General features: G+C 41.7%; 2 protein-coding genes and 1 long non-coding RNA gene across 3 annotated transcripts; 2 read left to right on the top strand and 1 right to left on the bottom strand.

Moving 5' to 3' along the window:
* Window positions 1-5744: 5744 nt before the first annotated feature.
* Window positions 5745-11554, bottom strand: LOC122458940. Its single transcript, XR_006279303.1, has 3 exons — window positions 11419-11554; window positions 10536-10725; window positions 5745-6222 (listed from the first exon to the last, which is right to left on the bottom strand). It is a non-coding gene; the product is annotated as an uncharacterized LOC122458940 (long non-coding RNA).
* Window positions 11555-23107: 11553 nt separating this feature from the next.
* CMTM8 (CKLF like MARVEL transmembrane domain containing 8) lies at window positions 23108-69892 on the top strand. Its single transcript, XM_038391504.2, has 4 exons — window positions 23108-23446; window positions 61731-61904; window positions 66570-66686; window positions 69403-69892. The coding sequence occupies exons 1-4, from the start codon at window positions 23282-23284 to the stop codon at window positions 69484-69486; spliced, it is 540 nt and encodes a 179-aa protein (XP_038247432.1). The 5' UTR covers window positions 23108-23281; the 3' UTR covers window positions 69487-69892.
* Window positions 69893-78538: 8646 nt separating this feature from the next.
* CMTM7 (CKLF like MARVEL transmembrane domain containing 7) lies at window positions 78539-117585 on the top strand. Its single transcript, XM_038392279.2, has 5 exons — window positions 78539-79028; window positions 106272-106445; window positions 111649-111747; window positions 112805-112886; window positions 113208-117585. The coding sequence occupies exons 1-5, from the start codon at window positions 78879-78881 to the stop codon at window positions 113219-113221; spliced, it is 519 nt and encodes a 172-aa protein (XP_038248207.1). The 5' UTR covers window positions 78539-78878; the 3' UTR covers window positions 113222-117585.
* Window positions 117586-121591: the final 4006 nt, after the last annotated feature.

Raw genomic sequence — 121591 nt, 5'->3', positions numbered from 1 at the left:
GCGGGGCAGTCGGGATGGGAAACGGGGGCGTTGGATAGGGCATGGGAGTCCCGGGGGGGCCTGTCAGGGGGCTGGGGTGTGGATAGAGGTTGGGGCAGTCAGGGGACAGGGAGCGGGGGTGGAGGGTTGGATGGGTCGGGGATTCTGAGGGGTCGGTCAGGGGGCAAAAAGTGACTATTAATAAAGGATATGCTCAAGGCCAAAGCAAGTTCGATATAATGCAGTTTCACCTAGAACGCGGTAAGATTTTTTTTTGGCTCCTGAGGACCGCGTTATATCAGGGTTGAAGCGTAGTATCTAACTAGCCCATTACACATGTACTGTATTGTTTAAGGACTGAAAATGGATACCTCTTTGAAAACTTAATAGAATAAATATTTTTCTCTTGGAATCGCTTGTTTTTAATGTTCATTTTTTATCACCAAACTTTCTTTCTCTTGTTGACACTAAAGATGTAATCAGGATAGATATCTGAGACTGCCATACAAGGGGCTAGAGCAGTTTACTAATTGTCATCTAAGCATCAGTGTTTTCATTTATTGTTTTGCTAGCACAGTCTTGAGTCGGGCCAATCAAATAAAACAAGATGTTCTCTGTGGTATGAACTGCATTATCATCTTTAGTTCATATAACTATCATGTCATCCACTAGAGGTTGCTGCTGCACAAAGTTCTACATGGTCTGCAGTAGATTGCATGTTTTCTCTTTAACATTTCCTTGAAGCTCTTCAGTGCCTTGTGCAAATAAATTCTCCATTATACTTCATCGGATGAAGTGAGCTGTAGCTCACGAAAGCTTATGCTCAAATAAATTTGTTAGTCTCTAAGGTGCTACAAGTACTCCTTTTCTTTTTGTGAATACAGACTAACACGGCTGCTACTCTGAAAACTGGCCATTTTCTGGTAGACAACACTGAGCTAGCATTTTAATCAAAGGTTCAGAATGATGTGACTACTTTTTTTGTTTTTTGAAAGGGTGCCTGAGGCTAATTGGTAAAACCAATCTCCGTATGTCCAGAAAGCATAATCCAAGTGCAATGGGCCTTCGAATTACAGGGAGGCTAGGTACATAGGAAGGCAGAAGCCACAGCAGAGAATTAGACTGATAGATATATTTTTCTATAAATGTCATGTTCCTATGGTTGGTGGTTAATGGGGTGGTTGTTTGTTTTATCAGCCTTTGTAAATCAGCTCAGGTACCTTTTTATTTGTCTCAGCGTAAATAATCTGGGTGCTGACTCAAGGACATGAAACACGTCAACCAAATTACAGATCTAAAATCCATGCAGATACCCAGTGTGACAAATGAAACAGCAGCCTCAGTTTCCCTGTTCTGCTGCTTGTTCATAGCATTCCCATCTTTGCAGAAATCAATAATTTCCACCTTGGATTTTATTTCAAGTTGGCAATCATGAACCAAGTCAGTAGACTTTGCAGTTTGTCTTTAATGGAAAATAAAAAACATTCTCCCCAATATACACAGCATTTGTTTTCTGTTGGGAGAAATTGAAAAATTACCTTTCTTGGCCTGCCTTCTGACCACCATCTACTTTAGTTCTCATACAGTTTGCCATTAGCTGATGGACTACATGAAATGTGAGAACAAAAAGATAACATTTCTATTTTGAATAATGTATGGGATGAGCATCTGCCTTCGCTTCCACAAAAAGCAAATGAAAGGCTGCACAGTCTAGAAGTCAGATGACTGGACTCTGAGTTCTATTTTTGTTCTTCCCTTTCTTGCTGTCAGACCCCGAACAAGTCACTTAAACTCTCAGTTTTGGTTGACCTAAGTCTGCTTCTATTTAAGTTAATTCTAAAACTCCTATTGATTTCAATGGGAGCACAGTTAGTCCAATCATGAGCATGTTTGAAATTCTTACTTTAACATCTCTGTGCCCATTTCTAAAAGCAGGGATAATACCTATTTCAGAGGAGTGTTGTGCAAATCAATTGTAAAAGCATTCTGAGCTGCACAGGTGGTGTACAAATATAACTTTGTACTTCAAGTGTTTTATATACATAAATGACTAGAAACAGAATAAATTATTGGTTTTAGTTGTGCATTCTTACTATAAACAGTTTTTTCAATGTAGTAGTTTGTTTAGTATAACTTCTGTCCTGAATAAAACATGTCTTAAAACAACCTCCTGATAAGATTCACAACCACCAACAGTTATGGAAGGAATTTTTTTTTATTTATTTATTTTTTTTTTTGGTGTTTGTATGTTTTAAATTCATTGTTCAAGACACTGATTCCCTGTATTTTAGCTGTTACTGAATGTGAACAGCCTGTGTTCGGACCTATAAGTTTCAAATTCCAATCATCACCTGTTCATTATAGCCCTATTAAATTCATTGCTTTTAGCCATGCTGGTCTTTTTAAATGTGGGCATTTCCATTTCCTGTGATCACTATAGAATCATTTAGAATCCTCCACTGCTCTCCTTTAAAGCAACTCCAACCTGGCTCCATTATTACACACCAGGTGCTTGTGTGTGCTATTTTTACATGGGTAGTTTTGCACACTGTTGCTTGTGAAAGAATATCTTTAAAAAAAAAAGTCCTTTTTCTGTGTACAGGTTTGTCAATAAACCCCTGATAGTATACATATGCAAATAATTTGCACAAGAAATTCTATAATTTGTGCTCATAAGTGAGTGTGCACAAGTTTTGTATAGTCACAGAGGCGAGCATGAGGGCCCCTGTCTTTAACTGCTAGCATTATTGTAAAAGTTCATTTAAAGTTTCTCAAATTTCTTCAGGGGCAAAGCCTCCATGAACAACCCCCACTCAAGAACCATCCTTCATTCTCTCCCAGTAACCCACAATCTTCCCACCACCTTATTTGGGAGTGTTGCTACTAATATAGGTGGAAATAGATAATTGTCATGCCAAATCCCGGCCTTCAACACACACTCTCTCTGTACTCGCAAAAAGAAAAGGAGTACTTGTGGCACCTTAGAGACTAACAAATTTATTAGAGCATAAGCTTTCGTGAGCTACAGCTCACTTCATCTGATGCATTTGGTGGAAAAAACAGAGAGATTTATATACACACACAGAGAACATGAAACAATGGGTTTATCATACACACTGTAAGGAGAGTGATCACTTAAGATAAGCCATCACCAGCAGCAGGGGGGGGAAAGGAGGAAAACCTTTCATGGTGACAAGCAAGGTAGGCTAATTCCAGCAGTTAACAAGAATATCAGAGGAACAGTGGGGGGTGGGGTGGGGGGGAGAAATACCATGGGGAAATACTTTTACTTTGTGTAATGACTCATCCATTCCCAGTCTCTATTCAAGCCTAAGTTAATTGTATCCAGTTTGCAAATTAATTCCAATTCAGCAGTCTCTCGTTGGAGTCTGTTTTTGAAGCTTTTTTGTTGAAGGATAGCCACTCTTAGGTCTGTAATCGAGTGACCAGAAAGTATGGAGTGTTCTCCAACTGGTTTTTGAACGTTAATTCTTGACGTCTGATTTGTGTCCATTCATTCTTTTACATAGAGACTGTCCAGTTTGGCCAATGTACATGGCAGAGGGGCATTGCTGGCACATGATGGCATATATCACATTGGTAGATGCGCAGGTGAACGAGCCTCTGATAGTGTGGCTGATGTGATTAGGCCCTATGATGGTATCCCCTGAATAGATATGTGGACAGAGTTGGCAACGGGCTTTGTTGCAAGGATAGGTTCCTGGGTTAGTGGTTCTGTTGTGTGGTGTGTAGTTGCTGGTGAGTATTTGCTTCAGATTGGGGGGCTGTCTGTAAGCAAGGACTGGCCTGTCTCCCAAGATCTGTGAGAGTGATGGGTCGTCCTTCAGGATAGGTTGTAGATCCTTGATGATGCGTTGGAGAGGTTTTAGTTGGGGGCTGAAGGTGATGGCTAGTGGCTTTCTGTTATTTTCTTTGTTGGGCCTGTCCTGTAGTAGGTGACTTCTGGGTACTCTTCGGGCTCTGTCAATCTGTTTCTTCATTTCAGCAGGTGGGTATTGTAGTTGTAGGAATGCATGATAGAGATCTTGTAGGTGTTTGTCTCTGTCTGAGGGGTTGGAGCAAATGCGGTTATATCGTAGAGCTTGGCTGTAGACAATGGATCGAGTGGTATGATCGGGATGAAAGCTAGAGGCATGTAGGTAGGAACAGCGGTCAGTAGGTTTCCGATATAGGGTGTGTTTATGTGACCATCGCTTATTAGCACTGTAGTGTCCAGGAAGTGGATCTCTTGTGTGGACTGGTCCAGGCTGAGGTTGATGGTGGGATGGAAATTGTTGAAATCATGGTGGAATTCCTCAAGAGCTTCTTTTCCATGGGTCCAGATGATGAAGATGTCATCAATGTAGCGCAAGTAGAGTAGGGGCATTAGGGGACGAGAGCTGAGGAAGCGTTGTTCTAAGTCAGCCATAAAAATGTTGGCATACTGTGGGGCCATGCGGGTACCCATCGCATCACATCAATCAGACGTCAAGAATTATAACATTCAAAAACCAGTTGGAGAACACTTCAATCTCTCTGGTCACTCGATCACAGACCTAAGAGTGGCTATCCTTCAACAAAAAAGCTTCAAAAACAGACTCCAACGAGAGACTGCTGAATTGGAATTAATTTGCAAACTGGATACAATTAACTTAGGCTTGAATAGAGACTGGGAATGGATGAGTCATTACACAAAGTAAAACTATTTCCCCATGGTATTTCTCCCCTCCACCCCACCCCCCACTGTTCCTCTGATATTCTTGTTAACTGCTGGAATTAGCCTACCTTGCTTGTCACCATGAAAGGTTTTCCTCCTTCCCCCCCCCCCCCCGCTGCTGGTGATGGCTTATCTTAAGTGATCACTCTCCTTACAGTGTGTATGATAAACCCATTGTTTCATGTTCTCTGTGTGTGTGTATAAATCTCTCCTCTGTTTTTTCCACCAAATGCATCCAGTGAAGTGAGCTGTAGCTCACGAAAGCTTATGCTCTAATAAATTTGTTAGTCTCTAAGGTGCCACAAGTACTCCTTTTCTTTTTGCGAATACAGACTAACACGGCTGCTACTCTGAAATCTCTCTGTACTGTCAAAGCTCTACGCTACCCCACGTTCTCTTATGGGAGCAAAATATATCAAATCCAGGTAAAGGTTCTATCACTCTTTTTAAGGGAGTTCATTACTGGGCTGTCTTACCTTTTCCCCCAACCTAGTTTTACAAAAGAAAAATCAACAACTAAAAAAATGTCAGATCTCCCCCTCTATCATGATGGCCGTAGGTCATTTCTGGGTGATAGATGGCTTCTTGAAGGTGCCTTTGTATTGTGGTGGCTTTAACAATATATCTGACATCACACAATGAAAAGCTGGCAGTGTATCTCCTAAGAATAGTTGTTACATGACACTGGAACAGTTTACAAATGTCTGATGCCTATTAAACATAAGCAATTCACAGATTTAGCTGCAGAAAACAGACAGTGGATTTTTAGAAAGTGTGGAAGGAACCAGAATGCACGTCAGATCTTACTCAGACAAATAATTCTGTCACTCTTTGCTATGGAACCATTCAATAATATTTATAAGGCCCTGGGGAAACAAAGTACAGACTCTAAATATGTAAGTCCTCAGATCATAGCTCAGTCCTTCTTAACACCTCGTTTCCCAATCCAACCTGTTCATTTCCTCACTGAGCAATTTACTTCTTATGTTAGAGCCCTATTCTTTTACAAAGAAAGATTAAGCAATATTTACTATTACATTTAATTTTAAAAGCTCATAGTATACAATTGGAAGTATTCCAACAGACTGAGTTCAGAATAGGCTGCTTTGTACTGTAGGCATATAAATGGAGCCATCTTTGGATCCATCTTGTATTTGAATGCAGGCCCAATTTTCAAATATGGGATACTTTAGTAAACCCTATATTTGGATGTTCTAACTGATACTTAGGTATATCACATGTATTTGCATTTGGATTTCCTGTCCAAAAGAGAGACAAGGATATCCACATTTTAAAACTGGGACCCACCTTTGTTTTGCAGCTTTAATAATGACTCTTTTCTGCTTTGTGCTGTTGTTTTTCTCAGCACTCTCAAGCTTGATTGTGATAGCAATAAAATCAATTAATCTTTGCTTTGCTGCGTTGGTCTTTTTCTATGTTGGGTTTCTTCAGCCTGAACTTTTCCCCAGGCTGTGGCCTTCTATAGAGTAGCAGCTGGTTTACTGCCAGTGTCTAAATCTGTACAACTAAAAAAAGGTAGGCACATCAATATCTCCATTTGGCTTCTTACGTTGTCTCTGATTCACCTGGTAGGCATGGTAACAATGTAGAATCTAAGACCATCTGAAATTTGAATTCCCACTGTTGATTTGCATCCTTCTTCCATCTACATCTTCATTTTTCTCCCCCAGTATCAGAGCCCCATTGTACTTGGCCCTGCACAACCATGTAGTAACAGAGAGTTCCTGCGGTGACATGTTTCTCATCCCTAAAGGCAATCTCTGTATTTTAAGGTTTGAGAGATGTTGGCAAATCAGTGTGGAGAAGGTTGAACTGCTTTTGCCCAGGTTGTATCTGACCTGTAAGTAAACAGGACTTTAACTTCTGACATTTTTCACACGCACTAACATCATTTATTTTAGGGTGGGGGAAAAAATCAGTATATTGCTGAATATAGTGGGGAGCGGTAAGAGAGTCTAAGTGAGTAAAAGAACATATACAAAAATGTGTAGACAAAAAAGTGGTTGACTCTAGCTCCTTTTGGTTTGTGATCATGTGCCATGTGTTGCCTTGCAATAACAGCCTTGCCTGGATATGTATTCTTCAAAGCTCTACCCCAACAAAGGTAAAGATACAAACAAAGAAGGTGGAGTTAACATTCATTTATGCGAGAGGATTCATGAACACTTTATAGACAAAAATGTAGTGAGATCAGAACTCTTTGGATTATTTTTTCCCTTTGTGTCACAGTCCAATAAAATATGTGCATACAAATCCAGACAGGGTGGTCAGAGAAAACTGTCAACTCCCTGGGGTGAAGATGCATTTTTCGGTCTCATGCACACTGCTGTTAACAAGTGATAAATATTAGTAAGATGTACTGGCTATAGCTATGCTTCATTAGACTGTGATTTTGTCAGCTCAAAGCTAATCAGTGTTGGATCTGGTCAGTTACTGGTGGGACCTCAAGTCAAAGCTAGGATGCTGTGTTTGTGATTTAGGGGACAATACTCATCCCTCATACCCTTTGTCTATGCTAGCCCTTTGCCCTAAAATTTTCCACTGTTGCTATTCCACCAATGGGAGCCCTAGTGTACCAGCAATCATAGCTACTTAAACAAGTGTGTGTCTGACCCAGTGATTAGAATGCTAGTGGCCCCTAGTGCCTAATCTACACTGATGCTCCTGCTGTTGCTGCCACTGGTCAAGGTTGGATGGTAAGAATGTTTAGAAAAGGGACAGATTCTCTGATGTATTTCTGGCTCCTTTGGGCTTGTCTTCACTACGGGTTAAATTGTTGCTGATGCGATTGATGCAGCAGGCATTGATTTAGCGAGTCTGGTGAAGACACGATAAGTTGATGAGAGAGTGCTCTATACACACATACGGTTATTAGCAGGAGTGTTGTAAGCAAGACACGAGAAGTAATTCTTCTGTTCTACTCCATGCTGATTAGGCCTCTACTGGAGTATTGTGTCCAATTCTGGGCGCCGCATTTCAGGAAAGATATGGACAAATTGGAGAAAGTCCAGAGAAGAGCAACAAAAATGATTAAAGGTCTAGAAAACATGAGGAAAGATTGAGTCTGGAAAAGAGAAGACTGAGGGGGGACATAACCTTTTATGTATTTGAAAAACTGTTAGAAGGAGGGGGGGAAATTGTTCTTCTGGACCTCTAAGGATAGGACAAGAAGCAATGGGCTTAAATTGCAACAAGGGAGGTTTAGGTAGGACATTAGGAAAAACTTCCTAGCTGTCAGGGTGATTAAGCACTGGAATAAATTGCCTAGGGAGGTTGTGGAGTCTCCATAATTGGAGATTTTTAAGAGCAGGTTAGACAAACACCTGTCAGGGATAGTCTAGATAATACTTAGTCCCGCCATGAGTGCAGGGGACTGGCCTAGATGACCTCTGGAGGTCCCTTCCAGTCTTATGAGTCTATGATTCAGACTAACATTTAACAGCAAAAATACTTAATTTTCAAGTTTAACACTTTAGGCTTGAAAGTAGAATGATAGCCCCTGATTTATCTCTTTTAAATACAGGATTCCTGCTTTCACTAACCAGTCACAATTCTTTGTTAAGATAAAGAGGGAATTTTGGTGAGATTAATTTTAAATTGAAAAAGCATTATAGTCTTAATTGTGGGGTTTGAGGTGATTAGTAAAAATGTTTTGAAATACTGCAGGCAGATACCATGAAACAGCTGAGCTTCAAGTGTTTCATTAAGATTTCTTTTTTGTTTTGCTATTTATGAACTAACAGAGGGTTTATTGTGCCTGCTTCAGTTCAGAATTGTTACTTCATTATAATGAGTTCATGGCTTTTTCTGGCATAGTTTGTTTTCTTAATACTGTTCTCATCCAGCTGAAATTTACTGCTGAGGTAGAGTGAAATCCTAATCCCCCTGTGCCAGCCAGGTGTACACAGGAGATAGTTCAGACCCTGATAGTTTGGGGGATAGAATCCTCCACTCTTCCTCCACCCCAAAACTCAGAAGCTGGTGGTGAAGAATTTGAGCAGCTGGACTGCTGTTGCTATAGCTCATTGGCTTGCTGTTCTCTTCCTATATCTGCTGCAGCTTTCCCCTCTGCAACACCTTTACTTCCCATGCCCATCCAGCACACCCACAGCCTCCCATTCTGTGCTCCTGTGGGGAGAAATGCTGAAGAACGTAGTTCCATGGCACAAGGGCCTGCACAGGATCTCTGCATATCCCTTCCTCTTCCTGGGTCACTCATGTATGGTTTTGTTGCTTTAAATTTGGCCCATTCTTCTTCCTGGAGGTTTTAACCTATAGAGAATTTATTTAAATATATTTCACCTTCTGATAAGACATTCAAACAAGATTATCTTAAAACATCCTGATTCTTTCTGTTATTATGCATGAAGATCCTTTATTAAAGTGTGTGTTTTTTCTTGTAAACATTAGCACTGATTAAAAAGAAGTATAAACTGCTTCACCCTGCCCATTAGCATATTGCTTCATAATCCTCTTGATATATTCCTGCATACACAGGCAGAAACTGTCAAAACAGGCTTCTGGGTTGGCAGATTACTTGAATACAAGACCTAATTTAAGGCCTAATTAAAGAAGCATTTGTCTACTGTTGAATTATCCTTTCTAATTTTGAATTTTCTCATATTACTTGATGCTATGTGAATAATGAACAGAGAAATAGGATCTTCCTGATTACTACTTCACCAAAACAGAAATAGTATAATATAATAAGAAAAGAATAGCAGTTTGGTGGATGACCTGCATCTGGCCACGGAATGATAGTTCAGAGTCCGACTGTCTGACTGAATGCTTCTGAAGTAGGTGAACAACAAAACATTATTTGTCTAATCTTGAATTCAGAGAAGTACAATAAAATTCACCACATAGGTTATTCATTGACTATATTTGTGAATTGTTCACCCAGCTCGAATAGATAACCTTTAAAAAATATTTTGTATTGATTTTTTTAAAATAACATCTAGCAAGTCAGTAAGCTGGGTGCAAGCAAACAATATGTGTTTTAATACTGCTAAATGTATACATCTGGGAACAAAGAATGTAAGCCATACTTGCAGGGTGGGGGGACTCTATTCTGCGAAGCAATGACTGAAAAATATTTGAGGTTGATGGTGGATAATAAGCTGAACATGAACTGCCACTGTGACTCTGTGACCAAAAGAGCAAATGCGATCCTGGGATGCATAAACAGGGGAATCTGGAGGAGTAGAGAGATTATTTTACCTCTGTATTTGGCACTGGTGTAACCATTGCTGGAAAATGGTCCCTTCTGGCCTTAGAATTTATGTATATCTAAGTCAGACATATAGTCTTTTATACTTAGAATCAGATCCTCAGCTGATGTAAATTTATATTGCTCCTTTGAAGTCCTGGCTAATCCTGTCAATAGCCTACACTTCTCTTGAGATACATATGCACCCAATCTGTTTTCCCACTCTCATTAAATTAACATGGAACCTTTTTATAATGTAACTCAATATATTGTCAGCTGGGTTGATAGATTAGTTGACTGTGCAAAGTTAACGTTGGTATCTGTCCAATGTCAGACAAGTCATTAATGGGACAGTTTTTGTACTGAATAAACTCCTATTCCCAACAAACACAACCTACAGTGCATAAATTGATTTGCCATCAGTACTCCATTTCTTGTTTTACATTTTAAGGTCTTAAAACATCCAAACAATACAGTGTAAGTCTGGGATTTTCAGAGGAGCCTAATGGAGCTAGGAGACTGAATCACAGAATTCCTGGGTACACCTAAAAATATTTAAATATACAGCTATGAATTATATATTTTAAAATAATTTCCTCCTGTATTTACCTGCAGGACTCAAATTCAGGTTTCCATGCTTCCCTGCAAGAGTTGATGAGACACTTAAATCAGGGTGCAGAATTCAGCCTCTTGAACCACTTCAGGTGTCACGTGATCTTGCAGGACTGGAGTCTTTATTAGCAGGTAGCAAAAACTTTTCAGGTTGCTTTTTAATATATCTGTTTGCAATGTTAAAGCTCTGTATGCAGTAACAATTTAAGAACCTAATCAGTTTTTTATATATTTTAAAGCATCAGAGTATACTTTTATGCCCTGCTGTTGATCAAACTTGAGTTAAATGTATACGTAAACTAGGGATGCATTTGGCCCATTTATTTAATGCATTCTTTCAAGTGTAAAAATGTCTTATGAATACAAATCATAAGGTCATGTTGTTCTTTGTGTGTATGGAATTATTCTTGTACTGATCTGTTTGCAAGGTCATATCCATTCCCCATTTGAATATACTGTTTCCATGTTCCTCATCCACTGGGTTAGTTATCAGAGCTTTATATGGCCTATGTGTTGTGTTATTTTAATTTGGTTTTATTTTATTCATACATATTAAACGTTATTGATCATATTCTGACAAGTGCTCTGCAAACAGATATTATTACTCAGTGTTAACATTTAGCAAAGGTAGTATCTGGATCCTGATTTACAAGGAAAGCTCAGTCCCCAAAAGGAGAAAAGATATACTATTTTTCTGGTGGATGAAAAAACTTAAAGGGCCAGTTAGCAAGCCATAAAGTTATGCTAAAGAAAAATTGCTGTGTAAGGAATAGCCTTCACAGAAATATGAGCCATTTGTTAAATTGCAAGAGAGAGATGGAAGGGCCTGCAGGTACATAAAAACCTTTTCAAGAACTGACAGGGAAAAAATCTCACATACTTTTTATAATTTCTTTGTGCTTCCAAGATGGAAGGCAGCCAGGGGCAACACAATGCAGAGGATGGTTCTCCCTCAAAAAATTGTCTCCACATTTTCCCCACTCTTGCAATTCCTCTTGAGCCTCTTGAATTTACCCAATTGTCATTCTGTCAAGATTCATAGACTTTAAACCAAGAAGGGACATTGTGATTACCTATACAGACCATAGAATTTCATCCTTAATTCCAATTTCACTCCCCATAACTTGTGTGATTAATATCATATTTTTAAAATGGACATATAATCTTGATTTACAGATTTCAGTTGATGGAGAATCCCCCATGTCCCTTGGTAGGTTGTTCTAATGTTTAATTATCCTCAGGGGTAAAATATGTGCCTGGTTTCCAGTCTGAATTTGTCTAATTTCAACTTCTGGACACTGGATCTTATGTCTTCAACTGCTAAATTAAAGAGCTCTTTGGTACTGGATATCTTCTCGCTGTGTAGGTACTTGCAGACCATGATCAAATCACCTCTTAATCTTCTTTTCAATAATGTAGCACAATAGATTGAACTCCTTAAGGGTCAGATACATTAGTTGTCTTCATATCAACCACAGTACTGGCAGTGTGGCTGCTGCTACTAGCAATCTTTAAATGACTTTACAGCAGTGAGTCCAGCTGCTACCATTTCGACTAAAATATATATAGTTAAAGGAGTGAAGAATTAATTTTAATTTCTGCCCTGGTTCCTCTTTCTCAACTTCTTGGAAATCATTTATCCCATTTTCCTCCTGGCGTGGTATCCCATTCCTCCAGAATAACAAAGAAGGACATAGACTTTTAACATGCTACGTTGCCAGTAGTCAGTAGTTGTAGTTAATTGTTCAGTCTATGAACACTTATAGACATCAGTTGAAATAGTCCAAATCAGCAATACCAGGAATTGAATATCACATATATATGTCAAGGTCAGTCTCACAACTGAAACTCTTCATTGACTGAATCTGGAAAATCTTAAGGTGAGTATGAACTTCATCCAACAGCAACATTTTTGCTGCTGTAATGAGATCACAGGAGGGGCAGCTCAACTACTTTTGTCTCTCACTCTTTATCAAGAAAGAAATATTCTATTGGTAGCTATTGAAGGTGGTATTTTCCTCCAGCTGCTTGAGCTGGACTCAGTTACTGAATAAATATTATATGCTATGTTTGTATAAAATACATAATCACACATACATTCAGTGAAAATACATATGCATGTATTCAGTGAAAATGCCTGGTCTGAAGCTATCTTTACTGGTTATTATCATTATTTATTTGTATTGAATTAATGCCCAGAGAGCCAGTCAGAGACTGGTGCCCCACTGTGGCTGGCATTGTGCACACAAGACAAAAAATGATCCCTGCCCCAAAAGTGTTTTGGTCTAAGGCTGCAATCCTGCAAAGAATTATACATGTGCTTAACTTCACTCACTGCGAGTGGTTTTCTTAACTGCAATGGCGCTATCTGCAGTGCAAACATTTAAGCACATACAAAGGTCTTTGCAGGATCAGGACCTAAGTATAAATACTCCAGAATAGTGATGAGAAGCTTTCCCTCAGAATTGTATCTAAGATATCAGAAGAGCCTGTCAGATATATGCTATGTAAAACACCTGAACACACATTTAACTAATTGTACATATATGAAGCATGGGGGTTTAGATTTATAAACTAGGGAGAATAGCTGGTGAAAGACTAACATGCATAGTGTAATAAATAACTTGTGGAGCTAATGATTTGTCTTTCTTAGCACAGTTTTTATTGCCAAAAGGGTTCACTTAATTTCATAGTAATAGGATTAGATGATTCAGGAAATTCAGTATATTGCTGTTCAACACAGGTGCTTTCTTTCTCTATATGGAGGTGCATACGCTCTATGTAGAGTGTATATGTTTTTAAAAGGACTGTGTGTTTATTATAATTTGCAAAGTCTCCCTGAATACGCATGGCCTCTGTCCATGTAATTCAAGAATCCTCCTTGTAAAGCAAGAAGCTTATCTTTCATTCTAGAAGTAATTAGTTGCAAGAGGAGCCAGAAGCATTATAATATTCAGTTATATTTTGTTTTTCCAGCAAGAGAGCAGTAATTTGCAAGGATGACAATCAAACCTCATTAATATTCACTGTCATCCATGGTCTCTCAGACTAAATTTTGAATTGACTAGTGATTTTAGGCACCTTAATTTGTGGGTGACCTATCAGAAATGCTTTGAAGGAAACTGATTTTCAGAAGATAGAGAGCACCCATGCACCTGAAAATGAGGCCCTTCTTCTAAAGGCTCTCAAGTTGAGCACCCAAAATTAATAGTCAGTTCTGCAAATGTAGACTTCCCATCCACAGCATCTTCTCTGTTGGAGCAAACATTCAATTTTTCTGATGATGAAATCTGTAATTTAAGATTTGGGGTTTTTTTTTATTCTGACTGTGCATGATAAACATCCGTTCATACTACACAAACCAGTGTCATTTTCCCCAAAGAATCATTGGACTTGTTTATAGCATAAATTGCTAGATAACTACCAAAGCACAAATCAAGTATTTCTGGTTGATATTAGTAGATATCAGTTTTTTCTGATATAACAGATTGTCCTATTCTGTTTGAACTTTAATACAGTCAAGCAGATGGTTGAAGAACAAAGTATGTTGTTAATTATTTATTCAATGTGTTTGTTGATGGACCTCCATGCTTTACAGATTCTATGTGACATCAAGAAAAAATGAAAATTAATTTATATTACATACTTTTAAGAGTGTGGTTTAACCCTTCAGACAAATATCTCATCCTCAGTAAATTCCACTGATGTATAATGAGTATATTCATCTTGAGCACCACCTCACCCTCATCCACACTCCTTACAACATGTGACCTGGCTATGCTCCATTCCGAATATAGCTCCTTCCTTCAACATAAGCTCTCTCCATTTTCTTAGATCTCTGCTAGCCCTCTGGCTGCCAGCCTCATTAAACCCATCCTCACCCATCTGTTTTCAGCAGCTGGTCTACTTCTTCAGTAGAAAGTCACTGGGTGTTTTTTGTGAAAATAAAAAAAAAATTACCATGTTTCCCCCCAAAAAAATTATTGAAAATTTTTGTTTAACGAAAACCACATTTTGGTCAATGAAAAATGTCAATGACCATTTCAATAACTTTATTCAACCCTTTTTTTATTGAAAATGTCACCAAATTTTTGTACAAAATGGAACATTTTGACACTGCCAACAATTTCTTTGTGAAAAAAGACCATTTCCCAACAAAAAATGAATTCAGAAAATTTCAACTGAACTGTTGCCCCACAGTGCCTCTGGAAACATATTCCACCTGAGTACCAGAGAAACTGGCACACTTCTCCAGGCTACACCTCAGCATTTGAGGCACAAGATCTAACAGTCCTCTTCTAGTTTAAATGGGAGGAACCTACTTGCAGGACATTCTCAAGGAAGTGCCCTCTGTGTCGTTATTGACACAATCTGTAACTGTATAGATCACTGTTGTGATCACTGTTATATATTTGCAGCAAATATTGTATAAAGGTTGTTGGGTAAGGGGTCTATGGAGAGGTTATGGTTTGCTGATTATGATTATGTTGTATATATGTGTGTATCATTTTTGTAGTTAAAGTTATGAATATTGGCTCTATACTGTCTCTATTTCAAACTTATGCTATGCTTCTGGGTGACACCCCAGACAAGCTGGTGACAGCTCTGCCTAGCCTGCTTGATGGCCCATTAAGGACCATCAGCTATACAACTGACCCATTGAGAGAAGGCAGATACACCTTGTGACTCAGCAAGGCATGCAGGGGACATGCCTATGAACAGAAGTCTGAGGTTTTTCCATGCCACGTGATGTATAGCTTGTCTTTGGGACAAAGAAAGCAGAGACCATATGGCAAGAGAATATAAAAAGCTGTTGCAGCTCCTCCATTTTGTCTTCAATCCTGCTTCTTACTTCTGGAGGGACTTTGCTACAAACGGAAGCTCTACACAAAGGACTGATGACCCATCCCAGCTGTGGATGCACTCCAGAGACTTGTTTTGAACCTGCAGCTTATTCCATCTTTGCTACAAGCTGAACTAAGAACGTTGCCATTACTGGTTTCAGAGTAGCAGCCGTGTTAGTCTGTATTCGCAAAAAGAAAAGGAGTACTGGTGGCACCTTGGAGACTAACAAATTTATTAGAGCATAAGCTTTCGTGAGCTACAACTCACTTCATCGGATGCATTTGGTGGAAAAAACAGAGGAGAGATTTATATACTTCTGATGAAGACACTTTAAGCCTCAGGAGAGAGCTCTCCCGTCAGCTTAATAACTCCTGCATTAAGCTGACGGGAGAGCTCTCTCCTGAGGCTTAAAGTGTCTTCATCAGAAGTATATAAATCTCTCCTCTGTTTTTTCCACCAAATGCATCCGATGAAGTGAGTTGTAGCTCACAAAAGCTTATGCTCTAATAAATTTGTTAGTCTCTAAGGTGCCACCAGTACTCCTTTTTTTGTTGCCATTACTGTATGTAATTGATTCCATTTAACCAATTCTTGCTCTCGTCTATATCTTTTTCCTTTTATGAATAAATCTTTAGATTTTAGATTTTAAAGGATTGGCAACATCGTATTTGTGAGTAAGATCTGATTTGTTTATTGATCTGCATCTGGGGCTTGGTCCTTTGGGATCGAGAGAACCTTTCTTTTTTTTTCTTTTACTGGGGTATTGGTTTTCATAACCATTCGTCCCCTTAACAAGTGGCACTGGTGGTGATACTGGGAAACTGGAGTATCTAAGTGAATTGCTTGTGTGACTTGTGGTTAGCCAGTGAGGTAAAACCAAAGTCTTCTCTGTTTGGATGGTTTGGTTTGCCTTAGAGATGGAAAAACCCCAGCCTTAGGCTGTAACTGCCTGGCTTTAAGCAATTTGTCCTCAACTGGCACTCTCAGTTGGGTCCCATCAGAACCAGCATCATTACACCCTCAACTTTGGAACTTCATTATATTTGTATTTGGTTGTTCTAATTTAGCAAACACAGTTACATATTGGAAAGGTTTATTTATGCTGTTCTAATCACTGTTCTCTTTAAGAAGAGCTACAATAACTGGCAAATGTACATGGGGGTGTTGACTGATATTCTGTAGTGACACCTGTCCTTCCCTTGAAAGGTTAATTCTGAAAATAGCGTAAATAGGCCCCCTCTTTTATTCTGGCTGTGCTGCAATAAAAGGGTAATTGTTCAAGCTGCAGCATTCAATTATTTTGTTTCTGATGCTATCTCCATGTAAGAAAATATAGCCCAGCTTAGATGATTTCTGAGTGCTTTTCTGTTTTGCTCTTCACTGCAAGGGATGCAAAAGAAAAACAGAACTCACAGAGGATTAAGAAATTATCACACTTCCAAAATAAACAGTGAACTGCCAAAATAAGTGGTGAAAATTGTTTCCTAGATGTGTTTTGTCCTTTTATTGGAACTGATTTTTAGAATATATGTTTGCTGGAGGAAATCTTGCTAGTTAAGGATGTCAGGCTGACACCCAGTGGGAGAGTTTCAAAATGTGGCATGGGGATATAGCCATCTAGTTCCTGTTGAATTGGAGTCACACAGATAAAATTATATACCATGTGTAGGAAACTTATCCCCTGATGGGCTAATTGCTTTGATATAATTAAAATAGCCTATTTGTAAAAAATGCTGAGCACCCTGGAGATGCTTGGATGATAGACATCAAAACTGAGAACACAGTGGGATTTGCTGCTGTGATGCATGAAATGGAGAAAAATTTCGTCCCCTGATGTGAAAACTAAAGGATAGAGAACAAAGCAGCTCTACTAATTTGGTAGTATCCATTTCTGTGGCATCTAAAACTTAGTGGTATCAAAACTGAGTCCACCAAATCAGGTTCTTGAAACACAATGATAATACTTGTGCAATGGAATCCTATATGAAAACAATCAGCTTCTCAAGAAGGGAAAGTCATGTGAAGGATTGGACCTTTATTTGTAATTTGTCTTGTTTATAGGACCGCTGTAGGCATGAGTTTTTTCATCTTACCTCGGTGTTGTTTGTTTTTGTTTGTTTGTTTGTTGGGTTTTTGTACTTCCAGATCTTGTGGGCTGGGAGCTCTGAAAAGGAAAGACTCATTCCTCTAGGATGGAAAGTTAGCATTGTTATGGTGGCTCCTTACTAACAACAACAGTGTGATCTTAGAACAGCTTCAGTGTTGTTGTGAAGGAAGAGCTCCTGGGTAGCAGTTGCAGTGCCCATCAGCTAAAGCCCTTTTTTTTATTTGCAAGCTGGCTGAAAGCAGGCCTCAGACTGGGCTGGTACACAGCAAAGCAGATCAACACTTGCCTGAAGTTGCTGTCTTTTTCTCCAAAATCTCAGCTTTCATTAAAAAAAATTAAAAGGGGAATGGAGTGTAAGCAATAAAGAGGGACAGATGAATCTGCAGAGAGCCTGCAACAGTAGCTGTGAGAGATGTGCACTGCCCTGTTCATCTCTGTTAAACAGTCAGATGCCCCAAATGATCATATAAATGCCAACAGTGCTAACTAATTCATTGCTCCAGTAACAAAGGAGGAGGAATCACAGATCTGCACAATATACTATGAGCAACATCTCATTTTGACTGCCACAAAGGGTGGCATTTGGTAGTTGCCACCACTTTTCTCCCCCTCCAATCAGAAAGGAACCAAGCAAACCCAATGGGCATATTGAAGCCTGCAGGAGGGGGAGCCAGCTCCAGGAACCCAGATGGTAGCACACAATGCTATTTTAAACATCGACCCAACCTACTGTAACCACCACCATGTGCTCTGCTCACATGAGCAGAACTGATATTGTGGGCGAAGCTTATAATAGTATCATCACCTTTTTTCCCCCCTTTCAATTCAACCCCTCACTGAAAGATGATACTGAAAAATCAAACCACTGGCTTTCTCATGAGTTAGTAGGACAGCATCAGTAAACAGCGGAAGGAAAACGGCAACCAGCTCTATGGAGAACATTTTACATTTTTGGAAGGTGTTAACATTAATTTTTAAATTTGGGTGTGTGCGGCAATGGGGGGTTAGACACTTCTGGGGGTGTTTAACCTTTAAATGCAATTGCCATTTATATATGTTTCTATGACTGGAGAATCCCTGAAAGTGGAAATAAAATAACATGGAATAATAAGGAAGTGTTATTTACTCCATCTCATAACAAAAGGACTAGAGGTCTCCACATGAAATTAATAGGCAGCAGGTTAAAAACAAACAAAAGGAAGTTTTTGGTTTTTTTTTTTTCACACAACACACAGTCAGTCTGTGGAACTCTTTGCCAGAGGATATTGTGAAGGCCAAGATTATAACAGGGTTCAAAAAAGAACTAGATAAGTTCACGGAGGATAGGTCCATCAATGGCTATTAGCCAGGATGGGGCAGTGATGGTGTCCCTAGCCTCTGTTTGCCAGAAGCTGGGAATGGGCGACAGGGGATGGATCACTTGATGATTACCTGTTCTGTTCATTCCCTCTGGGGCACCTGGCATTGGCCACTGTTGGAAGACAGGATACTGGGCTAGATGGACCTTTGGTCTGACCCAGTATGGCCGTTCTTATGTAACACATGCCTGCTGATTCTTTTTCTGAATAGGACAGTGTACTTAGGAATCTCTTAAGTGACTTGGATTTTTATTTCTTCTTATGATTATTATTATTTTATTTATTATTATTATTGGGGCATAAAACGAGACTGGACAAGCACTAGACAGTGGATGGCAGGGAACAATCCTGTATTGTCATGAAGATAGACTCCTAATGACCTAACGTTTTCCATCTCCAATAACTTTCGATGTCTGACTTTTATAGGTTTTGTATAAACACCCTTGCAACCCGTCAGAATCTTCTATATGGGGGGAGCAATCAGGTGTCCCTTGATTGTTTTGAAGATCCAGATAAATCCCAATGTCACCCTTCGTGAGGTTTGAAATCTTCTACACATACTTCCTTTCCCACACCCTGTGATGCTGCATCCCATATTCCTCATAAAAATATTGTTATGATATGAATATGGTATAACTATGCTATGTTTTTGCAAGGTGGGTCATATGAGATATCATTGGAAAGGATATTGTTTACTGAATGTGATTATCTAATTTGTATGCATGTATAATTTCTGTATCTGAAATTAGGAATATTGATTATGTAACAATTACAACTGTGTGCGTACTTGGGGGGAACGCCCACCAGATAGTAGGCAATCAGCCTGGATGGGTCCATTAAGAAGGACAATAGAACTTTGAAGATACTAATCTCCCACCTTCCTGAGAAGCTTCCTGGGATGCTGCTTTGACACTACAAGGTCATGTGATCATGTCACCTGGTACACGGTCCCATCTTGAGCTCATATTTTTCCATTGGAAGGGGGTGGGCTAGGAAAGAAAAGATTCCCGCCATATGTAAATCCTATTTAAGGCTGGGATGCGAGGTAATCAGGGCTCTTCTCCACTGCCCAAGAAGGAAGACTGCTGAAAACACCTGAAGAAACAAAGGAACTGAGCTGGGGAGGCAGGGGCTGCATCCAGGTGAAAAGGACAGCCTGTAAAAGGAATCCCTGAAGATTTAAGCTGCAAGCAGTGCAGTTTACCTTCAAGAAACTCTGCAACCTGCTTGAAACAACATTTAGGGTGAGAAATTATTATTTGTAGCCAGTATTCCTTAGTGTATTAAGCTTAGTTTGCGTGTTTTGTTTTATTTGCTCAGTAATCTGCTTTGTTCTGTTTGCTATCCCTTATAATCACTTAAAATTTATTGTAGTTAATAAACTTGTTTCATATTTATTCCAAAACCCAGTTTGTGCAATTCATAACTGGGGAGCGGGAGGCAAAAAGCTGTGCATATCTTAAAAACATAAGAACAGCCATACTGGGTCAGATCAAAGGTCCATCAAGCCCAGCATCCTGTCCTCTGACAGTGACCAATGGCAGGTGCCCCAAAGGGAATGAACAGAACAGGTAATCATCAAGTGATCCATGCCCTGCACCCAATCCCAGCTTCTGGCAAACAGAGGCTAGGGACACCATTCCTGCCCATCCTGGCTAGTAGCCATTGATGGACCTCTCTTCCATGAATCTACATAGCTCCCTTTTGAACCCAGTTGTAATACTGGCCTTCACAACACCCTCTGGCAAGGAGTTCCAGAGGTTGGCAGTACATTGTGTGAAAAAATACTTTCTTGTGTTTGTTTTAAACCTGCTACCTATTAATTTCATTTGATGGCCCTTTGTTCTTGCATTATGAGAAGGAGTAAGTAACACTTCCCTATTTACTTTCTCTATGCCACTCATGATTTTATAGACCTCTATCATATCCCCCCTTTTCCAAGCTGAAAAGTCCCAGTCTTATTAATCTCTCCTCATATGGAAGCCGTTCTATACCCCTAATCATTTTTGTTGCCCTTTTCTGAATCTTTTCCAATTCCAATATATCTTTTTGGACATGGGGCTACCCTATCTGCACACAGTACTCAAGATGGGGGCGTACCATGGATTTATATAGAGGCAATATGATATTTTCTGTCTTATTATCTATCCCTTTCTTGATGATTCCCAACATTCTGTTTGCTTTTTTGACTGCCGCTGCACATTGAGTGGATGTTTTCAGAGAACTATCCACAATGACTCCAAGATCTCATTCTTGAGTGGTGACAGCTAATTTAGACCCCATCCTTGTATATGTATAGTTAGGATTATGTTTTCCAATGTGCATTACTTTGCATTTATCAACACTGGGCAACAAAATGACAGATGAAATTTAGTCACCCAGTTTCGGGAGAGAGAGAGGGGTGATTTTAATTAGCTCACACTATATAGCTCTCCATACAATGCAAGACAGTGTAATTTTGGGTTTACTCTCTAAAGGGTTCAGAGTAGCAGCCGTGTTAGTCTGTATTCGCAAAAAGAAAAGGAGTACTTGTGGCACCTTAGAGACTAACAAATTTATTAGAGCATAAGCTTTCGTGAACTACAGCTCACTTCATCGGATGCATTTGGTGGAAAAAACAGAGGAGAGATTTATATACACACACACAGAGAACATGAAACAATGGGTTTATCATACACACTGTAAGTGAGACCTAAGAGTGGCTATACTTCAACAAAAAAGCTTCAAAAACAGACTCCAACGAGAGACTGCTGAATTGGAATTAATTTGCAAACTGGATACAATTAACTTAGGCTTGAATAGAGACTGGGAATGGATGAGTCATTACACAAAGTAAAACTATTTCCCCATGGTATTTCTCCCTCCCACCCCACCCCCCACTGTTCCTCTGATATTCTTGTTAACTGCTGGAATTAGCCTACCTTGCTTGTCACCATGAAAGGTTTTCCTCCTTCCCCCCCCTGCTGTTGGTGATGGCTTATCTTAAGTGATCACTCTCCTTACAGTGTGTATGAGAAACCCATTGTTTCATGTTCTCTGTGTGTGTGTATATAAATCTCTCCTCTGTTTTTTCCACCAAATGCATCCGATGAAGTGAGCTGTAGCTCACGAAAGCTTATGCTCTAATAAATTTGTTAGTCTCTAAGGTGCCACAAGTCCTCCTTTTCTTTTCTCTAAAGGGTGTTTTCACAGGAGTCCTGGGCAATCCCCTAGCTGAGTCCTCCCACAGAGAGCTGAAGGTAGACCAGTGGTGGGCAACTGCAGCCCAGCTGGATATTCCACGGGCAGGCGGCGAGCCAGTTTGCTTGCACTGACCGGCCACAGGCACGGCTGCCCGCAACTCCCAATGGCTGCGGTCCGCCGTTCCGGGCCAATGGGAGCTGCAGCGAGCCGTGGCCAGCCCCTCCCTGCAGCCCGCGTTGCTTCCCGCAGCTCCCATTGGCCAGGAACGGTGAACCACGGCCACCGGGAGCGGCGCCCGTGGATGGTCAATGTAAACAAAGTGCCTCGTGGCCCGCCAGCGGATTAGCCTGACCGGCCGCCTGTGGCCCACCCCCGTTGCAGACTGTGTGTGATTCTACAGCTGGGTGTGCCCCTCCCCCCCGCCGTGTGTGTCCCGGAAAGGGGCTTGAGAGCCGGTCACAGTAGCGCGGAGTGAGGGGGTGCGGGGCTCAGTAGGATTCCCGCACCTCAGGCGGCACCCCGGAAAGGGGGGGGGGGGGAGTCCAATCTGTCACACACCCCACTTCCTATTTTCTGGCGGCGGCGGCGGCGGCGGCAGCTCCTAGGGGGATGAAATGCTCCTCCCCTCCAAAGCGCCCCCTGCGCGTTCTTTGCTAGACGTGGCTACCCGCGGCCGTGAGGGGCTCACCTGGCCTAGGGTGGTGTCCACACCCCGCGCGGGGAGAGCCCCGGCCCCACGTGCTGGCAGCTCAAGCGCCGGAAGGGGGTCTCCGCGGGAGGAAAGGGACGCGCGCTTCCCTTCGCCGTAGGGAGCCGGCTGACCCCCGCCCCAACGCAGGGGGTTAAAGCGCGTGTCCGCGGCCTCGGCACAAAGGCGACTTCACCCCGGGCAGGGCTGAGCTCCCTGCCCTCGGCGGGGGAGGGGGCGGTTTGCCACTGGCCTCAAGGGGGCCGGAATCGCCCAAGTTATAAGCCTTGAAGTGAAGCGTCCGTGGAGCAGTCGGGGGAAGGGGCTGCCCCCCTTCGGCACCGCCCGCCCGGCGCCCGGCCTTGCCTGGCCCCGCCCCGCTCGGCGGGGGGCCGCGGCGCGGTGCCCCGGGGCAGGGGGCCGCACAAAGCCGCGCTCGCTCTGCGCTCACGTGCCGCCGCCGCCGCCGCCCATTGAGCGTGGCCAGAGGCCGGGCTGAGCCCTGCGCACCCGGGGCTTGCACCGCGCCGTGGGGGAGGCTGCCCAGTCCCGGCGGCTGAAGATGGAGCAACCGCCTCAGCCGCGCCCTGGCGCCCAGACGGTCACCACCAGCAGCAGCAGCAGCAGCTCCTTCACCGCCAGCTTCTCCCCGGCCGGCGCCGGCACCCTCGCCTACGACAGGGAGTTCCTGCGAACCGCGCCCGGCATCCTCATGCTGGCCGAGACCGTGAGTAACCCGCCCGCCGTCGCGTCCCCTCGGCTTGTGGGGAGGGAGAGCCGCCGGGGCTGACGGCCGCTCCGGGTCTCGCCCAGGCGGGCAGGGTTTCGCGGACGCTTCTAGCCTCTCCCTCCCACGCTTTGCGGCTTCTCTCCAGCGGCCTGGGGACGGGGGCTTCGCACAAGGACCTGCCTTTGCGGTGACTTTGCTTTTAATGGTAAAGCCCCTCGCGAGCCCGCTGCCTGTTGGAGAGAAACGCAGCTGCCAGAGTAACGGGTTACATGTGAGCTGATGATTCTGTTAAGTAGCAGGTTACTCCGGGCTGCGTTGTGAGCTCAGGTGTGGGGTGACTCCGGAGTGGCTCCAATCCACCCTTTGCACCTTTAGCTCAGCCTTCTAAAGTAGAGAGCTGCCTGGGCGGAGCTCCTTGCAGGACATTCATTGTAATACTAAATGTTTTAAAATGTTGAAAACATTGAAGACTAGCGAATACTGAGTCATATTTGCAATTAACTATATTTTAATTAAAATTGTTATATTAGAATCTCTTGTGGGTACCTTCCTGAAATGTAACATCATTGTGGTGTCCAGGTCAGAAGTTGTAAATCAGTTTCCATCCAGCTTTAAAGTTGAATAATCACCAAAGAAGAACTTTAATGTTTTAGTCTCTGACCCTGCAAACGGATCCATAGGTTCAGACAGCTATGCCCCCCCACCCCCATGTAGGTCTGTCCACGCAGATCAGCTGGTGGGGTCTAAATGAGTAATCGAGAAACAATACATTTTCTATTCTATCAGGGTTTGTTAAATTACACATTTCACAGACAGACCATGGGACTGTTGAGAGCTAGGTCCCCAAAATCTACCCTTTAGGATCATCACAGAGAAGCTCATTTTATATGGCTTTAGTCTCTACCTAACATTTCCCCCCGTTCATTGACTGCAACAACTGCACTGTTTCCTGCACTACAATCAAAACTCCTGCAGGCCAGTGGTTTGGGTGCTTCTAGAGTACAATGCTTGTAATATTCTGTTTGAAATCTCATCAGTAACAGAGCACTTGATTTAGATAAAATAAATGCAGTTTTAAATGATAAATGTCAAGTTCTTGTCTTGTAAAGACCCATAAAACTTGATGACATAAACATCTACACAGAGCAGGGGATGTGTTCTTTTGTCTGTTTTAGTGTTTGTAATGTCAACAACTCTTGCAGGGGAAAAACAGTCTTGGCTGATCAGGATCAGATTTTCAAATATTTTGTTTTGCGCGTTTATATGCTGCATTGGTAATATTAATAAATTAACTCTCAAAACACCCTGATAAGAAACTAAGTAACACATCATCCCTATTTTATAGATAGATAAGGGACTGATTCATCATTTCATTGCACTTTGTAAAGTCAGTTGCCCCTGCGCAGAGTTGTTCTAGTAGGGGGTTTAATGCTTTGTTGCTTCTGTAGATCAAGCTTGTTGCACACACTCGCTATTCCTTCATTTGCCTCTGCCCCAGGCTCCTGCATGCCACCCTCCCATCCCCTCAATTTCAGAGACTCCCTGGAAAACTCTACATCTACACTTCATGTCAGGGGCTCTGTGTGCTCCCCACCCCCATTTCCCTCCATGCCAGGGTTGGTTGGTCCTCATTTTCCCAGTCAAAGGTCTCCTATCCTGCCCCCATGGCAGAAGTTCTGTGTGCATCCCACGTTCCTCTGCCCTGCTCCTCAGAGGCTTTGTTCACACACCCATTCTGCCCCCTTCACCCTTTTACCAGGGACCTCCATTTCACACCTTGCCAGGGCCCTGTGTGACCCTTATTCTGCTTGATGCCAGTCTCCCACTATCTCCTCAGTGCCAGTGCTGTGTATGCCTTCACTTCTGCCCCATTCTGCTTTCCCCTCCCATATCCCTATTTTCCCCTGTATCAGGGTCACCTGTTCTCCCCTATTACAACCCATGCCAAGGGTTCTGCGTATGCTCCTATTCTCCCCCTGCCCCAATACCAAGGTTCCCATTCTTCCCCCCCATCTTTGTGTGTCCCCCCCCTCGTTCCCCCACCATTATTTCTCTGTTTTCTGGGAGCCAAGTCATGCAGAGTGTCAAGAACTTGCCTCAAACATTCCCTAAACTTTGGAATTGATTGGATGCAGTGTTCAAAAGTTATCACATTATATCTAAATATCAAATGTCCAAACAGAAACACCATCAAGTGCAGGATAAATCTTGCAAGCTCAGCCAAAAATGGAAACCGATTTAGTTTTGTTGTTACTTTGCACAGATGTAAATTACTATACAAGATGCCAGTCAAAATGAGATTGTTGCTTGCTTAAGGCCAAGTAATAAATTGATGGTAGAGCAGGGATTAGAATGTGGGAGTTCCCAGTTGTTGGTCCTGTGCGCTGAACGATTAGACACACTGCCTCTCTGTTAAATTAATTTGTAACTTTTTTAAATCGACCTATGTATTCGCTAATGATTAGAGATCTTAAACATTTTTTTTAAGCATTTCAATCCACCATGTAAGTTTCTGCTTGACTTTTTTACTTTGATGGTTTGTGCAAAGGTCACTTATTTGGCCACATCCACTTTCAAGGGCTGAGAATGTAACTATTATAAACTTCCAAAAGTCTGACCCAGCAGTGGAGTAATTACCTTATCCATTATCATTAAAGCAAACCAGCCAAATGGAACTCCAGGCTTATGTGCGGTATGGATCATTAGTGGACCTCTGGCAGAAACAGCCAGAGAAGAATCATTCTTCTCTGTTACAAGATACTTTCTACTACTTCCTAATACTAGGTAGTAACTTCTACTACTAACCAAAATACTTGCGTGGAGCTGTAATTATTAGATATTGTCAGAACAATCTGGAGTGCTTAGGTACCTGCAATGTAAACAAATTCAAGTTTTGAAACATTGGGAACATTCCAGTATCAACATTAGGGCAATTAAAAAAAAAATCAACGTATAGTCATGTAATTGTATTCAAAAGAAATGCCACATTCCTTCTTCCACTTCTTATTGCCTCTGCACTCCTTATTGCAACAAGGTTCTCAAGACCACTCATGCTTTCTCTGATAAGAGAAATCTGAATAGGTTAATTGGAACCTCAGTAAAGTGTTATACAGAACCCATGGAAGTACTGTATGAGGTGTCTCTAGCATAGGTACAATGGCGTGAATTCCATTCGAGACTGAGATTATAGTTCAATTTAGGTGCTTAAACACTCCACGCATACAGGTTCTTGTGTAGACTTCTGGATGGGAGTGTGCTTCTTAGTCTTTGCTAGCCTTACAGACTGAGAATGGTTTCCATAGTATTTCTGTCTAAATAGAGTCTAGAGATACCTGTTTTGTCCTTTGGAAAAGAATTTCAAAATTATTTTAGTGCCACTCTTATCAGCTCTGACTTTCTTCATATGAAACTTTAAAACAATGTTTGGTATGTGCTTAAGTCCTGTTCTGCATTGGGATCTAAGATTGTGGTCATGTGTGCTACAGTAAGAAATTATGCATCAGCCTGAAAAATAGTACAAAGACCACTACAGATGAGTTCTGAGTTGTAGCAAGTAGTGCTGGTTCTTAACTCCACCAATTATGTCAAAGCTACTGAAACAGAGATTCTTCTAGGTTTGTTTGTTTGTTTGCTTTCCCCCCTAACTTTACAGAAGACATCCAGTTGAAATAGGGATTATAACATTGAAACCAAAATAGAGTTTAGTGTGAAAAATAAGTACTGTCCCCAGGCTTTGATCAAACCCTGCCCTTCTTTCCCCTCCTCCCAGGAAGAAATGCTTCCCAAGGCATTGTACCTGGACATGACTATTTTTAGACAGGATCCATATATCAAAAATGGCACCAAATCACCGGTCAGCTTCTACCTGTCCTGCTCATCCTATGTACCAAACTCACTGAAACTCAACTTTAAAACTAATCCAAATCCCCTAATCAGAAATTCTAAAAGTTCGGGTTTATTACTGTGTTGCTGCATAATTTATCAGTCAGCCACACAGCACAACAGTGAGGATACCATTAATGGCTTCTAGTTCTAAAAATGCAGAGCTCTTGCCTGGTGTGAGGCAAAGGAAGAATTCCACAGGTTCAACTAGCAAACAGAATGGATACGTGCTTGACAATATATCAAAATTGTACCAGCTAGGAATATGTCTTCGCTGCAGAGTTAGGCCATGTGGTTAATTAGGTATTGCCCCTAACCTCTGCCTCCCATTCACACGCACAACCCTCTCCTGTGAGTTTAGTGGTGCTTTAAACCTTGGCTCGCTGGCACTGCTAGGGTATAAGCTAAAACTCAGATAACCTGGACACCGGCTAAATCCCTCCAGCGATGAAAGTTCTCCAGTGCGGTCGTAAATATAAAGGGAAGGGTCACAACCTTTATGTATTCAGTAATATAAAATCCCTCTTGGCCAGAGATACAGAATCCCCTTACCTGTAAGGGGTTAATCAGTTCAATTAACCTAATTGGCACCTGACTGGAAGGACCAATGGGGAAAGAAGATGCTTTCAAATCTGGGAAGGGAGGCTTTGTTTTTGTGCTCTGTGTGTGTTCTCTCCGGAGACAAAGAGAGAGACCAAGCAAGTAATCCAGCTCCTACTGAATGATAAATCTAAACTTCTAGTAATAGCAAGGAAATGCGTTAGATTATCTTTTTTGTTTTAGCTTGTGAATTTTCCCTGTGCTAAGAGAGAGATTTATCTCTGTTGTTGTTGTTGTTGTTGTTGTTTTTTTTTTGGTGTTTTTTTTTTTTTTTTTTTTGGAACTTTGAAGTTTTGCCTAGGGGTGTAATCCTCTGTGTTTTAAGTCTTATTACCTTGTAAAATTAGCTTCCATCCTGATTTTACAGACGTGCTTCTTTTACTTTTTTTTCTTTATAATACAGTTGTTTTTTAATAATTGGTTTTTAATGTCCGGTCTGTGTTCACCTTGTTTACCTATCTGGTTGGTAGATTATTCTCAAGCCTCCCCAGGAAAGGGGGGTAAAGGGACTTGGGGGAATATTTTGGGGAAACAGGAACTCCAAATGGTCCTTTTCCTGAATCTTTGTCTAACTCACTTGTTGGTGGCAGCAATACTCATCCAAGGACAAAGAAGGATTTGTGCCTTGGGGAAGTTTTTAACCTAAGCTGGTAGAAATAAACTTGGGGGGTCTTTCGTGCAGGTCCCCGCATCTGTACCCTAGAGTTCAGAGTGGGGAGGGAACCCTGACAAGTGCCTTCCCACAGTTCTCTCATTTGTGGCCAGAACAGATGGGTTCTCCCACAATTCACTGGGAAAGAATCATAGAGCAGCTTGGCTTATTGGAGAACAAAGAACTATGGGATAGCACCCCCTCCGGAAGTCTAGCAACACACACAGATGGCTACAGACAGCGAAGACAAGAGTAACTTCAGTGGGGCTTTTTCGTGCAGGTACTCAGACCCAAGATAAGCTATACCTAATGCTCAAACTCAGCTGCCGATTACCCAGACTCACTCTGCAGTGAAGCCATACCCTAGTAAAAGGTAGTGGCAGATATTCCTTTAGTATAACCCCTCCAAGGTGTCATGTTGCATTTTCAAAGAAGCAAGAATAACAACTTCCAGAGTTGTCCAGAACAGAAATATCCTCTCAAAAGACATGATGGCTTAGAAAGACATGTTTGTCTTCTCAGGAATTTTATGGATCAGCGAAACAATGACTAGAAGTGCCCCCTCAGAGTAGTAAATCAGCTTTTCAGGCCAACTCTTATGGAGCACTTTGCAGGAGTGGAGAATTTTCTGGTTGCTAAGCATATAGTAATACAAATATTTACTTTGAATAATGACAGCGATTCCTCCAAGTTGTTGCTGCTCAGAAACATGTTGCTGGCTACAGTATTCTTTTTTTTTTAAAAAATTGTTAGTGCATTTAGTCTTTATGCTGGATATTTATTTTAAACAAGTACAGCTTAAAGTATTTAGGAGATTGTTGTGCTACTGCAAGTGGATAAATGGGATGGCATTCTTTTTAGCTGTGACCAGGCTGATCGTTCACTTTTTCACATATATATCACACCCAAACACTCTTCAGGGTTATGTAGTTCTTATGAATCTACATCCTTATTCTGGGTTTTTCATTAATGTGATCATTCTTGCAATTCTGCAGATATACAGGATTTTGTTTCTAGATTGCATTTCTGGGCAATACATCATGGTTTTGTCACTAAATCACTAGGTATTTTTTTACCCCGTCCAAATTTAAGGTGTCTGACTCTGGGGTATAATCCAGAAAGATTCCCAATGAATCATCTCTCGTTCTGATAGTATTGCGAGTCTCAGATTAAGTAGGTATCACATGTACTTGGTTTTCTTGATAAAACTGGAGGCTTACCTCAGTACTAGAACAAAAAGTTCCAGAGTTGTGGGAAAGCATTTTTATAACGCGCATCCCTGAAACATCTCTTCAGTTTAATAGAATGCATCCAAAAAGGCACACTGCCTTACCAAATTGCAACACTGTTCTGGTGAATTAGCTAGTACTAAGAGGGATGAAATAAATAAAATAGTAAGAGCTGTGGACAGGAACGACTCAGTGAGGGCCTTTACTTGAGCAAGTGTAAAACAAAAGTTTTACTCCATTTTATTGAGTGCAGCATTTCCTCATTGGCCCTATGCTTTGCACATCACATAAATGAATTATCAGGGCTTGATTAAGCCAATGGCCCTATCCCCATAACTTTGGAATGCCCCTTCAGAGAGGCAGAGACAGCAGCATGAGCCCCCCTCCTTTCTCTCGGGAGTAGCAGGAATCCCACCCTCCAGCTTCTGGAATGGCAGGACTCTCAATACTTCCCCCAGTAACTGGGCGCATCTGCTTGGGTGAAGTCAATGAAACTCAAGCACATTCTTAAAGTTAAGCAAGTGCTTTGCTGAATAGGGATGGACTTAAGCATATGCTTAAAATTAATCACTTATTACTGGGTGTAACAAGTTACCTCTGCAGCAGTCAATAACTTCAGAGATTCTTTTTATACACACTGAATGTGAAAATGCATGGCATGAATTCTAGGCCTAGTCCTGCACTCCTTAATCAGGCAAAACTTCCACTGAAGTCAGGTGTCAGACCTCACTGCATTTTAGACTGTTATTCCATCACCCCCCCTAACCACCACTGCTTCAGCAGATATATACATATAGTTTCCATCTTCCTTTGGGATCACATAATTGTTTAAAGCTCTGTTTCCTGAAAGGTCTATAGTTTCCTGGACTAGATCAGTGTATTTCCTTGGAACAAGAGGACTATGTGGGTGAAATACAAGAAAACAAAGTTTGAAAGGTGATGTGTGGAATGTGCCCCAAGCATGAACAGAAACAATAGTGGGATTGACAGGAGGCGTGTTAGATAACAGAACTTGAAATGAATGGAGACACTTTACAAAAGTTTAGGAATGTGAGAAATTCCCAATACCTCAAAATTTAAGGTAGAATTTGTCTCCTGTGCTATTACTTTGTCATGAGAAAAATGCATTTAAAAATATTCATAAACGTAAATGCAGTCATTGGATGAGTAGTGAGTCTAATCAAAATTCCTATGCCTCTTAGTGTCAGTTTTGAAAAGATTCTTGTTGGCATTTATTCTAGAGATGAGCAGTAAAACCTCTGCAATAATCTTTGAATGCTTTAATTCTAATTAAAGAGCTGGATTAGGGGTCTCTTATAGCTCACTCAGAAGCCCAAAAGAAGGCAATATGGTATACAGGGGGCAGCTGGATGCTTGTTCATTTCTGGAGTGGTGATACCAGTGTGGTACTCTGCTAGGGAAGAAGTAATTTATAGCCCTCCCAGGCTCTCAGCAATTCCTGTAGAGTAGATCCAGTCCCCTGCAGCCCTAGTTCAAGGATAGTGCAGTGGCTGGGTGTACAAGACACCATCAGATAGTCCAGGGACATCTACACCTAATACATCACTGGCCACTGACAGTACCAGGAGGGGTGAGTTGGAGTGACATTGTGCATTGACTACAAGAAAGGGACCGAGAGACTTTTTTCCATTGGACCATATGAACTGGAACCACAACCTCACTGAACATTAAATCTCACCAAATGAGGATCAATCCATCCTCATCATCGTATCCACTCATTATACTCCACACCTGAACGTAGCCATTATATGAGCAACATACCCTCATATTTCACAAAAAGAAAAGGAGTACTTGTGGCACCTTAGAGACTAACAAATTTATTAGAGCATAAGCTTTCGTGAGCTACAGCTCACTTCATCGGATGCATTCAGCTTATGCTCTAATAAATTTGTTAGTCTCTAAGGTGCCACAAGTACTCCTTTTCTTTTTGCGAATACAGACTAACACGGCTGCTACTCTGAAACCTCATATTTCAGTGTCTGTACTTTGACTCATCAACCTTTTGCCCCCAATCAGGGATATTGCAGATTATGTATTCCTTATGCCATCCGATCTTAAACCGAACTTCACACCCCTTGATAATCTGTACGTTATTCCCTGATAACCAGAAACTTTTACTTAAACTCTGTACCGTTCACTTTTTATAAACATCATCTTAATAAAATTTTTAATTATATGCAAGGAGGGGGACGGAGGCTGTTAAGGAGTGCTCTGTTGCTGGGTGGTGTGAAGGCTTTTCTGGAGGAGTTGGGCTTTTTAAAACTCCACCACTGAAGCTAGGCTGCTAGTGAAGAGACTGGGTAGCGGTATTGGTAAAATTACAACACAAGGGATGCAGATTTCTTACCCTGCTATTATGTAAATATAAGGCTAAGACAATAGTACAAAGTCCTGGACTTCCCTTCCTATTGGTGCTTCCTCTTCCATGCCCCCTCCCCCATCATTGCCTTTCCCCTTTATCACTGTAAATTTTTCCTTCTTCCCCCGTCCCCGAATTAAAAATCTCCGAGTGTTTTACACACACGAATGAATTAGCCTTACAGCACCTTGCGAAGTAGGGAAGCATCATTACCCTACTTCACACCTGGGGAAACTGAGGCACAGACAGGTTAAATTGCTTGCTTCAAATCACACGTAACTCTGGCAAAGCTGGGAATGGAACCCACATCCAATGATTCCTAGCCTTGTGTATTAACCACAAGACAACTCTTTGATCCCAACACACAGGTGCGTTGCACTGCTGGTGAACGTCCCTGCCTGCCCTGCAATTGTGGGAATTCTCCTTCATTCCTGAAGTCATAATTCACACACATCACTCACATGCAAAGTGGATAGCAAAAGGTTGAGTTAAAAGCAGCACTTGCAAGAGCTCTCACTACTGGTATAGGGGATTCTTCTTAAAGATTAAAGTTTCAAAACAAACACACATTCCTCACAGGAATTCTGAGACCTTCAGAACTGAAATGGTACTAAGCATACTTATCTGTCCCTTGGCATGTCTTTCTCTGCTGGTGGGCATGCATTCTTATTCAACATGTTGTTTTCTGCGGGGAGTAACCCTGCCATAAATTCAGGTACCAGGTTGTTTTTGTTTTTGTATTTTCTTTTAGTTTTATCCAAAAATATAAGAAAAATAGGGGACAAAGAGTTGCAATGTGATTCTCCCACGCTCATTCCTATTCTAATTCCAATAAAGCAGTCAAAATTGTGCCTCTGAAGGAGCACCAAGCCCTCTTTCCTAGGGTCAAACGACAAATAAATTGTATAACCTATCACATATTCTAAGGAGCAGCACTGTGCAGTAAGGGTAGGAGCCAATTCCTGTTGGAGTCATAGAAGTGATTCTTCTATCACTGAATGGAGTAACACAGGTATAAGTGATGCAATTTCAGGGGAGCAACTCCTGGTTTACACAGAGTGATAGGAGAATTAGGTCACTGCTTTCAACAGGAGTTGGATCAGGTCCTAAAAGGGATTGGTATTAGACTTAAACTATGAAAGGGACTAAGAGATCCCATGATGACATTTTGTTAGTTTTAATAATACCAAGTTAACTGGAACTAGATTAACAATCCGTTTACATGTGCCAGTCAAATACAATATATATAAATCCTATAGAACTATTGGGAGTGAAATGTCTATTTGGGGAGAACAGCATCTACAGCCATAACTGGGGCTGTTTGTGTTTTAGCTGATGATTTGACCCACTCAACTTAAAAGGACCCTTAGCAAGGACGTCCGTTTCATACCAAATGCCTGAATACAAGACTTGCCTTGTTAGTCAACATCCCTTTCCATGACTGCTTTGTCCAGGCCAGAATTTAAGGAGACTCCTGGTGACACTCTGCAGCACAGACTGTATTTATATGTTTGTTTAGTCAGGGAGCTAGGCAGCCAGAGAATCCAGAGGTGTGTGGTGTATGTGTGCATGTGTTGTACTGAAATTTCAATAACTAATCCCCTTTATATTTATTTTTCTTTACTACTGTGAGTGACATTCCCAAGATTGCAGTGCTGCAAAAAGTAAACTGCAAGCTCTGAGCTGTGTGTGTCATGCTGCAGTGTAGCTGTGACTTGAGTATGGGAAAGAGTAGAGGAGATCTGACTGGACAAAGTGTTGCATCCAGGAATTAAGGAGTTGGTAAAACCCCATGATACTGTTTGATCAGTCTTGGACTTCTGAGTTACTGTCTGAGTGGTGAGGACCGTGGTAGCACAGACTCTAGCAAGGGTCAGGTAAGGTGAGGGTGAATTCACGCTTGGATGCCCATGACCATGGCTGTAGAAATAGAATGTAAAAACAAATGCACTATTGTCCTCTGTGTGCTCGGAATCAAACTGTTAAAAGACATCAGTATTTTTTGTTTCAAATATTTTACTGAATACAATACATCTAGATCTGCAATTGGTCTAACGTTTAAAGATCACGTAAACATAATGCATCTTACTACAAGTAATTTAATCACTTGCATCAAGATCATGTACGTATATTATACATGCAACTATGGATTAAAGAAATTATAGAAGTTGGAAAGTCAAAGATTCAAAAGTTAGGAGGTGCCAGAATTAAGGTTTCTTCTACAACCATTGTTGAGCCCCCTTGTACATGTATATTATGATCATAAGGTCCCTTCCAGTCCTAGACTTTTTTGAGTCTGTCTTAGGCTCATTTTGTAAAATCTGCCACTAGCTGGCAGTGAAGTGAGCCAGGAACTGTAGTTTTGTTACAATGGCACCTTATTTAATCTCCAAACTCTTAAAATAATCAAACTGCAAGGGATTTATACTATTAAAGAACTCCTGTGGAAAAAGGCAAAAAAGTTCTTAGCCATCTGAATCACCAGCAGGTTCTTTGATGGAATTCCAAACATTTTATGTATCTGGGTGTATAGTGCATTCATTAGGTGCAGGTGTAGAAGAGTGGTTATCTACCATTGCTAAAGCAAGAGAGTCTGGTATTTTTAAAATGTTGGGTTTTGAATTACAAACGTTGTCAATCTTTTTGTGTCAGTGAATAAACTGACCACCAATTGACCTTCAAGAAAAATATCTCCTCTTCCCTATGGGATTGTATTGAAGTATATTACAGCACAAGTAAGCGCATAATAGGTGTTGTACATCTTCCTCTAATGTAAGGGGAATTGGCCATTGTCAGGGACAGAATACCAGGCTAGACAGCGTTTTGTTTTTTTTGTTGTTGTTGTTGTTGTTCTGGTATATGCTGTGACTGTTTGTTTCTATATTCCTGTGAAGTTTCCAAGTGGGAAATACTGTAGTTACACAAACAACACCAGTTCCAGTAAAACTGACCTTTGTGTTTGGAATTGATTCTTGCATTGACAGGGTTTGACTCGAGAGGGTGATGGGTGGGAGGAGATGATCCAGTTTAATTTATACATGAGGAGATAATAGAGAATGGAATATTTATCTATTTAAGTCCTGCTAACCAATGCTTGGGGAATTAATGTACAATGTGAATGTATACATCTGAAACAGTAAATTTGTAAAACAGATACCTCTTTGCATTAGGTCTTATTTTATGGCAAAAAGTTAACCTTTTAAAAGACTGTGCAAAACTAGTATTAAGTATGCTACATGAACACACAAAAATCTATAGTTGTCATGAGACTGGAATAATACAACTTTTTAAGTCAAATTGGTAATTCATTTATATTAATACAAAGCAGGGGGTATCCATACTTTTTTTTTTTCATTTTTTTTTTTTTTTTAAACGAACCGTTCCTGAAAATCTCTCTCCTTATTTAGCATGTTACAGCTGGGCAGCAATCTGTCTTAAGCACATGCTTAACTTTATGCATCTGAGAAATCCCAGTGAATTCATTTAGACTACTCAGATGGACACGGGTAAATGCATGCATAAATGTTTGCAGAATTCAGGGCCTTACTCTTAATAAGATATTATGCTTATACCGTGTCATTCTTCAGAAGGTAAAGTAGTCTTATCAGGAGGAAATTTCATTCAGCATATTGAAAAGATTTTTTTTCAACCTTTGAAAAAAATGTTGTTTCAAAGGAAAGAATCATTGAGTCTATACACACTAGAGTAATCTATCCAGATTTCATTTAGAATGTTCTATATAATGTGTTAATAAGCTCTTTGGAGATTTCTTTCCAGAATTTGGTAATCATAAAACATAACCAGAGACATTGTACAAAAGACGGTCTTTTGTACAATGTGTCTGGTCAAGACGACGCTTTGGCCTGCCTTTTCATGCGATAAGACTTTTCTGGCAAATATTTGCCTTGGGTAAGCAGGGCAAGATAATCTGTTACAGGTGAAGGGCATTCTTAGAAAGTCTCCCATCAGACTGAGTTAAAATTCAGTAGACCACACAAGCAATAGATGAAACAGAATTCTTTAAGCTTGGTTACATTTATTTTTCACGTTTTTATCAATCTAGATAATGGAATGTCAGCCTCAGAGTTGATCTGGCTAGAGAAATAACTTTATTTTAAAGGCTAAAAACCTGCATTTTCTGTTGATTTAGGGGGATGTTGTCAACTTTAATTAGATCTCCAAAATAAACATTTTACAAATCCATTATGTAAATGTAAAATAAGTATGAGAGAGAATTCTCCTTTAACGTGGTGGTTTGTTTTATGATAACACTATACAAATGGTTTCAGAGTAGCAGCCATGTTACTCTGTATTCACAAAAAAGAAAAGGAGTACTGTTAGTCTCTAAGGTGCCACAAGTACTCCTTTTCTTTTTTACTGTACAAATGGTTCATGCAAACAAGGTTACCAAATAACTGAAGGTACAGAGAGCATCCAAATCAGTTATTTGAAACAAAACCAGTCTAAGAGAAGTTGTATGTACATTGCATTCATTACAAAGATGTGATTATATCAGATCAGCTCTTGATTCCCAGGAAATGCATAGCAAAACTCCAATTGACTTCAGTGGGCCCAGGATTCGCCTGTAGTCTCCACGTACAAAATAAAACACATGCATTTTGAGAGATAAGGACATGAAAGAGTAGTTGGAGAGGAATTTGAGTATAGTGATCAACACTTGTATTGTTTGTCTGGCTTTTATGAATCAACAGTTTCTTCCCAATAAATATTTCTGTTTGTTTCTGATGTGTTTGCCCCTAAGTATTTGGTAGAAGAGATCAGAATGGTAAGGAAAGACTGATGTTTTCAATGGTTGGAATGAATGTTACATGTTTTTTGGTATGACTTGGCTGCACGCAAGTAATGTCATAGCTCAAAATCCCAGGCTGAGTTTTCAAGGTTTGGGGTTAGAAAAATACAGCTTGTAAACAGCATACTTGATATGGGAATGGTTGATAGGCTGAGGGTCGAACCCTACAAATACGATTTTTATATTCAGAGCTAAACTTACTACTGGGGGAATTCTGTGCCAAAAAATTTTGCACACAATATTTTAAAACTCTGCATATTTTATTTTGTCAAAGTAATACGATATAATCACGCCGGTTTCAATTATTTCGGTAATTTATTTCAAAATGCCTGTCAGCAAGTATGTCTATAATAATACAGACAAAAAAAGATTGAGGATTTTTTTTTAAACAAATAGATTCCTTACTATGCAAATAAATACAGAACGTGGAGTAATTCATTTAAAGTACAATACCGAAACTTACTTCCTGCACTCCTCAGAAGCAGTGCAAATACTTGGGGGAGTTGGAGTAACAGAGGAGCTGAGGAAGAGGGAAGGAGCCTGGGAGTGAACTTGGAGGGTTGCTGTGTGTGGGTGGGAAAAGTATGGAATGGGTATTTTTGGGGGTAGGGATTGTTGGGGAGCTGTGGAGCCTCCCCCATGCAGACCCTGACTGACCCGTAGTCTATGCCATTCAGTCAGGCACGTGCAGCCCTCTTCCCATTCAATCACTAGCACAGTGCTGTCACCCCACTAGCTCCTGAGCCCCCGCCCCAGTCTGTGACCCATTCTGTCTGCCCAAATAAATTTGTTAGTCTCTAAGGTACCACAAGGACTCCTTGTTGTTTTTACTCTGTCTGTGTCTCACGCCCCCACCCCCATATCCTGTGCCTCCTAACCTGGTTCTGTGGGTAGGGTGCTGTGATGAACACATCTGACTGCTGGCTATTACTGCCAGTCAGCCACTGGCATGGCGCTGCTGTCCTGGTGCCACAGCAGCCTTTGGTGGGCAAAAGGGGGAACTGCAGCACTTCTCAGGCAGAATGTATTTTCTGTGCAGGAAAAAAAAAATTCTGCACTGGACATGAATTATGCATGTGTTCAATGGTGCAGAAGTCTCTGAGGAGTATAAACTGCACTTTAGGGAAATGTTATCTGAAGTTAATTCACTTTAGTAAAATTGTATTTGGTGGCATTACTAGATTACGTGAAGCAAACACAAGCTACCTATAATAACATTCCTTAATTGAAAATGTACAAGAATACTGGTTAGACATCTATTGGACTTGAACGTCTCTTATCCATTGAATGGAAACACCAGAACTCAAGAGTGAGTCCTGAATTAGACTTAAGTAGTTGAAATAACCAAATGGGGGGGGGGGAACAAAAACTTCTAACACCAGTTGTATGTGTAACTGTTTAACTTTTTATTTCAAGAAAGAAAAAAAATAAATAAGAAGCAATCTTTGGATCAAATCCTGAGATGTGCTGAGAACCTACAAGTTCTGTTGGCTACAGCTCCCACTGAAGTCATGTGCAACACTTAAGGATGTTGCTTTTTATTGGACTTGTATATCCTGGAATTTTGACACAAGATTTGCTGTGTTGAACTGTGGGTTTGTGAGAAACACTCAGCATTGTTACCACATTATTTAAGGCTGCTTTTTATATATCACAGTACTGGCAACCCCAAGTGTTCCAAAATCATGAGTCAGGCCTCAAGAAATAATCATATTTATTTAAAGAAAATGAGACTTTTTAAAAAAAAAATACACATTGAGTTCATATTTGCTTTGTAGTTTTTGAGCCTTTAAGGGTCACACTCTCAAGCTATTCTCTGCAGTCATGAAGGCTAGAAATGTGGGTTTGTTCTTTTTGTTTTTTTAATGAAAGCTGAGTTTGATGAAATCGTGTGACTCCAGGAGCTAGAGCCTAAAGAAAATAATCAAATACTCATAATTTTATTGTGAATCGTTCAGAGTTGGCATCACTGACATTAACTGCACTTTTCAGCTCCTCCTGTCTGCAAACAGCAGGCCTAAGAAAAGTATTGAGCATAGAATCCCAGGACTGGAAGGAACTTGGAGAGGTCATCTAGTCCAGTCCCCTGCACTTATGGCAGGGTTAAGTAGTATCTAGACAAACACCTCTCAGGGATGGTTTAACCAGCATGGATGTTCTAGTAGGACAATAGGGTCACACTTGGACCTCTGGGACTCAGGACATGGTTGCCCTGGGATGTAGGAGGTGTTGGTTTGATAAGGTATTACCTTTTATCTTTTCCTGATAAACGTATCTCCATTTAATGCTTTGGACTAGGAGTTGTACTTGACTTCTTGGAGCTCTGTATGTACTGTTTATTGAAATTGTGCTTGGAGACAGCTGTAGTGGCACATGAGCCAGCAAACAGAGCTGTAAACAGGGGAGTTTCAGTGGGAGTTCTGTTGGAGGAGAAGGTGGGAAGGCTATGACAGATACAGAGGCAGCAGTGGGTGTGACCCATGTAGTGGAAGATGCAATGAAGATGACCGGATGTGGAAGCTGCGGTATGTACATGATCCTGGAGGGGGTACCTGGTAAGAGTTTTGTCTGCGTGAAATGCCGTCCGATAGAGCTGATGGAGGAAAAGATGGAGGTGGAAAGTCTGGTTGAGTTTAGAAGGGGGTTCGAGCAGATTATGGAGCAAAGACATGAAGTATCTGAAGGGAAAAGCTCAGACTTGCAGATGGAAGCAGGATTGAGGTGAAGAAAGTGGTCAGTGGAAGCATGTGACTAAAAGAACCAGGCAGAGGAAAAGACGGGCTAGTGAAGGAGAAATAGAACTCAAGAATAGGTTTGTAGAGTTGGAAAATGAAGAAGGGGCTCAGAAGGTAGTCACTGAAGGTGGAAGGGCAAGGAAGAAGAGAAGAGTGGCTAGTCCTATAGGAAAAGGGGAAGAGTCAATGGAGACTACACCAAATATGAGCCCCAGGCGGCTAGAGGATGGGTTGAAGAGGATTACAAGGGAGAATAGGAATGGAAAGAACTTGCAGCCAGAGGGAACAGGGGATAGACTGGAGAATAGCACTGTCACCAGGAAAAGGCAGGTCTATGTGATTGGGGACTCTTTACTAAGAAGAATAGACAGGCCTGTAACCAGAGCTGATCCAGAGAATAGAAGTGTGTGCTGTCTTCCAGGTGCTAAGATATGGGATGTAGACCTGAAGTTGAAAAGGGTCCTAAAGGGAGCAGGAAAGAATCCCCTAATTATCCTTCATGTGGGAACAAATGATACGGCTAGATTCTCGCTAGAAAGTATTAAGGAAGACTATGTTAGGCTGGGGAAGATGCTTAAGGAAATTGAGGCTCAGGTGATCTTTAGTGGGATTCTGCCTGTTCCTAGAGAAGGGCTACAAAGGTATGAAAAGATTATGACCATTAACAGATGGCTTAGGCAGTGGTGCTATAAGGAGGGCTTTGGGATGTATGGCCACTGGGAGGCATTCATGGACAGAGGACAATTCTCTCTGGATGGACTTCATCTGAGTAGGGAAGAAAATAGACGTCTAGGATGGAGGCTGGCACAACTGATTAAGAGAGCTTTAAACTAGGAATTTGGGGAAGATGGTTGGGAGATGTCCAGGTAATCTCCATGCCAGATTTTAGCATTGAGAGGGAAGAAAACGAAGTAAGAAAGGATACAGCCATGGGTAGGAGAATGCATATAATGAGGAAGGGATGTCTAGATACCAGTCTAATAGGTTATACTGGCTGTAGAATGACCGTGCTTAATCAGGTACAGTATGTGAGCGAGGCCAAAGAGCAAAAATTAAGATGTTTGTACACCAATGTGAGGAGCCTAGATAACAAAATATAGGAACTAGAGCTACTGGTGCAAGAAGTGAAACCAGATATTATAGGAATAACAAACATGGTGGAATAGGAGTCATGACTGGACTACAGGTATTGAAGGGTATGTGCTGTTTAGGAAAGACAGAAATAAAGCTAAAAGTGGTGAAGTAGCATTGTATATCGATGAGGTAGAATGTAAAGAAATAAGACGCGATGGAATGGATAAGACAGAGTCCGTCTCGGCAAAAATTACATTGGGGAAGAAAACTACTAGAGCCTCCCCTGTGATAGTGCTTGGGATGTGCTACAGACCACCGTGATCTAATTTGGATATGGATAGAGCCCTCTTTCATGTTTTGAATGAAGTAAATACTAATGGAAACTGCATAATCATGGGAGACTTTAACTTTCCAGATATAGACTGGAGGATGAGTGCTAGTAATAATAATGACAGGTTTCAGAGTAGCAGCCGTGTTACTCTGTATTCGCAAAAAGAAAAGGAGTACTTGTGGCACCTTAGAGACTAACAAATTTATTAGAGCATAAGCTTTCGTGAGCTACAGCTCACTTCATCGGATGCATCTGAGTAATAATAATAGGGCTCAGATTTTCCTAGATGCGATAGCTGATGGATTCCTTCATCAAGTAGTTGCTGAACCGACTAGAGGGGATGCCATTTTAGATTTGGTTTTGGTGAGCAGTGAGGACCTCATAGAAGAAATGGTTGTAGGGGACAATCTTGGCTCAAGTGATCATGAGCTAATTCAGTTCAAACTGAACGGAAGGTTTAACAAAAATAAATCTGCATCTAGGGTTTTTGATTTCAAAAGGGCTGACTTTCAAAATTTAAGGAAATTAGTTAGGGAAGTGGATTGGACTGAAGAATTTATGGATCTAAAGGCAGAGGAGGCTTGGGATTACTTTAAATCAAAGCTGCAGAAGCTATCGGAAGCCTGCATCCCCAGAAAGGGGAAAAAATTCATAGGCAGGAGTTGTAGACCAAGCTGGATGAACAAGCATCTCAGAGAGGTGATTAAGAAAAAACAGAAAGCATACAGGGAGTGGAAGATGGGAGGGATCAGCAAGGAAAGCTACCTTATTGAGGTCAGAACATGTGGGGATAAAGTGAGACAGGCTAAAAGTCAAGCAGAGTTGGACCTTGCAAAGGGAATTAAAACCAATAGTAAAAGGTTCTATAGCCATATAAATAAGAAAAAAAACAAAGAAAGAAGAAGTGGGACCGCTAAACACTGAGGATGGAGTAGAGGTCAAGGATAATCTAGGCATGGCCCAATATCTAAACAAATACTTTGCCTCAGCCTTTAATAAGGCTAAAGAGGATCTTAGGGATAATGGTAGCATGACAAATGAGAATTAGGATATGGAGGCAGATATTACCATATCTGAGGTAGAAGCGAAACTCAAACAGCTTAATGGGACTAAATCGGGGGGGGGGGGGGTCCAGATAATCTTCATCCAAGAATATTAAAGGAATTGGCACACGAAATTGCAAGCCCATTAGCAAGAATTTTTAATGAATCTGTAAACTCAGAGGTTGTACTGTATGATTGGAGAATTGCTAACATAGTTCCTATTTTTAAGAAAGGAAAAAAGTGATCCGAGTAACTACAGGCCTGTTAGTTTGACATCTGTAGTATGCAAGGTCTTGGAAAAAATTTTGAAGGAGAAAGTAGTTAAGGACATTGAGGTCAATGGTAAATGGGACAAAATACAACATGGTTTTACAAAAGGTAGATCGTGCCAAACCGACCTGATCGCCTTCTTTGAGAAAGTAACAGATTTTTTAGACTAGATTTCAGTAAGGTGTTTGATACGGTCCCACATGGGGAATTATTAGTTAAATTGGAAAAGATGGGGATCAATATGAAAATTGAAAGGTGGATAAGGAAATGGTTAACAGGGAGACTACAGCGGGTCCTACTGAAAGGTGAACTGTCAGGCTGGAGGGAGGTTACCAGTGGAGTTCCTCAGGGATCGGTTTTGAGACCAATCTCATTTAATCTTTTTATTACTGACCTCGGCCCAAAAAGTAGGAGTGTACTAATAAGTTTGCAGATGATACAAAGCTGGAGGTATTGCCAATTTAGAGAGAGACCGGGATATCATGCAGGAAGATTTGGATGACCTTGTAAACTGGAGTAATAGTAATAGGATGAAATTTAACAGTGAGAAGTGTAAGGTTATGCAGTTTCGGATTAATAACAAGAATTTTAGTTATAAGCTGGGGACGCATCAATTAGAAGTAACGGAGGAGGAGAAGGACCTTGGAGTACTGGTTGATCATAGGATGACTATGAGCCGCCAATGTGATATGTCTGTGAAAAAAGCTAACATGGTCTTGGGATGCATTAGGCGAGGTATTTCCAGTAGAGATAAGGAGGTTTTAGTACCGTTCTACAAGGCATTGGTGAGACCTCACCTGGAATACTGTGTGCAGTTCTGGTTTCCCATGTTTAAGGAGGATGAATTCAGACTGGAACAGGTACCAGAGAAGGGCTACTAGAATGATCCGAGGAATGGAAAACCTGTCTTATGAAAGGAGATTCAAGGACTTGGCTTGTTTAGCTTAACTAAAAGAAGGTTGAGGGGAGATATGATTGCTCTCTATAAATATATCAGAGGGATAAATACCAGAGAGGGAGAGGAATTATTTAAGCTCAGTACCAATGTGGACACAAGAACAAATGGATATAAACTGGTCATCGGGAAGTTTAGACTTGAAATTACACAAAGGTTTTTAACCATCAGAGGAGTGAAGTTTTGGAATAGCCTTCCAAGGGAAGCAGTGGGGGCAAAAGACCTATCTGGCTTTAAGATTAAACTTGATAAGTTTATGGAGGAGATGGTATGATGGGATAATATGATTTTGGCAATTAATTGATCTTTAAATATTCATGGTAAATTGGCCCAATGGCCTGTGATGGGATGTTAGATGGGGTGGGATCTGAGTTACTACAGAAAATTCTTTCCTGGGTATCTGGCTGGTGAATCTTTCCCATATGCTCAGGGTTTAGCTGATCACCATATTTGGGATCGGGAAGGAATTTTTCCTCCATGGCAGATTGGAAGGGGCCCTGGAGGTTTTTCGTCTTCCTCTGTAGCATGGGGCACTGATCACTTGCTGGACGATTCTCTGCTTCTTGAAGTCTTTAAACCACGTGTCATAAATATAAAGGGAAGGGTAAACACCTTTAAAATCCCTTCTGGCCAGAGGAAAAACCCTTTCACCTGTAAAGGGTTAAGAAGCTAGGATAACCTTGCTGGCACGTGACCAAAATCTCCAAAGAGGAGACAAGATACTTTCAAAAGCTGGGGGGAGAGAGGGGGGAAAAAAACCTCTCTCTCTGTCTGTGTGATGCTTTTGCCGGGGACACAAGAGGAATGGAGTCTTAGAACTTAGTAAGTAATCTAGCTCGATATGCGTTAGATTCTGTTTGTTTAAATGGCTGAGAAAATAAGTTGTGCTGAATGGAATGGATATTCCTGTTTTTGTCTTTTTGTAACTTAAGGTTTTGCCTAGAGGGATTCTCTGTTTTGAATCTAATTACCCTGTAAAGTATCCTGATTTTTACAGAGGTGATTCTTTTTTACTTTTTCTTCTATTAAATTCTTCTTTTAAGAAACTGAATGCTTTTTTTTCATTGCTCTTAAGATCCAAGGGTTTGGGTCTGTGGTCACCTATGCAAATCGGTGAGGATTTTTATCAAACCTTCCCCGGAAAAAAGGGGGTAAGATTTAAGAGGATTTTGGGGGAAAAGAAGTTTCCAAACTAACTCTTTCCTAATAATAATAATAATACCGGTGTTAGACGTTTGGTGATGGCAGCGAAAATCCAAGGGCAAAGGGTAAAATAGTTTGTACCTTTGGGGAAGTTTTAACCTAAGCTGGTAAAAGTAAGCTTAGGAGGTTTTCATGCAGGTCCCCACATCTGTACCCTAGTGTTCAGAGTGGGGAAGGAACCTTGACACACAATTTGAGGACTTCAATAGCTCAGACATAGGTGAGAAGTTTTTTCGCAGGAGTGGGTGGGTGAGATTTTATGGCCTGCGTTGTGCAGGAGGTCAGACTAGATGATCATAATGGTCCCTTCTGACCTTAATATCTATGAATCTATGAAATCCAATGCATATACCTCCTCACGAGAGCTGGGCACATCACAAGTTGATTAATAACTGGATTTCAAGTAAACTGAGACTGCCACTGACAAGGTCAACACTGTGTGATGGAGGAACTGGAGGAAGAGGGTCAGATTTCAGGAGGGACCTAGTTTGGTGTGACACCGAAAGGCTCAAGGTGGGCCATGCTACCACCAGACAAATATAACAGTGGCCTCAATACATGCTCAGTAAAGATCTCTTTCCTACAAATGCCTGTCTGCCTGCCACAACACTTATTTCTAATAAAACATGGTGACAGTGATTTGTCTGTAAGAAGCTGTGGAACACAGCAGGTAGTAGCATGAATCATGGCACACACTGCCCCCAGGTCCCCTTGATTATTACAGACAAGAACCTAGCCCAGGTGTGGACCTGAAGGAAGCAGGTATTTGAGCTATACACAGATCTAGCCATCCAAGATGAGGAGTAAAGGAAGACATTAATCTTGCATTATCTCATGTGAGAGTATGGTAGAGAACTATAAGCCAGTCTCAAGCTCACCACTGCCTCAGCAGTAGCAACTGTGTTCGGAGCTGTAGAGACCATTGTTCTCCCAAGTGCAATGAAACTGGGGGGGGGTGCATAAGTTCTTCACAAAGGACAAATATGAGGGGGAAGGAATAGATCCCTATGTGGCAGCATTATGGACATCCATGACTTGGGACTGAATGGGTTGTGGCACAAGGGACCACTGCCTGCCTGAGCTGTTGCCTCAAGAGGGGAATCTCATCTCCAATAGATCTCTGGACATGGCTTGTGCAGCAGAAGCCTCAACACAGGATAGAAAACAGTAGGAGTCCAAGCACCCACAGTGGTGCATGCTATGAGATGGAAGAAAGGAAGAGCAGGGCAGTCAGGGGTCTATACCCATAATGAGTTGCATTTACTGTGGTAGATAGCCCAAGGGGGCAAAACAAAAGTGCCCTGTGCTCAGACAGCATCAGTGTGGGGAGATGGAACAATTTTTTAGCTGCATGTGCAAGAACAGAGTTGGGCACTGGAGGGATTACAGTAGAGTCAAACAGAAAATAGAAAACGGCAGACTGGAAATGATGACCTGTCTGAGGAAGCAAGTGACACAGTACAACTTGCTCAGCCAAAGAATTACCAGCTCTGGAAGAGGGCGCTCCAGAATGGATCAAACCTTTGGAAAGAAACAGGAGGTGAACTAATGGAGTTGTAAGTAGTTCAGTGGCTCCCAGATCACATGAGGTGAACACTCAGGAGGGACAAGTTTTATGATAAACTGCAAGCGTCTACAAACCAACAGATAGAGTGGGGAAGTGCAGGAAATCACTGCATGTGAATCATTGACATACCAAAAGTACCAGAGAGCACAGACACTGAGAATAATTCTGTGGCCAGTCCTTCAGAGTAGGAGGAGAATCGAGAGAAACAGGCTGTCAGATTTGGAAAAGGGTAAAAGAGGCAGAAGTAGTGTGGTCCAGGTCTGGTCACCTTCGAAGAAACTAAATTTATCTTTGGAAGTACAGGCCTAATTGAGTCCATGGTAAAGATGTGACTCATCTAGGCTAAGTACAGTAACCTGTGGCCTAGAGGTGTTTTGTGGAAACAGAGGTTCATTAGTTAGTGTGTTGGTTTGTAAAATGGGGGAAAATGTTGTATGAGTAGAATTGGGAAAAGAGGCTCATGTTGCTTAAGATCACACAGGAGTTTGGTGGGACACCAGGGTCTATGGAGTGCAAGATGGGACAGGCTGATACGAAACAAACACAGGCTACTCTGCTGGATACACAGGCCTCTATACATGCTTAATAAAGATCTCCTTCCTACGAATACCTGCTTGTTGGATCATGTATTGCTAATGAAACAAGTTCCAACCTGTGCTAGGAATATAGTCACATTAGCTAGTACGGCTTAGTATATTTGGGGTTACATACTCTAGGATCACCCTGCAGAAGAATAACAAATTAATTGCCAAGGTATGCCATTGTTCCTGGAGGTGACATACTAGGAGTAATGTTTTTGAGAATGATACTGTGACGTGCCACTGTAATGCGTCATTGCCATAAATGCCTCTTTTCCTAAGACATTAATTCAGAGTGCATCAGTTCAAGTATCCATAGATGTATAGGAAAAAAAGAAGAGTATGGGTAAATGGCTGCATTTCGGTGTTTTCTAATCCTGGTTTTCCAATGCAATTTGTTTAATCTGTATTTGCCTGGGAAAAAAAACAAACATTGTGCTAGCTGGCATTGATTCTGCTGGGAAAAGGTAAAATGGACTCTAACACATTGAGGTGGGTGTCACATGTCCTCACCCAGATTTAGAGAGAGAGAGGACCTGTAGCAGCAAAAACCAAAAAGGAAGGTGTGGGCTGAACTTTGTGTTTGTAATTTCTGGGTTAATAAAACCAAACCCCGAAAGGGGGTGAATGTTAGGAGAGCAGGTTAGGAATGTTAACTCTTTGCATCTTCACTTAGCTGTGTTTGAATGCCTGACAAGGCATATCTAGAAGACCGTTGAAAATTAACTTTTAGGGTACGTCTACACAGCAATTAAACACCCACAGTTGGCCTGGGTCAGCTGACTCAGGCTTCCTGGCTGTAAAATTGCTGTGTAGACATTCAGGCTTGGGCTGGTGCCTGAGCACTGGGACCCCAAGAGGTGGGAAGGTCCCAGAGCCCTGGCTCCAGCCCGAGCCCAAACATCTACACTGCAAGTTTCTAGCCTTGCATCCTGAGCCCCACGAGCCTGAGTCAATTGCCCAGGCCAGTCACAGCCATGCCACAGGTCTCTTATTCCAGGGTAGACATTCCCTCAGTATCCTTATTTATTTGATTTGCGTTCTCATGACTGAAGTTTCTTCTTTGCGCTAGAAGGGTGTTTTTATAACTAAGTGTTTAGTTCTTCATTGACACAAGGCCCACTGAAGCTGTTGCAGAGCATCTCATACACACATTACTGATTTATGACTTTGCTGGTCGCATCTTCAGTTTCAAGAATCCCATTGAGCTTTTCTTTGTTCTTCCATGCTAGATTGACCACTCTCTTGTATTTATCGCAAAAAGCAGGCTGGTTAGGGGAAGGGGGTGCTTTGAGCTTCCCATTTTGCTTTTCTTCTTTGCAACTATTTTGGTATAAAAATCAAATTATGGGGCTCTGAATCAAGAAGGTCCTTAAAAGCATTATCGAGCTGCTATGCCTGGAGTTTATTTATCTGCCTGTCGAGTCTAACTAGTTTTAACTCCTCTGAATTAATATTTTGCACTTACATAGAACCTTTTATCCCAGAGGATCCCAAAATCCTTTCCAAACATAAATTATGGAACTGTGGTGGTAGTTCTTAATAGCTTTCCACTAAAAGCTCAATTCCAGTCTTATCCTACCTGTCCTTTCTCAAAGTATGCCCTTTTCTCTCAAAATTCCACTTTCATGGTCTGTTAGAAGCTCATATTTTAATCAAAACTTAAGGTGAATGAGGGGAAAAAAGGGTTTCTGAGATATGAGACTTTGAAAAATGAGGTGTAATTTACTTTTTGAAAATTATTCAATAGTTCCTAAAAGCTCCAAGCACTACACGCTCTATAAACACATAAGGAGAGATGGTGTCTGCCCCATCTAAATAAGGCTTCTAACACTCACTGGTTAATCCATATATAAAAAACTTGTCTCGATTATTTTTAAATTTATTTTAGTCTGGATAAGATCATAGGAGTTACTTACTAGCACTGTATGTTGGTGCGGTTTTTTTGTTTTTCTTATGTTCAATAAAAATAAATGAATACTATTACCCTTATTTTATAGATGAGGAAACTGAGGCACAGACAGATTAGGTGATTTGCTTAAGGTCAGGCAGAAAGTCTGTGGCAGAGTTTGGAATAGAACCCATGTTCTGTGAGGCTAGTCCTGTGCTTCAACCTAGTTCTGTGCTTCATTCCCTTTGAGAATGAAGGCCAATTCAGAGCTGGTCAAAAACCAAAACTTGATTTGAAAAATCAATCTCTCCAAAAAGTTTTTACAGAAACTTTCATTGAATTACTGTGATTTTTTTCAAAGATTGAATTGTGTTTAAAATTTCATCAGAATTTTGAAAAAATGGGGGCGAGACTAATAAAAGAAAAGATTCAAGATAGATCTTTTATTTGTATCTATCTAAATAAATAAAATGCTCCAGTCCATTTGTGTCTTGTTAGCTGTTCTAACCAGGCCTGCCCTTGGTACAAAGTAATCTACTATCTAATTAGTCTTAATCTACCAGAAAAAGACATGGTGGCAAAAAGGCCTGATTAGAAGATAAAGCTAGACAAATTCAAACAAGAAATACATCTCTGATTTTTTTTTAAATCAGAGTACTTAATCGTTGGAACAATTTATCTGAGGATGTGGTAGGTTTTCTACCACTTGCACTCTTTAATTCGAGATCGGGATATCTTTCTAAAAGACATGCTACATCTTAAACAAAATTTATGGGTTTGATGCACAAAGTACTGGGTGAGGTTCTTTGGACAGTGTAATGTAGGAGGCCGGACTAATTATTATAATAGCCCTTTCTGTCCTTTAAAATGTATTCATCCAAATTACTCCAGGAAAACAAGTACAAATATGTACAGCAAACCCACCCTTCCTACGTTGTCCTTTAGTAATCCTCAAAGTTTTCCTTCATGAAAACAATCTTTACAGGTGATGGCAAATTTTTCAGTGATGTATTTTTATGACATGTGAATTGCAATATAAGCGATGACAGTAAAGATTTATAATCTTGAGCCTGAATCATCATGAGCAAGGTGTCACATTTGAGTGGCAAGTACTTAATGCTTGTTCTAATCTCTTCTTCATGGAGTGTTATGAGAATAGATCAATAAATGCTCAGATATTTCAGTTATAGGGGCATATATAAGTACCTAGATAGGAAGGAATAGGCCCATATCCAGACTCGCTTTCACATTTGTTCTCTCCCTTATATGTAAAGCTATCTTATTTTTACAAGGGGAACTATGATTGAGCTTTGGGGGTGATGTGATTTCCTTTTGCCTGGGACAGCAAGTCTATCTAGGGATCATGATAGGGAAATAGATGATCTGGAAATGGAACGATCTTTGTATTTAATCATACTTTTTAAAAAGCAAAGTAACAAATTATTTAATCTAAACAAATCATGTTTTAAAGGTAGAATACAATGATAGGCTTCATTAGCAGATACTTGCTTTCATTTTCCATTATGTCATATACAGCTTTGTAGGGGTAGAAAAAGAAAAATTATTCCCATAAAATGTTTGTAAAGATTTTCCTATGTTAAGAACAGTTCAGATCCATGAAACAATACTGGTTTCCGCTAAATATAGGCATCTCTAGTTACATGGCCTAACAGGAAGGTGGAGATTTAAAAATAACAAAGGATCAGTAACTTTATTAATAAAGCAGCTGTATACAGCATTGTTCTCTTGAAGAAAGTTTTTTAAATATTGTTTAAACAATGTTGATTGCATAAATAAAGCTCAGGTCTTCAGTCACAAACAACCATTGTTAAGAATTCTTTAAAAAAAAAAAAAAAACTGTGCTAATGTATATACAAACACTTAATGGCAAAACTATGGCAAAGAGAGAGAGATCCAAAATAACTATTTCTGGAAGAATACGGGGGGCGGGGGATTGGAGAGGGGAAGAAGTATTATTGCTGTAGTCATTTCTCAATTTATCATCAGAATAAGTAGAGTGGGAAGCCAGTTTTTGTTGTAGTAAATACAAAATCTTTAAAATAATCTAAACCAATTTCCACCACCTCATTAAAAATGCAGTTGTGATTTACATCCCGATGGGAATTCAGAATCCTGAATATGCATATGGGGCGAGGAAAGGAAAGATAAGTTTTATAGCATAGGCTCTTAACAAGGAAGAGGGGGGTGGGGAAAACTGCCAACAGCCAGATGTAATTAGGAGGGACAAGATCAAAGAAAAAGAACACATCTAGGTAACTGTTAGACCTTTCCAATTATACCCATTTACTAAAATGTGCCATATTCCCTCAACAAACCAGGAATTGAATTCTTGTTTAATATTCAGAGTTTTTTGTAAAAGTCCCATGCAGCCAAAAGCACGTTATCCCATTTCCTTCAAGGAGAGGAAGTTTCAACCTCTTCCCCCCCCCCCCATTTAGAACCTGCTCTGCACACACAATTTGCTACCAGTAATTTAATTTATTTTAACAAATTTTTATAAACCATCAAATTTTCCCATTGGAAATGTTAGGGGAATTCATCCCAACACACTTCTGAAAGCCTCTAGAAAACTGTATAATGAATCTGTGTTGCAGACCACATGCATGGAATTTGTGTGCATCACAGATGTACGCCCAGGGACCTTGGACCAGAACCCTGGTCTTCATCTCCATAAGTACAGCCTCTACCACTTGACCTTAGGCCCTGATATTGCTGCAGTAGAAACCTCTATATCTTCTCTGTGGGCCAGTACTAGAAAAGCATTATATACTTAGTCATACACATAAAGCTAGTACATTATGCCTATCCTATCTTTTTGTTTAGTCTTCAGGTCATCTTTCTCATCTTTCCAGCTGAGACTAAAAACCTTTTTGTTTCCAATGTGAGAACCTGAATTTTGTGTAGCAAGGGACTCTTTTTTTTTTTTTTTTTTTTTTTTTTTTTTTTTTTTTTCCCTAAATGTGGGGGGAGGGGAAATTCTATCCCAACTCCAAATCTCAAAATGAGTGTTTAAATAGGGAATTTTTACAAGTTGCCTGTGCGGCTCTCCTTTTTTGTTACACCTGGACCTTTTGCCAATGATGTTACCCCACTGGCTAAACTAATAAAAGGCAGTGGCTCAAATTTTCAATGTTGGCCATCACCCAGCTTGCAAATAAAGGGTCTTCAGCTAGCCATTGAATGTCCACTGTCACTACCATTGCAATGAAGCAGCTGTGCAAGCTCTTTCTGCCACTGCCAGTGAGGAGCTGATGGAGCCCACCAATATACCACCCTCAAACATGCATTATACTTGTATTGCATGGAGATATTTAAAAATTAGTGCTGATCCTGAACAAAATCATGTGATCTAGATTGAAGTCACTGAAGATGGAAGTAATGACAGGTCAGCTTACCGAATTGAAATATAATATGTTTTGTTCTTTGGAGAAACCAGCTACAACTTTAGAATGAAGATGATGATGCATTTTGGGGATTTATGTTAAAAATTTAGGCGCTGTTGGTTTGTTTGTTTGTTTGTTTGTTTTTTTACCACCTCTGACTTTTTTTTTAACCTGAATTTTTTAAAAAGAGAAAACCTCTGATGTATGATCACTTCCCCTCCCTCAATTTTTTCTTAAGACTGAAGTTGTTTGTTTCAGATCTTTGTTGCATGTTCTCTTCCATCAAAATCACATCAAGTATGTACAAATACAACACTTTTAAAATGTGGACATTGCATATTTACATATGGCATGGTGTGGTGTAGATTGTGTGTTTGTGTGTGTAAAAACTATGGTGCTCAGTAAAAATCTTCTTTAAGACCTTTGGAAACACCCAAGGAGAGAATTTCAGCACAAGGTAACTGAAGGTGATTTTATTTTTAGGTCTAATATCACTGTGTCTCTCTTTAAATTTGTTTTTCTGACTTTGAAAAGCAAAGCATAAGAGGAATTCCAGTGAATAACTCCTGAAATCTAAAAGTAACCTAAGTGTGTCAGGAAAATGTAGCTATGCTAAAAGCTGAACTCTAAATCAATAAGATTATTTAACAAGAAGGTGCTTAATCTGCAAATGTGAGATGGGGGGGGTTGTAATTCCCATAGCGACCCACCATGGAGGTGGAAGGAAAAGGGAGGAGGCACTGTTCCTTTTATTTACATCTGTCATGATCTTCATTAGGGAATGGACCAGACAATCTCCTTGTAATAAGGTCAGGTTTAGAGATTAATGGGGATGGAGGCCACAGCATTCTAAGTGTTCTACCACCAAGTGCCCTTCCAGAGGGAGAATGGGGAAGGATAGTGCTTTTCCCTATGAAGATGACTGACAGTTATTCATCAGCAACATTCCACCCCAACCCTCTTGCTTTTTGCATTCAAACGTGTCATAGATGAGTGTTGATGGCAATAACAATTCACTTGTAATCAGTCAGCTGCAGTTTATCCTTCTATATTTAGAAAATGAACTGCTGTCAAATCTAAATGATCTGTGAAGACCCATTCTTTATGCACCCCAATTGAAAAAAATATTTTGCTGGATATTGAGCTCTTTAGGGTAGAAACCATGCCTTTTTCTTTATTTTGAAAAGGGGCATGAGTGTCGTATCTAAATATTTAATAATACCGCAGTGTTATCCAAGGTCTTGTCTACACTGCCCCACAGTGTGATCTGCAGAGCTCACCAAAGTGGTGCACGCTAACTGCCCTGTGTGAATGCTGCTGGAGGGAGCTAAAAGGTAGCTAGTTCACATTAATGTAGCCTTTCAAACGGCCCCGGATTCTGGGAAACAGGGAGTCTGGTCTGGGAGGTCTCTCTGGTGGGAGGAGAAGGGGGGAAAAGAGTCCCACCCAGTCTCAGCCCGGGCCGGCCATTGGAGATGGGTAAAAAAGCAGTAATTGAAGCTGTCAGTGACAAATCAGATTAGAGGCAGCAGCTCCTCCTGGGGCTCCAGCCCCTGGGCCCCCTCCCTGCTATACTCAGCTCTCTATTTCCCAGAACCCTGGGCTGCCATCTCCTCCTTTTCTGAGCCTGCTCTGAAGGAGAGACAGTGACTTGGCAAGGACATTCAAGTGAATCTATATTGGTGTCTACGGCTGGGGTGGGAGGCTGATGCACACACCCCCCCTTGATGCAGAGGTGCAACAAGACCTTCTGAAGTAGCTGGGACATGTCATGCCCTGACGCATGTCATGCCTCATGAGGAAGACAAGGTCCCTGTCTCCAAAAAAGCTTATAATCTAAGGCAAGTGACTTTTTATGGCCCTTTGGGTGGATGCTTAAAATACTATATATGATTGGGAGTGACTTTGTGTTGTGTGTAGAATTATTAATTTTCTAAAAGGGGCTGTTCCACCAAGAGGACATCCAGCCAAGCGACACCCCCCCCATTGCAGAAAGCTCTGTGGCACCCCCCCGCCCCTAGCAAAAATAGTTGCTTCAGGATTTTGATGCATGCTGAATGCTGATTGGCTGGTGAGGAGGGACTGACTTACAGTAATTTTTGTACTGTGAAGTACTTGTGTTTAAATTTCACATTTAACACTAGACTGATTTGTATGAGACTTAGAGCAGAAGGTGGATAGGCTGAGCAATTGCATCACTGTAGCTGATTAGGAAGATATCTCAACGTCATATATTTGACTCTGGAATTCTCTGACACTACTCCAAAAGAAGTGTAAATTAAATGTATCCTTCAAATTCCACAAGGAAAATGTATTAAATCTATTTTATCACCTGGTTTTTACTGTACTTAGTTTAATTCCTGAAAACTTTTTTCCAAGATTATGACTTCATCAAGCTCTACACCAAGGGTGGTCAACCTGTGGCTCCGGAGCCACATGTGGCTCTTCAGAAGTTAATATGCGGCTCCTTGTATAGGCACCGACTCTGGGGCTGAAGCCACAGGCGCCAACTTTCCAATGTGCCAGGGTGTGTTCGCTGCTCAAGCCCTGGCTCTGCCACAGGCCCTGCCCCCACTCCACCCCTTCCCACCCCCTCCCCTTGAGCCTGAAGTGCCCTCGCTCCTCTTCTTCCCCCCCCCCCCCAGCCTCCTGCGCACCACAAAACAGCTGATCAGGAGGTGGCGGAGGGAGGCGATGATCGATGGGGCTGCCAATGGGCAGGAGGCACTGGGAGTGGGGTCAGGGAGCTGATTTGGGGGAGGGGAGGCTGCTGACTTATTACTGTGGCTCTTTGACAATGTACATTGGTAAATTTCTGGCTCCTTTTCTGGCTGAGGTTGGCCACCCCTTCTCTAGACTGATCTCTGGTTCATTTATCCAGTATGGGCAGTCTTCCATCCTCATTTTCTTATGGGAGATTATATATAATCTCGTACTCCCATGAGGAAATGTGGATGAAAGACTGCCCATATTGGAGAGATCCAGTTCCACAGAGGGACTTAGGCATTTCAGTGCTTAGCGTCATAGCACCTAACTTTCCGGCACCTAAAAAATCACAGGAACAAAACTGTGATCCACAAGCCTGAGTTAGGCACGTAGGCTCCCTATACGCTGAATGGGGCAAGATAGGGTGCCTTAGAATGCAATCCCCAAAAACCAGCACTGTAGGTGGGGAGCCATCTAAGCTACCCAATCGGAGATGCCAGACAGAGGGGTGTATTCTAAGTCCTGATCCTCTCATGAAATCACCTAAGGGCTACGGGAGGTGCTTGTTCCTGCTTAGCGATCCACAGACGGGAACCTGTCGCCTCGAGTCAGGTGGCTTAGGTGCTTAAAATTGTGGGAATGTGGCCTTGCTCTGTTGTATCTAGGTGGTGGGTTTTGGTTTTTGTTTTTTTGTTTTTATCTACATACAGTAAGAATCATATATACATGTAAACTGCCACTTGTATATTACACATATTCTAAGAATTGGCTCTGAATTTGCTTTAACAATAATTCCAGTGTTTAAAGGGGTGTTTTCTTTTAACAGTGGAAAGAAAAACTGTCACTCTTTCACTGCTATACTAAAATGTTCCAAAATCTTTTTTTAAGAGCAGTGATTGTGCTCCCTCTAGTGACCAAACATGAAGTTGTTTTTATGTTACATACAATACCAATAGGATAGTGGGAATTGGATTCAAAAATCCTTCTTGGAGAAGCTATTTAAATAGTGTTTCTGAGGAGAAAACACATCTGACTTATATTATGGCTTTGCAGGAAAAACTGTTATAAAATATCTGGCACACCTAACACACACCTGCCTCTCCCCACCACCCAAATATCACCAGTACCCCTTAAATACAGAACGAAGGTGTTTTGTTTTGGGGGGGGATGGAGCTTAGAGGCAACATCCTACAAAATTGTATTTGTGGTACAATACACATGGTGTGTACCAATGTCTGACACATTATGTTAACACTGATAGGAAATCTACTCTTAAATCAGATCAAAAACTCCCTGTTGGATACAGGTGGTGTGGGATGTTTAGCACCAAATAAGGGGAGTCCCTGAAAATACAGAATTGGTGGTCACCCTGGCCTACAGGGATCTTTCCTCACCACATAGTGGCCCAATGGACTTCAGACTCTCTCTAGTCCACCCTCCCCAAAGGCCAGAAACATGGACCGAGGGTGCCACAGGGCAACCAAGATGAGCTGTCATGCTCTCTTCCCAAAGGGAAGATGAGGAGTTACCAGGACTTCCCTCTTTCCCAGGCTCCTTCCCCAGGGCTGCAGGAAGGGGCGTTGGAGAGGCAGATTAGCTTCAGCTGATGAGGTGGTATCAGGCCCCTGCTCTGTCTCAGCTGGCAGATTTCATCTCAGGAAAGAGATCTGGTGCCTCATTTCCTCCCTGCTAGATTCAGGCCATGTCTAGGTTTCCTGCATGTGTGCAGCTGCAGGAAATCACTCTTCCACCAAATGATCAGACCGGCTGGTACCACTTTCAGGTTCTTTCTATTGTCCCCTCTGTCCATATTAGTGCCAACCCTGTATGTACCCCCCCAATGCACCTGCACGTGGGAGCCCTTAAAGAATCCCGTGGATGCATTTCTGGGATGGAAAAATGTGATTAGTTTCAGGCAAATGTGCCATGCTTCCCATTTTATGAAAATGGGTGAAACCTGGACTTTTCCCCATTAGTTCTGCTATGATGAGTAGGGGAGGGTTTTGGGGGTGGAGAGGGGTTGTTGGAGGGGGGGTGTTGTTTGAACAGCAATTTTAAATTCTATTCTGAGCCAACAAGTGAATGCAAAAGGGAAATGACATCCGTTTTAGTGAGGCAGACAAGGTGGGTGAGATAGTGGACCAACTTCTGTTGATGGAAAAGAGAAGCTTTTGAGCTTCACAGAGGTCTTCAGGACTCTTCCACCAACAGAACTTTGGTCCAGTAAATGATATTACCTCTCCTACTTTGTCTTTCTCCTATCTTGGGACCAACATGGCTACAACACTACAAACAATGGAAGAGATGAGTTTTAAAGAGGAGCATTACAGCTTTTGTAAAGTGGGCCTCATAGGGCAGTTTGAGGGTGGTAGATTCACGTAATCCACTTCTTGCTTTTTAGTAACAGTTTGCTGTTGTGACTGAGTGCACACACATGCGCTCTCTCTCTCTCTCGTACAAATTCAGTCTCATATTTCCTGTATAGCTGTAAATAGTCAGATTTAGCTATCCAAGTTCTAACTCGTACATACTTTTGTCCTTGATGGCATCCATGACACACGACTAGCTGCTTGTTACACCAACAGTGCTACAAAACTTTCATTTAAAAAGTGGGTCAAAATCTTCATACTGAGGTGCCTAAAGTGGTCTGATTTATTGAGGTGCTGAGCACCTCAACTCTTGTTGACTTCAGCAGGCGCTGCAGGTACAGAAAATCAGGGCACTTATTTAGGGATAGGTACATAGGTGCCTAATTTTAGGGACCCAAGTTTGAAAATGTTGGCCTTGTTACGAAGTCATTTCCTCCTTATGGTGTCTGCCTGCTACTTAAACATACAGTATTAATATATTTTATGTGTTTAATGCATGCAAGTAATGGAGGTACCTAATCAGGGAACAGCCAAACTATCACAACATTGAGATCCTAGGTCAAATCCTAGACCTGAATGCACACTGAGGAAAAATTACCTACCCATGTGATGTATTGCAGAGCAAAATCACTACATCTTATTAGAACTGGCAAAACAAGAGCAAACTCAAAAGACTTACCCTTTACAGCCCATAGCTTCTCTCGCTGGCTCACACATGCATTGATTTCTTCTGTTCTTCTCTTGCCAACCTTTTTTCAGAATTCTTTTTGCGGCAGGATTTCAGAGTTATCGTATAATTATAAATAAGCGTGCTATTCTATATTCTTAACTTCTAAATTTAAAGCAAATATTTAGCCAATGTTACACTCAAGAATATCTGGTCATAATTTGCTGTGCTCTCAAGTAGAGAGCTTTCAGCCTCCTGTGTCTCAGTGCATCTGACGTAGTTCAGACAGTCATATATTGCATACACACTGGATTAAGCAACCTGAAAATGTCTGATAGATGCCTTGGTTGCTATTCTCTTCTTTATGATATTATGCATCTATCAGTTGTTGGTGAAATTCTGTACCCTTGACATACGAGAGAGCATTTGAGGGTAGTCCAGCTCTCCCCAGCTGAGATTTGTTATCTAGTCAGCAGGAGGAATTACAAAAGCAAAGCATTCTGTGCTTTAGCAGATGCATAAGTGCAGCCAGTTTCTAACCAATTGACTGAAAGAACAAGTGCCCCAATGTCGGGGCCAAACTGAATATTATGAGACAGGCTCGCATCATTGCGGAAATTCTTAACTACTTAGAATGCTGAGCTCAACATGAAGACGGGTAACAATGAAAGGACTTGTTCTAGTCTCTATCCTAGATGTCTGTTGTTTTGACTTCTTAGATGTTTTGCTAGATGCTGACTGGCACTATGAACTCAACCAATCTACATCTGCAGTAAACCAATTTGCTGCATTGCTTAACTAAATAGAGTTATGGTTCCCAGTGTGAATCAGTGACCATGAAATGGTCTGACCTTTTCAGTTCTAATCTAGATATCTGAAATACTCTTTCAGTCTGTCAGCTCCTATAATATACAATAACTGTCTCCTGATCCAACTAAAGATGTCAAAAATACTCTAATACATTAATTATTGTCTTTCTGATTAATATGAACAAATAACCTTTTAGAGTGTATATCTTACAAGTTTCTTGGAATAATATCTGTTCTGCATCTTAATTACTACTTTAAAAAATTGCTTTACCGCTGATGTGGACAAGCAAAAGAATAACAATAAAATAAATTCAAAATCCATGCTTTGAAATGCATGTCAAACAAGTATTAAAATGCAATTGTTCCTGAGAGAAGTGAGTAATATCTATTAAAAATCTGCTGGGAAAAACAGTGATCAGCCAAAAAAGAATACAAACTAGCTAATATGGTTTGCTAGGTGCATTTTGTGATTGCACAAGATTAACATCCTCCATAACCTGAAAAGTTCTTTTTAAATTTATTTTTTGTTTTGTTTTTAACAATGGCACTAATGATTTTATGTAGAAAATGGGGGTCCCATTATTGGTCATCCTATGTATGTTGAATTAGGCCTTAAGAAAATTTTCCTAAGAAACAAAAATATGCAAAAAGCAGTAGAACCCAGATCCATAAAGGGACTTGGACATTAAGATGCTGAGCATCATGGTGCCTAGAAAATCACAAGAACACTGTGATCCACAAAGCCAGTTATATGCCTAGGCTGCTGTACAAAGAATCAAGAGAGGTAAGCACCTGAGAACAAGATCTGTAAAACCAGGACGTTTGTCAGAGAGCTGCCTAAGCTAGCCAAAAAAAGACACTGATGAGAGCGGGATGTGCTAAGCTTCATCCCTCTCAGAGATGGAAGCTGGTTGGCTGGGGCCCCCGGGCACAGAAATGGGTGCCACTCCCTACCTCCCTCCCCCTGTGGGGGCTGTCCCGGGCAGCAGTGTGCATGCCCAGAGGCAAAAGCACAGGCATCTATAGGGTTAGGCAGCTGCTGAGGTGGCATTTTGCAGATCACAGTGATGCCTAAAAGGTGGAATATAAGTGCTTTAAAAGGAGACTTAAGAACAATCATGGATCACACCTTAAATGCCGAAGTGCCTATTTTAAAAGCTGTCAAAAACTAACACACTTTTGGCAAGTAGATGATGCTGTACTCTTATCAGGTTTTTTTTGTCTCTTCCTCAATGTTTTTGGTCTTGCTATGTTGCCAGTAATTAGGCCCATGTTAAAATGGGGTTCAGACAATTACTTGTTAAACCTATATCCCAATTATTTATTGATATATCTTTTTTACAGGTAATAAATTTGGAATAAAGTGATGACTAGACAAAATAAAAATAAATTTTGTATCCCAAGAAAGAAGCTTATAATTCAATTTAATTGACTAAACAAATTTTTAAAGTGGTTGCTGTATTAGCATTTGATTGTTGGTATTAATGTAATCAACCAGTAGTTTGTCCAACTTGAGGCATTAGATAACTGAGTTGTTGCGGCTTATAGAATGTTGTCAGACCTAGAAGTACAGTGAACTACCTGAAACCTTGATATTCAGCTGGTAACGTTTATAAAAGGATATTGATACAGATCTAGAACGATTCTGTTAGTGTTGCTTGAAATGCTTGTTGGGCAATGCTGACCTCCAGTGGTAGCTGAGGCTAATCACAGGTTGTTATCTTTCTTAGAGATATATTCCAGGATTGAGTACAGTACTTATTTAAAAGTGACAATGAGAATTCAACTGTTATTAATCAAGCATGATTCCTTCTATCTTTTCAAATAGTAAGTACAAAAAATTTATATAAAACACTGCAAGAATACATGGTGTATATAGATTAGACTACAGTACAAAGAAACAAGATGGCAGACTGCAGGAATGAGTTTAGTTTGGATGATGATTTGGAGGATAAACTGAGGTCATCTAATGTTTTCAGAACTAGTAGAATTTGCCCTATTGACCCTCAAAACACGGGGTCTATGTAAATTATAGTGGCCTTTTGTACAATTTTATCCTTATTTACCTTATGACCTACAGGATGTTGAGAAATTTAATACAAGTGATTTTTATGGACTCAATCCTGTACCACTGAAGTCAGTGGGAGAGTGGCCACTTAACTGCATTGGAGCAGGAACAAACCTGATGGAAGTGAAACTGTGGCAAAACTTATCTGATTCTTCTGCATTTTTCCCAATTGTATAAACATGCAGTAGGCAGGAGAACCGTCATCTTGTTCCGTTTCTCCCTATTAGGTGACTTGCACTGGCGTCTAAGTGGTGTGGAACAGGGAAGATATCAAAATTCTTTTAAATATAAGAAATTTAGGTCCAGATTCTGGCCCTGCTGAAATCAATTATTTACCATTGTGAAGAACTTAAAATTATATTCTCTATAATTGATGTTTTTATAATTTTATGGGCAACTTGCAAAAATGTATAAATGGAAGAAATTTCAATATGAGAAATTTCACTGATAATGCTACTGTAACAAAACTTATACTGGTGCACTATAGCTAATAAGCTAGTGTTCAAACACAGTTACTAACATTCACCGTAATGCTGTCTCCCATTATTTCTGTGCAGGAATGTCTGTCTGTCTCCTTTTCCCTATTCTGGCAAATATCCTACAACAGCCTACTTAGGTTTTAGTCTCTTTACTTCCATAAAATATCTGAGAATTTTACTCCTTTCCATTATTTTAATTATTGCCAGGAGTGACTTCAATTATGTTCCATTTCTCTGCCTCTTCCACTCTCTCCTCTCCCCATCCTCCAATGTTATTGAAAGGAGCAATTCAGAAAGAAATGAACCATCTCTTTGATAACTACAAAATCACATTAACTCATGCTTTCTTTAAAGCATGTTTGTGCCCATATTTCTACTACACAACATCCAGTTCAATACATCTTAATTAGAACTTTTTATTGTTGCATAAAAGAGAAGGTCAATGCCTTTTCCACTGTATCGTGTTGACTCAATGGTCCTTAGGGATGTTTGCTTGAAAACCCCATTTCTAAACGTGGATGGGGTGTATGTGTTCCTGTTCTAAATCTATGACATTTTTTCCCTCTACAATCTTTACAGGTGCTAGGGCTGCTGGTATGGACACTGATTGCTGGAACAGAGTATTTCTTGTATCCTGCCTTTGGCTGGGTGATGTTTGTAGCCGTATTTTACTGGGTTCTTACTGTCTTCTTTTTAATCATCTACATGACAATGACCTACACTAGGATTCCCCAGGTGCCATGGACCACGGTGGTAAGTATGCACAATTTTTGTTGTTGCTGCATTTTTTTGTTTTTGTTTTTGTTGTTTGTTGTATACTGGAGGGAGGAAGACATTGATAAACTCTATAATTACTGTTAAGGAACTATAATGTGCTTTAACACCTCCTATTTTATTTATAACTAACATCTGTCTATGTTCCTGACACTGGCTGTTGTCACATAATTCATCTAAAGCTTGGTCTACTGCAAACCCCCTTTTTCCCATACCCAGACTAGGTAGGGTGTACCCTGGAGAGCCTTCTGTCTTAATTTTCATTTCCATTCCTAGAGTGCAACACCCACTTTCTCACTCAAAAGAGCAAAGAGCAAATTCACTCTGAAGTTATTGCTAATCTTATTATGTGGACTAACCCGCAGGAATATCAATATTGTGTACTACAGTGTCAGGCTTTATTTGCCTAACCATCGCACTTCCTTTTACTCATTTCCTTTGGACTTTCATTTTGGTCATTGGTCTATCCAATGTCTTATTTTCCAATAATGGAACTGTGTACCTGTTCCACATGCTAATACAATGTGGCTTTTTGTCGCCCTGTAGTGGTTAGACTGCATATGAAATTTTGACTCTTATGGCCTCTGAGCTAATGGACCTGGCTCTGTAGGTAAGCAATGAAGGACCCTTGTTGAATCGTCTACAGGGCTTGAACCTAGAACCTCTGGATCCAAAAGCCTGAGTCTGTACTTCTTGAGCTAAAGATCAAGTGATGGATTCAGAGGTAGCAGCAGACTCATAAACTTGTATATGGACTAGCCACTAGAGGGGGACATAGTGCTGCAGTGTATTTGTGTGAGCTATTTTAAATTGCATGCTAGTCCAACCTTCTCTCACTAAATCCTTTCTATTAGTAGTTTATCCTGGTCACAGTAAATCGTGGGCCGGTAGCAATTAAAAAAAAAAATCTGAACACTGCTGAAATTCCTGGGTAACTGAAATCCAGATCCTACTCTGAGCAATTCCTAGTAGAAATGGCAGTATGTTTGTTACAGTCAAAACTTCCATGACAAAGACACTTACTTTAAGGAAAACAAAAAAACCTAGAAGCCTTTGTTACCTCAACCAGCCTGCTACTCACTATGACTCCTTCATGAAGTATTATAAATTTATTGTAGTATGTGTCTAATGTATCATTTTTATACTTAAAAATCATTAAATGGTTTAAAACCATTTTATTGTAATATAAAGGATATTTTACTTTCACATGACAAACAACTTGCTATTAATTAAAATATTGTGTGCTATGTCTATTAAAATTTGAAGAGTCAGAGTATTACTTTTTGCCATGACTTTCCAATTTGTTGCCATGAGAAATAGCTTGCTGTAGCAATATTGGTCTGTACAACTAGGATTATGTACAAATAGCTTTTATATTGTCAAGTTTCATTAGCAGCACTTGCCTTTACAATTATAACACCATTACAGTACTGCTATAAAATAATCCAACATTTTAGTATTTTGATGTGTTTAGAGATTTTATTTTTACTTTTTAAATTACATTTGGCACGAATTTAGTCAAGATAAGACAGCTGCCATCAACTTGGATCGTTTTGGTCACTGCCTCCATTAGTTTTATCTATTAGCAACAGAATCAGGCAAGATAGCAGCTTGCAGATCAGCAGAACTGATCTCGCATATGTCAAGTGGTCTACCACCTAGATGTCTTCACTTGTTTATAGAGCCAAGTGTTTCTTGCTGTGAGACATTTTCAACCTGCTTTACAGATAAGATTGTTTAGATGCAGACCAAAATGGCAGCCTACCTCCATGACAGAAGAACTTTAGAGGGAAGAAGGAGGGGCGGGGGGCAAATGCTTGGATTCCAATTTCTTTTGCACAGTGGTACTAGAAGAGTTTTGTGATATGACCATGCCACTTGTGGTTGGTCAGGAGGAATACAGTACTGGGTCTGCTTCCAGTATAAATTGTTAATGCCTCCCTTTGGGAATGCAAGATGCCAGCATATCTCAAATTAGGTGGGTTTTTGTTTTTCCCTATACTCCAGAAATCCTCTCCTGAGAGGATTGTTAGCCCAAAGACTCATTTATTGTATGCAGTGTCCAAACTTAAATATTGATTCCTATTTCAGAAATTAATTCATTGTAGGGTAAGTACATCACCTAACCATATAAGATGCAGTTACTTTACTGCAAATTAACGTAGACACCTGCTCCAAAATTGTCATCTGTGCATGCATGCGTTCGTTTGTTCTTCACCAAGAATAACGAATGGAAGACTTTAAACTGTGGTAAATTTGGATTTAAGAAGCAGGTGGTAATTTTAACATGGAACCTTTTGTTTTGGATAATACTTTGGCAATAGGTAAACTAGATAGTAAACTAAATTTGCATTCAGCTCCATTCTTCCCAATAACATTATCTCCCAAAGCAACACTTTACAAAAATAATGTTCTTCCTTCCTTTATACATGACAAGATATTGCAGGGATTTGCAGCTTTCTAGGATAATTGTGTCTCTTTGGAGGAAAAACAAAAAACTAACACACCAGCTTTGAAGACTTGGAAATAAAGGGCCACTACATGAAATTCCACCTAAACCCGATGACCCATGGGAACCAGTCATTAAGTTGGTACCTTGATAACCATCTGGTACCATGAAAGCATCTGAATAAGACTAGCATTAAAACAAAGAAGATTAAATGTTTTACACATTTTAATTATATCCTGACTAATTACATTAATTTAATCCTAAATCCTGGGCCCCAGGGCTCCACCTGAGTGGCCAGGGCTGGCCTCTCTGCTTAAGTGTGTGGATAAGGGCTTCTTCTCCATCACCCCATGGAATGGCAGCAGACCTTTCGCAGCTGTGACTTGTACTGCGATTTTGAGGCTGCAGTAGCTTTTGTGAATTCTGCCAGGGTCAATGACTGGTAAATTCAGTAGTCTCTGCCCCCTCCCTAGCCCCTATGACAACATACAGGAATCTGCAATGGAGTTGGGCTCCACAGTGTGCAGTACATGCAATATTGTGCTCACACAGTCAGCCAGCCATTGGAGCCACACCAGATATATCTGGGGACATCATTGGCTGTGGTTGAGGGGACAGGATGTTCACAATAACATCTTAAAATGCAAATGTACGGCCTAAAAGTCAATGGGAGTTGGGTGCACTCGGGATTGGTTCTGAAAAGACTGGTTGGAACTCCTGCTGCTGTGAATTTACATAGCCTACATCATAAGAATTCCAATCCAATGTATAATCAGTTCATTAGAAGGACAATATATAGATTTTAAAAGGGCAGGTTCATTAGCCTTGTGCAAGTAGTGTTTTCTTACAGGGCTTAACTTCCTGTAGTAGTGATCTTGAAATACTGAGTCCTTAAATGATGACAAATTTAAAACCACTCCCTCTTTGTTTTTGTTTTCCTCTCGATCTGGAGTAACTTCCCCTGTTTTAGGTTTCAGAGTAGCAGCTGTATTAGTCTATATCCGCAAAAAGAAAAGGAGTACTTGTGGCACATCTCTTGCTCTGTGAATTGGAAGTTACTGTTGGCTCTTTGGGTAGAGCAAAGTAGCACACTTTGTTTTTAGGACGAGGAAGTGCCTAGGCTGCTACTTTTCTAAAATCTAGCTAGCCAGTCTAGGAGCATGAGGAGGAGTGCAGCCCAAAAGGGATCTCCCTTCTGTCACAGGAAATGGGGCCAGAGTGCATGATAGGAAACTTCATCTTGGAAGAGTGAGTCCCTTCCCCTCTTGACCTCCCCAAAAATGGAGGAGCATAAAACTGCAAGCATTCTGACTGTGGTTAATTCATATGCAGAACTTTCTTCATGTTTAGAAACTTAATCAAGTGGTTTCAAAGTAGCAGCCATGTTAGTCTGTATTCGCAAAAAAGAAAAGGAGTACTTGTGGCACCTTAGAGACTAACAAATTTATTTGAGCATAAGCTTTCGTGAGCTACAGCTCACTTCATCAGATGAAGTGAGCTGTAGCTCACGAAAGCTTATGCTCAAATAAATTTGTTAGTCTCTAAGGTGCCACAAGTACTCCTTTTCTTTTTTTAATCAAGTGGCTTTTCTTTAATGTTCGTTTTGTGTGTGTGTGTGTGCGTGTGTGTGTGTGTATTGGTATTTGTATTTCCATTGCCTAAAATATTGATATAATAAGGCCTAATTCTGCCTTCATTTTCACTCTTGGAAATCCACGGACTACACTGTCTTTAATGGTAATACATCCAGAGTAACATGAAAAGGAAAGCAGAATTTGGCTCAATAGTTGTATTAAAGTACATAAAACTTGGCTGTGTTCTTACTAATATCCAGTGTTACAAGGTGAAACAATTAAGATTACATTCATATGTCTTTTATATTATATTTCATGAGCAGCACTTGCCATTATAGTTATAACACTGTTGGATTATTTTAATTACAGCAGTAGTAAGGATAATTGGGAATGTGAATTGTATTTCAGTTACATGGTGTGGGGGTGCTCACAGGAGAGGCCAACTTCTCCTCACAGTGGCATCAGTGCATCCCCCCTGAATTCAGTAGGGTTTTCAGATATAACTGAGAGGAGTTTTCCCTGTAGTTGTCAAGCATGGCAAGTAGAAGTATGTACTCGATGATCAAATGTTTTTTAATCTTCTTCTTTTCTTTCCCCCCCCCCCCCCCTTTCCTGGCCTAGGGTCTATGCTTTAATGGAAGTGCCTTTATTTTGTACCTCATTGCTGCCATTGTAGATGCATCTTCAGTTACCAATGAGCAGAACAGCCACAATTACAACAGCTGGGCAGCTTCTTCAGTGAGTTATTTTAAAAAATTAATTGAACACTAATATATTCCATGTATGAAAATAGTACATCGAGAATGGAATTTTGAAAAGTGTGCGCTGAAATGGGAATATCCTATTTTAGGTTTTGTAAATCTACAGAATGGTGATGTTGCATTGTGCACAGTAATTCAGAGGAAGATGATATGAAAATTTAGACCATTAGTTAACTTACATAAGTGACTAGTGATTTTGAGTGCCTCCGTTTTTTGGGTACCCAACTTAAAGATGCCTTCAAATGGCCTGATTTTAGAGAAAGGGTGTTCAGCATGTTCTGAAAATCAGATCTCTTCAAAGTGATCTAAGGCAGGTACCCAAAATCACTGGTCATTTCTGAAATTGTCGGCCAATGTCTTCCTATCTATGTTTGCAAATCCAAAACAGTCAGTGGATTTGGAAGGTCTCCCTGGGCCTGATCCTGAGCCCACTGAAGTCAGTGAGAAGACTATCAATGATTTGGTGAGACTTTAGGTCAGGACCCTTTGGCTGCTATGATGCCCCTAACCCAATTCTTTTATATGGAGCAGCTCCAAATTACAACTACTTTTGTAGGTTTAGTGCAGCTTCAGGTGCCTCTCTAATCTGCTCTATTGTCAGGCAGTCACAATTCCTGTCTTCTGTGTGTGAAGTGTGTTTTTTTTCTTTAAATGCAGGTTTCAGAGTAGCAGCCGTGTTAGTCTGTATTCGCAAAAAGAAAAGGAGTACTTGTGGCACCTTAGAGACTAACAAATTTATTAGAGCATAAGCTTTCGTGAGCATCCGATGAAGTGAGCTGTAGCTCACGAAAGTTTATGCTCTAATAAATTTTAGTCTCTAAGGTGGCACAAGTACTCCTTTTCTTTTTTCTTTAAATGCAGTGATCAAAATAGAGACTTTGACACCAGCTCTACTATGCTCTTGCCACTGGAGGGCGATGGGCAGTACATAATGGAGGCTGGGGGAGGCTAAGCTTCCCTAAACCTCGCACCACTGGAGAGGGAGGACTGTGACACATTATCACACGCAGGGCTTGCCCAGGGGCCCCCTGACAATTTGGAGCCTCTGGAAAAATTCCACACACACACACACACACACACACACACCAGTTGCCTTGGGGCACGGAGCTTTTCCAGTCTTTGTGCCAAAGTGGAGGGGGCAAGGGGTGGAAAGGAGTGAGCAGGACCTCGGGGGGGGGGGGGGGGAAGAGGCGGAGTGGGGCAGATTGGGGCAGGGCCCCAGGGAAGGGGTGAAATGGGGTGGGGCCATGGGTGGAAGGGGCAGAAGGCGGTAGGGGCTCCGGGCTCAGAGCTCTGGCCAGTGCTGAGAGCTTGACCCAGCTGGGGCTGAGCTCTCAGCCCCCACCTGTGGCCCTGAACAAGGTCTCAGGCCCCCTACCCCCCCCCGGGGGGGGCTGAGAGCAGCAAGCGGGGATGGGGGTTTCAGCAAAAGAGGCAGGGCCACAGCCGGAAGAGACTAGGCGGGGCTAGCCTCCACAAGGGGAAACTTCACCCACCACCCACGTGGAGGACTTCTTCTCTCTCTACCTGGTGTCTAGTTTTTTATTTCCCTCTTGGCACCTCGTAACTAAAGGCCTGTCACTCAATGGGTGTTGCTTTTGGCAGGAACTTGTTTGCTACTATACAAGTTTCTGTGCTGATTTAGGTTTTTAAGCAGAATGCATTAATGCTCCACAGATCATCTGAGATGTCCTGGGACCTCTTCTGATAGCTTTTAGTACTACTTGCATATAGTGCTGTTTAAATGAACTGTTAAACCTGGATTATTACTCTGAGAGTTTGTTAAACACCCCTCCTTTCCCTGCTTATTCCTAAAAAGAGATTTTAAAGAATTCAATAATAACAAAATCATCTCCACCCAATGTGCTCTCTTAACTAAAAGAAAGCTTTCAAGTTTTTGTTCATAAGCAGTTCAGAAGAGACTCAAAATTTCCCAAAATTAAGAATGCAACAACATTCTCACAGTGTTATATATTAACCATATTTTACACCAGTTCCTACAATTTGGTGCTTCTGATTAAACAAAGTTCACCAACAGATGTTATGGACCTTTTAGCATCATTATACAGGTGTCTAATCTGAGTCCTAACTCTTCTACCCTTATACATGTTCAGTGGTACTTTGCTCCAGTAGAAAGGGTGACCGAATCGGGCCCATGACAACATATAGAACCAGATACATTGTAGGTGTTAACCCTGTTTGGTCGTAAATTTTTATCATTGCTTAACATAAGTTGTCTATTTTAAATAACTTGCAGTTATTTAATACCACCCAGTGCCTTACCATTGGCACTGGGTGGTATTAAAATATATAGAATAGCTGATGTGCAGCTAGTCGAGTAATACATAAAAAGTTTAAAGGAGGAGGGGGGAAAAAGTATACAATGTAAGAAATTGGGAAAAGAACAGTAAAAGCTTGCAAAAGTTAGGTACTGTATTTACAGTAATGGTCTGACTCTGTCACCATATTCACTTTGAGTAGTTCCTTCCTCCATCAATATGGTCTTATTGGAATAATAAAATAAGGTGCTTCTCTTTGTGAGTTAAGTTGGCAGGATCAGATCCTAAATGAGCACCATTTTTATTAATATAAATATTTCTCTTCTATAGAATCCTTTTCATAAAATTAAAATGCTCTAAAAAGATGCTATTTTTTTCTAATACGTTTATTTTTTTCCTCTTCCCTCTCTCTAGTTCTTCGCCTTTGTGGTTACCTTCTGCTACGCAGGAAATGCCTATTTTAGTTTTATATCTTGGAGATCACGGACCTCACAGTAAATATTTTGTTTAAAAAAAAAAAATATGGATATAAAATCTCAGGAGAATTGTACTATTTGACCGAAAGGTTGTGGTTTTGTATACTGTTTTTTGTTAGAATTGATGAGAAAATTATTTAAGATGTAATTAAAATGGATACTTATTTATAATATACTATTGCCTTTAGTGATGACTAACAGATTTTCTCTGTATTGTATGATAAAGTAGTACAAGTAGCAAAATTTCATACTGTCTTTTATCTTTTAAAATTAATATGGTATTTTTCTAGAAATTATATAGCTATAGTAATTAAGCTGTTAATGAAACCTACTCAAATGATGTGCCAATTTTCCAAATTTAACTATTTTTAAATGTCACGGCTGTAATTCCTGATTTAAATGCCACAAAATAAAAAATGAGATTTTGATATTGTCTAATTTTTTGTGTGCATGAAAAACTAAGCACAAGAATGCTTTAAAATAAATGTCCTGATTTTGCATGTATTCAACTTTTTTGTCGGGGAGGGGGGGACACAATTTTTTTTGTTTTAGATGCTATGCAAAACCCTGATCTTCCCAATTTGTGTATTCCATTCCGTCTACAATCATCTTTCTGCTCTCCAGCGAGGAGGGCTGCAATAGAGCCTATTAACTGAGCTCCAAAATTAGCCAGAGAGACTGTTACCTCCAGAAGCTGAGCACATTACCTTTGATAGTGTTCTTGGACCCAACAGGCCTAAGGATCATGAGATGTGAAGCCAAGAACTAGCCTCTTGTTTTTCACTTGGCTAAAGGTTAAACATATTGAGTATATCATCAAAAACCTACTGAAGATGTTGCCTCTTGTTTGCCAATGGGCACTGAATAGAACATAAATCTATCCCATCTGCCACAGGGTCACCTAAATGCTAGTAAATAATATTAATGTGTTTTCTTCAGGGTAATCACCAGAGTGGAGGTGGTAAGCATGAAGAATTTCCTCAGCCTACCACCAGCATCTCAGAGATGTTAATTTGTAAATTAACCTTTTTTACTTTCGGAGTAGCAGCCGTGTTGGTCTGTATTGGCAAAAAGAAAAGGAGTACTTGTGGCACCTTAGAGACTATCAAATTTATTTGAGCATAAGCTTTCGTGAATGCATCCGATGAAGTGAGCTGTAGCTCACGAAAGCTTATGCTCAAATAAATTTGTTAGTTTCTAAGGTGCCACAAGTATTCCTTTTTCTTTTTTACTTTGTATCTCTCATCTTTTACATATCTTTTATATTGGTTAAGTAGAATTGCAAGCGAGTGACTCATAACTGACAAAGCTCTGCTACCATAGCCCCCCAGAGTGCTTTTTGTCAACGTAGCTAATGTTTGTTCAAGGAGGTGGTATTCCTACACTGACAGAAAAACCTCTGCCAGCATAACTATGCGAGTGCAGTCTTCATAATATAGACACGCCCTCTATCCTGATTCACGCCTCTTTAAAGAGCTAGGTTTCCCCAATCTTGTACATCTAGGACTATCATAACGGGTAAATCCCTTCTCCTGCACTTCAGAAATTTTGGATCCTTCCAGTCTTTGAAAATCTAGTTGGCTCAATATTAAGGTTTATTTTTGTCATTAGTATTTTTAGTAAAAATCACAGATAGGACATGGGCAATAAACAGAAATTCACGGAAGCCTGCAACCTGTCCATGACTTTTACTAAAAATATGAGAAGGAGGGGGACTAATAAGTGAAGCTCCAACCCTACCCCAGGCAGCAGCTCCAGACAACAGTCATGGAGGTCCATGAAAGTCATGGAATCTGTGATAAAATCATATCTTTACTCATTATAATTTGTATTAGGGAAATCTGAAGATTAAAGGAACCGAGAACCTGTTTGCATATTTCTCCCCTTTAAATAAGATAACCTCTTACATGTTTCAAGACCCTGTATCCTGCAGTTGGGAAGAATTATCTGCACTCCAATAATTCCGTTCTTGATCACACAGCTGATGTATCTGTTGAGTGGCATAATCCTTCAACATAAGGGAAGCCAAGATATTTAAATACTTGCATTTATTACATATCTGTTTGCACAGTAAAGATCAAATACTGGACTGCACCCTGTGGTGACAATGAAGACAAATGTATAGTTGCTGGCCTATCTACACAGGTCAAAAATTTTATAATTAACATTTTATGCAGTCTTCCGGTGGTCGAATAAGTACCAAACATGTAAAAAATGGTCCAAATGATAAAACCTGTAGATATGCCTTCAAGTGTAGCTAAAATCAAAACCTTGTCAGTGATTTCCCATCGACAGCAATTTCTATAGAAATCTAATAGAAATTCACACTCGGGAGTATATGTGTTCTTTCCCCCCTAATTAAATATGGATGAGAAAATGAGTTTGAATTCTGTCATACAAGTGCTAAAACAGATGTGTTGTGGCTTTAGGTACAGCTGTGCACTCCTAAAGATAGAAATGTAAAAAAAAAAAAAAAAAAAAACCCCTCCCTTCAACCATTATGTAATTAGCTTGTTTAGTAAAATACTTGATGAAGTAGATAAAAATTATTTTTCTCCACTTAGTTTTATATTGCAGATTTTAAAAAACATTCTATTAACGTGTAACAAATTCTCACTGTAAAATATCTAGACTTCTACTCAAGTTAGGTGCTTGTATATTGTGGGATATTGATGTCTATTTATAGTCACTAGGACCCATTTTACAAAAAGCTGTTTCAATACTCCTTCTCATATGTAAAGCATGTGACAAGATGCAAGTAAATCAAATAAAGAAAATTATAATCAGGTGTTTAAACTTAAAACTCAGGACAGTGAGGTTCCACTACCTATGTTTTAGAGTGGGGGATTTGTACCAATCTTCATTGTAAACTGTTGCCTCTGTTCCTGTGCATTCAAAATATGACTACATGCATTACTCAACCAGCCTTACTGTGGTGGTGATACTCTTCTACATGGACTGAGCTCATGGTGGTGGTGCACCAATCACATGTGTACTCCCCAGACTCTTATGGAAAATGAGGGAAAACTATAAAAAGTGAGCCAGTGGTATAGAAATCTCCAGATTCCCTAACAGGAAGAGGAGAAAAGACTCTACTAGAATCTTCTTCCAAAGGAGAAGAGAGAAACACACACCCAAGAGTACTGAACTTGCACTCCGGAGAGAGATGGAGAAGGAAGAAATCCTCTTATAAGTCAGCGAAGAGTGGAAGGGATATTTTCCTCCTGTGTAAACTCTTGACTTTAAGCCATGATCCATGTTGAAGCCCTATTAATGTTGTGAGGTTCTTTCTTCCTCCAGCCATTCAAATCTCTCCAGCTAGTCAAGGAAATCTCTTGAGTGATAGATGTCTTGCAGAATGAGAAACAGAGGGCAAGTGCTATAGTTGTAGTAATTTTTCACATGAGTACTAACAGCCAAAGGAGCCAAAATTTAACAATGTACATTGCCAAAGAGCCATAGTAATACAGCAGCAGCCTCTCAGCACCTCCTACTTACCGGCAGCCTTGCTGTTCAGCGCCTCCCGCTCCTTCCCCATCAGCTGTTTTGTGGCATGCAGGAGGCTCTGGGGGGGAGGGGGAGGAGTGAGGGCATAGTAGGCTTAGGGAGGCAGCAGGAAGGGGTGGAGTGGAGGCAGGGCCTGTAGCAGAGCCAGGGGTTGAGCAGTGAGCACCCCCTGGCATATTGGAAAGTTGGCACCTGTAGCTCCAGCCCTGGAGTTGGTGCCTATACAAGAAGCCTGCTTTGAGCAGGGGGTTGGACTAGATGACCTTCTGGGGTCCCTTCCAACCCTGATATTCTATGATTCTATGATTCTAAGCCGCATATTAACTTCTGAAGAGCTGCCTGTAGCTCCGGAACCACAGGTTGGCCACCCCTGGCATATGCCATGCAGAGAGACTGGCTGTTCCCTTTTCTGGGGTATGTCTGTCGCTCCAAACCAGATAACGCATTATGATGAATCACACAGAAAATATTCAAAAAAGAAAAACAAGCATGTATTTTTAAACATGAGGAAATGTATAGTTTCCTCTTTCTGAGCTTTGCTAGACTTTCTGCATGAATTCATTCCAGATGTGTGGGTGTTACAATGATTTGAGCATTACATTTTATTGGTTTCTGTGACCATTTAACGCTAACCCTTCCATTTTCCAAACTCATTTGTTTTGTGAATAACAATACATGAATCAGAAAGGGTGCTTTTTTGTTAGCATTTAGTCTTCCATGAGAAGTTACAGTATTACCAGAAACTAAGTTTCAAGTTAAAATATTGAGAGCACCCTCACTGCAAGAATATCATTTCAACATATAACAGTGGGCCATGTACACTTGGTGATCCATCTGAAACTTGCCACTGTCCAGTGCACTGTCTTTTGGGAAGTTTTGGCTGTTTGCTGGGACAGAAAAGAGTCATGCATGGCTGACTGGGAGCAAGGGGTCAACTTCCCAGCAGGCAACTTTCTCCATCCCATGTCATCATACATATCCCATAATTGTTGCACCTTTTACAAAAACACAAAACCTTGTGCTGCCCTCTTTGCCGTTCACCATCTCTGACGCTATTGTCAGGAGTGTTGCAAGCACCGGACATGCTCTCCTCCAGTATTTTCAGAGCTGCAAGAAGAACCAAATCAGTGGGGAACATGCTGATTTCATGGAGGTCAGATGTCTGTGGGACATAGCAAAAACCAATTCAAGGTTAGTGGGGGTGTTCATGGAGCAGCTATAGAGGGTAGAACACCACTTTTGCACCTGAGAAACAATCACTGACTTTTGGAGTTCACATAATGCAGGTTTGGGATGACAAGCAGTGGCTGCAGAACTTCTGGATGTGCAAGGCCACATTCTGAGCTTGCCACAGCTCTCCAGCATAGGGACATCAAACTGAGAGCTGCACTAACAGTGGAGAAGCAAGGGGGGATTGCACTGTGGAAACTTGCAACACTGGATTGCTACCGGTCAGTGAGAAATTTTGGAGTTGGAAAATCCACTGTGGTGGCTGTTGTCATGCACGTATGCAAGGTCATTAATCATCTCCTGCTAGGCAGAACTGTGATTCTTGGCAATGTGCAGAACATAGTGGATGGATTTGCAGCAATAGGGTTCCTGAACTGTGGTGGGGCAATAGACCGCCTTGCCCAAGAGTTTATCAACAGACAGGGCTACTATTCTGTGGTTATTCAAGCGTTGGTGGATCACTGGGGGTGCTTCACCAACATCAGTCTTGGCTGGCCAGGGAAAGTGCATGACTCGTGCATCGTTAAGAATCCATGATGGTTCAGAAAGCTACAAACAAGGACTTTCTTGACTGGCAGATTACCGTTGTCTATGTTGAAATGCAACTAGTGATCCTGGGGACCCAACCTACCTCTTGCTCTCCTGGCTCTGAAGACCTAAACTGGAGACTTTGACAGTGCCAACAAAAGATTCAATGACCAGCTCAGCAGGTGCAGAATGACAGTTGAATGGTAAAAGTGAAGGAATGCTGGTGGTGTTTACTCACAAGACTGAATCTCAGTGGAAAAAAACATCTTAATGGTTACAGCTGTCTGCTGTGTCCTGCCTAATATCTGTGAAGCAAAGAGGGGAAATCTGCCACCTTGGTGGATGTGGAACAGCTGTCTATTGAGTATGAGCAGCCAGACATAAGGCTATCAGAAGAGCTCAGTGCAGTGTCATATGCCTCAAGGAGGCTTGTAAGAGCACTTTAATAGTGAGCCACAATAATGGATTGTGGTGGACTGTGGCCCTGCAGTTTTGGGGCCTATTAAGAAATGTGTGGTACTTGGTTTACATCTATGAATGTAACACTGTTAATGCACCTACTAATTTTGTGGTGTTTGTTGTATGTTTATGATTATTATACTGTTAATTGTGTCACACTGTACAATAACAAGTCAGTGGGTAATTTCAGTCCACTAAGTACTCTGCAGCATATAGTGGGAACTAATAAAGATTAATTATTTTCCAAATAGAATTTTATTGAGTGACAAAAACACTGCAAAAAAGAAGTCTGTGCAAGTTAAAAGCAAATGCATTAGAAACTTAATAAATCAGTAGAACAGAACTTAACAAGGGGACAGAACACTCATACATTTTAGTGACACGTACAGCACCGTGGCTCTCACAGGTCAGTGTATGTGAAGCTGTGGTTGTCCTTACTGTCCCCCTGTCTATGGGGTGGCAGGGGTAGGGATGTGGTCCCTAATGCCACATGGAATGTTGAGAGGGGGATGTAGGGAAGTGCTGTAGGGGAGTTATCCTTAGACTGCAAGGGGAGACTAGCCTGTGATAGTTGAACCTGTATGTCCACAAGATCCTGCAGCCTCTGTGTTTGCTGTTGGAGAAGCCCCATTATGTCCTGTGCATCTCCCTCTCCTCTGCCTGCTGAGACTCCTGTGCCTTTCTCTTCTCTGCTCTTTCCTTCTCTATGTAAGCTGCAATATTCAGGCCCTCTGCTCATAGTCTGATGCACCCCTGGCTTGCAGGATCTCCCTGAACATGTCATCCTGAATCTACTCTTCCTCTTTTGTAACTGACTCAGGCATTCTGCAGCCATGTAGGGGAAATCCCTCAAGGCCACAATGGCAGCAGCTACAGATAAAGCATGGAGAGGTACCATTGTTAGTATAGTCACAATGAAAAGTGAAAGTTAAGGTTCAGAACTCCCTTCCCTTGCTCCCCTACAGTTTTAAACAAGACGTCCTTATCGATACTTCTGCTTCAGCGTGCTTGTGCACAGCACTGCTCACAGCACCAGCCATGGTGAGTATGGGCCACCAGGAGTGAGGGAAATGAGAAGGGAATTGCCTGGTTGCATGAAACTATGAGTACAGGGCAATGGCACACAATACTGGCACCATTTTCCACAGGTGGTGGTGATTTTAGCTGATATCTCACTCCTGAGGATACCAAAGGCACAGGAGAGCACAGCTGCTGTCCTGAAGCTGCCCAGGAGGCCAGTATTATGACACTAGCCTGTTTATTGTGTTAAGGAAAAGTTAGTATATGTGACTCCATTTTGGTTTGGGGCCCACCATTGTCTAAAAGCAAGCACATCATGCACCAGGAGGAGTGTTCCTTCGATACTGCATTCCTTTGAAAACCCTCCCCCTTGTTTCCCGCCTGTCTCGACTCCCGGTTTCTGTTCTTTGTCTGTTCCTAACTCCCTGCCTCCTGGCCTTGTGATGTGGCCTCCCATCCTGATAAGAAAAGTTACTGATGCATTGCTTTAGGACCATGTTGTGTAGTTGAAGTAATAGTTTAGCACGGGGAATGTACCTAGCAGGGATAGGTGGTAGATAAGGAAAGGGTTTGTCTATTGGCTAAGGTTTCCGATGCACGAGGGCAACATGCTTTGCTAAATGGTATATAATCTTTGTATAACCTGCATTTGGGGTCCCCTTCTGACTAGCAGGGGGGCACCACGCTCGAGCATAATAAACTTAATATCTTTGGGAACTCTGCAGTTGTGGACTTTGTTTGTGTGCCTCAGCCTAGACTCGAACTGCATGAGACCTATCAGGTATAATTCGCAACAATTGCAATGGTGTCTGCTAAAGTTCTCACTAACTAGCATGGAAAAGTGTCCTTCCATTCAAGAAGAAACAAAATTGCTATCCCTAGAAACCTTCTGGGAGAGGATTGCTGAGTACCTCCATGAAAGTTTCTTTGAGATCTCTCAGGAGGGTTCAAGAGACATCCTGTGTACATAAACAAACTGCTCCACATGCCCCCCACCTAACTGTACAGAGGAATGAAAAGCAGATAACAACTTTACCTTTTTTTTGCTGTACCGCTACCTCTTCTAGTATGAGTAAATGAATGAAAAGTCCTGTTAAGTTGGGGGTGCCATCAGTATATTCTTGTAGTAGAAAATACATTTACGCCCTTACTCAAGGCTCCTTCCCCTGCGTCAGGTTCACCCGTGATCGACTGCCCCAATGGACTGTACTGTAGTGGAGACTCAAACAGACCTGGACCCCTGTCCAGTCACATGTTCCCCATCCTCCTCCTCTTTCTTCTCATTGTCCTCGCTGTTCACGGCAGGTGTCTGTGTCTCAAGGTCCTGGGAGGTATCCAGAGTGGTCTGCAGGGTGTTGATGGGGTCTCCACCAAGTCTGGCAGGCAGCTCTTTGTAAAATAGGCAGGTCATTGATTTGGTACCAGCTGGACTGTTCATCTCTCTGGCTTTCTGATATGCCTGATATGTTCCTTCACTTTCACATGACACTGCTGCTGATCTGTGTTATGCCCCTTCTCCTGCATGCCCCCTACAATCTGCTTATAAACATGCACATTTCTACATCTGGTCCATAGCTATGCCTGCACAGCTTCTTCTCCCCACAAGTCCAGATCCAATACCTCCTGTCTACTCCAGGCCAGAGTGCATCTGGAGCACATAGCTGGCATGGTTGGCATGGCAGTTGCAGTCAACAATGGAGTAGTGGGTGCTTTGGGTGGGGGGAGCTTCCAGTCTCCGTGACCTCTGGGCAGTGGAGTTCACAATTGTAACCAGACCAATCAGTGTCAAACTTTGTGGGACAGCTGCTGAAGCACTGTTAGGGTTGACAAAGGTCCCACAATGTCTGCACTCTTGCTGCTTTGACCTTGGGACATCGCCTATGGCTCAACACTACTCCAAGGCGTGGTGTTACTGTATTGCTGTAAAGGGGCCTGGGAGACAAATGTACCTGTAGACAGGGGCACAAGGAGGTTGATGCCAGGCAGCTAAGGTTGAGCTGACTTTGGGGTGGAGAGCAGGCCTTAGTTTCCCAATCTGGAAAACGGCAATGATAAAACCCCTCCCAGTGCTCACGGCAATTGCAAAGTGTTTTGAGTGGCTGGCAAGAAGTACTGGTAGGATGAGGATTATAAATAACAGAGAGACGCAACAAGGGATCCTCTTTTATTGTATCTTATTGTCCATCCCCCACTCAGGGATCTGGGGCTCAGCCCGCTGTATCTCAGTCCTGGCACACACCCCCATGGGCCTCTCCCAAGAGACTCAAGGCCTGGGTTTGGGGGGGCGGGGGTTCCGGCTGGGGTAATTGTCACATGAGTGGCCTGCGGGCAGGTGTGGGGGGGTGGGGACGCCGCAGGGTCTCTCCTTCTGAGGGCTGGGGAGGGGAGTTTATTTTGAAGGCCCAGCAAGCGTCCCGTCCATGTGTCTGTCTCTGTCCGTCTCCTGTTTAGGGCTGGAACCGACTCGCCCAGCTCGCAGCCAACGCTCCCGCCTTCAGCCTTGCGCGCCCTGCCCCGCTCGGGCGCTGCCTGCGCGGCTGCCGCCCCCCCCCTCCCCCCACGGCTGAAGGGCGGGGCGCGCTGCTCTGCCTCCTGCCCTCCCGCCCCGCCCTCTTGGGGCTGACCAGCCCCGGAGCCAGCCGCCGCCACTTGAGCGCGGAGCGGGGCGCGATGTCTCACGGGGCCCGGGTGATCCGCACAGGCGGCAGCAGCGGGGCCCCCGGCAGCTCCTCTTGCCCGCCGCCCCCGGCGCCGGAGCCCGGGCTGGTGGACGGCGGCTACGCCCGCTCCTGCTCGGCCATGCTGAAGGTCGCCCAGATGGTAAGAAGGGGCCGGGCCCGGGGAGCAGCAGCCCCCGGGAGGGACCCGCCGGCGGGCTCGGTCCCCGCAGAGCATCCCGAGGGAGGCGCCATGTCCCTCCCTCCCCCTCGCCGCCTGCGGTCCCCGCGCCGAGCCCCTGCGATTGCAGCTCCGCTCTGGCTGGGCTCAGCTGGGGCCCCTCGCCTCCCTGCCCGCGTGGTTTCTGCTCCGCTGGCCTCCCCCGGGCCACAGCCTCCGAGGCGAGGGCAAGGAACCCGGAACGAGCCGCCGCTGGGGGAAGTTTCTCCCTGAGCCCGGGGACTGACTTTTACTGTGGGCCGGAGGGTATAAATGCAATAAGTCGCCTCCCTAGCTACCCTACAATTGCCAACGTGCAAAACGGGAACCGACCGCTTAGGCAGGAGTACTACGGAAAGGGATCTGGCGTTGCAGTGGATCACAAGCGAAATATGAATCAACAGTGTAACGCTGTTGCAAAAACAAAAAAACAAAAACAAAACAAAAAAGTTTCGATAGTTCTGGAATGTATCAGCGGGAGTGTTGGCAGCAAGATGCAAAGTAATTCTTCTGCTCCGCTCCCGGCTGCTGCTGTCTCAGCTGACATATTGCATCCTTTTTTGGGGGGGCCACCTTTCAGGAAAGAGATGGAAAAATTGGAGAAAGTGCAGAAGAGAGTAACAAAAATGTTTAAAGGTTTAGAAAACATGATCTATGAGGAAAAATTGAAATTCCTGTGTTTGTTTAGTCTAGAAAAGAGGAGAATGGGGGGGGGGCGGGACATGATAACAGTTTTCAGGTACGTAAAAGTTTGCTGCGAGGAGGATGAAAAATTGTTCTTGTTAATCTCTGAAAATAGGACCCAAAAAATGGGCTTAAATTCCAGCAAGGGAGGTTTAGGTTGGACATTAGGAATTTTCCTATCCTGTCAAGGTGGTTAAGCACTGGAAAAATTGCCTGGGGAAGTTGTGCAATGTCCATCATTGGAGATTTTTAAGAACAGATGAAACAAACACCCAGTACTCCTGCATTTACCTAGTCCTGCTTTACCTAGTGGAGTGCATGAGACTGGACTAAATGACCTCTTGAGGTCTTTTCCAGTCCTACACTTCTATGATTCTATATAGCAGGAGAAGCATCTCTTGGCCACATAGCTGGCCGCTCCTTCTTTGACCCCTAATTGCCTCCTTTGGATGGTCACTAGAAATGTTCTGTTGCATTTAAAAATCTGAAGCCTCTCAAATTACATACTGCTGTGTGGTTCACACACTCTGCAGGGTAGTCCTGTTTGGGTCTGGAGTCTGAGCACTACAGGATGGGTTCTGGAATCCTGTGCCTCATTCCATAGATCCTCAACCTCCCTTGGACATGGAGAAAACCATTTGGGGCACTTACTGTTACTGTTGTTAAGTTGCATTTTTGTGGCACCTAGAAACCCAGTCATGAACCAGGACCCCACAGTGGCCAACCCTTTTACAGAATTCTTGTTCCTAGGCATTCAGCTGTAAATTTAGCTCAGATGTTGAGGGATTTTTTTTTTAGTTACTCTTTTACATATTTGGAAATAAATTTGTGTTTGTCACTGATTCACCTGGTTATTACTTAACTACAGGATATTTTTTGAATTTTTATTCTGGGTTTTATAAAGAACAAAAAGACATTTTGTTCTTGTGAAACTCAAATTTACTGTCAGTTAAAATAGTCTTTTTGATTTTCTAAAGCATATGATACAAAGTCATATTCAGATTATGTACCTAGAATAGCAATATGTATGAACAGTGTTTTATGTTCCACCTAACAACTTGGCTAGAATACGTTTTTAGGAGACGAAGTGACTTGCTGAAAAACACAGTGCTGAATTCCAAGTAAAAGCTAAGAACCGTAATGTCCCACGTCACAACAGAATGAAATCAAACCAGTGAGTTTGATTTTCAGAAGTAATTTGAGAATTTAACATCACAACTCCCATTAATTTCAGTGGGAGTTATGTAGCTTAATCCATCAATTGCCTTTGAAAATTGCAACCTGTAACTTGGGTTAAACAAACTCCTATCAGGGATGGTCTAATCATGCTTCAGTGCAGGGGGATGGACTAGATGACCTCTTGAAGCCCCTTCCAGTCCTAGTTTCTATTTTCTATGATTCTATATTGAGACAGGTAACTGAACATTAGTGGGCATATATGAATTCAGTGAGTATCATACCTTGTTCACTAAACTCCAAAGTCCTCTCCCACAATGATTTGATGAAGTGGGTTCTAACCCATGAAAGTTTATGCCCAAATAAATTTGTTAGTCTCTAAGGTGCCACAAGGACTCCTCCTCATTTTTTGCTGATACAGACTAACATGGCTACCACTCTGAAACCTGGATAAGATCTGTTCTCTAGTGCACTCTTTCTTTGGCTTGTTTTTCCCAAACTCTGATAGTGGGGGTTATTCACAGGACATGATGACATTCTTTGAGTATTATCATAGTGTATAGTGGCTGAGACTATCAGAATTAAAGCAGTCAGTTTGCTGCAGTGACTTTAACAAGAAGCAGCAAACCTTCTTGCACTGAAAGTGGTGTCATTTATCACTCTTGGACTCTTAAAGAAAGATCGGTTGGCTTCTGGGAAAATTGTTAGGATGAGCTGTTTCCATTTCCTTCAAATGATTTGCTTGTCAGCTTCGCTGTTAGTGTGAGCAGTAGAGGTGACCTCAGGAATCCATTGAGCTTTGGACAGTTGAGTCTCTTTCTGAAGTGGTGTCATGGAGCCAAATAAACTTGAATTAGTTCCATAAAAAGTTGAAAGATTACTTACTAGGGCTGGGGTCAGCAACTTTTGACACACAGCCCATCAGGATAATCCGCTGGTGGTCTGCGAGACAATTTCTTTACGTTGACCGTCTGCAGGCATGGCCCCCTGCAGTTCCCAGTGGCTGTGGTTTGCTGTTCCCGGCCAATGGAAGCCGCAAGAAGCGTCAGCCAGCACGTCCCTGTGCTGCTTCCTGCAGCTCCCATTGGCCAGGGATGGTGAACCGCGGCCAGTGGGAACTGCACCTGCAGACAGTCAATGTAAATAAAATGTCTCCCGGCCCACCAGCAGATTACGCCTGATGGGCCATATGCCGAAGGTTGCCAACCCCTGTACTAGGGTTAGAAATAACTAGAACAATCTGGTTCTGAATGAGCAACTGCAGCCGATGAAATATTCTGTCTTCTAAACTTTTTTTTTGTTAAGTTCTATTATCTCATCTCATAAAATAGTCCCATTGTGTCCATGAAATTATTCATTATGCCAATTAATTCACGCCATAGTAAATTTTTACAGGATTGGGACCTGAGTTTGTAAAGTACTGTAGACAGTGGAGAGTGATATTCATTTCTTAATTAATTATACAGAGATAAATTACAACGCTGGTAGAGTAGCGGTCTGTCAGTGATAGAAGTGTTATGCCAGTGGAGGCCAAGGATGGGTATAATGCCTTCTGGGAGCACCATGCTTACTAGCAGCACTTGCTGTAGCCTTTTTGAAGGCATACCATGTGCACTCCCACTGACTGGCCCTCCGAATGCTCGCATTTATGCAATGAAAACACCGCCCTAGCCATGTCCCTGCTTGCTCAGACACTCTTCTCTCTCCTTTTCATTTTGTTTACTTTTTATCCACAAAAATGTTTACTTTCATTTTTAATATACATTAACCTTAGATGCTCCTTGTAACACTAGCAAGGAAAAATTCAGAGAGAAGTAGTTTTTTTTAAGATGATAGTGTCTCTTTAATATATATATAAAATAATTAGAAATAATTCTAGTACATCAACTGAATGTGCTGAAAGTCATCACACACAGGAAAGAGAAGAGGGACCTCTTTATGGCATCCCTATGCCACATATGTTTTTTTCAGCTGTTGCTTTCTGTCAAAGATTTTAAAACAAACCAAGATCAGGTTTAATAGAGGCTTGAAAGCCTGACTGGTAATCTGAATATTATTACATTGTTGTGACTGATGGCTTGCAGTCAATTTGAAGATAAAGGATTATTCTGCTAGGAATCTCAAAGCACTCATGGTCATCTGTAGTGGTTAACCTGGAAGTTGTGAATGAAATAGGAAGTAACAAAAGTGTGTTTCCCATCTATAAGATTACTGGAAATTGTGATACTTTTCCACTATATAATTTCTCTAATCTTGCAAAAGAATTACAACTCCAAAGAGGGAACAAACATTGTACCGTGGGGTCCTAGATTTTTGTTGTTTAAAGGGACATTCAACAGAAATATACTTCTTCTTGAAAATGTTTTACTTTATGAGTATTACATGTAGCATTTTAGGCCCTGTTCCTGTAAGTTTATATTCATGGGTGGCCCTTGTGCCTGCATGGGGTCCCTGGGATCTGCCCATGTGTCTGATCTTTCAGGATCAGGGTCTAAAATTGATATAACTGAAAGAGAGTAAGGGGGGAAATAGTTCTCTATTTTTCAGTTTGTTTACTTAGTGCACTTGACAGTGGTTTTTTTATACTCCGTTTCATGGTTTCTCATATATGGTAAACTAGTCAGTTTCTTCTGTCATTTTTTGTGACGGGCCTTTTACATATCAAAAGGAAAGAGAAACCTTTTTTTTTTTTTTAAATATGAGCATGTAATTGTAAAACCAGAAGTGTTCATTCTTTTAGAAGTGACTAAATTCCATACTGATGATGTCCCTTTCATAGAAGTTTATATCCAAAAGTTAATCATGAAAAAAGTAGGCTATAACTTGATTGTGGGGAAATAGCTCGCATTCTGAATCGCTGGATTTTATTTTTTTTAACCGCTCAAAATTTCCAAGACATCTTTTAAAAAAGTGACTATGTTCAGTTCACACACACAACACTGTTGTGTTCCCCAGCTGGTTCTGTAGCAGCAGTATGCTCACAGTGTGTCTCTACACTAGAGAGATGAACCGTTTGTAACTGAATCAGCTTGGCAAAACCGTTTTGAGTGTAAGCTCTTCAGTACTCCATGCTAACCATGATGGTTTTGTTGAAGAACCCTGAACGTTTGCCCCATGTTCGTGCTAGTGCTGCTCTGTTTCATTTGCAATAACCTCAAGGCATCTATCCTGCATTTCCTGTCTTTTGTCTAAAGGAGGCTACAGACACTGGGCCAGATTTTGGCCTCCGTGGCAGCCCATGTATGCCAGCTCAGTGGGCAGCAAAGCTAGTATAAAACTAGTTTAAGGGGATTCCTCAGTTGTGTAGGGCCAGTGGGTAGTGCAATCAGAGCCATTCATCACAAAGCTCCATGCTGCAGGGGTATGGTAGAGTGTGGTGCACCAAGGGAGGAAGAAAGGCCATAGTAACATAGCATAAATTAGTGTAGTCCTTGGGGCCACTCTGGTTTACGTCAGGGACAGCTCTGTTCCCAAGCTGCCTATAGAGCAGGGGTCGGCAACCTTTCAGAAGTGGTGTGCTGAGTCCTCATTTATTCAGTTTAAATTAAGGTTTCGTGTGCCAGTAATACATTTTAACGTTTTTTAGAAGATCTCTCTCTATAAGTCTATATATTATATAACTAAACTATTGTCGTATGTAAAGTAAACAAGGTTTTCAAAATGTTTAAGAAGCTTCATTTAAAATTAAATTAAAATGTTGATCTTACACCGCCAGCCCGCTCAGCCTAGGGTTCCATTCCCCTAGGCCGGCAGCAGGCTGAGCGGGGCCTGCGGCCAGGACAGTGGCTGACAAGCGGCCGGCAGCCAGAACCTCAGATCGGCAGTGGGCTGAGCGGGGCTGGCAGCCGGGACTCCAGACTGGCAGTGGGTTGAGCGGCTCAGCCCACTGCCGGTCTGGGGTTCAGTCCGCTGGCTCCTGCCAGCCAGAGTTCCGGCTGCCGGCTCCGCTCAGCCCACTCCCAGTTTGGGATCCCGGAGTCTGAGATATAGTGTAAAGGTGGCAGACAGCACTCCCTGCCCACATAGAGTAGGTACCTACCTTCTCCTTGGTTCTAGCCCATTCTCTTCCCCTCTCTGTCTCTCTCTCTCTCTCTCTGCACTGAGTTAAGGGTGGGAGTGCACTGAGCACAGGGCTGGGAGTGAAGGAGCAGGCTGGGGGGTTGGAGTGTAGGGTCTGGCCAGGAGCTAGAATGAGGGAGGGGGCTCAGGGTTGGGGTTTGAGTATGGAGTGCTTACCTGGGCAGCTCCCATTTGGTGCAAGGGGTGCAGGTAGGAAAGTTGGGGAGGAGGGGTGCAGGAGCTCCCGTTTGGTGCTCAGGGTGAGGGTGGGAATGTGGGGGGTGCAAGAGTCAGGACATGAGATGTGAGGGGGCTGGGTATGTGTGGGGGATGCAGGAGTCAGGGCAGGGGGCTGAGGGCATGTGAGGGGGTGCAGGAGTCAGGGCATAGGGTGTGGGGGGACTGGGTATGTATGGGGGTACTGGAGTCAGGGCTGGGGTCGTGGGGGTGCAGGGGTCAGGGCAGGAGGTGGGTGTGTGTGAGGGAGGTGCAGGGGTCAGGGCAGAGGGCTGGGTGTATGAGAGCAGGATGCAGGGCTCAGGGCAGAAGGCTGGGGTGTGTGTGGGGGTGCAGGTCTCAGGGCAGAAGACTGGGTGTGTGTGAGGGGGGTGTAAGGGTCAGAGCAGAGGGCTGAGGTGTGTGTGAGGGGGGTGTAAGGGTCAGGGCAGGAGGCTGGGGTGTGTGGGGGGGTGTAGGGGTTAGGGCAGAGGGCTGGGGGTGTGGGTTGGGGTTATGGGGGTGCTCCCTGCCCCGAGAGAGATTAATTGCAGGGGGCTGGAGGGGACATGCCCTGATTCCACCCCCCCTTCCCCAAGGCCCGTACCCACCTCTTTTCCGCTTTTCCCCCTCCCTCGCAAGGGCCATCAGCTGATCGGCCAGGGAGGGAGAGGAGGAGGGGCAGGAACTCAGCACCCTGAGGGAAGAGGTGGGGGAGGGGGGAGCTTGCCTGTTCTGCAGCAGCGTGGGGCGGGGGGGAATTTTTAATGGCACGCTACTGCCTGCTGGGGTCCCGGCCTGGGTTTGGCAGCGGGCTGAGCGGGGCCGGTGGCTGGGACTCGGCTGGCAGCAGCGTGCCAGTAAAAATTGGCTCGCGTGCCATAGGTTGCCGACCCCTGCTATAGAGTCTGAGATATAGTGTAAAGGTGGCAGACAGTACTCCCCTCTGGGCAAAGTCAAACTGAACTTGGCCCCAACCCAGTATCAAGGCTATTATTCCCATGACAGTGATGATGTTCCTGAACAGACAAAACCTGTTGTAGAATGATAAGAGACACTAAACTGGAGTTGTGCTTAAGCTAAAAACAGTGATGATATTTTCAACTCAGTCTGAACCAGGGAAAAAAAATCAGTGTTTACTAGATGGAAAAGAACAAAATGGATAGGGAACATAAATTATCTTTTCAAGGTTCTGGAAGAATTTTACAAACAATCCTGAGGTAAAAAATAATAAAACCAATAAAAAAAAAATGGCCTGACAGCTTCCTTTTTAACTACTTGGAAAAGCATTGATGCAATAACAAAAGACTTAGCTTTCCTGTTGTGTAGATATGTGGTTTCCAAGTTTTGTCTTGACAAAAGCAATTATGTGCTTGATATTTGAACTGTGAACAAGGCACCCTCTAATTCTAATAAAAATAATCTTAGCTTGGTTTATAAATTTACTATAAAGTGTTCTGAAAATTGTAGGGTGTGTGTGTGTGTGTGTGTGTGTGTAATTTACACACACACACACACAAACTATGTTAAGGGAACATTAAGTTTGCAAAGTCAAGCACTCAAAAGTTAGGAAATGCCAGAGTTAAGGAGGTTTGTACAATGTTGATTCAGCCCCCTTCTGTGTGTCCACTGACAGCCTTTAATTACGTGATCACATTCTATTTTTCTCACAGGACTGCTGTCTCATTCAGTGCACAGGATGGATGATACTTACTTAATGAGCAACTATTAAATATTTTGTTTTCTCCTCATTCAGTGTATGGTCCCCCAGCCTTAATAATTGCACACTATTCAGGACTTCTGCAAATCAGACCCCAGGGCCTTAAGCAGGGCCGGAAAATGGTACCCTGGGCGAACTTGTATTTTGGCGCCCCCCCATCGCTCCTGGCCCCCATAGACTCCCTGGGATTTCCCGCCCCCATGACCTTTTGGCCCCACTGCCTCCCCAAGGATTTAATTTTGTATTGAAAGAGATGCCAGAGGCTAGAGCTCAGCCCTGGCACAAATTAAGCACTGGCAGGGCAGCCTGATACTGGCGGGTGCTAGCCAGGCACCAAGCTCTGAAGGCAACACCACCGCAAAAGTAAGGGTGGCATGGTATATGGTGTATTGCCACCCTTCTGTGCTGCTGCTGTGGCTTGTGGTGCCTGGTGCTTGGCATGTGGCTCAAGGGGGGCTTTGCGCTGTCACACCCGGGGCACCATTTCAGATTTTGGGGGGCTGGGAGGAAACTTTAGCCATGATTCCAGGGACTACTTAGGCACCTGAAAACTCTAGAGTTTTTGCAGATAATAACTTAGGAATTAGCTGACAGAAGCACTGTATCTAATTGTTATATAAAGAAAGAAAAATATATACAAACTCCAGTTAAAGCCACGTTTAAAGTTTATGTGTAAATTTAAAACAATCAGGAGATAATACAGCAAGATAGTCCTAATCCCAAACCTTGAGGGATCAGTTCAACACAGATATCAGAAAGACGCATCTGATACTTTGTATACTATCTTTAGTAGAGATAAATAAAAATTAATAAAATCTGCTTACTTTCTCTAACAGACCCACTGTATTACTGCCATTATCTACTCTATATATTATGTTTACCAATCACAATCACGTATGTGATTCACTAATATTTGACTCCATAGTTGCTATTGGTATCATAGTTGGAACTGCATTTATTTTCATGCAAATTTGATGTTATTTTACCGATGTAACTAAAAATACATTTGAAAATAAGCAACCTTCATCTGCCCAGTGTCTAAAGTTGTGCGTTTAGCTAATGTTTTTTTAAACTGGCACCGCTAAGGTTAGTACAAGCTAAAGTTACATTCTAGGAGGATGCTATTACTTGATTGTATACTTTAAATAATGAATGACAATGCACAATATGATAATAAAAATAATAATGATAATTACTCCAGCCAGGACAGATTAGGCATTTTAGAACTCACTATTTAAAGAATTAAATGTAAGCATAAGAGAGAAATAAAATTATGAAATGCATGGACCAGTCAAAAAACTAAAATAACAGCACTTGGAAAGAATAAAATTACAGAGAATATATGTACATAGCAGGAAGTAACAACAACAATATAAATATATGTTCGGGTGTGTAAGTGAAAGAGACAGTGTGTGTGGTCTGAGGGAGTATGTGAGCCGTGAGAGACAGCGCGCTGCCCCTTTAAGAGTGGCACTCACCAGTCTGAATGAAAGCTCCTTCAGACACAGCTGCCAGCAGCTCCGTCCCTCTCTTGGTGAGCCCTGGCCCTGCATGCCCCCCTCACTTTGCAGAGATGGGGTACATGAGGGCAGGGGACACCCTGACATCACAGCCCCCACTCCCCCTCCTTCCCTCCCTCCTTACAGCAGACAGGAAGCTCCCAGAAGCAGCTGGCTGGGGTGGCTCCAAGGCAGCGGGCAGGAGCTGCAGGGGGGAGGGGCATCCCTTCTCCAGAGGCGCCTGTTTATAATGATGCCCTGGGCTTTCGCCCAGTTTGCCCATGCCTAAGGCTGGTCCTGGAGTCAGGCAATCAGAAAATGAGGCACTCACAATTAGTGACCATCTGTGAAAAATTTGGCATAAGCAACGTGTCTAGCATCACACAGGAACTTTATAGCAGAGGGAGGGATAGAATCCAGTTCCCCAGGCAGCATCCAACATCATTAACCATGAGGCTATCCTTTCTGTTTCTGCAGTGCCCTGCCTCGTTCATTATCAAGCACCACACAGGATCAGGTCTTTTGCTTCTAGGTGCTAGATATCATGAAAATCCTCATTTGAAATTTCCATCCTGGTTCAAGAGTTAGTAATCATAAAAATAACTTCAGTGATTGAAAATTAAACAAGTTAGATTGTAAGTTCCTCTGGACAGAGACCTTGTGTCTGTTTTTGTCAATAAAGTGTGAAAGTTTTCTGTATCTGAACCCAATGACCATTTATTTGTAGTCTGTCTATTACACACACAGCTTTCTATGCAGAGCTACTTGCTTTTAAAGGGGGTAGGAGATGCTGAAGCTAGCAGGCTGATCTGTACAGAAGAGGGGGTGTGTGTGTGTGTGTGTGTGTGTGTGTGTGTGAGAGAGAGTGTTTACTCATGTAATAAAAAGAGATGTCAGAAAACTCTTCTTGTTTAGTTATCTGTACTGTGAGGAGTATGGTATCTGAGCACTTTATTTATTTATTTTTAAAAGGCAAACAAGTTCAAAAGAGAGGACTGTAGAATTCCTTTTGAGGTTCTCCTATTAGGTTCATTTTTCTTCATTCCATCAGTATGGTTTATGATTTTATTGTTGTTGTTTCTGGTTACACAGGGATGTCAAAAAGTGAAAACTAGCAATAACAGATAGAAAAGCACTTAAATTAAGAGAGAGAAAGGGAGGGCCTTCTGGTTAAGGCACAGATTTGGGAGTTTGGGAGATTTGGATTCTACTCCTGCTTTGCTGCTAACTGTAGCATTGTTCAAGTCCCTTACTGTTTCTGTTCCCACTATGATTTCTTTCTTTGTCTCTTCTGAAATAATTAGCTGTAGTATTGTATGGAACTGCTAAAATGAGTAACTAATTACAAAATATTCTCATGAGTTTTGCATGTACTTCTGATGCTCCCTATATTATCTTGGTTAGGCCTCCTGAAATCTTGAGCTGTAGTCAGACATACCTTTCCCTTCAAAAGAAGCTCAGCAGGAAATATTGCTTTTCCATTCATGTAGTAAAAGGAAATCTTAATCACTCAATCACATAGAACTAAACATTGCTGTGTTGAACGACTTGCTTAGAGCCACTCAATCTACAATTTAAATCTTGGCCTTGAGATGTACATGTTTTTTTCTATTCTTGGAGGTGATTGAAATAAATCTTCTAATTCTTTCCAACAAAATATAAGTGACTTTACCACACAGCAGGCTGTTCTGTTCCCTGTATTCTACAGGGGGGTAGAGGGATTTGAAGGTGTGCCAAAATGTTGAGACATTAAACCTGTCTTTTGATCCTTGGTACATAATGTGTTTCTAACTTTGCTTATGACGCTGTCATGTCCATCTATAGTTCTTCTCCAAGGCAATAATAAGTTTACAGGTTTTGCCAGAAGGACTATGTACCTACATATATTATTATGCTTATACTTAAATTAACTTTTGAATAAAATAACTTTTTGATATAGCCAATATCAGAAAACATGGAAAATGTTACCTGTAGAACTAATAGTCATCAGAGGTTTGAAATTGTAAACTATGTATAAAGAGTCTGAGTTGGGTGGTGGAGGCAGCAAAAGTCACAAGTTATAGAGTAAACATCAGAAAACTCCAAGTGCAGGTGACCTCACCCTGTGACTCATGACAAACCATTAGCCTTGACAATAACAGAGAAAGAGAATGGGTTTGTCAACAATACAGGTACATTTTCAGATCAAGACTAAATATACATGTTGAAGTAGCTAACTGATTTCAGTTCTGTTTGAGGTTGGGCGAGGCCACTCTCATACTCCACTGTACTGGACAGGGAGAGTCAAATCCTTCACCATGCTCGAAACTTTGGCCCTTTTAAAGCCGGCTAATGCTCTGTTCTCTGTGGTCCGGGATGGGCAACTAGAGCACAGACCTGCTGATTGGAACCTGGATGGCATCTGCTGCCTGACAACAGCCAGGATTAATGTTGAGGCATTCCTGCACACCTTTATACTCATCATTGACCTCCAGGGATGTGGACCCAGAGAATGTAGGAGGGCTTGAGGAATAACAAATAAGGAATAACAAATTCAGTAACTAAAAACAATTTCCCGAAGTTGTGGGTTTTTTTTATCTCTGTCCTAGTCATCAGTGTTTTCATGTGTATCTGCTGTACAAGAATCCCCATATGGACCCTTGCATTTAAACTTCTTAGCCAAGTTGCACACCATCAAATATTTGATGGCAGGACAAAGAAAAGTTTTGATCCACTCTGCTCCTTGTGTAGACTGGAAGTCTTGTACACTTACTGTTTCTAATTTTTTTCCTTAAATCTGATCTACTTTTTGTAAAAGGAGACTAGTAATTATGCTATTGCAAAGGCTGAGGTATTGACTCCAATACATTTTGTAGGCTGCTATTAAATTATTGGAATTGCCTTTAGGGTTAAAATTTAAATAAATTAAAGTTGCATTTCGTAATCTCTGTTATAAATGTGTGTGGTGGGTAATCTCTACATACCCAAAGAGAGTAGTGTGAATTAAAGCCAGCTGGCATTGTGCAGCTGATCCACCCAATAACACCTGTAGTATTGCTATTAATTGGCAGCCTCATTGCATGCTAGTGTATAGGAAACCATATTAGAAATGATCAGACAGAGTGCATTTAAAAAAAAAAAAAAAAAGGACAGGAAACCAAGCCTTGAAAGTCAATACATCACCTGGGCCATTTGTTTTGCATGATTGAAGAGGCAGTGGGTTATATTAGTAGTGGTTTCCTTAACACCTTTAAATTACCAGAAGTTAGCTTTACAATCACCATTTTAAAATAGAAGTAAGCTGTGCAAAGTTGTTGTGAATACTGGATGTGGCAGAATGTGCTTGGTTCTTGGTAATGTTTAACTCTCGTGTAACCAGTCCCAAAGCAGTGCATTCACTCTCCTCTTTTTGGTATCCCTTCATTTATCAGTTACTGCCATAGATTCATCACTTCAGATAAAGACTAGGAAATCAGATCTCAATAAATGTGCTCTTTATCAGTATGTATCCTTTCTATAAAATAAAACCCATCCTGTCAGACACATTCTTTACTGTGTTCCATGGCTGCTGCACTCTTGAAAATAGCCCTCAGATCTAATAATGATCCAAAAGGAATTTAGTGTAAAGTAACAGTAGATGTGAGAGAAAAATTTCTGAAGACGCCAAGCTACATGAAGGGGAAATGAGAAAGTGACCACACTACACTTGAGATGAGACTGTATTCACTGAGAGCTTATCTGTGTTTTTTTTAAAAAAAAAAATAATGATCAGAACATGACTAAGAGCATTCTAGCTAGATGTGATGCTGACAATGGCTTTGGACAGTGTAGATCAAGACAAATCCTATTCACCATTATCTAGTTGTGATTAAACCTTGGTCCCAGTCTTACCAGAACTAGATGATATAATACCCAACATGACTTGCTGTAGTTGTTGCCATACTCTGCCACATCACCTCTACTCTAGTGCTTCCAGTCACATTCATGCATGGTAAGATTTTCTAATGTAGACAGCGCCTAAGAGTAGATCATGATTTATGTGACATGGCTTACAAATGTTGCAGAGCCTCCTTGTAGTCATGGTACACTCTGCTTCACTAATACCCTTAGATGGGGATGTTCTGCCAAACGAAATGGGTGTGGTTTTTAATTTAATCTCTGCAAGGGCTTTCAGAGTTGGTCAGGCCTTGTGTACACTACATAGTTTTGTCGACAAAAATCAGCTTTCATCAACAAAACAGTGGAGATATTCACGCTGCAATACTCCTGCTGCCAATTTAACTTTCCTGCTACATCAACATCATAAAATCACCTGTATGAGCGGCATAGAGCTTTTTGCAACAAAGTTAAAGCAATACAGTGTTGGTGTAGACGTTGCACTTGCTTATGTCATACCAGGTGGCCTCCAGGAGGTGTCCCATAATGCCCAATGTGACCACTCTGGTCAGCATTTTGAACTCCGCTGCCCTGTGGCCAAGTATACAGGCATGCACCCTTCCCCCTTTAATGGCCCAGGAATTTTTGAAATTCCACTTCCTGTTTGCTCGGCCTGAACAGCTCACATCGCATCTTCCCAGCCTACCATGCTGACTCCCAAACATGCTTCTGCCTGGGGTACACCGGAGTTGTTGGATCTGCTGGGTCTGGGGGGAGAGGAGGCTCTGCAGTTGCAGCTCTGCTCCAGCTGTAGGAACTTTGATACCTACAGGCAGATTGCTCATGGCATGTTGGAAAAGGGGTATAAAAGGGACATGCAGCAGTGCCATGCTAAGATCAAGGAGCTGAGGCAGTCATATCAGAAGGCAAGGAAGGCCAACCGTCACTCTGGTGCAGCACCAAAAACTTGCCGTTTCGACAAGGAGCTGTACGCCATCCTCAGCAACAACCCCACCTCCACCGCCAAGAGCCCTGTGGATACTTTGGTGGGGCTGGAGGCAGTGGCCAGCGGAGTCAACCCTCAGGATGAAGTATTGGATGAGGAAGTAGAGTTGGAGGAGGATATGTTCAGTAGCATGGCAAGTCGGGACCTTCTTTTTGACTCTAGAGGGGTCTAGCCAGTCATGACAGTCCATGCCTGACACAAGAGAGGGGAGCTCTGGTAAGTATTCATTTTGATATAATACTGCATAGTGCCATGAGGTAGAGCTTTCCTTTATTTTGTAATATGTTATAAGTGGGATAAGGGATAGAATTAATAAGCATGGCACTGTTTGTGTTTGCTTCCCATTCCCTTATGCAGCGGAGGCCCTGTGGAAAAGTCGGTTAATGCAGACCGGGATTTCATAGAAATCGTCCGTAGAGATCTCTAGGAAACTTTCCTGGAGGTACTCTGCAATCCTCTGCTGACCATTCCTTGGCAGAGCTGCTTTGTTTCTTCCCTCACTGTAGGCAATTTTATTGCACTAATCAGCAATTACTGCTGCAGGAACTTCTGAAGCCGCACACATACAGAAAATGCACCCTGGCATCCTCAGTTACCCTCAGGAGTGCGACATCGGCTTTGATCACCCCTGCCTGTGGAAAATGGTGCCTGAATTTATAATAGGGCCCCATGGCGCTTGTTGTGATTCCCTTTGCCCCATCTTGCCCATTTCTCCACCCTGGGGTGAACTCACCATGTTTAGGGCATTTGCCAAGTTGAGTGCTTGCCAAGGGACAGTGAGAAAGCAGTGTATTTCGCTATTATGATTCAAGGCTGTGAGTGCTCTCAATACTGCTTCTGTTTGTTGTTTCTTGTGCTTCTGCAGATGTGCCTTTGAGGGACACCACCTACACACCGGTGGAGTGCCTCCAGCAGATAAGGAGGTGAACCAGGAGGAATAAGAGGACATGTTTATAGAAGTGTTGCAATCATCTGATGCTGCAGATCGCGATCACAGAGCATGCAGAGAGACAATAAATGAAAAATTAAAAATGGATAACTAGGAGAGGAAATGGGCAGAAGTTTATGATAGAGGGGCAGGAGCAGATGATAAAGCTGATGAAGGACCAAACGGATGTGCTAAGGTCCCTGATTGTGTTGTAGTCAGAACACATGCGTGCTCAACTCCCCCTGCACACCAAACAGAACTGCATTCCATGCCTTCCTCAAACTCCTCACACACGTTCGTTATAAGTTCCCGACCTGTCACAGTACCCCTTGCGCTCCACCCCTAGGGACAGGTTTCAGAACGAAAGCTGGACTTGCACACAACTTTTGAGAACCTCGTCAGTGTCATGTCCCTTGTAAGAAATGGAAATCTATGTATTGCTGTATAATAAAAGTATACTCTTTCAAATAAAACGAATCTTTATTTGTGTCCTACACACGGTGGTTGTTGCTGGAATTCATACACAGTGGCAATCGGCACTTTTTCAGACTACAATTAATGCTCTGGCACCAAGCATTACAAGGATCATTCAAAGTGGCAAGTAAACAATGCCCGGCTGGATGCATTACAGAAACACATATTACTGGGGGTCCATTGTCAAAATGCTGCTTTAGAGCCTCCCTGATTCGCATAGCTCCCCATTGAGTCCCTCTAATAGCCCTGGTATCTGGCTGCTCAGAATCAGCGACCACGTGATCTGCCTCGACGCTCCACCCCATGGATACTTCCCCCCCGCCTTGGCTTCACAAATGTTATGCAGAGCACAGCAGGCTGCTATGACCATGGGAATATTGTTCTCATTGAGGTCTAATCTGCCAAAAAGGCAGTGCCAGTGACTCTTTAATCTGCCAAATGCGAAATGACCCCGGTGATCCACCAGTGCCTGCATTACCATGGAGAAGTAGTCACAAGATGGTCTGGGGCCAAAATTGGGATATGTGGGCCATTTATCCCCCCGCCTCAGTTATGGAATCCCTTTGCTGCAAAGCTATGCATTATTTTCCACACATTGCCAAGAGTCACAGTCTTGACAGTCACAGCAATCGTACCAGGATGAGATTAATGGCTCTGCATGCTTGTGTGACTGCAACCCTCTCGGTGGACTTTCCAACTTCAAACTGATTCGTGACTGACCGGTAGCAGTCTGGAGTTACCAGCTTCCACACAGCAATCTTTACTTACTTCTCCACCAGGAGGGCAGCTCTCCTTTTTGGCATCCTTGTGCCAGAGGGCAGGGGTGAGCTCTTCTCACAGTTCCAGGAAGGTGGCTTTGGGCATCTGAAAGTTCTGAATCTACTGCTCTTCATCCCATACCTGCATAACGATGCGATCCCACCCCTCTGCTTGTTTCCCAAGCCCAATAGCAATGGTTCACCATCTGCAGCTGCTCCATGAATGCAAAAGCAATCTGGAATTGTTTCTTTCCATGGCACGCAGCAGGGCAGGCACTGCACATTCCTGTTCATATTCTCAGCTCATGAAATACTGCAGGATCATCTGCGTTGTGTTCATAACGCTTATCGCAAGATTGGAGAGCACTGAACAGGATCCATGCTTTCAGACAGAGATGGCAGGTGCAGAGTTTACAGGGTCTGTTGAAAAATGGTGTGAAACAGCATAGTCGGAAGCCCATGGAATGATGGGATGGAGAAAACTACATCATGAGCCCGCACCCATGATACACTATGATCCGTTCCCAGAACTCCTAGCTGCAGGAGGTGGAGAGATGCTCAGTGGGATAGCTACCCACAGTGCACTGCTCTCTTTCAGTGCCAAAGCACCAACTGTGGATGTGCTCCACCGATACAAGGAGCATTGTGTGAACATGCACAAATGATGTAATTATAGCAGTTTATGATCATTGGCGTAACTTGTCGACTTAACTCTTTAGTGTAGACGTGGCCCTCGTTAACTAGGCTCTGCTATACCTTTTTAGGCAGATAATCTGAGGGCCATTCTACACTTAAAATGCTGCATTGGCACAGCTGTAGCACTTTAACGAAGACGCTCTAAGCCAACGGGAGAGAACTCCCCCATCGGCTAAATCCACCTCCCTGACCCATGGTAGTTATGTCAGCAGAGGAAGCCCTCCCACCGACATAGCGCTGTCTGCACAGGGGGTTAGGTTGGTATAACTGTGCTCAGGGATGTGGATTTTTCACACCCCTGAGCAATGTAGTTTTATCAATATAGCTCTGTAGTGTAGAACAGACCTTAGGGACTAGACTACTTTAGGGGAGAAAACCAAGTTGCTGGTTGGAGCCAGAACAGAGAAGGAGCTATCTTGTTTATATTCTGTTTGTATTTCACCGGAATCCTGTAAAATAACTAGAAATCTCCCAGAGGGTTCACTTCCCTCTTACACCCCTCAACCCTGCCTGTTAATCTTGGCTTCCTGTGAAGTTTCTCTCCAGATGCACAGACTCTGACCATGCCATAGTTTACAGAAGTGATGGTAGATATTTCTTTCTGTTTGACATTTTATACAAAAGTTTAAAATTAAATGTAATTCAATTTAGTGTTTTGAAACTCATGGGGAAATAACAAAACTGTTTACTCCAGTTACAGGATGTTTTAATTGATGTATTACTGCTTTCTAGTATGTATGATTGTCATCTTATCTGAATTTTAAAAGATAGAAAAAAAAACTGAATGGATGTTATTCATAATACCTTTATCTTCAATAAATACTTTTGGAAGGAGGTGAGACACAAACATCCCTTATCTACTGCCTAATCTCTTTATTTTAGAAATGCAGGCAGGAAACAAGGGAATCTGCCTAGATTAAATGGTTGAGAGATTAATATGCAAATAAAGACTTACCGCTTCATAGAATCATAAACTCTAAGACAACTGATTCCATACTTCATTCTTGAAGTTGTAAATTGGTTGGGCTCTTTATTTTTCTTTCTAATGGAAGTTCAGCTATTACATCTCAAGTTTCCAGTTTTACAAGTGAAGTAAAAGGAAATCAGAAATCAGCTTTGCTGTTCAGAATAACTGAGCCGGTCTCTCACAACCAACATTTGTATCCTTGGCCTTGAGCCCTGCACACTTTTCTGGTTTGGGAAGCCATCCAAACAAATACTTTCATTCTTTCTAGCAGAGTGTAATTTAAAATGTACTAGTGTCACCTTTGCTGTGTTAGGTCGGTCTACACTGTAACTGGGAACATGCCTCCCAACCCAGGCAGACAAACTGTCACCCACTAGCTTCACTTGACCTAACATGCTAAAAATAGCAGCATAGATACTAGTACAGGTGGTGGCTCAGGCTAGTCGGAGGGCTTGGACTCGGGTAGCTAGCCCAAGCTGCCACCCCTGTCACAATGTCCACACTGCTATTTTTAGAGCACAAATCTGTCTACCCAGCCTGGGAGACCTGTTCACAGCTGCAATGTAGACATACCATTAGGGTATAATGTTTGGAAATGCACAGGTACTATTAGGTAGGTTTCATCTCGGCATGAGGCACCAAGCCTGTTGATGGTAACGTGTCCTGGTTGGTGGGAGGTTGGTTTCTCACCTGGAGATTGCCTGTCAGTAATTTCAGCTCCCCCACACACCTTTTTAAATCATTCTTTGGCTAGTAGGGTTAGTCCTCAGTTGGAAACTTTAGCAGCCAGCTATACCTTGTGTTTAAACTGGTGGATTGGAGAGTGGGGAGATACATTTTTAAAAAGGGAAGTATGGGGTGTGTGTGCATATGTATATATCAAGAAAGATTTGGAGAGGGATGAAATGAGAGACAGCAGATGTAAGGGAAGGAGTACAGAACACCAGGCAGGGAAAGAAAGAGCAAGGAATGTAATGGTTTGGAGGAAGAGGAAACAGACAACACAGGAAAAGATACAACATTATCTATTTTGGGAAAGAAAAGCAGGAAGAAATGGAATGAAGCCAGGAAAGGAAAGAAGGTCTAACAAAAGCAAGACAGAAGTAGTAAGGTAACATTTTTTTAAAATAATTAAATAGAAAGTAGACTGATAATGTCTCAACTAAATACAGCACCCAGCAGATGATATACAAGTGCTTTAAATTGCATGGGGCATGACAACAAATGTATTTTTCACCCTAACTAATAGGCTAAATCTGCGAGATATTAGGGATCAAGTACATTTTTCTGGCATAAAGTGAGATGGTGACAGAAATGGAACTCTTAACCACAGAACTAATCCATTGTGGTTAATTCATGAAACCCAGTTTTTAAAGTTCAGAAAAACTAGATGTGGGACTTACCTTTAAAGCAGAACACTGTCAGTATTAGTGACCCCAGGCCATGCAAGTTTTGTATTGCTGCAAGTGGCTATGTCAGCAGAAAGCTGAATTCCCTCCAGATGCTCTAACAGAGTAAAATGTCAGTGTTTATTACTTGAGCCATAGCTTTATTTATTACATCAAATATGGCAGAACATTGAAGAAAGATCATTGTAAGCACTTACACAGATTTATTCTTGGATTATAAAATTGTTTCTCACTGTGGTCAAAAGAATTGTAGTCCTTCAGCAGGCGATAAGAGAATGCTCAATGGGAGTGCTAGCTGAATGAAAGCTAATTAATTTTTTTCCAAATGAGGAGTCTTACAGCCCAATACTACCGGGGAAGTTACTGTTCTTTGGGATTTGTTCTGTGGCAACCCAGATCTAATGAAGTTCAGGACTATCTACAGATGTCCAGTTTCTAGCATAAAAATCAAATACAAATTTTGTCCTGCGCATGTAACAGATTCATGCCAGAGTTAGACAAACTGCTAATGTGAAATCTAACGTCAGACTCAGTGGTTCCTGTTAGGCACAGACCTTTCTTGAGGGTGGTGTGGAGCAGCATGGCCCCCAGGAGAGCATTGGAGGATGCCACTTTGCTCAAAATGGTGTCCACTGCAGTGCAAACGTGCACGCACTATGCATGCGAGGTCTTGCTGTGTGGGGCAAAATGGCATCCTCCACACACTAGGGATTTCTGTGACCACATCTGCTGATGTGACACCATTTGGGAGTCATGACCCACTGTTTGGGAACCACTGACATACTGTGTCAAATACAGTTACAGCTTTATGTAGGGTGGCTGATCCCTTCCCTTCTACTTCCTATAGAGTAGGCAGGGAAATAGTGCGCTTATGATTTACAGCTCTCCCATTAGGAAATCTGTTAGAAATCCAGTTTAAATCTCTTCTGGCATTAAACTGATAGTCACTAAAAATAAATAAATAAATAATCAATCCTTGAAATATATCCAGCGCTGCAGCAACTGCCTCCCTGCCATCAGGGACACTGCGGGGCACCTCCAGAATGAAAGAATTTCCATGAATTGTTTCTTATATTCTGTTCTAATCTGGGAGGACATTGGGAAGAGAGAGTTGATTGTCTTCAAATCCCCTGTCCACCCACTCTGAAGAACTTAGCAGATAGTTCTGAGCCTGATTCTTTACTGCCTTACACCTATGAGATAAGTGGGCTGTGCGGAGACGCATCAGAGATGGATTTTGCTGTCCTGGTCTTTGAAGTGCTCACTGTTCTCTTTCTGCTTGTTCAGCAGTTTTTTATGCCTCAGTTTTGGAGACAAAACTGTTGTGGTTGACCCCCTGCTCTATGGGGGTAGAGCACTGCTAAATCAGTAGTTTCTTCCAGTGCTTCTCATTATTTGTATTGTGGTAGTGTTTAAAGACCTCAGCCCTCTTATGCTAGGCGCTGTATATGCACAAAAAAAGACAGTCCCTGCCCAACGAGCTTACAATCCAAGTAAAAGATGAGACAATATGGGGTTGATCCCGGTTAGCTCTTCTTTTTTGATTTGTACAATAAGACGGAGACTGAAGATGAAGTATTGTTTGACACTTGAATAAAGGATTTCTTTTGCAGCTTTGGCTGATAACAGGAATTTTGTCCTTTATCATGGTTTAGCTGCAAGATTCAGATTCATAGCTTCCCCTGCCTTGCTGCCTCCAGAATTTCTCATTAAGTCTCAGTCTTCTAAGTCTTACTGTGTAACTAGATTCCTCCTGCAAATCTGCGTTTAAGTGTAAGCCCCTTTTTTCTAACGGAATCTCAGTCAGCCTTGCACTCGTGTTGCATTGGCTGCTTGGAAACCTTAGTAGAGAGCATCGTCGTTGATTTCAGAAGTTCTCTGCTAATATTTTCAGACTACAGGTAGTTCCATGTCTTTTCCCCTCTCTCTTCTGCCTCCAGTTTCTCAGTTTTATTCTCCAGTTCTTCTAGATGTCTATTCTACTTGGCTATCTCAAAGACCTTACACTCAATTTGATGGCATATATCTGTATGTATGTAATGCAATAACTTTTGAACGGCACATTTGATCAATTCCAAAATTTCATAGACTATTCTGGACATCAGTGGCCAGAATCTTATTGAGCTGGGGTGGGGTGGGGGGAGAGAGAAAGGAATCAGAGGACCAAAAGGAGATATATGGGGGGGGGATGACGACTCATGGAGCCCCTGACATCTGATTAGCACAGCCACAGCCTCAAGCACCTCTTCAATTGTCTACAGGCCAAACAACTGGCTGATGGTACCAATTAATGCTGTCCAACATAACAATACTCATCTCATGTCTGCTTGTCCTCCCAAAAGAGTTTAACTTGCAGACACCCTAAGTCACTTATCTCCCAGGTAAATAATGGTGGGGAAGATAAGGAGGAATGTGAGGGCATGTGGGAGGAGGGAGAAGGGGATGTACACATACCCCCTGGTATGGGGGAGGAGGGAATAGGGAGCAAACAGAACCCCTGGCATGGGGGCAGAATGGGGATTCTTGGTATAGGGCAAGGGAGAAATAGGGGTCATATAATCCCTGGTGTGTGTGAGGGGAAATTACAGTGTCTGGTTTGGGGAAAGGGGGGAAAGTAAGGGATGGGGTGCACACAGAGCCCCTGCCATGGGAGAGATTGGGGGGCCCTGAAATAGGGACTGGGGATAATGGGGGTGCACACAGAGTCTTTGGCTTTGGAGGGGGAGATTGAGGGACCCTGGAGTGGGGGCAGGGAAGAAGAGGGCACACAGAGCCCCAGGTAGTAAGGCGGGAATGCAGGGGAGAGAATGGGCTGTGCACAGAGGCCCAGGCATGGGCAGGAGGGGTGGAATGGAGGACATGGGGTGAAGTGGAAATGGTGGGGCTGCACAGAGCTGCTGACAGGGACAGATTGAGGGGAGTAGCAGGGATGATGGGAGAATGGTACACAAGGAGCTTGTGGAGGAGAATGGATGGATGTGAGAAGCCCCTGGTGTGTGCAGTGAGCTCAGTTTATCTCAGTATGAAGTATGCAACCCCCTAAAGAAGCATAACTTGAATTAAGTCTGCCCACTTAGGTCAGCACTGAATTTGGCCCAAAGACTCTAACCCTCCATTGCAGAGACTGTTTTTTCTTTGCAGTGTGTCAATTTTATCTTGCAGGAAGTCTGTCAGCTTGTAAAGCTTTGCTGGGCACAGGACTCTGCAGGCGTCTTAAATCAAGTGAATGCAGTGCTGATGAAAGGCGCTAGCTTGTTAGCAGGGGCAGCTGGAAAACGATAGTTCCATTTCGCAAAATATTCTGAGGTTTTTTAATTTTGTTTTTGTTCCACACGGGAACAAAAACAAGAGTCGAGATCTTTCAAAATGTGGAGAGAGAGACTATTCCAGGGCCGTCTGCCTGATGTGGAGCAGAGACTTAAACTGAGGTCTCCCACTGTGGTGTAGTAGAGGCAGAACACGCCAGAACAGAGTTCCGGTTCCAATACACCATTATGCCCCACCCCCTGCAGCATGGGGACGGGTTAGAGGGCCATGCTGGTGTGGGGACGCTGCAGTTTAGGACCACGCTGCCCACAGTCCAGGTGGCTGCCCTAACCACTGGGCTATGGAGTGTCTCTCTTTCTCTCTATCTTGGTTTTGACAGAAATTCTATTTTGGATATGAGAAACCTTCCTGTCTAAAGGTTTGTTGAAACAGATACATTTCTGTGAAGTTTTGGTTTTGATGAATTGGCATTTTTCAGTTGAAACATTTTGTCAAAAAATTCCTAATCTGCTCTAGTTTTTAGAACTAGGCTGAAGTCCTTTTTATCCACAGGACAGGTACAGCACAGGCAGAAGCAATGTAAGCTTTCCACAGTGTTCCACCAATATGCCACAGTCCTGCAGCAGAGGGCAGGAACGTAGCCAACTTCATTTTTTGGGTGGGGGTTTGGAGAGAGACTTTGTCTCTTAGCAGCCCCCATGTTCCCCATCCATTGTGTCTGTGTTCTGAATCTTTTACTGCAGATAGCTCCTCATGGGCTCTCATCTTGCAGGGAAGTGGTAGTTATCTGCTCCTTCAACTGGAAATCTGTATGCACAATGTACTGGTTGTTTGTTCTTCAAAATCCAACCCCCTCTGCTGGGCATCTGCCTGTAGAGGTGTAGGGCAGCTGTCATGCCATGGGTCCATACAAGATATCCCAGTGAGAATATCAACTACCACTTTGGTTGCCACAAGAAGAAACTGGGCCACCCCATGTCTAGTGCACTAGTATAAGTTAGACCAGTGGTTCTCAACCTTTCCAGACTATTGTACCCCTTTCAGGAGTCTGATTTGTCTAGCATACCCCAAGTTTCACCTCACTTAAAAACTCTCTGGCCACCAAGCTCTGAGGCAGCACCACCACCACCTGCAGCGCAGAATAAGGGTGACAATGCCAGACCACGTCACCCGTATGTCACCCTTCTGCACTGCTGCTGGCGGTGGCGCTGCCTTCAGAGCTGGGTAGCTGGAGAGCGGAGGCTGCTGGCTGGGGCATTCATGTTGTTTGTGGTGCAGGAGGACTATTCTTTAAATTTCACTCCTGTCCTGCCCCACCTTGCCTTACCCACTCCCACTCCTGCATTGTTTGTTTGAATTTTTATCCCACTCCTGTTATTATGGCAGTGGGTTCTGCAGGATCCCAGTCCTACTGCAGGGCTCTAGAGCCTCTTGTAAAACTAAGCAAATAAGATGACTTGACATACCTCCTGGAAGACCTCTGAATACCCATACAGTACACATACCCCTGGTTGAGAACCACTGAGTTAGATGATAGGATGGACTGACATTCTGTTCAATAGAGGGCAGTAGTATTCATACATATTCACCTTTTATGCAAGTATGTCCTCAGTCTGTAGAGATGTATAAAGTAATAATTTAATTTCTCATTCAAACTTGCATAGATTTTGGTTGCAGTTGGTGAGAAGTTGAGGTTTTAGCTCCCTCTTCCGTCCAAAATACAGATGTCTTTTTTGGATGAGAATATGAACTACAGTTTTCTCTTGAGCATGTTTAAATTATTCTGATAAAGGATCCGTTCAATAGAAATTTGAGGGATTACAGTGCAACAGTTTAAAGAGTAATATCTAGTGTTAAATAGAAAACTTTTGAACATTTTGCGGAATCAGTATTTTACAGCACTTAACTGACTTAAGAGGAACTGAAAAAGTGAAAAGGTCTTAAAAAAATGAACACTAACAAAGTTTATAATAAGAATATGCTGGCGTATGTCATGGTTAGAATTGTTTTGACAGATTGGTCTAAATTCTGCTCTCCTGTGCAGCTCAGTGGGATTCCGGGGGTACAGTGAGGGCAAAATTTTGTGCATTAAATATAAATATTTAATAAATTCAGCCCGTTTTGTGCTTTGGGGATTTTTAAGGCTGTTTTATCTATCAAGATTATGATTTGTCAGGTGAATAAATGTTCTTAGAAAACAGAATGAAAAACTGCCATTTAAAAATAATCAATATTTGTAATTCTGCCACCTCAAGGTGTATATTGTTTTTCATGAGAATTTTAATTATAAAACAAAAAATTCTTTAGGTGAGTGAACCTATATTAGATGTTCTTATTATGATACTTTTTATGTAAACGGTAGTGAATTCTTACATATTAATCGTATTAAATTCACTTCTGATCTTTGGAAAACAACAATTTCTAGGTGGTTTTCAGCTAGGAGCAGGGTGGGTTCATTTAAATCAAAGCAATTGAAATCACCGATTTGAATCGTGATTTAAATCAGCAAGTAGAAAGTCTTGATTTAAATAAATGATTTTAATTGAGTTTTGCATTTGTACTTCAGTTATTTTCCTGAAGAAAGGTTGATTGTCATTGGTTAAAAACTATTAAAACATGTTGATTTGCAACTAAATATTGCCTTTACGCTAAATTTGGTGCATCTCTTTGCTAACCAGCAATATATATAAACGGTGATAGAGCTTAATTTACATTTATTCAGCTTCTTAATTTTTACATTTTTACTATGTTAGAAAATGGTGAATGATGCATTTCTTATTTACTTGATGACTAATTTTTTACTTGCAATTTATATCAAATTCTGTTCGGATGGAAATTCAAATTCAATTGAAATGCACAAAAAAGCATTTAATTTTTTTATTACTATTAAATAAATCTGCCTTAAATGTGCTGGATGTATAAGAAGAAAAAAGTTAATCAAAAATGTTATCAAAACATTTTTTGCATTTAAAAATAACTGATTTATTAAACAAAGGTAATATTATCTGTAGTTAGTGAATTGAACTATTGTTTTGAGTCACTATGTCCTTCAAGATTTTAGAACTAGTGGATCTCATCTTCTCACATTTAGTTTTTATTCATAGATTGAAAGAGGCAAACGAGCACTCCTGCTTCTTCGACTCCCAGTTGGTTTCTTAACTTTGAATGGACTAACCATTGTATTGAACTAACTGAATAAACTGAAATAAGAAAATATTCTGTATGTCAAAAGCTACTGCTGTCAAAAGCTGGTTTAGCACTTCAACAAACTCTGGTTCCAGGTGCTTAGCCAGTGACTTCCACCAGTCTACTGGCATGATTTTCTTTAAAACTTTGCAGCAAACATGTACTGCTTAATGTTATTTTATATTTAATTTAAATAATTTCATAGATTATAATAAGTTTAGGCCTTGATATGTGTTGTCAATTTCAAATTTAATCATAAATAGGTGTATTTTGAAAAATAAATCTGTATTTAATTAAATTAAAAAATCAATATTTTAAAATTATTTTTAACTCATACATTTTTATCGACTATGGCTAGAAGCAGCCATAGGAGTAAGTAGGCAAATGACCGTAGCTGCTGCTGCTGCTTTTTTTTTTTTAAAGTCAAGTCCTTTGTAAGTCTGCACATGACATTAAACCGCAGTGAGTACAAGCTACTTGATGTTAATAGTGTAATGTGACAATTATATGTAGTTCATAGGTGATTTGTCAGGTGTGACAATCATAGGGACAAGCTATAAAATTCCTCTACTTTTTTATATATTCTTTTTCATATTATGTGCATCCTACATTCTTTCCTTTGGCTAGTGGTAAAGAGGTAAATTGAGTTTAGTTTGGCCCTATTGGAGGCAGATCCTCAGATTATGTATATGAGAAGTCCCAATGAATGCAATCATATGAATAAGAGTACGCATATGAGTACTTGCAGGCTCAGTACCTCGGTTTTTACAGCCTTTAACAGTTTAGGCCCTGATTAACATTTTCAAAAGCACTTACGTGCCTAAAACCCTGTGAAAAAGCTAATGGGATTTAGGCACCCCAGTCACTGAGAGCCTTTTGAAAACGTGACAGTCTGTCTGTATTTGAGATCTCTTTCTGGTTATTCACTACACTCTGAGACCTCTCCAGCTCTTAGGGATCCCACTGTTGCATTTCAGGTTGGCCGGTGGCAGCGCTCTTACTAGTGGTGGGGTGTTGCGGTGTGGAACTTGCTCACTTCTGACATTTGTCTCTCTATGCTTTTAAAAATTATCTCAAGATATTTATTTCAAAGGGGTTTTTATTATCCTCACTGTTGGTTCTGTGCTCATTACTTTCTCCTTCTGTCTGTACTGGGCCCATCTAAAGTGCTTTTTACCTACTTGATTTTTAAATGATGTGTGTATTTGAATTGTTCTTCATATTTTGTATGAAGCACTCTGAGCACCTGGGGGTTGCTAAATAAAATGTATTATTCTGTCTTTCAGATATCACTGCTGATTGGATTCATCTGTGTAAAGAATTCAGCGTGGACAAATTACAGTGCATTCATCTACTTTGAAACTGTCACCCTGGGTGACTTGATTATGATTCTTGTCTTTTATTTTGTCTATCTTTTCAGAGCATACAGAATGCTCACCTGTATTAGTTGGCCACTTGCGGTAAGTGACATTGGTGGGATTGCTACACTGCACCTCTCGCGCACTAACCTCTTTAGTTGCTCTATCTGGTTATTTGTGGTGCCAATGTTTTTTTTTTTTTTCTGTTTCCCTTTCTTCTTGTCCTTTATGAATCCTTTGACCAGTCACTTCATCTTTCATACTGCCTGCTGAACTGGAGCATGCTGACACTCTCCCATATTCTTTGAGCCTGATTCTACTCTGCCTTACACCAGTATAAACTGAAACTAACTTATTTGAAGGCAACAGAGTTACTTTGATGCAGATGAAAGAAAATGAGAGATCTTCATGTTCAGTGCTCTTCTTAAGTTAGCATTGAGCAGATGGGCCCTGAGTCAAGAAACATTTTAAAGTTAAGGATGAGTGTAAGTTAACACATGCATAATTGCTGTCCTGTATACAGATGCTGTGGAGCATAGGAAGCTTTACTTCCTTGAGGGCAGAGTAATTGACAAGCTATAGATGGCCCATTTTAAGACATGCTGGAAAAAAAAGTCTGTGTGTGTTTGTGAGAGAGAGAGAGGTTGTGTTTGTTTGTTTTTACTGTGCATTTGTTTCCAGTTTTAAAACTTCTTCTAAACTATGTGTTGTTTTTGGAGCTGATCTCCAGTTCTTCCTTGTTCCTTGGCAAGATTTATTTCAGCAGCTTTTATAGTTACTGTCCTGTTACTTGTGCTTCCAACTGCTGAGTTGCATTGCTTTTTCTGCTGTTAATCTCAACCACTGGAGGGACTGATGACACTTGCAGAAGACTGGGTGAGCGGACAAGTGCACCGTAATCATCATCATAATAATACACTTCTATACCAGTCTTCATCCATAGACCTCTGCAAAGGTGGGTGAGCCTTATTATCTCTATTATAGAGGAAGAAGAGCTGAGGTCCAGACTGGTTATGTGACTTGCCCCAGATCTCTCGCACACTAGTATCAGAGCTGAACCCAGATCTGACCATTTTGCCACATGGATTGCGTGCCACTTACAAACTTTTCTGTTTGCTCGCCTTACTCTGAAAAGTGGTAGCATCTCCTTCTCTGCAGAGTTGTCTGACAATTGTGGTGTAATTTCAGGAAAATCTTTCAACTTTTTGCATCAAAACTTGAAATTTCTATGAAAAATTCCATCAGATTATGAGTTGTGACAGCATCTGACCAGCTCTACTGACCATGCCTGCAGCTATGGGAAAAGGAAAGCTTCACATCAGAAATACAGCCATTCCGTCGGATTATTTCTTATGCCATCATTCCCTTTCACTAGTTATTTTCTTCTATTTTCCTCTTTGCTTTATTTCCTTCTAACCATTCTCTTTCCTTCAAAATCCTCCATACTACTGATGTGTTATGTTACACTCTTTTCCTCCCCAAGAGTAATGTACTTTTGGGTGTTGATGCAGTTTCATTATTATTTGTTGCTGTTTTATCAGGAATTGCTGTGTTTATAAAATGTAGCATAACAAATGAATGGGTTACCAGTCTGTAGCAATCATGAGCCATGTCCAAAACTTCAGGTCTGCAGATCCTCATGTTTACAAGATGTTTGAAATCTGAATTTTCCAGATGGACACAACCTTAATAACTGATCAAATCTTGGATCCATATGCTTGCATATTATAAGATAGCCAAAATTCAGATCTGAATTTTGTAGCTGGGACTCATGTTGAACTCTGATTATAACCTGATATTTTGTACTTGGTTAACGCAAACAGAAAAAGCTTGTATTACAAATAGTGGCTGACAGTGAATAGCTGGTGAAATTTAAATCAGTGGCAATTTTTCCACTGACTTCAGTGGAGCAGGGATTTCACCCATTTATATAGTGGAGTCTACAGTCAATGTTATACATCACTTTGGTTTTCAAACTCCACAAATTACAGATAAATGCAAACGAAACACAAAGCTAAATACCACAGTTGTGATTATTTGGTGACTACATATAATAACATAACACTTATGTGAAAACAATCCTATTAGGAATTCTTAGATCTATTGTTAAATATAGGCAAGGCTCTTGGGAGATTGTTGGGTATCCATTGAAATGCTAAGTTAAATGTATATCTGCTGTTACCCTACATGAAAATTTGGCCCTTTGAGTCTGTATAATAGGTATTACAAAGGGATCTTGCATTCTTATAATGTTAATTTCTGGAGAAAATCTAGGCAAGACTTCAAGTTTCTTTCAAAGTATTTAGCCTGTTTCTACTTTGATATAACTTTTATTAGGGTATGTCTTCACTACCTGCCGGATCAGTGGGCAGCGATCCCTGAGCACTGTCCCGTTGATTCCTGTACTCCAGCTCCGAGAGAGGCGCAAGCGGAGTTGACGGGGGAGCGGCAGCAGTCGACTTACCATGGTGAAGACACCACAGTGAGTCGATCTAAGTACGTCAACTTCAGCTACGTTATTCACGTAGCTGAAGTTGCATAACTTAGATCGATCCCCCAATACTGTAGACCAGGGCTAAGTCTTCACAGATGTGGCAATTGCATCTTTCCTCTCGTGTTCATTATATTGGACAGTTTCAGGCCTGATTCTTCACTGCTGATCTGATTGTGAAAAATTGGTGCAAAATACCATCAGATAAGAATGGTAGCATTTTCCATCCACTTTGCACAGGTGTTAGCAACTGGAGAAGATACAGAGTAATGGGGAATTGGGGAAGTTATGTTACAACTGCATGACTAGGAACTAGTTACACTACCTCATCATTGAATTAGAATTCATGTACTCCACCATGTTCCAAAGAGTCTACCAAGTCAAATATAGCCCTCAACTTTCCATCCCACCCCACCCCAGTGTCTGGCCGTTCCTAGGATTTCCTGTAGGATGTTCCTGTCTCATCTCTTGGTTTCCCATGGCAGAGGGTCATGTCCACCTCTTATATCCTGGTGGAATTAACACACTGTACAAACTGCAGTGAGTCAGCAGAACTTACTTAGCAGCTTTATACAGGGCTCTAACTCTCACTAGCAGGTCAATCAACAGATGAGTCCCGCATCCTTGTGCGAGATCCTAGATCTTGCCACTCTGTTACAACATGCCTTCATTATGCCTAATGATGCATTAATCTGTCTCAGAATGAGACAGAAAGGGGGAAAGTCCTGCCAGGAAATTTTGAAATTAAAGAAGGAGTTAGACTGTTTTTAATGCAAACTGTATAAGTAATTCACTGGACTGATGTCAGATTAAGGAATGTGCACATACTCCTTTCTTACTGTAGATCAGCATTAATTTTACATCTTCCCCCTTTTTATTAAAGAATATATTTACAATTGCAATCCCCCCCCCCCAAAAAAATGCATTTCCCAACTATTCAGGCCTCTTCTGTTTTTGCCTAAAGATAAATGTTAGAGGTGTGGATTGTATGAGAGACCAGTTCAACCTAAATGCTCAAAAGTGACTAGTGACTTTGGGTGACCCAATTTGTGAGTGTCCAATTTGAGACACCTTAAAGGAGCCTGATTCCCTTGAAAGTGCTGAGAACTCCTTCTCTGAAACCAGCTGCGTCAATCACCAGTTGAGTACCCAGAACTGACTGGTAAAAGTTTTGACTAGTAAAAAATAAAAAGAGTTTTGAAAGTGTAGGCTGAAGTTCATGTTTAATTTCTCTGTCTCTCTGTGTTGATTACAGAAGGACCTGAACCTAAATTCTGGATCTGTATAGCCCCCAAACTTCATGGGGTTTTAAAATCCAGACCAACATCCAAATCTTACAAGGGGCCCAAGGTTTTTACAATGAACCGAACCAAACCAAACTCCTGGATAGAAACCCATCATACATGGGAAGTGCTTAAAATCCTGATCCAAATATTGTCACTTTGGCTTATCTCTCATTATAACCAGTGTCCTCTCAAGGTATCATGTTCTATTGCACATAGATCACCTGATTAAAAGACTGTATGAATTTTCATATCTTAGCCTTTCGTTTAAAAACTTGTGTGTTGGAGGAGGTATATTAGATTTTGTTGGCTGCAGTTTCCCGAACATGATTTAGTTCCTTCAGCCAGGAAGGGAGAGACTCCTAAACAAGAAGAATTTCCCTCCAAAATACAGTTATACATGTTCCAATCACCCAAAAGAATCCACTTCTGTTCCACAGAACTCATAAATAGTCATCGGGAGTTCAGAGAAGCAAAGCTGTAATTGAAGAAGGAAGAAAAGGCACAAATAGCAGCATGACAGTTTGCAGTACTGATATAGAGAGCAGAGCTGGGAGGAGACTGTGTTTCTGTGTTTGTGAAGTGAATGAGATTTCACATATGTTCAGGGCTTGAGAAGAGTGTAAAGAGAAACTGGAATTTCCATTCTATGGGAAATTCTAACATTTCTTAAATATTATTTTTGTTCTGAATTGGAATGAAAAGCTGAAACTTCCAGCAAAAAAAAAATTCTGATAAATATAGGTTCAAAATTATCACAACATTTTGTTTTGATCATGTCTAATTGATTAGATAATGTCAAAACATTATAATGTAAACCATAAGTATATATATGATAAAATATATTGTCTTTATATTATTACAAAATTAATATTTAATATAATATAAAAGCCCAAACAAAATTAATTGAAACAGTAGAGTTAAAACAAATCATTATACCTTACCAAAATGAAATGTTTTGACATTATTCTTAGTGAGAAAGGTGAAACAATTTGTTTTAACTTTTCTTCATCTAAAATGCCATTGAAATTTTCCTGCAAAATGCTTCAATTCTGACAAAACTGAGTTTCAGGGGGAGAAAGACTGTCATAAAAAATGTTTCAACTAGCTTTATCATTTAGCTGTTCTTCTGCCACATGCAATGTACACTGTGCTGGAGAGGTTCTTTGGAAACTTGACGTTAGATATGAGCAAACTTGTTTGTTTGCGGGGTGGGTATCTGGTTTTGTGGGTCCTTGCCTATGTCCAGTTGTGTTTGTGGTAAGTTGCTAGTAGATCAAGCAAAATTTAGCTCTGTTAAAGACCTTACTATCATGGGGGGGCCGGGGGGAGGCGAAGTATATTCTTCTGTTTACCCCTAACCAACCACATCCTGAAATCTAATTCTGTTTCCTTCCCCCCACTGAGCTGCACTGAAACATGCCACCACAGCCAGCCAGCCTGCCTGCCTTTTGTCTACCTGCTTGTTGGTTTGTTTAAATGCTTTTCTGATATGTTTCCCTTCTAAACAGTGCTATGTTTGTATTTTCAGGAACTTCTCCATTATTTAATTGGTACACTCCTTCTTCTCATTGCCTCTATTGTGGCAACATCAAAGAGCTATAGTTCAGCAGGACTCATAGCTGGAGCGGTAAGGCTGTTCGTTAGATAAGTGTTTACTAGTCCTGACACTTTGTTACTCTACATTAGGAATTTATTGCTTTCAGCTTTATTTTCTTTACAGTCCTGTCTTGTTTGGTCTCCGTGGGTGTACTGTCTTTTGGCTTGTTTCAATTAACATACCATAACTACACAAAAGAAAATTGATTACTGTGGGATTCCAGTTCCCTACACTGGGGGAGATTAGACATGTTAAAGAGATAAAACACAAGGCTCTAGCTGCTGCAAAACACAAAGAACCAATGGGTTTTGGTGAAGGATTAAGTGACTTTACTTCACTACAAAACACAGCAGTTTGTCAGTTTAGCAACAAAACTTATCATGAGCACAGCATCCCTGTGCTCTGCTCTTTGCATTTGCTCCCTACTTAACAGAGTCCAGTTCAAGATCTGTGTCATGAGAACTAAAGCCCAATATGGGATTGGCCCTAGCTACCTCTAAAGTCACCTCTGCCTCCCCAGTCATGAACTTCCACAGGGACTGATTGGGGGAGGCTCCTATATATGGAAAATTGAATTTTGATGGGAACGGGATTTAGACTGTGAAACTCACTCCACCAAGGCCCAGACCCTCAGAGGTATTTAGATTCTTAAATATTTTTGAGGCTCTGGGTTTAAATGTACAACTCATTTCTTTGACTCAGCTTTCCCTTGAGTAAATTATTTACATTTACACACATTTTAAGAAATCTTAAAAATGAATCAAGCTACAAGCAGCAAAGGGAAAAAGAGGGAGATTGTTGTTTGTTTCTGTTTTTAAATACTTGGGAGGTATTAGCATTCAGCACACTTTTGGGTGCACAGGGTGAAAATTGCCCATGTACAAAGATCCTGCATGAGATCTATGTACCATTTAAAGCCTTCGTAAACTCTAATTTGTGGGTTTAAATGATTCAGATGCTTCATGCAGGCACAGTGGGGGGAATTTCCCCATCAATGAATAAATTATGGAATTTGAATGCATGGGACGCTCTACAGTGTAGATAAGTGAACACGCTTTCTTTTTACCTATACCATTTCTTTTAACAGACGTTTGGTTTCTTAGCTACATTCCTTTGCGCTTTGAGCATTTGGTTTTCCTACAAGATCTCATGTATTACTCAGTCAACAGGTAAGAATCAAATGTTAATACTAGGCAGAATACTTCACAAATGGAATATTTACATTTTCCATGGCAGAGTTTGTATAGAAGAATTTATTAATGTTCTCTGTGATGTAGCTCAATATACAATGCAGTATTTTAGCATGGTCAATTGACACAGTAACTTATTAACAGCTAACAATAACAACATAACCTACATGTAATAATCAGTGAATACTCCATTTCCTCATACCCCCCAAAAGAGTTCGTAATGGCTTCCTGCATATTTTTTAATCAAATAAATTAATTTGCTTGTGGCAAACCAAACTGACTCTGACTTCCTTTTTAAAGATGCAGCTGTATGACTGTTTGGCCACTGCAAGATGTTTGTGCCTTTCTAAAAGGGATATCAAAGAAGAGGGTCCACCATGTGCCAGCAGGAGAGAGTTGACATTTATGTGATTGGATTACATACAGTAGATTTGAAGATTTACTTGAACATCTTATGCAAGGAGAGAAACCACCAATGTTGGAACCAAAGAATTTGGTGTCAAAACAGTTTGATGGCAAAATTGTTTTTTTGTGAGCTTTAGAGAAGTGCTCTTTCTGTCTCGTAAGCTGGTCTGTGGCTCCTAGTTGCATGCAATGAGAATATTCAAACCTCCTTTGGAAGAGTTGTTTAATTAGGATCTGTATGATTTTAAAGATGGAAAGATGAATTCTGATTTCCTCCATGCATTTGCAGAAGGGAAATTCTGCAAATTCACCTCTGATTATTAATCTTCAAGGATAATTCCTTTAACAAAGCAACTCTTTCACACCAGTCTGTGCCTGGGAAACCTGCCTTAAGTTCTTTTACTTTCTCTTTTGTGGTCACTGATATTTTTTACATCTGTTCGGCCAGCATCAGAAAATCCTTTTTCAGGAACCATGTCTTGGACAACTCACTGTGAATGCTTCCTTCTAACCTCAAATGTAAACTGAGTTTTCTAGATGCCAAAATAATTAATTCTGTTCCTACATTTTTAATATACAGTCATTCATAACCCCCAGAAAACTCTTTTTTTTTCTCTGTACTGTACAATAGGTATGCAAGAACATGTGCTTAGTGGTGCACTAAGTCTGTTGCTTTCCTCCTCATATATATGTATTTGCATATTTCCATTCTCCCCTCCACAGAAATAACTCATGGAGAGGGTAACTGTGAGTTTCCCAGAAATTATTCTCTCGGGGGGGAGGGAGGAAGAAGGGGGAAGAGTGTGTGTGGGTGCATGCATACATTTCTCCTAGAGTAGAACCATCTTGCTCCTCCTACGTAACCTTCAATCTGTATGTATGCCTCTTACCTCTGCTCTGTTAAAACTGTTCTTTCAGGGACACTGTGTCTAGTGTGGCTGCTCTTGGATTCCTCCTAAAGTGGGGTTTCAGAGGAGGAAGAGGGAAACAGTGCCAGTTAATGCAACCTAATTCTGCACTTACCTTTCTCTATTGTCCCCCTCGTCCGTCCTCCCCCCCCCCCCCGCAGTTCTAGAGATGAGCAAATCCTGAGCTCCCCCTCCCTACCCTTTCCCTAGTCCATCTCCACAGAGCCAGAAACTCCCAGAGCCCTTTTCAAGAAAAGGGGAAGTGTGGCAGAGCTCTCCTCTTCCTGAGTTTGTAAATGAAATTGTGACTGACCTAATTTTTACATTTGTATTGGAAAATTATTCCAGTGTAACTCTGGCTCATGAAACAGCCAGGGATAAATGTGCCTTAAATGTTACAGATTTTTAACAACATCCCACTCTGGCCTGGTTTTGTGCCTTACAGCTGTGTCTGGTATTTGTTCTGTTCACTGCAGATAGGATGTCTAAATTCACACAATTAAAAAAAAGTGCTCAGGAATAGTGCTGCTGCTCAGGAGAACATAGTCCCCTATTTATCTACAGCCCACTTGCAGTAGGGTGCTTCCTTGCTCTGCCTTGCCAGTACACCTCGGCCATGACCGGGCAAGTATGAGAAGAGTTAATTCTCTTTGCCTGCTCTGCTGAAAATGCCAACACCAGGGCTGATGCTGTGTGTGTTGATACTCGTTCACTGACTAAGCCTCCCTGAGTAATTTTACCCAACTTTTGGTGACTGGTCACTGACCATGATTTTGACTCGGACCCTAGAGGTTTAAGGACAGATTTCTTCCAGGGCCAGAAGGTGAGTATGTATGAGTGATATACTACTTCTCTTCCCCTCCTGTGAAGGGAATGCTCACAGTTACTGTGACATTCCCCAGGCCCTCTCCCCCACCCAGCCCCGTGGAAATGGACTTCTGACACAGCAAAGGCAACTACACACTGTCCTACATATGCAGCTTCCACATCCTCACTGACTATCGTAGCCATGCAGATTAGCCTGTAGGCATGCAGCGATGAGCCAAGAATGCTAACAAAAAGCTGAGATCTCTCAGAACAACGCTGGTTTCCACAGCTCTGTCCGTTCATCTTTCCTAGGCTTTCTTCCTACTGCAATGGTGTCTCTGACCCCTGTGCTGCATTGCCATGGGTGGGCCATCTCCACCTCACCAGACACCTCCCCCATCCCCCCCGCCCCAGGTTGGAAAAATTCCCAACTAGGAGTTCAATGCATCCTAAAGGCCATAGCATTTCTGGATATCGTTCTGTGATTGCCTGAAATGTGTTTTCTGGAGAACTAAGGGAAACTCCCCCTTTGCCTTGCATCTGTATGCAGAACAAAATGCTGTGAATTTGCTGTATAATATCAAATACAAGCATTTAAAAATTAATGATACATTTGTCTTACAGAAGATAATGGCTTGAGAATCAGCCTTTGTGGATGCCTATGCAGTTTGTGACAGCTTAATTCTTTTAATTGCTTTAAAATTGTTCAGTTTTTAATTGCGCACCTTTCAAATAGCGGTTGCATATGTTCTGCAAAAGCAGCTGAAAAAGATTCTTCAGAAAAGGGCCGAGAGGAGGAGCAGCAGATGACTGTGTCAAACGTGCACCCTCGAAGAGCAAATCATTATGCGAGTGTAGTTGGCATGCTGCCTGTGGCAAGGAAGGCTAGGAGAATTCCAGCGATTACCGAACAATGGTACCTGATACAAATACTGTGAGTGAAGGATTTTCAGTGGGTGCTGAAACACATTCCAAAGTGTTCCAAAATTCCAGAATTCCAAAGTGAGCACAGGAGGGGTGTCTCATTTAACTGTCACCTGTCATAACTACAAGTACTAACAGCCTTCAAGTTGTTGCACACCTGAAGGAGCAACAAGATAGAGCTAGAGAAGTGCTGCTTTTTAGCCTCTCTCTCCATTATTTTCATATTTCACATACTCTTTCCTTCTGAGTATACATTCTGCACCAGCCAAAGGAAAATGTTATAAATCGTAATCTGAGCCTTAGGAAGGTGGCATCAATTTGCAGGTGAATCACATAGCTTAAGATGAAGTATTTAATGCTTGGATCTGTAGTCTCCATAGCCCATACATGAGGAAAGCTGCAGCCTGGTCCATTTATACTTAAGGAACTTCAGGCCTTGTGCTCTGTCAAGGTGACAATGCAAGTCTCAGCTGGGTAAAGTAGGGGCATCCTGCTCTAAGATGCATATACCATCATTTGAGGTGACAGTCACCCCCCCAGTATGCATGGCTTCTACACACTGCTGTCATTGTTCTTCTGGTTAGAGCTTAGCATGCTTTTTTGGTGCCTGTCTCCTGTTGTCCCTCTTAGGCATATCAGGTTGCTGGGCTGTATTTCCACTTAGAACTATCAGAAACTCTCATCAAGTAGAGGTGTCCCCTCACCACACTTTGCTGTAGGTCCCACCTCAGAGCCTGTGTGCTCCCAGTACCTCCAAGCTCAGTGGTGGCCCATGGAGTACAGTAACTGAAGCCAGGGTGAGGAGGAGGAAGCGAAGGAAACTGCTTCACACACGATCAAAGCAGACACCAACCGCAGGTAGGGCATGGAGTTCAAGCCAGTACTTCCCCTTCTTATGCAGCCAGGGTAATTGTGAACTGCCATCTACCTCCTGCCTGCAGCCCAAGGGAGGAGCAGCAGAACTGGAGCCTGATTCTACATCAAACTGACAGTAGGAGAAGGAGAGGTCAGAGAGGAGTGATTGCCCCACACTCTATGCTGGTGGCTGTAAGTGGGTCCCTATAATTTTGTTTAGGGGTGGAAAAAGAGCATCTGCATCCCTGACTCTGGAAGACAGGGACAAACAAGATCTAAGTGCAAGAGGAAGTGTGCAGGGGGCCAGGAATGAGCAAAGGGGCTGGTTTTGAGGAAGGACTGAGGGCCTCAAATCAGTTTTGCGATTTGAGTCTTACACTGAGAAGACATTTATCTATGAACAGGTTGTGTAGCTAAAAGCCATTTGTGTTTCAATGGTGACAGGACACTCAACAAAACATGTTGCACACTAGGTGACAGAGGTATAGGAAGTAGTCTAATGAATTGTAAAAAGCAGAATGTGATGAGAGCATTGCTCTTTGTTGTGGATAGGGGTTTTTTCCCCCATGTAAAGAAGCAAAGATCCCAAAGTCCATGGGTAATTCAGAGGACACTGTACTTCATTTCCTTAGTGTCTTAGAACAATGCAGTTACTTCAATTTCAATTCAGGAAGTGGTATAAATGCAGGAACTAAACTACAGCAGCATCTTACAATCCATAGATATTAACAGTTACTATGGGCTAGTCTGCATTGGCATAGCTATGTGTCTCAAGGGTGGAAAAAAAAAAAATTTACTCCCCTGAGGCCAGCCTAACCTCTGGTGTAGCCAGTGCCCTGTTGATGGAAGAATTTTTCAGCTTACCTAGCTCCTGCCTCTTGGGGAGGTGGATTACCTATCTCAGCAACAGAACTTCATCTGTTGGCATAGATAGTGTCTACCCTGAAGCACTGCAGGTGCCCCATAACAGTTTAAGTGGAGACAGATCCTTAGGGACTGACCATTGCCAAGAAGCATGAAGTGCATTTCCTTTATTTCCATGAGTGTCAGACTTTTGGTGTGGAAGATCAGTGTTTCACCTTTTCCCTGACACCACTTCAGCTGCTCACGTGACCCTGGAGGCTTATTTTCAGCATTCCAGTACAGCTTCTCATGGGACAAATACTAACTTGAGCCAAAGCCAAGATTGTTTGAGCATAGTACGTTAGTGATGAGTGCTCCTCGCTTTCAAATACCTTTTCCTTAGAGGAGAAATGGCTAGGGAGAATCAGTTCAGTTAAAATGCATTAGTAGGCTTCTGCTTTCATTCTCTTTAGGTGAGCTCAGATAAATAGTTGACTTTTGCACTTTAACAAAAACAAAAACAAACAAAAAGGCCCAAAATGCTCTGAGTGCACAGAACTGTTATGTGGTTAAGCTGGTCTATTAATAAGAACAGGAGTACTTATGGCACCTTAGAGACTAACAAATTTATTAGAGCATAAGCTTTTGTGAGCTACAGCCCACTTCATCGGCTGCCTAGAATGGAACATATAGTAAGAAGATGTATGTGTATATATATAATAGTTACACATACATCTTCTTACTATATGTTCCATTCTAGGCAGCCGATGAAGTGGGCTGTAGCTCACAAAAGCTTATGCTCTAATAAATTTGTTAATCTGTATCCGCAAAAAGAACAGGAGTACTTGTGGCACCTTAGAGACTATCACGGCTGCTACTCTAAACATGTTGTTATTCTGTCAATGTTTATTCTGATAATTTGTTTAAAAATCACTCATCCCCTCTCTTACTGCCTGGTTACAGCTGTGCTAAAAGAAAAGCAGTGTGGGATTCCTTTGTATAGGAACAATGTAATAAAAACCTTATCAGTGACCTGCAAGTTGGCCAAGAGGAATGGCAGGAGCTGGCTGCCCAAAGAACAAGAACCCGGTGGGCCTTTCACCCCAGCAATGGTCTGGTGGTTCTGTACAGCTGCTCTTCTTTAGGATGTGCAATACATCTTTTTTTTTGTGGGGGGGAGGGGGGTATAAAACCTTTGCAGTGGGCTGATTCACTGCCTTTTTTCCTACTGTTATTGTGCCAGTAATTGTTGCTTTTGCTGCAACAGCCAAACCACTGAAGGCCCAAATTGCCTCTTAACTTTTCTGTGTTTCATACAGCTTTATCTGCCTTTACACAGCACTTCACTCAGGTCTCATAGCCTGGCACCATTGAAGCTAACAAGCCTGTAGGCCTTTCATGGAGAGGGGCCTATTTGAGCCTTGAGTACCCATAACCAATTGCTGTTAGCAGTATATCAATGATCCAGAACATCTTAGCATACTGGAACAGAAGCTGAATATTGTATGCCTCTCTAAAGGCTCTGGCTACCAGCAAGAGACATTCTAAGATTATGTCTACACTTAAAATGCTACAGCATGGCAGCTGTACACCTGTAGTGCAGGCACTTACTAAGGCACCACATGTTCATCCACCTCCCCAAGAGGCGGTAGCTAGGTTGCCAGATGAATTCTTCTATCCACCTCAGTGCTGTCTACAGCAGGGGTTAGGCTGACATAGCTACATGCTCTCAGGCGTGTGGATTTTTCACACCGAGATGTAACTATGCCAAAGTAAGTTTAGACCAGCTCCGGTCCTCTACTCATGCATGGCTTTCTTCTTCATGAACCATGACCAAAATAAGTGCACAGTGCTGAAGTTGGGGCAATTAAAGCTATAGGGGTGCCAAAGAACTCCATTCGTACCTGCTGTTCAGTACGTTGTCAGACATGAGAGCTTTACAGTTAGGTCCAAACCGTATTAAGTTAGGAGCATCCTTTTGTTGACTCAAACTTTATTGAATAAGAATCCTACTGCCCGGAATATAAATTAGTTAAATTTGTTGTTTTTAATCACAGTATTATGTCCTCTGCTCAGCTACATGAATCGTACAGGCCCTGAAGCCAAATCTCTGCATTCACTTTATCCTAGTAGTCAAAAGCTTTATTAAAATTTGGTATTGTTATAAAGTGTAATGACAATGAGGTTTAATATAGCAGGCAGGGAGGGTAGAGGGGCTTACCTCAAACTGAGCATCACTCACTCATTGTCTTCTGGCCTGTGTATATAATTCCACCTGCTTCTTTGCTGCTGTATTACTATAAATAAAAATGGACAAAATACACTTCTGGCTTCCATGTGAAGGGTATAACCTCAAACCTAGTTAAGCTGCCCAGGAGGTCAAACCCCTGCTCCCACACTTCCTTGAGGTCCCCAAAGCCTTGCTAAAATTTCCCATACTCCACTGCTTCAGGAACTGTGGGCCTGATAACCAATGGAAGTATTCACTTTGCTGCCCTCCAACCTCACAAAGCATACCTACATCCAAACAGACTGGGAAGTGCAGACACACAACTGTGTTGCTCGTTACACCAGTGCAACGTCACTGGTTTGGTTGCCAGCCTGAAGCAAATAAGAGAGCAGGTGCTAAATGCAGCTCAGAAACAAACATGCAGGTGTCTGCATTGAGAATTCTGGGCCATCTTCCCACTGTTGTTCTACCACAAATGAAGCAACAAAGGAGGCTGGAGTGCATAGGGTCACCATACATCCTTATTTTCCCGGACGTGTCCGGCTTTTTGGTTCTTAAATCACCATCTGGGAGGAATTTTTAAATATCTAAAAATGTCTGGGATTTTGCCATTATTATTCTTCCCCAAAGAAGAGTTGATCATTCAAGAAAGAGTGAATGTTGATCATTAGAGAAAAAGTGAATGTTGATCACTCAAGAGAGTGCCTGCTTTTTTCCCCGAGCTCCCAGTGCTTGCGCCACGAAACAACTGTGGGGGTGGGGGAACGCAGCGCACTCAGGGGAGGAGGCAGGGCTGGGGGGGCAAATCCCCCCCCCGGAGTGACCTCTTTTTTGAATGTTCAAATATGGTAACCCTAGGAATGCAGACAGGAGGCAGGTGTTCTTAGCAACCAACCCCCTATTCTGAATGGGGCTAGAAAACACAGAGGTAAAGCACACCTGGGTCCTATCTGCACAATGGACACTGAGTGAACTGCACACTATGGTGAATTTCATGTCCTGCCTGTGCTTGTATAAACAGTTCAAGAAAGCATGAGTGCACATGCATAGATGCTAAAAAGACAAACAATGGGAAGTAAAAAGAAAAGGAATACTTGTGGCACCTTAGAGACTAACAAATTTATTAGAGCATAAGCTTTCGTGAGCTACAGCTCACTTCATCGGATGCATTTGGTGGAAAAAACAGAGGAGAGATTTATATACACACACACACACAGAGAACATGAAACAATGGGTTTATCATACACACTGTAAGGAGAGTGATCACTTAAGATAAGCCATCACCAACAGCAGGGGGGGGAAGGAGGAAAACCTTTCATGGTGACAAGCAGGTAGGCTAATTCCAGCCGTTAAACAAGAATATCAGAGGAACAGTGGGGGGTGGGGTGGGAGGGAGAAATACCATGGGGAAATAGTTTTACTTTGTGTAATGACTCATCCATTCCCAGTCTCTATTCAAGCCTAAGTTAATTGTATCCAGTTTGCAAATTAATTCCAATTCAGCAGTCTCTCGTTGGAGTCTGTTTTTGAAGCTTTTTTGTTGAAGTATAGCCACTCTTAGGTCTGTGATCGAGTGACCAGAGAGATTGAAGTGTTCTCCAACTGGTTTTTGAATGTTATAATTCTTGACGTCTGATTTGTGTCCATTCATTCTTTTACGTAGAGACTGTCCAGTTTGGCCAATGTACATGGCAGAGGAGCATTGCTGGCAC

This window comes from Dermochelys coriacea, chromosome 2 (genome assembly GCF_009764565.3).
Source record: "Dermochelys coriacea isolate rDerCor1 chromosome 2, rDerCor1.pri.v4, whole genome shotgun sequence".
Lineage (NCBI taxonomy): Eukaryota > Metazoa > Chordata > Testudines > Dermochelyidae > Dermochelys > Dermochelys coriacea.
Note: the sequence above shows the minus strand (reverse complement) of the source record. Positions and strands in the feature narration are given on the sequence as shown.

Coding starts and splice junctions, on each gene's coding strand:
- CMTM8 (XM_038391504.2), top strand. CDS start 23,282: ATGGAGCAACCGCCTCAGCCGCGCCCTGGCGCCCAGACGGTCACCACC. Junction 23,447..61,730: donor TCCTCATGCTGGCCGAGACC/GTGAGTAACCCG, acceptor CAATCTTTACAG/GTGCTAGGGCTGCTGGTATG. Junction 66,687..69,402: donor ACAGCTGGGCAGCTTCTTCA/GTGAGTTATTTT, acceptor CCCTCTCTCTAG/TTCTTCGCCTTTGTGGTTAC.
- CMTM7 (XM_038392279.2), top strand. CDS start 78,879: ATGTCTCACGGGGCCCGGGTGATCCGCACAGGCGGCAGCAGCGGGGCC. Junction 79,029..106,271: donor TGCTGAAGGTCGCCCAGATG/GTAAGAAGGGGC, acceptor TCTGTCTTTCAG/ATATCACTGCTGATTGGATT. Junction 111,748..112,804: donor CAGGACTCATAGCTGGAGCG/GTAAGGCTGTTC, acceptor TTCTTTTAACAG/ACGTTTGGTTTCTTAGCTAC.